At 42.8% G+C, this 132,406-nt stretch overlaps 7 protein-coding genes and 1 non-coding gene across 10 annotated transcripts in view; 3 read left to right on the forward strand and 5 right to left on the reverse strand.

The window, feature by feature from the left end:
• LOC105947913 overlaps positions 1-23 on the forward strand; it is a 2,928-nt gene extending 2,905 nt beyond the window's left edge. Inside the window, exon 3 of the transcript XR_004223626.1 lies at positions 1-23. This exon is cut by the window's left edge and continues 109 nt beyond it. This is a non-coding gene — a transcript (uncharacterized LOC105947913).
• Positions 24-44,142: 44,119 nt separating this feature from the next.
• ostf1 (osteoclast stimulating factor 1) lies at positions 44,143-66,186 on the reverse strand. Its single transcript, NM_001016435.2, is given in 10 exon segments — positions 44,143-44,783; positions 47,273-47,371; positions 49,098-49,176; positions 49,398-49,447; positions 51,391-51,498; positions 52,417-52,470; positions 55,139-55,202; positions 56,505-56,555; positions 57,711-57,757; positions 66,111-66,186. Coding segments are annotated over 10 exon segments (645 nt in total). The 5' UTR covers positions 66,145-66,186; the 3' UTR covers positions 44,143-44,724.
• Positions 66,187-72,398: 6,212 nt separating this feature from the next.
• On the forward strand, positions 72,399-76,844 carry LOC101734536 (cysteine-rich venom protein 1-like). Of its 2 annotated transcripts, XM_004916408.4 has the most exons (4): positions 72,399-72,716; positions 74,334-74,380; positions 75,114-75,146; positions 76,576-76,844. In XM_004916408.4, the coding sequence occupies exons 2-4, from the start codon at positions 74,347-74,349 to the stop codon at positions 76,764-76,766; spliced, it is 258 nt and encodes an 85-aa protein (XP_004916465.1). In that variant the 5' UTR covers positions 72,399-72,716; positions 74,334-74,346; the 3' UTR covers positions 76,767-76,844. The 2 variants fall into 2 exon arrangements, with proteins under 2 accessions (XP_004916465.1, XP_031761953.1); XM_031906093.1 differs by lacking the exon at positions 72,399-72,716 and having other exon boundaries at positions 74,282-74,380.
• Positions 76,845-79,787: 2,943 nt separating this feature from the next.
• Positions 79,788-87,256, reverse strand: LOC116412443 (mucin-6-like). The gene is made up of 4 exons (XM_031906676.1): positions 87,158-87,256; positions 83,938-83,999; positions 82,019-82,063; positions 79,788-80,370 (listed from the first exon to the last, which is right to left on the reverse strand). The coding sequence occupies exons 2-4, from the start codon at positions 83,975-83,977 to the stop codon at positions 79,985-79,987; spliced, it is 471 nt and encodes a 156-aa protein (XP_031762536.1). The 5' UTR covers positions 83,978-83,999; positions 87,158-87,256; the 3' UTR covers positions 79,788-79,984.
• Positions 87,257-91,712: 4,456 nt separating this feature from the next.
• Positions 91,713-95,076, forward strand: LOC100488805 (cysteine-rich venom protein 6-like). The gene is made up of 4 exons (XM_031906679.1): positions 91,713-91,749; positions 92,650-92,703; positions 92,993-93,055; positions 94,791-95,076. Exons 1-4 carry the CDS (start codon positions 91,728-91,730, stop codon positions 94,967-94,969), a joined length of 318 nt encoding a protein of 105 aa, XP_031762539.1. The 5' UTR covers positions 91,713-91,727; the 3' UTR covers positions 94,970-95,076.
• Positions 95,077-95,703: 627 nt separating this feature from the next.
• LOC116412444 (cysteine-rich venom protein 6-like) lies at positions 95,704-99,576 on the reverse strand. The gene is made up of 5 exons (XM_031906677.1): positions 99,460-99,576; positions 99,253-99,314; positions 97,273-97,317; positions 96,291-96,476; positions 95,704-95,955 (listed from the first exon to the last, which is right to left on the reverse strand). The coding sequence occupies exons 2-5, from the start codon at positions 99,290-99,292 to the stop codon at positions 95,762-95,764; spliced, it is 465 nt and encodes a 154-aa protein (XP_031762537.1). The 5' UTR covers positions 99,293-99,314; positions 99,460-99,576; the 3' UTR covers positions 95,704-95,761.
• An 11,024-nt stretch (positions 99,577-110,600) lies between these two features.
• LOC116412212 (phospholipase A2 inhibitor and Ly6/PLAUR domain-containing protein-like) lies at positions 110,601-119,788 on the reverse strand. Of its 2 annotated transcripts, none has more exons than XM_031905925.1 (5): positions 119,685-119,788; positions 117,516-117,635; positions 116,748-116,894; positions 112,326-112,466; positions 110,601-111,128 (listed from the first exon to the last, which is right to left on the reverse strand). In XM_031905925.1, the coding sequence occupies exons 1-5, from the start codon at positions 119,728-119,730 to the stop codon at positions 110,710-110,712; spliced, it is 873 nt and encodes a 290-aa protein (XP_031761785.1). In that variant the 5' UTR covers positions 119,731-119,788; the 3' UTR covers positions 110,601-110,709. The 2 variants fall into 2 exon arrangements, with proteins under 2 accessions (XP_031761785.1, XP_031761784.1); XM_031905924.1 differs by having other exon boundaries at positions 110,601-111,131.
• Positions 119,789-130,170: 10,382 nt separating this feature from the next.
• LOC116412397 (autotransporter adhesin BpaC-like) lies at positions 130,171-132,041 on the reverse strand. Its single transcript, XM_031906579.1, has one exon. It carries the CDS (start codon positions 131,986-131,988, stop codon positions 130,171-130,173), a length of 1,818 nt encoding a protein of 605 aa, XP_031762439.1. The 5' UTR covers positions 131,989-132,041.
• Positions 132,042-132,406: the final 365 nt, after the last annotated feature.

The following is a 132,406-nucleotide window of genomic DNA, read 5'->3' on the forward strand; positions in this document are numbered from 1 at the left end:
CTACTGTTACTTGCAATCGAAATATGGAGGTAAACTATAAGTTAATTTGATTCTTTAACTAGAGTTATAGTAAGTATTATAGACCTTTGGGGGCATATTTATTATGCTGTGTAAAAAACGGCGAAAAAATTCGCCATACATCGCCAGGCTTCGCCGTGTAAAAATGACGTTAAAACGGGGTAAAATCGGCGTAATTGCTTTACGAGTTTTTTCTTCCTCCGGAACTTATGGAAAATAATGTATAATATCCGGCGTTCAGATGACGATCTTTTCCATTAATTTTACACAGCTTTTTACTCCGTTTTTTTGGCGAATTAGTTTTACACAGTATAAAAAATACCCCCCTTAGTGTAAGAACCCCTTTTACATTGCTCTAATTTACTGGCACATCATATTAACATATTTAAGTAAAATCTAAGTTGTTGGGGGGTTATATCACCTCGTCCAAAATAAAAAGTGGGAAAAAATCATTGCAGTCTGCCTTGGTTTTATTTCTCTGCAATGTTGCACCCAATGCCAGTGCATTTACCATCTCAACTGCCACTCTCTAGAGGTTCCTTCTGGGACTTACATGTTCCATGTTTTGTCTTTACCGAATCAATAAAGGGTTGCGCCACGGAAAGCTACTGCCAGGCCACTAATTACTTCAGAATTCATACTTTGACATTTATGTATGAAAACATCTCCTGTGTCAATGCAAATCCAATCAGTAGTGGAACCACCATTGGAACTACTATATACACAAGCGTGGATGCAGGAACCACCAGTGGAACTACTGGACACACAAACGTGGATGCGGGGAACGCCCATGAAAATAATGAATGTGGAAATGCTGGATCTTCACTGAAATGCCCTGGTTACCATAGCATATTTCTAGGCGTGGCAGGGGTTGTTCTTGGAATTTTAAAAATCTCTTTTTGAATACAATGTACGTCAATACAAAACCTTGATAAACTAAGAATAAAATTGTAGTAGTGTAGTTTCCAAATGTGCATGTTTTTAAATAACAGATATTGATCATTGCTATATAGCTGTATTTCTCCCTGCCCCCTTTCTAATTAAGTCAATGGTAGATCCCAGTATACTGGATGCTATTCACAGAATTCCTGATTCTTGGGGCACAAAAGCCCCCAGTGCTGCCAGTTCTAATCATTCTTTTGGAATTGTTATTTTTAAAGGAGAAGGAATTCTACTGCCAATAGATTTGCCACATTAGTGCCACCTAAGCTTTACCATACCTGAGTAGACAGCCCTAGAAGCTCCCTCTGATAGCAGCTGCCATTTTAGCTCGGTAGCTCCCTGCTGCAGTTATAGCAGTTGGAGCTCAGATCACACATTCCTAAGGGAGGGGGAAGCAAGCTCTTATGTATGTATGTATGTATAACTTTATTTATAAAGCGCCACAAGGGTACGCAGCGCTGTACAGTCTTACAGAATACACAATTACACTCAGGGAGGACGAGTGATATAATAAATAAATACAATAAATACATATATGTATATATATATATATATATATAAGTGCCATGTGGTATGAGACACAGTAGGAAGGAGGTCCCTGCCCTGTAGAGCTTACAATCTTATGCATTCTTATGGGAGGGGGGAGCAGGACAAGGCAGGGTGAGAGGAGAGAACTGAGCAGACTCATGCCCCAAACTTGAAGGAGCCCTAAAAGAGAGGAAGTTTGATACCAAAGAACATGTTCCCAAAAAATAAGATAAGAAATCCTGTGTTTCTTTTGTAGAGTTTCTGTGAGTGCTTGTATTTACATAGACCTTTCTGATAAAGCTTACTTAGTTTTTACCTTTCCTTCTCCTTTAAAATAAGGTTAAGGCTAGCCACAGTTAAACAGCTTTAGATACGTTGATTAGGTAACAATGAGGTCCCCTGTGCTCTTGCTCATTGGTTAATGTCTAATCATGTGACACCACCCATGAAGCAAAGCAGCATTCTGCTGGGCAGTAGAAAACTGACTTTGGGTTGTGACAAAGAAATCTCTTGTCTGGCCCGATAAAGCCGTGCAGTTGGGAGAAAGGTAGAAAGTCCACTTAATACTTTCTACTAGCTGCCTCCTAGTGCTTTCCCCAGTCCCGTTTCCTACCCACTAATTAGCCTGCTCTGTTACCCGCCCAGCCAGTTATCATTGGGACTGGTATTTAGGAGTAGGAACAGCACAAGTACTTATTGTATTGTAAAGAGCATTGTCACCCACTGTAACCTGCAGGTCTCTTATTTGTCTGTAAGTTACCTTCCCATTTAGACTGTAAGCTCTATGGGGCAGGGACCTCCTTCCCATTGTTTGTTCTATTAATGTATTGTTCTGCTGTACATAACTAGCGCTATATAAATAAAAATATACATACCTATATACAGTAAGAAGCAGGACTGCCTGGTTTTCATGTTGTTTTCATGTTTGTTCCCCATTTTAAAAATTGGATGATTAATAAATGGCCTGTATCCTATATATATATATATATACACAGTATATATATAAATAGTGGGCTGGTTATCAAGGTAATGAAATATGTTAATGTTATATATGCATTATCGTTATTATGGTGTCCAATAAATTTAGTGTAATTCAATGGAGGTGTGTGTTTGTCTCAGAAGCCCCAGTCCCCACTTTGTTATTGTTTAGCCAATGCTTTCCCCTTGGGATCAGTCGGAATTGTGATGGTTGGACCAGGCTTTTCCCCAGGATAAAATATATTTTTGTTATTGATATCAAAATAATATCTGCCCCAAAGTAAACTTGTTTCCTGAAGAGAAATAAGGTCAAATGAAAATTGCCAATTATTACAAGGATAAACCTAAAAATAATTAGGAAATATTTGCTCTGACTAATGACTGACAAATTTATGCAAAGATTCAGAAATGATCCTATAAATGTGTGAGGCGCCCAGTCTGCATTGTTGGGAAATGAATTCGGCTGTGGGAATCCTGTATTTTCTGGGTAGTTACCCACAGGTTAGTACCGAGAGCTATGAACTTTAGGGTTCGTTGTTAAACAATAGGGGGTACTTTATTCACTATATATAATACACAAGAGCCCTGAATATCCTGTAAGTTATATCTTTATAAACTGTGCTTAGCGATGTCATCAGTCAGTGCTTAGCGATGTCATCAGTCAGTGCTTAGCGATGTCATCAGTCAGTGCTTAGCGATGTCATCAGTCAGTGCTTAGCGATGTCATCAGTCACTGCTTAGCGATGTCATCAGTCACTGCTTAGCGATGTCATCAGTCAGTGCTTAGCGATGTCATCAGTCACTGCTTAGCGATGTCATCAGTCAGTGCTTAGCGATGTCATCAGTCAGTGCTTAGCGATGTCATCAGTCACTGCTTAGCGATGTCATCAGTCACTGCTTAGCGATGTCATCAGTCACTGCTTAGCGATGTCATCAGTCAGTGCTTAGCGATGTCATTTCTGTTAATGACTTACTTAAAACTGTGCATTATAACCAATATTGTACCTCCTGTTATAAAATATAAGAATATAAATCACCTCAGCCTTCCATGATTATAAGAGCACTCGGTCCGATATGGAGTCATTGAACTCCTTGGTGGCATCTAATAACCTTTTACAGGTATGGGATCAATAAAATTAGAATCATTTGCTTACAATTGACTCCGAGAGATTGGCTTCCATTAATTAGGAACTTTTGGAAAACAGGTTTCCAGATGAGGGATCCCATATGTGTATTACAATAGGGGGGTAAAGTATTTCCTAAATAAGTCACTGTGAGTTGGGATGAAGGAGCAAGCTGGGGAGAAATGTGAGCTAGAAAAGATCTTCTTATAAAACTCACAGGTAAAGTCTGGCGATAGTATTATATAGATAGGGGTCTTGCCACATAGACTCCTTATATTGAACTTTTTGCCAAGCCATACACTGTACAGGTATGGGATCCGTTTTCAAAAATCCCGTTATCTAGAAAGCTCTGAAGTACGGAAAGCCTTTCTCCCATAGACACCATTTTAATCAAATAATTCAGATTTTTAAAACTGATTTTCTTTTTCTCTGTAATAATAAAACAGTACCTGTACTTGATCCCAACTAAGATATAATTACCCCTTATTGGGGGCAGAACAGCCCTATTGGGTTTATTTAATGGTTAAATGATTCCATTTTCTCTGTAATAATAAAACAGTACCTGTACTTGATCCCAACTAAGATATAATTACCCCTTATTGGGGGCAGAACAGCCCTATTGGGTTTATTTAATGGTTAAATGATTCCCTTTTCTCTGTAATAATAAAACAGTACCTGTACTTGATCCCAACTAAGATATAATTACCCCTTATTGGGGGCAGAACAGCCCTATTGGGTTTATTTAATGGTTAAATGATTCCCTTTTCTCTGTAATAATAAAACAGTACCTGTACTTGATCCCAATTAAGATATAATTACCGTATATACTCGAGTATAAGCTGTAAGCTATAAAAATATGCTGAAAAAGTAAGCCTCAGCTTATACTCGAGTATATGTAAGATGTACCTTGCTGGCATTCATATTCATTGCGCGCAACGAATCCCCCCCCCGTGGACGTGCGTGCATGTGTGTATCGGATGGACGTAAGCACACACTCATGTCCCGGGGGGAGCAGTGTTGCTAAGTAATTATTGCTTGCCTGATATGAGGCTAATTCACTGAGCTGTAGAGATGCTGGGTAAGAGCTAATGTTCCCATGTAATGAGCCACCTAAGCATTGTGCTTGTTTCGCTCTCATTCCTCCTTGGTGCGAAAGCTTTTAGCAGGGAAGGGACCTGCAGGTGTGCTGCCATAAACCCACTGAGCATACGTACACTTATAGACTCTATTGTTCTCAATGAATGTGCTCAGCTGAACTGCACCCAGGTGCTAATACCTGCCCCCAGCACCTAATCCTATCAAATAGCTGGCCCATGCTATTTACCCTTTAATTCTCGAGGGGGGAGTTGGTCCTTGGTGGCAACAATCTCTTTTACAACAAATTTGTGGTGACATAAATGTGTTATTACAAACCTCAGTAATACTGTAAGAGCTGTGGCACAAGGGAGATCATGTGGAAAAGTAGTGGTGACAAATGGTACAAAATAATGGCACAACTTGTCACCAAGACCCCTACCCCATCCACCACAGGGGGGGGGGGGGGTTGGTGCGCACAATGTTCAGTTGGATGAGCAGAAAAGTGGGAAAGTACTACAGGGAAGGTTTATTCTCCCTGTAGCAATAGTACTAAAGCAAAATGTTTGGCATTGCTTTTTAAACTGGGGTGCTTCAGATGAAACATTAAACTAACAAGAAAGAGACATTTAAACTCGGTGTTTTAACTGATTACAGCACAGTGTCAATTTTAAGCTTAACATTTTAGTAATTATGGGGAGAATTTGCTTTAGTATGATTGCTACAGGGAGCATAAACCTTCCCTGTAAGTCCAAAAAGGTTGTTTAGAATAACGACGCACACAGTTGTACCCAACTGAACATTCTGTAAGAACTTTCCCAGAACTCTTGGTGAAAGTGTGACACTGCTACACAAGGCAGTTTAACCCTCAGTAAAGGCAGTAGACATCTCTATATACAAACGTAACCCTTTATGCGATTGGATGCGCACACAGCACAAACATGACACTGCATAGGATTGAAGCACCGAATGATCTGATGGGAGCGCACACAGCAGCATGGCAAGTACTTGATACTTAGGGGCTGATTTACTAATCCAAGAATCCGAATGAGAAAAATTTGGATTGGAAAACGAACATTTTGCGACTTTTTCGTATTTGTTGTGATTTTTTTGTCGCCGTTACGACTTTTCTGTAAATTGTCGCGACTTTTTCCTAACCGTTACGACTTCCGTGAATTGTCGCGACTTTTTCATAGCCATTACGACTTTCGCGGATTGTCGCGACTTTTTCATAGCCATTGCGAATTGTCGCAACTTTCGTATTGAGAGCTCGAAAAAGTCGCGACAATTCGCGAAAAAGTCGCAAAGTACCGATCATTACGAAAAATACGCATTCGGACGCTTTTCGGACGTTCGTGGATTAGTAAATGTGCCCCTTAGTATGGCAGCTTCCTTAGCTTTCCCAAACTTGCTTTTGTCTGCTGCTGTTGCATTTTTCTTTCTTTTTTCTTTTCTTTTTTTAATCAGCAGTGTTGTAAGTCTTCAAGGCAGGAGGGTGAAAGGGTCCTCCATCCACCTTTCCCTAATCTGCAGCTGCCAACATGATATATTTATGAAGAGTTCACAGGGGGACACGCTGAGTTTCCATTTATTATTTATTTGATTATTGAAACTTAGCAGTAGCGGCTGCATTTCCCACCCTAGGCTTATACTCGAGTCAATAAGTTTTTCCAGTTTTCTTGGGTAAAATTAGGTACCTCGGCTTATATTCGGATCGGCTTATACTCGAGTATATACGGTACCCCTTATTAGGGGCAGAACAAGATCTTTCTTTTGTCTCAAAACTTTCGAGATTTCGGCTTTTTCGTCGCTGGCTTTTGACCGAAAACTCAACTTTTCCTAATTGTTGCAGTGAAAATTCAATAAAGTTTGGGGTTTTCACAGCGAAAATTGGAAAAAATGTCGAGGTTTTTTTGTGACTTCTAGAAATGACTTTTCCTTGTGACTTTTCTTTATAAATATTCGACATTCGGGAAAGCGAGTTTAGTCGAATTTGAGAATAAAAAAAAGGAAAATTTATGGAGTTTTAGTAAATCTGCCCCTAAAACACGTGCCGACCTGCTGACTTCAGATTCCTGTAATATCTCGTGATTTAAAGAACATTTTGAAACGTTTATGTGAAATTAAGTGAATAAAAAAGTATTGGGGGGAAAAGGATGAACTTTTTGATGAACCCATTATTTATAACAATAGAATTGTTCCCTAAAGAGTAATGAGCTCTTGCCACTTAATTAAGGGATCAACCCAAACATAACTAAGATACTATTTGTTCTGACTAATGACGGACACATTTCTGCAAAAATTTCTGCCCCGCCTTCATCAGAAATGATATTATTAATCTGTGAGACGCCCAGTCTGTGCTGTTGTTCTCTGTAACTGGAACAGTAACTACTGGGAAATGCATTCGGCTGCGGGAATCCTGTATTTGCTGTTGGCTCTGGTACCCACAGGTAAGTACCCCCAGCAGGTAACTTTGGGGTTCCATTGTTACACTGATCCAGCGCAGTAAGGGCATGATAGGGTCAGGGTGATATGGGGGTAACAAGCTGGGACATCAAAGCTTAAATCATTACAAACCTTGTTTCCCCCCAGGACTGTGGAGTCGGTAGAAAAATTCTCCGACTCTTCCGTTTCTGATACTTCCGACTCCAACTCCTCTGTTTTTAATAGGCTAATGTATTTTAAACATTCATTGAAGGAAAGGAAGGAGACATACATGTCATTTCACCACAGAACTACTGGCTAGGAAGCCAACACTCTACTGTATTGCCCAATTAAAGCAAAAGACAAACACAATGAAAACAACAAGGTTTTGTTTATTTTTATTTATTTTTTTTAAACAAGTGGCTGGATAGTAATAGCTGGCATAAAAATCAGGAACAGCAACTTTACCAGTTCAAAACAAACCACATTCTTTGGTAGTTTTAAGTTAAAAGTTGCTGTTCCTGATTTGTATGCCAGCTATTACTATCCAGCCACTTGTTTAAAAAAAATTAGTTATCAGTGAGAGTTATACTGGGTTCCCAGTGGGCATTGGGTTCCCTGTAACAGAGGAACCTGACGCAGTGGAGCTGCTGCACCGTAACTGTGCGTTACGTCCCATTTAGTGAAGCATACAGCCAATGAAAAGCTTCATGGTCACTCAACGTGTTGGTTTATACACTGCGTGCATTGGGCTTTATTCTTGTAGCAGAGAAGTCATTAATTATGACTGTTGGTGAATTGGGACATTTAAACTTGCTTTATTTTTTATTTTTTTATTCCCATTTAAATTTAGTAGGAGTCGGAGTTGGTTCATTTTTTGCCGATTCCGACTCCAGGTACCCAAAATTAGTTACATAGTTAGTTACATAGTTACATAGGGTTGAAAAAAGGCCAGTGTCCATCAAGTTCAACCCATCCAAGTAAACCCAACACACACAACCCACACCTACCAATCTATACACTCACATACATAAACTATAAATACAACCACTAGTACTAACTGTAGATATTAGTATCACAATAGCCTTGGATATTCTGATTGTTCAAGAACTCATCCAGGCCCCTCTTATAGGCATTAACAGAATCTGCCATTACCCCATCACTAGGAAGGGCATTCCCCAACCCCCTCACTGCCCTCACCGTGAGGAACCCCCTACCCAACATCCCCCGGCAGGGCATTCCCCAACCTCACTGCCCTCACCGTGAGAACCCCCTACCCAACATCCCCCGGCAGGGCATTCCCCAACCCCCTCACTGCCCTCACCGTGAGGAACCCCCTACCCAACATCCCCCGGCAGGGCATTCCCCAACCCCCTCACTGCCCTCACCGTGAGGAACCCCCTACCCAACATCCCCCGGCAGGGCATTCCCCAACCCCCTCACTGCCCTCACCGTGAGGAACCCCCTACACAACATCCCCCGGCAGGGCATTCCCCAACCCCCTCACTGCCCTCACCGTGAGGAACCCCCTACACAACATCCCCCGGCAGGGCATTCCCCAACCCCCTCACTGCCCTCACCGTGAGGAACCCCCTACCCAACATCCCCCGGCAGGGCATTCCCCAACCCCCTCACTGCCCTCACCGTGAGGAACCCCCTACCCAACATCCCCCGGCAGGGCATTCCCCAACCCCCTCACTGCCCTCACCGTGAGGAACCCCCTACACAACATCCCCCGGCAGGGCATTCCCCAACCCCCTCACTGCCCTCACCGTGAGGAACCCCCTACACAACATCCCCCGGCAGGGCATTCCCCAACCCCCTCACTGCCCTCACCGTGAGGAACCCCCTACACAACATCCCCCGGCAGGGCATTCCCCAACCCCCTCACTGCCCTCACCGTGAGGAACCCCCTACCCAACATCCCCCGGCAGGGCATTCCCCAACTTTACTGCCCTCACCGTGAAAAACCCCCTACGCTACTTTAAATGGAAGCTCCGTTCCTCTAATCTAAAGGGGTGACCTCTGGTGCGCTGATTGTTTTTATGGGAAAAAAGAACATCCCCCAACTGCCTATAATCCCCTCTAATGTACATGCCTCTGACTCCGACTCCACAGCCCTGTTCCCCTCCCCCCCCCCACAACTGCAATATTATCAGGCAGGTAATAAATGCCTCAGTGTCTGTGTATAAACTATTTAAAAAGCTTTAATTTTTAGACTAAACCAAATAATTTTCTTAATTAATTTTTCCAATTTTCTTAAAAAATGACAAAATTCGCTATCGAAAAGCTTTCGAGTTTCCATAGAAGTCAATACGAGTAGTGATGAGCGAATCTGTCCCTTTTTGCTTCGTCGAAAATTTTGTGGTTAAAATAAGTCTTGAGCGTCAAAAGTGGTTAAATGATTCCCTTTTCCCTTTAATAATAAAACAGTACCTGTACTTGATCCCAACTAAGATATAATTACCCCTTATTGGGGCAGAACAGCCCTATTGGGTTTATTTCATGGTTAAATGATTCCCTTTTCCCTGTAATAATAAAACAGTACCTGTACTTGATCCCAACTAAGATATAATTACCCCTTATTGGGGCAGAACAGCCCTATTGGGTTTATTTCATGGTTAAATGATTCCCTTTTCCCTGTAATAATAAAACAGTACCAGTACTTGATCCCAACTAAGATATAATTACCCCTTATTGGGGGCAGAACAGCCCTATTGGGTTTATTTCATGGTTAAATGATTCCCTTTTCTCTGTAATAATAAAACAGTACCTGTACTTGATCCCAACTAAGATATAATTACCCCTTATTGGGGCAGAACAGCCCTATTGGGTTTATTTAATGGTTAAATGATTCCCTTTTCTCTGTAATAATAAAACAGTACCTGTACTTGATCCCAACTAAGATATAATTACCCCTTATTGGGGCAGAACAGCCCTATTGGGTTTATTTAATGGTTAAATGATTCCCTTTTCTCTGTAATAATAAAACAGTACCTGTACTTGATCCCAACTAAGATATAATTACCCCTTATTGGGGGCAGAACAGCCCTATTGGGTTTATTTCATGGTTAAACGATTCCCTTTTCTCTGTAATAATAAAACAGTACCTGTACTTGATCCCAACTAAGATATAATTGCCCCTTATTGGGGGCAGAACAAGATCTTTCTTTTGTCTCAAAACTTAAAAGATTTTGGCTGGCTTTTGACCAAAAACTCAACTTTTCCTGATTGTTGCAGTGGAAATTCAATAAAGGTTTTCACAGCAAAAATTTGAAAAAATGACTTTTCATTGTGACTTTTCTTTATACATATTCAACATTCGGGAAAGCGAGTTTAGTCGAATTTGAAAATAAAAAAAAGAAAAATTAATAGATATCTTGTGACTTAAAGAACGTTTTGAAACGTTCATGTGAAATTAAGTAGATGAAAAAGTATTGGAGGAAAAGGATGAACATTTTGATGAACCCATTATTTATAACAGTATTTTATTCTACAGCTTCAGCTCTTACCTGTACATTGTGCTCTCAGGAAGGACCCCCCCCCTGCACTGCCTCGAGCTATAGTGAAGAGTGTCCGGCCGGAACCGTTTGTTCCTCACTGGTAACTTCTAAATCTTCAGGTAATTTGTAAATTCCAAGGGGAAGTGTGTTTTATTGAAAGAATCCTACAGATGCCTACAGATGTCTGTAAACAGCTAATAATTCACAAACTAATAATACACATATATATTAAAGGGGAAGGAAAGGCATTTTGGTATTTTATTGCAAATAGATCAGCCACATCGAGATAATCTCGACCCGCACATCACTTTTTACATAACTACACACCGGTTTCACCCTTCTTGGGGCTCGTCAGTGTAGTGCGGGGTTTTCTGATCAGCTCAGGGAGAGCCAGGAGTGCGTATCCACCGATAGATCATTAGGGTTGAGGAGACTGCCTCATACGGATACAAATTTAAAAAAAGGAATTCTGCACTGATGAGCCCCAAGAAGGGCGAAACCGGTCTGTAGGTGTCAGGAAGGGGAGATTGGAAAGTGAGTCCTTAAGTCCTTACAGGATGGAGTGGGCGTAGACAGGACATAGACCAGATGGGACTAGACAGGATAGGACAGAGCGGGCATAGTCCAGACGGGACAGGACAGGATGGAGCAGATGTAGTCCAGACGGGACCAGACAGGACAGGATGGAGTGGGTGTAGACAGGACGTAGACCAGATGGGACTAGACAGGATAGGACAGAGCGGGCGTAGTCCAGACGGGACAGGACAGGATGGAGCGGGCATAGTCCAGACAGGACAGGATGGAGTGGGCGTAGACAGGACGTAGACCAGATGGGACTAGACAGGATAGGACAGAGCGGGCGTAGTCCAGACGGGACAGGACAGGATGGAGCGGGCATAGTCCAGACAGGACAGGATGGAGTGGGCGTAGACAGGGCGTAGTCCAGACGGGACAGGACAGGATGGAGCGGGCGTAGACAGGACGTAGACCAGATGGGAGTAGACAGGACAGGACAGAGCGGGCATAGTCCAGACAGGACAGGGTGGAGTGGGCGTAGACAAGACGTAGGCCAGATGGGAGTAGACAGGACAGGACAGAGCGGGCATAGTCCAGACGGGACCAGACAGGACAGGATGGAGTGGGCGAAGACAGGACGTAGACCAGATGGGAGTAGACAGGACAGGACAGAGCGGGCATAGTCCAGATGGGACCAGACAGGGCAGGATGGAGTGGGCGAAGACAGGACGTAGACCAGATGGGAGTAGACAGGACAGGACAGAGTGGGCATAGTCCAGATGGGACCAGACAGGGCAGGATGGAGTGGGCGAAGACAGGACGTAGACCAGATGGGAGTAGACAGGACAGAGCGGGCATAGTCCAGACAGGACCAGACAGGACAGGATGGAGTGGGCGTAGACAGGACGTAGACCAGATGGAACTTGACAGGAGAGTGCCACAGTGCTTAATGTAAACCAAATGTTCAGGCGACGTGTGTGAGGGGGGCTGGGTTTAAATAGGGCAGAGTCAGCCCTGATTGGCTGACCCCATCTAACCAATAAGGCTGCAGGGGCGATGTTACCAAGCCCAGGACACAGGTGAAGGCAACATAAGGAAATCACCTCTTGACGGCTGCTCTCCTGGCTCAATAGTTAGGGAGAGCAACCAACATCCCGAAGGTCCCGGGTTCAAACCCCAGCAGACCCTTACAGTAGGTGGGAATCTGATCAGCTATTATCCCGGCTTCTGCTTTAAAACCCAGTGGGGGAGCTTTAGCCTGTAGGATAAACCCATGTAAATGGGATTTTCTTGGAGCTTGTTTGGAATTCATTCCCAGAATTCCTTTTTTTTATTTGTATCTGTGTGAGGCGGTCTCCTCAACCCTAATGAACTATCTGGGGAATGACTGGTTATTATACAGTCACATCAGCTGTTTGTATTGGGATCTATTTACTGAATGATATGAGCGGCTCCTACATGAACTTTCCAGCAGGGGAATGACTGGTTATTATACAGTCACATCAGCTGTTTGTATTGGGATCTATTTACTGAATGATATCAGCGGCTCCTACATGAACTTTCCAGCAGGGGAATGACTGGTTATTATACAGTCACATCAGCTGTTTGTATTGGGATCTATTTACTGAATGATATCAGCGGCTCCTACATGAACTTTCCAGCAGGGGAATGACTGGTTATTATAGAGTCACATCAGCTGTTTGTATTGGGATCTATTTACTGAATGATATGAGCGGCTCCTACATGAACTTTCCAGCAGGGGAATGACTGGTTATTATACAGTCACATCAGCTGTTTGTATTGGGATCTATTTACTGAATGATATGAGCGGCTCCTACATGAACTTTCCAGCAGGGGAATGACTGGTTATTATAGAGTCACATCAGCTGTTTGTATTGGGATCTATTTACTGAATGATATGCCGGCTCCTACATGAACTTTCCAGCAGGGGAATGACTGGTTATTATACAGTCACATCAGCTGTTTGTATTGGATCTATTTACTGAATGATATCAGCGGCTCCTACATGAACTTTCCAGCAGGGGATGACTGGTTATTATAGAGTCACATCAGCTGTTTGTATTGGGATCTATTTACTGAATGATATGAGCGGCTCCTACATGAACTTTCCAGCAGGGGAATGATGGTTATTATACAGTCACATCAGCTGTTTGTATTGGGATCTATTTACTGAATGATATGAGCGGCTCCTACATGAACTTTCCAGCAGGGGAATGACTGGTTATTATAGAGTCACATCGGCTGTTTGTATTGGGATCTATTTACTGAATGATATGAGCGGCTCCTACATGAACTTTCCAGCAGGGGAATGACTGGTTATTATAGAGTCACATCGGCTGTTTGTATTGGGATCTATTTACTGAATGATATGAGCGGCTCCTACATGAACTTTCCAGCAGGGGAATGACTGGTTATTATAGAGTCACATCAGCTGTTTGTATTGGGATCTATTTACTGAATGATATGAGCGGCTCCTACATGAACTTTCCAGCAGGGGAATGACTGGTTATTATAGAGTCACATCAGCTGTTTGTATTGGGATCTATTTACTGAATGATATGAGCGGCTCCTACATGAACTTTCCAGCAGGGGAATGACTGGTTATTATAGAGTCACATCAGCTGTTTGTATTGGGATCTATTTACTGAATGATATGAGCGGCTCCTACATGAACTTTCCAGCAGGGAATGACTGGTTATTATAGAGTCACATCAGCTGTTTGTATTGGGATCTATTTACTGAATGATATGAGCGGCTCCTACATGAACTTTCCAGCAGGGGAATGACTGGTTATTATAGAGTCACATCAGCTGTTTGTATTGGGATCTATTTACTGAATGATATGAGCGGCTCCTACATGAACTTTCCAGCAGGGGAATGACTGGTTATTATAGAGTCACATCAGCTGTTTGTATTGGGATCTATTTACTGAATGATATGAGCGGCTCCTACATGAACTTTCCAGCAGGGGAATGACTGGTTATTATAGAGTCACATCAGCTGTTTGTATTGGGATCTATTTACTGAATGATATGAGCGGCTCCTACATGAACTTTCCAGCAGGGGAATGACTGGTTATTATAGAGTCACATCAGCTGTTTGTATTGGGATCTATTTACTGAATGATATGAGCGGCTCCTACATGAACTTTCCAGCAGGGGAATGACTGGTTATTATAGAGTCACATCAGCTGTTTGTATTGGGATCTATTTACTGAATGATATGAGCGGCTCCTACATGAACTTTCCAGCAGGGGAATGACTGGTTATTATAGAGTCACATCAGCTGTTTGTATTGGGATCTATTTACTGAATGATATGAGCGGCTCCTACATGAACTTTCCAGCAGGGGAATGACTGGTTATTATAGAGTCACATCGGCTGTTTGTATTGGGATCTATTTACTGAATGATATGAGCGGCTCCTACATGAACTTTCCAGCAGGGGAATGACTGGTTATTATAGAGTCACATCGGCTGTTTGTATTGGGATCTATTTACTGAATGATATGAGCGGCTCCTACATGAACTTTCCAGCAGGGGAATGACTGGTTATTATAGAGTCACATCAGCTGTTTGTATTGGGATCTATTTACTGAATGATATGAGCGGCTCCTACATGAACTTTCCAGCAGGGGAATGACTGGTTATTATAGAGTCACATCAGCTGTTTGTATTGGGATCTATTTACTGAATGATATGAGCGGCTCCTACATGAACTTTCCAGCAGGGGAATGACTGGTTATTATAGAGTCACATCAGCTGTTTGTATTGGGATCTATTTACTGAATAATATGAGCGGCTCCTACATGAACTTTCCAGCAGGGGAATGACTGGTTATTATAGAGTCACATCAGCTGTTTGTATTGGGATCTATTTACTGAATGATATGAGCGGCTCCTACATGAACTTTCCAGCAGGGGAATGACTGGTTATTATAGAGTCACATCGGCTGTTTGTATTGGGATCTATTTACTGAATGATATGAGCGGCTCCTACATGAACTTTCCAGCAGGGGAATGACTGGTTATTATAGAGTCACATCAGCTGTTTGTATTGGGATCTATTTACTGAATAATATGAGCGGCTCCTACATGAACTTTCCAGCAGGGGAATGACTGGTTATTATAGAGTCACATCAGCTGTTTGTATTGGGATCTATTTACTGACTGATATGAGCGGCTCCTACATGAACTTTCCAGCAGGGGAATGACTGGTTATTATAGAGTCACATCGGCTGTTTGTATTGGGATCTATTTACTGAATGATATGAGCGGGTCCTACATGAACTTTCCAGCAGGGGAATGACTGGTTATTATAGAGTCACATCAGCTGTTTGTATTGGGATCTATTTACTGAATAATATGAGCGGCTCCTACATGAACTTTCCAGCAGGGGAATGACTGGTTATTATAGAGTCACATCAGCTGTTTGTATTGGGATCTATTTACTGAATGATATGAGCGGCTCCTACATGAACTTTCCAGCAGGGGAATGACTGGTTATTATAGAGTCACATCGGCTGTTTGTATTGGGATCTATTTACTGAATGATATGAGCGGCTCCTACATGAACTTTCCAGCAGGGGAATGACTGGTTATTATAGAGTCACATCAGCTGTTTGTATTGGGATCTATTTACTGAATAATATGAGCGGCTCCTACATGAACTTTCCAGCAGGGGAATGACTGGTTATTATAGAGTCACATCAGCTGTTTGTATTGGGATCTATTTACTGAATGATATGAGCGGCTCCTACATGAACTTTGCCCCCCTGCTTTTTAGTAAAATAATTTGGAGATTTGTATCATAGTAGCTGTGGAAAAATAATTCTTAGTTATGCTTTTTTATAGGTAAAGTAAACAGAACATATTTGTTGGGAGGATGTGTTCCGGAACCGATGTGCAACAAGATAGTTGTGTATCAGTATACTACCAACAAAATGATACAAGTGTTCTCCTGTTGTTCCACTAATGGCTGCTCTCCGACAGTACTCCCATGTAAGTGCCTCTGTGCTCCAAGCAAAGGGTTAAGGTTGTTTTCTCCTCCTTCATTTAAATCAATGTAGTAGATTCAGTAACTTACAGAGGCTTACTTTATTCTATGGCACACCGGGAGATTAGTCACCTTTGGCGAAACGAACGACAAAATTCGCCTATGTCAAAAAAATTACATACGTTTTTTAAAAAAATTTGCACGTTTCATTTTTTTTTTTACATGGGTGCAAATCTTTCGAAGTTCAACACTTTTCCCGTTTCACAGATTTCTCCCCGTTTCCTGAATCTTTGGAAAGATTCGCAAATTATTCAGCAAACCTAAACAGGACAGATTCGCTCATCACTACTTTTCAAACTCAACGAAACCCGTTCTCCCAAATGTCTAATATTTACTTAAAAGAAAAAAAAGGCACAAGGAAAAGTCGCTGTGAGAAACCCCAATTTTATCGAATTGTCACTGCGACAATTGAAAAAGTAACTTATCTCAGTCTATTGGGAAAAAACGGAACTGAATTAGGAATGAATCGAATCTCGTCCATGAGTTTTACAATCAGAAATCCAGTATAAAGGGGGTGACTTTATTGTTTGCCCCATTACCCCTGTCCTGTGCGTGTGGGCAGCTTAGGTAGGAGCTGTAGAAAGATATGGGAGGAGGTCTCTCAGGCTTTCTAATAAACAAGATGTTATGCCCTTATCCCCTATTAGTACATTACTCTCTATGGAAAGTTTGAGCAAACCTGTTAACCATTTATTTGCCCTTCCTTTCAGTGCCAGACACTAATACTCAGCCAAATGGATTATCGTGTCCAACCTGCCGCTCAGTGTCACCCGAGTGTTCTACTACGGAGACCCTGCTGTGTACAGGGAATGAGACCTACTGTTTCTTGCAATCGTACGACGGAGGTAAACTATAAGTAAATTTGATTCTTTAACTTGTAAGTATTATAGACCTTTAGGGTAAGAACCCCTTTTACATTGCTGCAATTTACTGGCACAAGATACTAAAATATTTAAGTAACATCTAATCATTCAGTTATTATCAAAAATAAAAAGTGGGAATAAGTCATTGCAGTCTGCCTTGGTTTTATTTCTCTGCAATGTTGCATCCAATGCCAGTGCAACCCAAGCTATAACCCAATACAACCCTGATTATGTGCAAGTGCAGGTTGTATTTTGCACCCAATTATGTGTCTTAAATGGATTAGTCCTACTAAACCTGCAGTCTTTTGCAGCCATATTGGGTGTTAGGGTGAGATTTACCATCTTGACTGCCACTAGAGCAGTGATTCCCAACCAGTGGCTCAGGGGCAACATGTTGCTCCCCAACCCCAACAGATTCTGTTAATGCCTATAAGAGGGGCCTGGATGAGTTCTTGAACAAGCAGAATATCCGAGGCTATTGTGATACTAATATCTAAAGTTAGTAGTAGTGGTTGTATTTATAGTTTATGTATGTGAGTGTATAGATTGGTAGGTGTGGGTTAGGTGTGCTGGGTTTACTTGGATGGGTTGAACTTGATGGACACTGGTCTTTTTTCAACCCTATGTAACTATGTAACCCCTTGAATGTTGCTCTCAGTGCCCCCAAACCAGGTAGTTATTTTTGAATTCCTGACTTGATGGATAAAAACAAGATTTCCTACCAAATAAAGCCTCCTTTAAGCTGATAGGGTGCATAGAGGCCCCTAATAGCCAATCACAGCTCTTATTTGGCACCGCTATGAAATTTTATGGTGCTTGTGTTGCTCCCCAAGTCTTTTTACATTTGGCTGCGGCTCACGAGTAGGGAAGGTTGGGGATCCCTGGTCTAGAGGTTCCTTCTGGGACTTACATGTGCCATGTTTTGTCTTTACAGAATCAATAAAGGGTTGCGCCACGGAAAGCTACTGCCAGGCCACTAATTACTTCCGTTATGATAGTTTGACAGATATATATATAAACATTTCCTGTGTCAAAGCAAATCCAATCAATAATGGAACCACCAGTGGAACTACTATATACACAAGCGTGGATGCAGGAACCACCAGTGGAACTACTGGACACACAAACGTGGATGCGGGGAACGCCCATGAAAATAATGAATGTGGAAATGCTGGATCTTCACTGAAATGCCCTGGTTACCATAGCATATTTCTAGGCGTGGCAGGGGTTGTTCTTGGAATGTTAAAAATCTCTTTTTGAATACAATGTGCGTCAATACAAAACCCTGATAAACTAAGAAGAAAATTTAATATAGTGTAGTTTCCAAATGTGCATGTTTTTAAACAACAGATATTAATCATTGCTATATAGCTGTATTTCTCCCTGCCCCCTTTCTAATTACACCCCTAGGAGGAAAGTCAATGGTAGATCCCAGTATACTGGATGCTATTCACGGAACTCCTGATTCTTGGGGCACAAAAGCCCCCAGTGCTGCCAGTCCTAATCATTCTTTTGGAATTGTTAATCTTAAAATAAGGTTCAAGGATTGAGATAAGTAATAATGAGGCCCCCTGTGCTGTTACAGACTTTTGGTTGTGACAAAGAAATCTCTTGTCTGGCCCGATAAAGCCGTGCAGTTGGGAGAAAGGTAGAACGTTCACCTAACTGGCACTTTCTACTAGCTGCCTCCTAGTGCTTTCCCCAGTCCCGTTTCCTACCCACTAATTAGCCTGCTCTGTTACCCGCCCAGCCAGTTATCATTGGGCTGGTATTTAGGAGTAGGCACTTGGGTTTGTTGTGCAGACTATCTGAAACACTGTAGGAACATAAGCCATGTAAACAGCACAAGTACTTATTGTATTGTAAAGAGCATTGTCACCCACTGTAACCTGCAGGTCTCTTATTTGTCTGTAAGTTACCTTCCCATTTAGACTGTAAGCTCTATGGGGCAGGGACCTCCTTCCCATTGTCTCTGACACTTAGCTCTGCGGAATCTTTATTATAACTGTACTTTGTATTTATTTGTATCTATTATTGTAATGTCCCCTTGTTTGTTCTATTAATGTATTGTTCTGCTGTACATAACTAGCGCTATATAAATAAAAATATACATACCTATATACAGTAAGAAGCAGGACTGCCTGGTTTTCGTGTTCTTTTCAGTTTTATTCCCCATTTTAAAAATCAGAGTGTTGATAAATGGTGTTTATCCTATATATATATATATATATATAAATGGTGGCAAGGTAATGAAATGTTTTAAGGTTATTTATCCATTATCTTTATTATGGCCAATAAATTTAGTGTAATTCAATGGAGGTGTGTGTTTGTCTCAGAAGCCCCAGTCACCACTTTGTTATTGTTTAGCCAATGCTTTCCCCTTGGGATCAGTCGGAATTGTGATGGTTGGACCAGGCTTTTCCCCAGGATAAAATATATTTTTGTTATTGATATCGAAATAATATCTGCCCCAAAGTAAACTTGTTTCCTGAAGAGAAATAAGGTCAAATGAAAATTGCCACATAATTACAAGGATAAACCTAATAATAATTAAGAAATATTTGCTCTGACTAATGACAAATGACAAATTTATGTGAAGATTTCAGTTCCGCCTACATCAGAAATGATTCTATACATGTGTGAGGCGCCCAGTCTGCGTTGATGGGAAATCCTGTATTTGCTAGGTAGTTACCCACAGGTTAGTACCCAGAATAATGAACTTTAGGGTTCGTTGTTAAACAATAGGTACTTTATTCACTATATAATACACAAGAGCCCTGAATATCAGCATATCATCAGTCAGTGCTTAGTGATGTCATCAGTCAGTGCTTAGCGATGTCATAAGTCAGTGCTTAGCGATGTCATCAGTCAGTGCTTAGCGATGTCATAAGTCAGTGCTTAGCGATGTCATCAGTCAGTGCTTAGCGATGTCATCAGTCAGTGCTTAGCGATGTCATCAGTCAGTGCTTAGCGATGTCATCAGTCAGTGCTTAGCGATGTCATAAGTCAGTGCTTAGCGATGTCATAAGTCAGTGCTTAGCGATGTCATCAGTCAGTGCTTAGCGATGTCATAAGTCAGTGCTTAGCGATGTCATCAGTCAGTGCTTAGCGATGTCATCAGTCAGTGCTTAGCGATGTCATCAGTCAGTGCTTAGTGATGTCATCAGTCAGTGCTTAGTGATGTCATCAGTCAGTGCTTAGTGATGTCATTTCTGTCAATGACTTACTTAAAACTGTGGATTATAAAAAAAAATATTGTACCTCCTGTTATAAAATATAAGAATATAAGTCACCTTCCATGATTATAAGAGCACTCAGCTCTATAAGGAGTCAGGGAACTCCTTGGTGGCATCGAATAACCTTTTACAGGTATGGGATCTATATATAGATAGGGGTCTTGCACTCTTATATTGAACTTTTTTTCCATGCAATACACTGTACAGGTATGGGATCTGTTATCCGGAATCCCTAGAATCAGTTGAAATGTGCTTACACAGTGAAAATGGCTTCTTGTAGCCCCAGGGGCACACTGCACCCACTGCCCGGGCGAATAAATGCCAAAAATGATGAAAACAGCAGCACTCCGGTTAGTTTGGAAAAAAGTAAAACTTAACTCAACATTTCGGGCTTCAGACCAGCCCTTTATGAAGTCTATTAGTAGAAATACAAACAAGTGTTTAAATACCCACAGGAAGAGGAGGGACCATCCATATTAACCTCCATTTAACCCATAACATTCTGTGAATATGCTTAGCGCACACACACAATGAAATACAAACTATGTGCCTGTGTATACATTATAATAAGTGCCCTGTGGCATGTATCACATATAACACATTGAACAAGCCTTGAGGTGGACACTATCTCGCTTCAGTATATTTAATCCATCAAATATCTCTCTGGCCAATGCCGAACTCAGGGAACAATTAACCCTAGAACTAATATGGACCAGGAGCTCCCACATCTTTATATCTTACTGTCTTATATAAACATCATAGCCATATTCACTGTGTAAGAACATTTCAACTGATTCAATTTGGTCTTTTTTGGCAGTGGTGCTCCGGTGATTTTTCAGTGTCTCAATCAACACAGCTGGATCAACAATCACTTACTCTTGCATACAGCGAGGTGGAAACTGCCAGGATAATTGAATCAAGCAAAGGTAGTAGTACAGGTATAGGACCCATTATCCAGAATGCTCGGGACCGAGGGTATTCCGGATAAGGGGTCTTTCTGTAATCTCCATACCTTAAGTCTACTAAAAAATTAATAAAACATGAAATAAACCCAATAGGGCTGTTCTGCCCCCAATAAGGGGTAATTATATCTTAGTTGGGATCAAGTACAGGTACTGTTTTATTATTACAGAGAAAAGGGAATCATTTAACCATGAAATAAACCCAATAGGGCTGTTCTGCCCCCAATAAGGGGTAATTATATCTTAGTTGGGATCAAGTACAGGTACTGTTTTATTATTACAGAGAAAAGGGAATCATTTAACCATGAAATAAACCCAATAGGGCTGTTCTGCCCCAATAAGGGGTAATTATATCTTAGTTGGGATCAAGTACAGGTACTGTTTTATTATTACATAGAAAAGGGAATCATTTAACCATGAAATAAACCCAATAGGGCTGTTCTGCCCCAATAAGGGGTAATTATATCTTAGTTGGGATCAAGTACAGGTACTGTTTTATTATTACATAGAAAAGGGAATCATTTAACCATGAAATAAACCCAATAGGGCTGTTCTGCCCCAATAAGGGGTAATTATATCTTAGTTGGGATCAAGTACAGGTACTGTTTTATTATTACAGAGAAAAGGGAATCATTTAACCATGAAATAAACCCAATAGGGCTGTTCTGCCCCAATAAGGGGTAATTATATCTTAGTTGGGATCAAGTACAGGTACTGTTTTATTATTACAGAGAAAAGGGAATCATTTAACCATTATGCCATCAAAGATTATGAAAGAGAGAAACGCAAGTCAATTGGACTTGAGTTGCCTGTGAATATTACCAGGCTAAGCGAATCCCTAGAGGTCTGCGAGTGAGTCTGCGCCCCACTATATATTTTGCCGGAAAATTTGCGAATCTTTCAAAAGATCCACGAAGCGGCAAAAAATTCGCGAAACGGCGAAAATGTTGTGCGGCAAAAAAAATTGTCACCCACAACTATTCTTTTGTCGCCCGCGGCTATTCTTTTTTGATGCCTGAGACAGTTTTTGGACGTGCGGCAAATTTTTCTGTGGCTGAAGTTGTTACAAATGAGACATAATTTAACTTTACAGGATAAACAACATTTATCTGATATATTGTCATACAAACAAGTGATATATAAACCTGCTGACAAGGGTGGAGCATTAGTCATTCTTGACAAAAACTATGATGTTAATGAAAGAACAGCCCTATTGGGTTTATTTAATGGTTAAATGATTCCCTTTTCTCTGTAATAATAAAACAGTACCTGTACTTGATCCCAACTAAGATATAATTACCCCTTATTGGGGCAGAACAGCCCTATTGGGTTTATTTCATGGTTAAATGATTCCCTTTTCTCTGTAATAATAAAACAGTACCTGTACTTGATCCCAACTAAGATATAATTACCCCTTATTGGGGCAGAACAGCCCTATTGGGTTTATTTCATGGTTAAATGATTCTCTTTTCTCTGTAATAATAAAACAGTACCTGTACTTGATCCCAACTAAGATATAATTACCCCTTATTGGGGGCAGAACAGCCCTATTGGGTTTATTTCATGGTTAAATGATTCCCTTTTCTCTGTAATAATAAAACAGTACCTGTACTTGATCCCAACTAAGATATAATTACCCCTTATTGGGGGCAGAACAGCCCTATTGGGTTTATTTCATGGTTAAATGATTCCCTTTTCTCTGTAATAATAAAACAGTACCTGTACTTGATCCCAACTAAGATATAATTACCCCTTATTGGGGGCAGAACAGCCCTATTGGGTTTATTTCATGGTTAAATGATTCCCTTTTCTCTGTAATAATAAAACAGTACCTGTACTTGATCCCAACTAAGATATAATTACCCCTTATTGGGTCAGAACAGCCCTATTGGGTTTATTTAATGGTTAAATGATTCCCTTTTCTCTGTAATAATAAAACAGTACCTGTACTTGATCCCAACTAAGATATAATTACCCCTTATTGGGGGCAGAACAGCCCTATTGGGTTTATTTAATTTTTTATTGATTTTTTAATAGACTTAATTCATATCTATTCATTAATACACTCCGTACCTTGCGTATACAAGTTAATTATGGGCTATAAACCATATACAGTATATATATGTACAGGAACAGAATGTAAACCTGAATGTGAACGCCCTGATTAACTATGGAAAACGTTTCTGTGGAAAGATTTTTATTATTTGTTTTTGAAACAGTGCCTTTAATTATAGTGAGCCCTAAGGGCAGTTCATGAACTCTGTAGTACGAACTTGTTTGTCTCGGAAGCTCCGTGTTCATAGTGATTCCCACAGTCATAGCGCCTGTATATAACCCCTCTAGGTGCTGCTTTTGCCACTTTGTAGTCAAGAAGGTTTTTTTTTTATTTGTAATTTTTTGAGCAAAAAATAATTTTTTTTTGCCATTTATTATGCAACAAAACTTTTACAAATCCAGAAGAACAAATAAATATAGGGATATTATAAGCCCCCGAGGAGTTCCTTATAATATATAGTGAATAAAGTGCCCCCTATTGTAACATATAGGGATATTATAAGCCCCCGAGGAGTCCCTTATAATATATAGTGAATAAAGTACCCCCTATTGTAACATATAGGGATATTATAAGCCACAGAGGAGTTCCTTATAATATATAGTGAATAAAGTGCCCCCTATTGTAACATATAGGGATATTATAAATCCCAGAGGAGTTCCTTATAATATATAGTGAATAAAGTACCCCCTATTGTAACATATAGGGATATTATAAGCCCCCGAGGAGTTCCTTATAATATATAGTGAATAAAGTACCCCCTATTGTAACATATAGGGATATTATAAGCCCCAGAGGAGTTCCTTATAATATATAGTGAATAAAGTACCCCCTATTGTAACATATAGGGATATTATAAGCCCCAGAGGAGTTCCTTATAATATATAGTGAATAAAGTACCCCCTATTGTAACATATAGGGATATTATAAATCCCAGAGGAGTTCCTTATAATATATAGTGAATAAAGTGCCCCCTATTGTAACATATAGGGATATTATAAATCCCAGAGGAGTTCCTTATAATATATAGTGAATAAAGTACCCCCTATTGTAACATATAGGGATATTATCAGTCACAGAGGAGTTCCTTATAATATATAGTGAATAAAGTGCCCCCTATTGTAACATATAGGGATATTATAAGTCCCCGAGGAGTTCCTTATAATATATAGTGAATAAAGTGCCCCCTATTGTAACATATAGGGATATTATAAGTTACAGGGGAGTTCCTTATAATATATAGTGAATAAAGTACCCCCTATTGTAACATATAGGGATATTATAAATCCCAGAGGAGTTCCTTATAATATATAGTGAATAAAGTGCCCCCTATTGTAACATATAGGGATATTATAAGCCACAGAGGAGTTCCTTATAATATATAGTGAATAAAGTGCCCCCTATTGTAACATATAGGGATATTATAAGTTACAGGGGAGTTCCTTATAATATATAGTGAATAAAGTACCCCCTATTGTAACATATAGGGATATTATAAATCCCAGAGGAGTTCCTTATAATATATAGTGAATAAAGTGCCCCCTATTGTAACATATAGGGATATTATCAGTCACAGAGGAGTTCCTTATAATATATAGTGAATAAAGTGCCCCCTATTGTAACATATAGGGATATTATAAGTCCCCGAGGAATTCCTTATAATATATAGTGAATAAAGTGCCCCCTATTGTAACATATAGGGATATTATAAGTCCCCGAGGAATTCCTTATAATATATAGTGAATAAAGTACCCCCTATTGTAACGTATAGGGATATTATAAGCCCCAGAGGAGTTCCTTATAATATATAGTGAATAAAGTACCCCCACATTGCAACATATAGGGATATTATAAGTCCCCGAGGAATTCCTTATAATATATAGTGAATAAAGTGCCCCCTATTGTAACATATAGGGATATTATAAGTCCCCGAGGAATTCCTTATAATATATAGTGAATAAAGTGCCCCCTATTGTAACATATAGGGATTTTATAAGTCCCCGAGGAATTCCTTATAATATATAGTGAATAAAGTACCCCCTATTGTAACGTATAGGGATATTATAAGCCACAGAGGAGTTCCTTATAATATATAGTGAATAAAGTACCCCCTATTGTAACGTATAGGGATATTATAAGCCCCAGAGGAGTTCCTTATAATATATAGTGAATAAAGTACCCCCACATTGCAACATATAGGGATATTATAAGTCCCCGAGGAATTCCTTATAATATATAGTGAATAAAGTGCCCCCTATTGTAACATATAGGGATATTATAAGTCCCCGAGGAATTCCTTATAATATATAGTGAATAAAGTGCCCCCTATTGTAACATATAGGGATTTTATAAGTCCCCGAGGAATTCCTTATAATATATAGTGAATAAAGTACCCCCTATTGTAACGTATAGGGATATTATAAGCCACAGAGGAGTTCCTTATAATATATAGTGAATAAAGTACCCCCTATTGTAACATATAGGGATATTATAAGCCCCCGAGGAGTTCCTTATAATATATAGTGAATAAAGTGCCCCCTATTGTAACATATAGGGATATTATAAGTCACAGAGGAGTTCCTTATAATATATAGTGAATAAAGTGCCCCCTATTTTAACATATAGGGATATTATAAGTCACAGAGGAGTTCCTTATAATATATAGTGAATAAAGTACCCCCTATTGTAACATATAGGGATATTATAAGCCCCCGAGGAGTTCCTTATAATATATAGTGAATAAAGTGCCCCCTATTGTAACATATAGGGATATTATAAGTCACAGAGGAGTTCCTTATAATATATAGTGAATAAAGTACCCCCTATTGTAACATATAGGGATATTATAAGTCACAGAGGAGTTCCTTATAATATATAGTGAATAAAGTACCCCCTATTGTAACATATAGGGATATTATAAGTCACAGAGGAGTTCCTTATAATATATAGTGAATAAAGTGCCCCCTATTTTAACATATAGGGATATTATAAGTCACAGAGGAGTTCCTTATAATATATAGTGAATAAAGTACCCCCTATTGTAACATATAGGGATATTATAAGTCACAGAGGAGTTCCTTATAATATATAGTGAATAAAGTACCCCCTATTGTAACATATAGGGATATTATAAGTCACAGAGGAGTTCCTTATAATATATAGTGAATAAACCACACCAGTATAAGTCTTGTAATGGCCGACAGCAATTCCCTCGGATCCTTTCATATCACTAATAAGATATTTCATTGGGTAAGCACCTAAATCATTACCCCCTGCGTGAATAAATAATATATGTGGAAATTGACTATTTTACTTTCCTTGAAAAGCCAAGTTGACTGCCATCATTTTGGACATTTGCTCTCCTCGCCACCCAGAATACAAAGAAATGTCCTATTATCCATGAAATACACTGCGTGGAACCTAAAACAGCAAATTAACAGACACATGACCCATGGACTGATTATTCCTGTACCAAATGGGGTCTAACATAGGATTTGAAATGATTAGAATCCCATCTCCCCACCTTGCGTATCTCCATTGGGCTTAAACCCCATCATTTAGCCTATGTTGCAGCCCCAGTCCTAAAAAAACGTGATGCATATTCATTATCACTGAAGCCCAAACTCATAATGTATCTTCTGAAAACTGCCCTAAACTGATATATTGACAAAGCTTTCCCATCTTCATGTATCAGCAATATAGGCCCCCATTTTGGCCTTTGTCTCTAAAATTCATCAAAGCAGGCCACTGGACAAGCAGTATTTCCATTTATCCTGCTCAATACAATCAGTTTGCTGTTCCCGAAAAGATCATCTTTTGAGAATCTCAAATAAATAGACAATTGATTTTCTGAGTAATGAACATCCTCAAATGAACCCCCATTACTTCCCTTGTTTTTGAAACTAACTCACCAATATGAAAAGCCCTATAAAATGCCAATGAAAAGGCCAACTTAAACTCTCCTCGTAATCAGAAAAACATCATTTTTTTCAGTTGACCAAACATCCAATTCAATAGGGTCACGGAAAGGGGTCTCCTCCTATCTTGCTTAGCATGGCCTTTTTTTAAAACTCTTAAGTATCTGTTTCACAATAAAGGCTTTTGTGATGTCTTTTATACCCAACTATTTGAACAAGAACAGCCTCTTAAGTTTAGCTGTGCCAAATACAAAAGGAGGTTATCTAAATTACTCTGAATCTCCAGCTTGTCAAACTTCATTCCTCCCTTATGGATCCATTCCAACCAGACAGCCCTGTAAGCCTTTCAAGTTGAAGGTGCCCAACGAGCTTCTAATTGCTTCCGCTAATCCTTGAACCCATTCGTTTATCAAAGATCCAAAATGGAAAAAGCCGCAACTTTTCTGACTTGTCTCACAAGCTTTAAAACCATAAAGCAAGGAAAGTTCTTTCAAAAGTAAAAGGGACATCCATATATCAGTGACACAAGTATGCGCCACTGGCTTTTCAGGCCATGCAACACCTACCCTACAGTTATTACATATCACAGCTGCCCCACCTGTTATATTTAGTATTCTATAAACTTGTTTTATTAGATGTTCCTTCCTGAGAAAATTAGATAGTGAATATGTGAGGTACACTATTTACAACAAAGAAAATCAAAGAAGGAAAGACATGTTGGCATTTTACTTCCAATAGATTTGCCACTTTAGTGCCAGCTAGGACACTATAATTATTTTGAAGAAAGTTTTACCATACCTGAGTAACCAGCCCTAGAAACTCCCTCCATTTGTTTAAGATAGCAGCTGCCATTTTAGCTCGGTCTCAGTAGCTTCCTGCTGTAACACTGACTGCTGGTAGCTCAGATTACACAGAGTTGGGAGGGGGAGAGAGCAGAAGAGAGTGGGCGGTAACTATGCTACCATATGCTATCAGGAATACAGATAACACAATCGTAGTTTGTACAATATATCATGGTGCAACATGAGGGAACCAAATGTACTGTATGAAACAAAGGGGTTGTCATTGCACCATACTGAACTGATTGTGCCCATAAGTCTGCTCCATCTGAATTTTAGCTTGCTAACAACATAATAATAAAGGCATGGAATCTGATATCTGGGAAACCATTAGTCTCATTTACGTCTAAAGACACAGTGGGCAAGGGGCCTGAAATGATAACACATTATTCCAGGCCAATAGCTGCCACCCAAGACATACGGTAAGCAGCATCCCTCATTGTCCATTCATTTGCTGTAGATATAACTGTTTGACCCTAAGGCAGCTCCATGTTACCATAATGATGGCATTCAAGAAGCGTAAATAAGAAAGAAGCAGCAAGCTGGACATTATATCAGAAAAACTGATCCAAGATAATGAATACAGAATTTGAAGAAAAATGTAGCATTTTCCAAAAAAACAAATTCCCATCCTTCATGATGATTTGACAAGAAACTCCAAAAATATAAATCTGTATCATGTAAGGCCCCAGTGTTGAGTGACACTGGATTATGCACCATAGTGATGTGCGGGTGGAGAAAAACTCTGCTCCCACCGACCCTAACCCGCCCACTCCCAACCTGAACCCTACCAGACCAGGCTGGACAATATATATCAGTAAATATTGCCCTTTTACATCCTTTCCCTTGAGCCGCCATTTAGTGATGGGCTGTGTGCTCCCTCAGAGATCAGCTGACAGGAAGTGATACAGCTCTAACTGTAACAGGAAGTAGTGTGGGAGTAACAGGCAGAACTCTGCCCATTCATTGGCTGATGGGGCCTAGCATGTATGTGTGCCTTGGCTTGTTTGTGTGCACTGTGACTCCTATGATCCCAGGGGGCGGCCCTTAGTACATAAAATGGCAGTTTCCTATTTAGGATTACCCAATGGCACATACTGCTAAATAAGTATATTTATATGAAAATGGGTTATTTAGATGAAGCAGGGTTTTACATGAGCTGTTTATGCAATATATTGTTATAGAGACCTACATTGTTTGGGGGGATAGTTTCCCTTTAATAAGGCAATTCCATCTGCAATGGAAAGATATTTTTGGGTGTTTTGTCCTCCATGGGGTGACAAAATGGCCCATGTTTCATTTCTCTTAAACAGTTTATATGGAAATATCATTATCAGAGACATTAGACCAAAGCATCAGATGCAGAAAGGGAGGGAGTCATCTCTTCTTAAGCTACAGGGGGGGCTATACACTGACTGACTGGCTCGTCTCGTACAAGGTTTTATATGTTTTTTAGAAATTACAAGTCACAAGCATTTATGTATGTGAGTGTATAGATTGGTAGGTGTGGGTGCTGGGTTTACTTGGATGGGTTGAACTTGATGGACTCTGGTCTTTTTTCAACCCTATGTAACTATGTAACTATCTAATCATGGGAAGTGTCATAAGTGAGAGGAATCATGGGAAGAGTCATAAGTGAGAGGAATCATGGGAAGAGCCATAAGTGAGAGGAATCATGGGAAGAGTCATAAGTGAGAGGAATCATGGGAAGAGTCATAAGTGAGAGGAATCATGGAAAGAGCCATAAGTGAGAGGAATCATGGGAAAAGCCATAAGTGAGAGGAATCATGGGAAGAGTCATAAGTGAGAGGAATCATGGGAAGAGCCATAAGTGAGAGGAATCATGGGAAGAGTTATAAGTGAGAGGAATCATGGGAAGAGTCATAAGTGAGAGGAATCATGGAAAGAGCCATAAGTGAGAGGAATCATGGGAAGAGTCATAAGTGAGAGGAATCATGGGAAGAGTCATAAGTGAGAGGAATCATGGGAAGAGTTATAAGTGAGAGGAATCATGGGAAGAGTCATAAGTGAGAGGAATCATGGAAAGAGCCATAAGTGAGAGGAATCATGGGAAGAGTCATAAGTGAGAGGAATCATGGGAAGAGTCATAAGTGAGAGGAATCATGGGAAGAGCCATAAGTGAGAGGAATCATGGGAAGAGTCATAAGTGAGAGGAATCATGGGAAGAGTCATAAGTGAGAGGAATCATGGGAAGAGTCATAAGTGAGAGGAATCATGGGAAGAGCCATAAGTGAGAGGAATCACGGGAAGAGTCATAAGTGAGAGGAATCATGGGAAGAGTCATAAGTGAGAGGAATCATGGGAAGAGTCATAAGTGAGAGGAATCATGGGAAGAGTCATAAGTGAGAGGAATCATGGGAAGAGTCATAAGTGAGAGGAATCATGGGAAGAGTCATAAGTGAGAGGAATCATGGGAAGAGCCATAAGTGAGAGGAATCATGGGAAGAGTCATAAGTGAGACGAATCACGGGAAGAGTCATAAGTGAGAGGAATCATGGGAAGAGCCTTTAGTGATAGGAATCATGGGAAGAGCCTTTAGTGATGGGAATCATGGGAAGAGCCTTTAGTGATAGGAATCATGGGAAGAGCCTTTAGGGATAGGAATCATGGGAAGAGCCATTAGTGATAGGAATCATGGGAAGAGTCATAAGTGAGAGGAATCATGGGAAGAGTTATAAGTGAGAGGAATCATGGGAAGAGTCATAAGTGAGAGGAATCATGGGAAGATTCATAACTGAGAGGAATCATGGGAAGAGTCATAAGTGAGAGGAATCATGGGAAGAGTCATAAGTGAGAGGAATCATGGGAAGAGTCATAAGTGAGAGGAATCATGGGAAGAGTCATAAGTGAGAGGAATCATGGGAAGAGTCATAAGTGAGAGGAATCATGGGAAGAGTCATAACTGAGAGGAATCATGGGAAGAGTCATAAGTGAGAGGAATCATGGGAAGAGCCATAACTGAGAGGAATCATGGGAAGAGTCATAAGTGAGAGGAATCATGGGAAGAGTCATAACTGAGAGGAATCATGGGAAGAGTCATAAGTGAGAGGAATCATGGGAAGAGTCATAACTGAGAGGAATCATGGGAAGAGTCATAAGTGAGAGGAATCATGGGAAGAGTTATAACTGAGAGGAATCATGGGAAGAGTCATAAGTGAGAGGAATCATGGGAAGAGTCATAACTGAGAGGAATCATGGGAAGAGTCATAAGTGAGAGGAATCATGGGAAGAGTCATAACTGAGAGGAATCATGGGAAGAGTCATAAGTGAGAGGAATCATGGGAAGAGTCATAACTGAGAGGAATCATGGGAAGAGTCATAAGTGAGAGGAATCATGGGAAGAGTTATAACTGAGAGGAATCATGGGAAGAGTCATAAGTGAGAGGAATCATGGGAAGAGTCATAAGTGAGAGGAATCATGGGAAGAGTCATAAGTGAGAGGAATCATGGGAAGAGTCATAAGTGAGAGGAATCATGGGAAGAGTCATAAGTGAGAGGAATCATGGGAAGAGCCATAAGTGAGAGGAATCATGGGACGAGCCATAACTGAGAGGAATCATGGGAAGAGTCATAAGTGAGAGGAATCATGGGAAGAGTCATAAGTGAGAGGAATCATGGGAAGAGTCATAAGTGAGAGGAATCATGGGAAGAGTCATAAGTGAGAGGAATCATGGGAAGAGTCATAACTGAGAGGAATCATGGGAAGAGTCATAAGTGAGAGGAATCATGGGAAGAGCCATAACTGAGAGGAATCATGGGAAGAGTCATAAGTGAGAGGAATCATGGGAAGAGTCATAACTGAGAGGAATCATGGGAAGAGTCATAAGTGAGAGGAATCATGGGAAGAGTCATAACTGAGAGGAATCATGGGAAGAGTCATAAGTGAGAGGAATCATGGGAAGAGTTATAACTGAGAGGAATCATGGGAAGAGTCATAAGTGAGAGGAATCATGGGAAGAGTCATAACTGAGAGGAATCATGGGAAGAGTCATAAGTGAGAGGAATCATGGGAAGAGTCATAACTGAGAGGAATCATGGGAAGAGTCATAACTGAGAGGAATCATGGGAAGAGTCATAAGTGAGAGGAATCATGGGAAGAGTCATAACTGAGAGGAATCATGGGAAGAGTCATAAGTGAGAGGAATCATGGGAAGAGTCATAACTGAGAGGAATCATGGGAAGAGTCATAAGTGAGAGGAATCATGGGAAGAGTTATAACTGAGAGGAATCATGGGAAGAGTCATAAGTGAGAGGAATCATGGGAAGAGTCATAAGTGAGAGGAATCATGGGAAGAGCCATAAGTGAGAGGAATCATGGGACGAGCCATAACTGAGAGGAATCATGGGAAGAGTCATAAGTGAGAGGAATCATGGGAAGAGTCATAAGTGAGAGGAATCATGGGAAGAGTCATAACTGAGAGGAATCATGGGAAGAGTCATAAGTGAGAGGAATCATGGGAAGAGCCATAACTGAGAGGAATCATGGGAAGAGTCATAAGTGAGAGGAATCATGGGAAGAGTCATAAGTGAGAGGAATCATGGGAAGAGTCATAAGTGAGAGGAATCATGGGAAGAGCCATAAGTGAGAGGAATCATGGGACGAGCCATAACTGAGAGGAATCATGGGAAGAGTCATAAGTGAGAGGAATCATGGGAAGAGCCATAAGTGAGAGGAATCATGGGACGAGCCATAACTGAGAGGAATCATGGGAAGAGTCATAAGTGAGAGGAATCATGGGAAGAGTCATAAGTGAGAGGAATCATGGGAAGAGTCATAACTGAGAGGAATCATGGGAAGAGTCATAAGTGAGAGGAATCATGGGAAGAGCCATAACTGAGAGGAATCATGGGAAGAGTCATAAGTGAGAGGAATCATGGGAAGAGTCATAACTGAGGAATGGAAGAGTCATAGTGAGGAATCATGGGAAGAGTCATAAGTGAGAGGAATCATGGGAAGAGTCATAACTGAGAGGAATCATGGGAAGAGTCATAAGTGAGAGGAATCATGGGAAGATTCATAACTGAGAGGAATCATGGGAAGAGTCATAACTGAGAGGAATCATGGGAAGAGTCATAAGTGAGAGGAATCATGGGAAGAGTCATAACTGAGAGGAATCATGGGAAGAGTCATAACTGAGAGGAATCATGGGAAGAGTCATAACTGAGAGGAATCATGGGAAGAGTCATAAGTGAGAGGAATCATGGGAAGAGTCATAACTGAGAGGAATCATGGGAAGAGTCATAACTGAGAGGAATCATGGGAAGAGTCATAAGTGAGAGGAATCATGGGAAGAGTCATAACTGAGAGGAATCATGGGAAGAGTCATAAGTGAGAGGAATCATGGGAAGAGTCATAACTGAGAGGAATCATGGGAAGAGTCATAAGTGAGAGGAATCATGGGAAGATTCATAACTGAGAGGAATCATGGGAAGAGTCATAAGTGAGAGGAATCATGGGAAGAGTCATAAGTGAGAGGAATCATGGGAAGAGTCATAAGTGAGAGGAATCATGGGAAGAGTTATAAGTGAGAGGAATCATGGGAAGAGTCATAAGTGAGAGGAATCATGGGAAGAGTCATAAGTGAGAGGAATCATGGGAAGAGTCATAAGTGAGAGGAATCATGGGAAGATTCATAACTGAGAGGAATCATGGGAAGATTCATAAGTGAGAGGAATCATGGGAAGAGTTATAAGTGAGAGGAATCATGGGAAGAGTCATAAGTGAGAGGAATCATGGGAAGAGTCATAAGTGAGAGGAATCATGGGAAGAGTCATAAGTGAGAGGAATCATGGGAAGAGTCATAAGTGAGAGGAATCATGGGAAGAGTCATAAGTGAGAGGAATCATGGGAAGAGTCATAAGTGAGAGGAATCATGGGAAGAGTCATAAGTGAGAGGAATCATGGGAAGAGTCATAAGTGAGAGGAATCATGGGAAGAGTCATAAGTGAGAGGAATCATGGAAGAGTCATAAGTGAGAGGAATCATGGGAAGAGTCATAAGTGAGAGGAATCATGGGAAGAGTCATAAGTGAGAGGAATCATGGGAAGAGTCATAAGTGAGAGGAATCATGGGAAGAGTCATAAGTGAGAGGAATCATGGGAAGAGTCATAAGTGAGAGGAATCATGGGAAGAGTCATAAGTGAGAGGAATCATGGGAAGAGTCATAAGTGAGAGGAATCATGGGAAGAGCCATAAGTGAGAGGAATCATGGGAAGAGCCATAACTGAGAGGAATCATGGGAAGAGTCATAACTGAGAGGAATCATGGGAAGAGTCATAAGTGAGAGGAATCATGGGAAGAGTCATAAGTGAGAGGAATCATGGGAAGAGTCATAAGTGAGAGGAATCATGGGAAGAGTCATAAGTGAGAGGAATCATGGGAAGAGCCATAAGTGAGAGGAATCATGGGAAGAGCCATAACTGAGAGGAATCATGGGAAGAGTCATAAGTGAGAGGAATCATGGGAAGAGTCATAAGTGAGAGGAATCATGGGAAGATTCATAACTGAGAGGAATCATGGGAAGAGTCATAAGTGAGAGGAATCATGGGAAGATTCATAACTGAGAGGAATAATGGGAAGAGTCATAACTGAGAGGAATCATGGGAAGAGTCATAAGTGAGAGGAATCATGGGAAGAGTCATAAGTGAGAGGAATCATGGGAAGAGTCATAACTGAGAGGAATCATGGGAAGAGTCATAAGTGAGAGGAATCATGGGAAGATTCATAACTGAGAGGAATCATGGGAAGAGTCATAAGTGAGAGGAATCATGGGAAGATTCATAACTGAGAGGAATAATGGGAAGAGTCATAACTGAGAGGAATCATGGGAAGAGTCATAAGTGAGAGGAATCATGGGAAGAGTCATAAGTGAGAGGAATCATGGGAAGAGTCATAACTGAGAGGAATCATGGGAAGAGTCATAAGTGAGAGGAATCATGGGAAGAGTCATAAGTGAGAGGAATCATGGGAAGAGTCATAACTGAGAGGAATCATGGGAAGAGTCATAAGTGAGAGGAATCATGGGAAGAGCCATAAGTGAGAGGAATCATGGGAAGAGTCATAAGTGAGAGGAATCATGGGAAGAGCCATAAGTGAGAGGAATCATGGGAAGAGTCATAAGTGAGAGGAATCATGGGAAGAGCCATAAGTGAGAGGAATCATGGGAAGAGTCATAAGTGAGAGGAATCATGGGAAGAGTCATAAGTGAGAGGAATCATGGGAAGAGTCATAAGTGAGAGGAATCATGGGAAGAGTCATAACTGAGAGGAATCATGGGAAGAGTCATAAGTGAGAGGAATCATGGGAAGAGTCATAAGTGAGAGGAATCATGGGAAGAGTCATAAGTGAGAGGAATCATGGGAAGAGTCATAAGTGAGAGGAATCATGGGAAGAGTCATAACTGAGAGGAATCATGGGAAGAGTCATAACTGAGAGGAATCATGGGAAGAGTCATAAGTGAGAGGAATCATGGGAAGAGTCATAAGTGAGAGGAATCATGGGAAGAGTCATAAGTGAGAGGAATCATGGGAAGAGTCATAAGTGAGAGGAATCATGGGAAGAGCCATAAGTGAGAGGAATCAAGGGAAGAGCCATAACTGAGAGGAATCATGGGAAGAGTCATAAGTGAGAGGAATCATGGGAAGAGTCATAACTGAGAGGAATCATGGGAAGAGTCATAAGTGAGAGGAATCATGGGAAGATTCATAACTGAGAGGAATCATGGGAAGAGTCATAAGTGAGAGGAATCATGGGAAGATTCATAACTGAGAGGAATAATGGGAAGAGTCATAACTGAGAGGAATCATGGGAAGAGTCATAAGTGAGAGGAATCATGGGAAGAGTCATAAGTGAGAGGAATCATGGGAAGAGTCATAACTGAGAGGAATCATGGGAAGAGTCATAAGTGAGAGGAATCATGGGAAGAGTCATAAGTGAGAGGAATCATGGGAAGAGTCATAACTGAGAGGAATCATGGGAAGAGTCATAAGTGAGAGGAATCATGGGAAGAGCCATAAGTGAGAGGAATCATGGGAAGAGTCATAAGTGAGAGGAATCATGGGAAGAGCCATAAGTGAGAGGAATCATGGGAAGAGTCATAAGTGAGAGGAATCATGGGAAGATTCATAACTGAGAGGAATCATGGGAAGAGTCATAAGTGAGAGGAATCATGGGAAGAGTCATAAGTGAGAGGAATCATGGGAAGAGTCATAAGTGAGAGGAATCATGGGAAGAGTCATAACTGAGAGGAATCATGGGAAGAGTCATAAGTGAGAGGAATCATGGGAAGAGTCATAAGTGAGAGGAATCATGGGAAGAATCATAAGTGAGAGGAATCATGGGAAGAGTCATAAGTGAGAGGAATCATGGGAAGAGCCATAACTGAGAGGAATCATGGGAAGAGTCATAAGTGAGAGGAATCATGGGAAGATTCATAACTGAGAGGAATAATGGGAAGAGTCATAACTGAGAGGAATCATGGGAAGAGCCATAAGTGAGAGGAATCATGGGAAGATTCATAACTGAGAGGAATAATGGGAAGAGTCATAACTGAGAGGAATCATGGGAAGAGCCATAAGTGAGAGGAATCATGGGAAGAGTCATAAGTGAGAGGAATCATGGGAAGAGCCATAAGTGAGAGGAATCATGGGAAGAGTCATAAGTGAGAGGAATCATGGGAAGAGCCATAAGTGAGAGGAATCATGGGAAGAGTCATAAGTGAGAGGAATCATGGGAAGAGTCATAAGTGAGAGGAATCATGGGAAGAGTCATAAGTGAGAGGAATCATGGGAAGAGTCATAACTGAGAGGAATCATGGGAAGAGTCATAAGTGAGAGGAATCATGGGAAGAGTCATAAGTGAGAGGAATCATGGGAAGAGTCATAAGTGAGAGGAATCATGGGAAGAGTCATAAGTGAGAGGAATCATGGGAAGAGTCATAACTGAGAGGAATCATGGGAAGAGTCATAACTGAGAGGAATCATGGGAAGAGTCATAAGTGAGAGGAATCATGGGAAGAGTCATAACTGAGAGGAATCATGGGAAGAGTCATAACTGAGAGGAATCATGGGAAGAGTCATAAGTGAGAGGAATCATGGGAAAGAGTCATAAGTGAGAGGAATCATGGGAAGAGTCATAAGTGAGAGGAATCATGGGAAGAGTCATAAGTGAGAGGAATCATGGGAAGAGTCATAAGTGAGAGGAATCATGGGAAGAGCCATAACTGAGAGGAATCATGGGAAGAGTCATAAGTGAGAGGAATCATGGGAAGAGTCATAACTGAGAGGAATCATGGGAAGAGTCATAAGTGAGAGGAATCATGGGAAGATTCATAACTGAGAGGAATCATGGGAAGAGTCATAAGTGAGAGGAATCATGGGAAGATTCATAACTGAGAGGAATAATGGGAAGAGTCATAACTGAGAGGAATCATGGGAAGAGTCATAAGTGAGAGGAATCATGGGAAGAGTCATAAGTGAGAGGAATCATGGGAAGAGTCATAACTGAGAGGAATCATGGGAAGAGTCATAAGTGAGAGGAATCATGGGAAGAGTCATAAGTGAGAGGAATCATGGGAAGAGTCATAACTGAGAGGAATCATGGGAAGAGTCATAAGTGAGAGGAATCATGGGAAGAGCCATAAGTGAGAGGAATCATGGGAAGAGTCATAAGTGAGAGGAATCATGGGAAGAGCCATAAGTGAGAGGAATCATGGGAAGAGTCATAAGTGAGAGGAATCATGGGAAGAGCCATAAGTGAGAGGAATCATGGGAAGAGTCATAAGTGAGAGGAATCATGGGAAGAGTCATAAGTGAGAGGAATCATGGGAAGAGTCATAAGTGAGAGGAATCATGGGAAGAGTCATAACTGAGAGGAATCATGGGAAGAGTCATAAGTGAGAGGAATCATGGGAAGAGTCATAAGTGAGAGGAATCATGGGAAGAGTCATAAGTGAGAGGAATCATGGGAAGAGTCATAACTGAGAGGAATCATGGGAAGAGTCATAAGTGAGAGGAATCATGGGAAGAGTCATAAGTGAGAGGAATCATGGGAAGAGTCATAAGTGAGAGGAATCATGGGAAGAGTCATAAGTGAGAGGAATCATGGGAAGAGCCATAAGTGAGAGGAATCATGGGAAGAGTCATAACTGAGAGGAATCATGGGAAGAGTCATAAGTGAGAGGAATCATGGGAAGATTCATAACTGAGAGGAATCATGGGAAGAGTCATAAGTGAGAGGAATCATGGGAAGATTCATAACTGAGAGGAATCATGGGAAGAGTCATAACTGAGAGGAATCATGGGAAGAGTCATAACTGAGAGGAATCATGGGAAGAGTCATAAGTGAGAGGAATCATGGGAAGAGTCATAAGTGAGAGGAATCATGGGAAGAGCCATAAGTGAGAGGAATCATGGGAAGAGTCATAAGTGAGAGGAATCATGGGAAGAGCCATAAGTGAGAGGAATCATGGGAAGAGCCATAAGTGAGAGGAATCATGGGAAGAGTCATAAGTGAGAGGAATCATGGGAAGAGCCATAAGTGAGAGGAATCATGGGAAGAGTCATAAGTGAGAGGAATCATGGGAAGAGTCATAACTGAGAGGAATCATGGGAAGAGTCATAAGTGAGAGGAATCATGGGAAGAGTCATAAGTGAGAGGAATCATGGGAAGAGTCATAAGTGAGAGGAATCATGGGAAGAGTCATAACTGAGAGGAATCATGGGAAGAGTCATAAGTGAGAGGAATCATGGGAAGAGCCATAAGTGAGAGGAATCATGGGAAGAGTCATAAGTGAGAGGAATCATGGGAAGAGCCATAAGTGAGAGGAATCATGGGAAGAGTCATAAGTGAGAGGAATCATGGGAAGAGCCATAAGTGAGAGGAATCATGGGAAGAGTCATAAGTGAGAGGAATCATGGGAAGAGTCATAAGTGAGAGGAATCATGGGAAGAGTCATAAGTGAGAGGAATCATGGGAAGAGTCATAAGTGAGAGGAATCATGGGAAGAGTCATAAGTGAGAGGAATCATGGGAAGAGTCATAAGTGAGAGGAATCATGGGAAGAGTCATAAGTGAGAGGAATCATGGGAAGAGTCATAAGTGAGAGGAATCATGGGAAGAGTCATAAGTGAGAGGAATCATGGGAAGATTCATAACTGAGAGGAATCATGGGAAGAGTCATAAGTGAGAGGAATCATGGGAAGAGTCATAAGTGAGAGGAATCATGGGAAGATTCATAACTGAGAGGAATCATGGGAAGAGTCATAAGTGAGAGGAATCATGGGAATAATATTATTATTAAAGGGCAGCTGACACTGCTATATACACAGCCAGAAGAAACTCTTCAAATGTTGCCAAAGCTTTTCTAATATTTGTTTATTGCAATTTCAGGTTCAGACACAGTATAAAGAGAGAGATCTCCCCAGTGACCCTGCCTTTATACAAATCTTATTGCTTTCAGAGAGAAGATGTTCCGTACAATCATCCTAATGTTGTTTGTGGGTAAGTCCACCGAAACCCAAGATGCTTTGCTCTCCGACGCTGAAGGTAAGTGAGGTTTTCTGCAGATTTACAGTAGAGACAGAATAGAATAGAAATTTGTTTGTATAAAGGAGTCCTGCAGTGGGTCTGGTACCGGCAGGAAAAGCGGGTGTGGGTTGAGAGTTGAATTTGCAGATGTGGATTGTGGGTCTTATCCATATTTTTTATACAGGTATAGGACCCATTATCCAGAATGCTCGGGACCAAGGGTATTCCGGATAAGGGATCTTTCCGTAATTTGGATCTTCATACCTTAAGTCTACTAAGAAATCAATAAAACATTAATTAAACCCAATAGGATTGTTTTACATCCAATAAGGATTAATTATATCTTAGTTGGGATCAAGTACTGGTACTGTTTTATTATTACAGAGAAAAGGGAATCATTTAACCATTAAATAAACCCAATAGGGCTGTTCTGCCCCAATAAGGGGTAATTATATCTTAGTTGGGATCAAGTACAGGTACTGTTTTATTATTACAGAGAAAAGGGAATCATTTAACCATTAAATAAACCCAATAGGGCTGTTCTGCCCCCAATAAGGGGTAATTATATCTTAGTTGGGATCAAGTACAGGTACTGTTTTATTATTACAGAGAAAAGGGAATCATTTAACCATTAAATAAACCCAATAGGGCTGTTCTGCCCCAATAAGGGGTAATTATATCTTAGTTGGGATCAAGTACAGGTACTGTTTTATTATTACAGAGAAAAGGGAATCATTTAACCATTAATTAAACCCAATAGGACTGTTCTGCCCCAATAAGGGGTAATTATATCTTAGTTGGGATCAAGTACAGGTACTGTTTTATTATTACAGAGAAAGGGGAATCATTTAACCATTAAATAACCGCAATAGGGCTGTTCTGCCCCAATAAGGGGTAATTATATCTTAGTTGGGATCAAGTACAGGTACTGTTTTATTATTACAGAGAAAAGGGAATCATTTAACCATGAAATAAACCCAATAGGGCTGTTCTGCCCCAATAAGGGGTAATTATATCTTAGTTGGGATCAAGTACAGGTACTGTTTTATTATTACAGAGAAAAGGGAATCATTTAACCATGAAATAAACCCAATAGGGCTGTTCTGCCCCCAATAAGGGGTAATTATATCTTAGTTGGGATCAAGTACAGGTACTGTTTTATTATTACAGAGAAAAGGGAATCATTTAACCATGAAATAAACCCAATAGGGCTGTTCTGCCCCCAATAAGGGGTAATTATATCTTAGTTGGGATCAAGTACAGGTACTGTTTTATTATTACAGAGAAAAGGGAATCATTTAACCATGAAATAAACCCAATAGGGCTGTTCTGCCCCCAATAAGGGGTAATTATATCTTAGTTGGGATCAAGTACAGGTACTGTTTTATTATTACAGAGAAAAGGGAATCATTTAACCATTAAATAAACCCAATAGGGCTGTTCTGCCCCCAATAAGGGGTAATTATATCTTAGTTGGGATCAAGTACAGGTACTGTTTTATTATTACAGAGAAAAGGGAATCATTTAACCATGAAATAAACCCAATAGGGCTGTTCTGCCCCCAATAAGGGGTAATTATATCTTAGTTGGGATCAAGTACAGGTACTGTTTTATTATTACAGAGAAAAGGGAATCATTTAACCATGAAATAAACCCAATAGGGCTGTTCTTGCCCCAATAAGGGGTAATTATATCTTAGTTGGGATCAAGTACAGGTACTTTTATTTTTTTACAAGAAAAAGGAAATCAATTTTAAAAATCTGAATTATTTGATTAAAATGGAGTCTATGGGAAACAGGCTTTCTGGATATCGGGTTTCCGGATAAGGGATCCCATACTATATTATATTACCCATATTATCTACATTTTAATCCTTTAGACGTTTTTTTAAATGTTTTCTTCTACCTCCCACCCACTTCTGATGATGTCACTTCCAGTTAGCAGCAACAGCACTTCCTGTTTAATGGTGGCTCGGGATCTAAATATGTTTTTATTCCAATCTCATATCCTTTTTTTTTTTTCTATAAAAAATGTATTGCACCCATTTTTATTCATTTAATAGGTTGATAAACATGATTTACTGGTGAATAAAAGCCTCAGGGGTTTAATGAATCAGTTTTTTATATTTTTCCCCCCAAATCACAGAATATTTATTTACTGTATACACTGTGTGATCTGGTGCCTGTTTCTATAAAGGCAACAAAAACTATAGCGACATCACAAACCATTGAAGCTTTAGGAAGCGACGGGACCAGAAACTGAGGGGCACATTTACTAAAAGTCTAAATTTCTCTTTTTTTTTGTAATTTTAAAATTTGACTAAATTTATTTCCTTGAATGTTTAACATTTACTTGAAAAATCCAATATGAAAAGTCTGTGGGAGAAAAAATCACAGGTGAATTCAAATTTTTAGCCATTTTGATGTCCATAAAATCCACTTTGGGGCCCATTTACTAACCATCCTTTTGTTTTGTTTTTTTAACTCGAATCAAAATTTTAGCACAAAAAGTCGTAGAAGAAAAACACACTGCAACTTTTCCGAGATTTACTATGCGTCTAAACGGCTAAAAATCTGAATTGGACAATTCGCCAGGTTAAACTTGCCGAGTTCATGTAGAAGCCAATGGCAAAGGTCCCTCCCCTTTTTGAAGATCTTTTTTCTATATAGTATGTAAAAATAATTTCTGACACTTTTTGTGGAGAAGTCCATCAATATGTATTATCTGATGTTCCCTCGGAATACTAGACTGGGCGAGGATTATTTTAGAGAACAAAGATGGCTGCTAAATAGGGTTTCCAGCTCTCCTGCCTAGGAACCCTAGGCAGGCAGGTGGGACATGATGTCACTGGGTGGGGCAGTGACATCAGGGGGGTGTAGTTATTATGCAGGGATTGGCCAATCGCCATGTCAATCTTGGAGAATCCTGCCCAATTTTCCACAGTGGGAAAACCGGCAGGTAGTTTTGACCCAGACAGCCCTACCGAATATCAGGCTTTTCGGGTCAAAACTGGACAGGTGGTAACCCTACTGCCTAAGGCTGTAATAAAAAACAGGACTCATTATAAATATTAAATATTAGAAAATATTTTTTACTCGTACAAGATAAAAAATGAGATTTTGACCCTATCAGCTACAATGGTATGTTTGCCCTCCTGTGGGCAAAGGGGGAATTACTGATCTCCCATATCATCCCATCTTCAGCTGAAGAATTGAAAAATATTAAGGCAACCGTCAAAACCTTCTGTTTTCTGCATTTTGTTAAACTTTCAGTGAGTTATGTCAACGGGTATCGAGTAATCACAACACAAGGGGCAATTAACAAAAGTGCTGATATTGAGACAAAATAAAAGTGGAGATAGATTTGTCGGATTTTCCACCTTATTCACAAACCTCTCTCTCCACTTTTGGGAAAAAGACAGTTTTCAGATTTTGTAATTTTACCAACAATTTTTTATAAATGTGCCTTTTGCTGAAAAGGGAATCATTTAACCATTAATTAAACCCAATAGGGCTGTTCTGCCCCCAATAAGGGGTAATTATATCTTAGTTGGGATCAAGTACAGGTACTGTTTTATTATTACAGAGAAAAGGGAATCATTTAACCATGAAATAAACCCAATAGGGCTGTTCTGCCCCAATAAGGGGTAATTATATCTTAGTTGGGATCAAGTACAGGTACTGTTTTATTATTACAGAGAAAAGGGAATCATTTAACCATGAAATAAACCCAATAGGGCTGTTCTGCCCCAATAAGGGGTAATTATATCTTAGTTGGGATCAAGTACAGGTACTGTTTTATTATTACAGAGAAAAGGGAATCATTTAACCATTAAATAAACCCAATAGGGCTGTTCTGCCCCCAATAAGGGGTAATTATATCTTAGTTGGGATCAAGTACAGGTACTGTTTTATTATTACAGAGAAAAGGGAATCATTTAACCATGAAATAAACCCAATAGGGCTGTTCTGCCCCAATAAGGGGTAATTATATCTTAGTTGGGATCAAGTACAGGTACTGTTTTATTATTACAGAGAAAAGGGAATCATTTAACCATGAAATAAACCCAATAGGGCTGTTCTGCCCCAATAAGGGGTAATTATATCTTAGTTGGGATCAAGTACAGGTACTGTTTTATTATTACAGAGAAAAGGGAATCATTTAACCATGAAATAAACCCAATAGGGCTGTTCTGCCCCAATAAGGGGTAATTATATCTTAGTTGGGATCAAGTACAGGTACTGTTTTATTATTACAGAGAAAAGGGAATCATTTAACCATGAAATAAACCCAATACGGCTGTTCTGCCCCAATAAGGGGTAATTATATCTTAGTTGGGATCAAGTACAGGTACTGTTTTATTATTACAGAGAAAAGGGAATCATTTAACCATTAAATAAACCCAATAGGGCTGTTCTGCCCCAATAAGGGGTAATTATATCTTCCTGTAATTCGGAGCTTTCTGGATAACAGGTTTCTTGATAACAGATCCCATACCTGTATTTTTTTCCCAAAAGTGTAGATAGAAACAATGTCTGATAGTATTATGATCAAAACATTTTATTTCAAGATGTATTCCTACAGTAATTCTACTTTTTCATTTGTAAAAAAAAAAAATAATAATAATAAAAAAGAAGGAGGAAGGGTATAAGAAAAGCTTGAAGACAGACAAAAATTTGGGGCAGATTTATGAAAAATGTGAGATTAGAGCTCACCACAAAAAAAAAAAATCACTTTCTATTTGTTCTTATGGGATTTATAGAAGTGTATTAATGAAATGGTGAATTTACTGGTAAATACACTCCTAAAAAATCCCATAGGAATGAATAGAAAGTGGGTGATTTTCTTTGTGGGGAGTTTTTATCTCACATTTTAAAAAAAATTGCCCCTTACACTCAGATCAGAAATTCAGACATATAGAAAGACATTAATTTTGCTACGTGAGCAATAAAGAGAGTAGAACTTTTGTTTTCCATTGTAAAAATGTGCAATACAGTACGGGGAATGTACAATGAATTGTCAAGAATATCAGGGGGGGTATTTATGTACTGGTGAGGTTGCCCGGGGCAAATAACATTTCTCAATGGGACGTCAAACGTTTGCAGCTAAAAGCATAGGGGCGATAACTAATCCGAGTCTTCGTCGTCAAGGTATTCGTCTGCGTTGCTGGATGATCGTACAATACCTGAAACAAGATGGCGGTGTTAGTGCAGGTTTGCCACTAAAAAACATCAAAGGGTCAAGAAAAGATTTTTTTAAAGGGGATCTGTCACCCTAAGAAATAATTCCAAATCCATTTCTAGCGTGTTAGTGGAGCAAATGGAACTTTGTTTCCGCTATATAAATTATTTTCTTTTTGTTTCGTTCAGTATTAAAATTTACGATTACACTAAACAGGCAGCCGCCATTTTGTGGAAACTGTTACTGAGCAAAGTTCTGTATAATCCCCAAATCTTGTATATGCGCCACCTAGGTGACATGTAGGAAGTGCTGAATGGACAATGAAAGTAATTGTAATTAAAAATCTGAGCTGTCAATCATATATTGCCTGCCCCGCCTCTATGCCTGCGGCATAGAGGCGGAGCAGGCAATATATGATTGACAGCTCAGATTTTTAATTACAATTACTTAAACTTTCCATTCAGCACTTCCTAGTTACCACCCAGATGGCAAATGCATATGATTTTGGATTGATACAAAGCTTTGCCTTAATAACAGTGTTCCCAAAATGGCGTCGGCCTGTTTGCTGTGATTGTAAATTCCCAGACTGAAGGGGAATAAAATTAAATAATTTATATAGTGCAAGTAATGTTTATTTTGCTCAACTAACATGATATAAAGGGATTTGGAATCATTCCTTATAGTGACAGCTTCCCCTTTAAGGGGTACAGAAAACAGACAAAGTGTTACGTCAACCACCATGGGGTCCAGGTACGATCAGATTTGGTCTGGGTACCCCTGGTTTCTGATATAAGCTTGATAGGGGGTATTGCTTTATTAACCAGTTGTTGCCATGATAGAACACTAGGTAGGGGGTTGCACCTATCCAGTGCATTGCAATGTCTAATGCAAAATAACAGGGGGCGATATCGGTTACGGGCGTAATTGGTAGGGATACTATCATTCAAAATGCCCAAGAGACAGATTTGGGGTGTTATGTGTAGGGATGCACCAAACCTACTTTTTTGGGTTCGGCCGAAACCAAATTCTTCAAAAAAAGCCTGGATGCGGCCCGAATCCCAAACTGAATCCGGGATTCAGTGCATCCCAAGTTATGTTTGGGGGAACTTCTGGTCATTTACCAGGATGTTAAGGATATTTCTCCAAAAATTGGCAATTGGTGGGCAGGACCAGATCATACAAAAGAAGTTTGCACGCATCGGGGGGCAGGAGCCGTTGATCTTTCTCCCCATTTTGAAGAGTTTGGTGGGGGTGATATAGATCTGGTTTAGGATCTTAGATTAAATGAGTCTATCCTTAGTAGAGATTAGGAAGTTGGAATTCTTCTCCTGGGTCATGTCTGGTACTACCCGGAGTTATTTGTCCATCATGGGGGCAAAATGTTGGGGGGGGGGGGCGGTATCCTGATTTTTTATTGCAATAAGCTTTCCTGTCCCTTGGTTTGTGTCAGCTTGTGCTATGGAAACAGGGAAATCCTCAGGAAAGTATTTTGCCCCCAAGTTATAGACACCTAGGGGGAGATTTAGAAAGACACGAACGCTCCAAGCACGTTTACACCGATTTTTTTGCACCTGCGCGACTTGTTCGAATGCCTGCGTGACTTTTCCAGACCCTTGCACAAAAAATTCGGAAAGGCTCTGCCACTGTTTACAGTCATTCGGTACGAAAATTTTGGGACTTTCGGACCACCAATACGATATTATCGTGACTAATACGATTCTTTCGTAAGAATTTTCGTGATATTTGCCATCTTCAGAAATTTTTGTTTCCAATCCGAATTTTTCCCATTCGGGATTCGAACTCGTATTTTGAACTCGTGTTTTGATAAATCTGCCCCCTAGGGTGGGGAAGGGAGGCAAAAGAAAGGATCTATGTGTCCTAAAACCCTATTCCCATGGCACGGCTTGGCTGAAAGCAAGGAGAAGTGCAACACTGAGCAAGACCATCAATAATCATTAGAGAAGTCAGCCCCAAAGTGGTACCACAACATGTAGGCACCTCCCAAGAAGCTCTGTGATGGAGCAAAATGGCCGCAGCAGCCGTTGTAAGCTTCCTGCGTAAGGGAACAGCCCTGAGCCCATGTTACTGGAAGAGATGGGCAGTGCGCTGTAGGGGAAGGGGAATGCAAGCTTTCTTCCAGCATGCAGATTAATTTTGTTTTTCTATTACTTGCAGCTGAACTGCAGCTCTTTTACTAACTTCCTTGTCTAGCATTAAAGCTCCAACCCACTTTTGCTTTCTGGGCATTTCTACTGGGCATCCTCACTACTTCTGCTCAAATTAAAATCAACCAGGCACCTCTTTGAGGTTATTATAGTTGGAGAGAGAAGAAGGGCTCAGAAAGCTAAAGAGCTTCATGCTAGAGGTGGAAGTCAGTAGGAGAGCTGCAGTTCAGTTGCTTGTAATAGAAAAACAAAAGAAATCTGGATTCAGGGAGAAAGGTATGTAATTCTGGGGACTGTACAGAGTAATGTAAAGAAAGATCCACCTTACCTTGCCCTTGTCTCTTTTTGAGCAGTGAGGCGCACTGAGCGTTTGTAGCCATGTCAAGTGCCAGCTTTTTCTCATTATTCCTTAAATCTGTTCTTGCACCTATAAAACAAGCCCACCGAAGGGTTACCAAAGTCACAGGTTCAACATTTGCATGACATTTTATTTTGACTGCGTAAATGATGACAGTTATGGCTCTATTTATACTTATAATTAATTTATATATAATTACCCAATGGCAGTGATGGGAAAAACACAATTCATGTTTCATTATATAAATCTATCTACCCACCTACCTATTACATATACCTATACTAAATTAACTGTAACTCTAGGGATCACTGTAGCCTTGGATATTCTGCTTGTTCAAGAAACCCAATAGGGCTGTTCTGCCCCCAATAAGGGGTAATTATATCTTAGTTGGGATCAAGTACAGGTACTGTTTTATTATTACAGAGAAAAGGGAATCATTTAACCATTAAATAAACCCAATAGGGCTGTTCTGCCCCCAATAAGGGGTAATTATATCTTAGTTGGGATCAAGTACAGGTACTGTTTTATTATTACAGAGAAAAGGGAATCATTTAACCATTAAATAAACCCAATAGGGCTGTTCTGCCCCAATAAGGGGTGATTATATCTTAGTTGGGATCAAGTACAGGTACTGTTTTATTATTACAGAGAAAAGGGAATCATTTAACCATTAAATAAACCCAATAGGGCTGTTCTGCCCCCAATAAGGGGTAATTATATCTTAGTTGGGATCAAGTACAGGTACTGTTTTATTATTACAGAGAAAAGGCAATCATTTAACCATTAAATAAACCCAATAGGGCTGTTCTGCCCCCAATAAGGGGTAATTATATCTTAGTTGGGATCAAGTACAGGTACTGTTTTATTATTACAGAGAAAAGGCAATCATTTAACCATTAAATAAACCCAATAGGGCTGTTCTGCCCCCAATAAGGGGTAATTATATCTTAGTTGGGATCAAGTACAGGTACTGTTTTATTATTACAGAGAAAAGGGAATCATTTAACCATTAAATAAACCCAATAGGGCTGTTCTGCCCCAATAAGGGGTGATTATATCTTAGTTGGGATCAAGTACAGGTACTGTTTTATTATTACAGAGAAAAGGCAATCATTTAACCATTAAATAAACCCAATAGGGCTGTTCTGCCCCAATAAGGGGTGATTATATCTTAGTTGGGATCAAGTACAGGTACTGTTTTATTATTACAGAGAAAAGGGAATCATTTAACCATTAAATAAACCCAATAGGACTGTTCTGCCCCCAATAAGGGGTAATTATATCTTAGTTGGGATCAAGTACAGGTACTGTTTTATTATTACAGAGAAAAGGGAATCATTTAACCATTAAATAAACCCAATAGGGCTGTTCTGCCCCCAATAGGGGGTAATTATATCTTAGTTGGGATCAAGTACAGGTACTGTTTTATTATTACAGAGAAAAGGGAATCATTTAACCATTAAATAAACCCAATAGGGCTGTTCTGCCCCCAATAAGGGGTAATTATATCTTAGTTGGGATCAAGTACAGGTACTGTTTTATTATTACAGAGAAAAGGGAATCATTTAACCATTAAATAAACCCAATAGGGCTGTTCTGCCCCAATAAGGGGTCATTATATCTTAGTTGGGATCAAGTACAGGTACTGTTTTATTATTACAGAGAAAAGGGAATCATTTAACCATGAAATAAACCCAATAGGGCTGTTCTGCCCCCAATGACAGCCTTCCTGTCATTCAAAGCTTTCTGGATAACAGATCCCATACCTGTATTTCTATTTAGAAGACAAACCTACCTTTTAAAATCAGTAACTGTACAATGTCAGCATATCCTTTCCATGCTGCAGCGTGCAACGAGGTGTCACCGAGCTTGTTCTGGGCAAACCATGAAATATAAAAATATATATAAAATATATTTTTGTAAATATAAAATCAGAGCGTCATGCCAGCAAATAATATGGGGCAATGTCAGATATGGGAACTATAGTAACACGTTACACATATACATGGTCAATAAATACTTTAACTGAAGGGAACCTGTCACCCAGACATGAAAAGCCGATTTAAGATGCTTAGTATATAAATGAATCATTTACCTGTTGGTTTAGTTCAATGTTGGGCTGTGCAAGCAACAGGTCGACGACATCTGGAACATAAATCAATGAAAACGTGAGAAATGAGTAGTAAATACATATAAGGGGGGATGTTCCTTTTCAGACAATTGCCCATATTGGAACAGTGTCAATTAAACATTAATCCAAAGCGTGCATCTTCTGTCATGGGCAGGAAGCTGAACAAGGACCGGAGCGTTACTTTCGGGCACAAAATGCGTAGGGCCATTGGAAATATCTATTATTTGAATTTAACTTTGATAATGGGAATTTTTACTTTTAATTCTGTGTCCCTGTGGATTCCTAGAGATAATGGAAAAACCCCTTATTCAGAAAACCCCAGGTCCCCAGCAACAGCGTAACAATGGTGCACACCTATCCGGGTCATCCCTCTGCCCACCCATGTCCCCTGCTCCCCAGCAAAAAAAGGGGACTTCTTAGACCTACATAGGAAGCAGACCCCATGGTCCGGGCCCCTCTGCCCCCCCCCAGCAACCTCTGGGTCTGCTTTCTCTATAGTTATGTCACTGGTCCCCCCACCCCCCCAGAAACCACTTGGTCTGCTTTCTCTATAGTTATGTCACTGCCCCCCCCCAGCAACCACTGGGTCTGCTTTCTCTATAGTTATGTCACTGCTCCCCCCCAGCAACCACTGGGTCTGCTTTCTCTATAGTTACATCACTGTTCCCCCCACCCCCACCCAGCAACCACTGGGTCTGCTTTCTCTATAGTTACATCACTGTTCCCCCCACCCCCACCCAGCAACCACTGGGTCTGCTTTCTCTATAGTTATGTCACTGGTCCCCCCACCCAGCAACCACTGGGCCTGCTTTCTCTATAGTTGTCACTGGTCCCCCCACCCCCCCAGCAACCACTGTGCCTGCTTTCTCTATAGTTATGTCACTGGTCCCCCCACCCAGCAACCACTGGGCCTGCTTTCTCTATAGTTGTCACTGGTCCCCCCACCCCCCCAGCAACCACTGTGCCTGCTTTCTCTATAGTTATGTCACTGGTCCTTCCACCCCCACCCAGCAACCACTGGGCCTGCTTTCTCTATAGGTATGTCACTGGTCCCCCCACCCCCCCAGCAACCACTGGGTCTGCTTTCTCTATAGTTATGTCACTGGTCCTTCCACCCCCACCCAGCAACCACTGGGTCTGCTTTCTCTATAGTTATGTCACTGGTCCTTCCACCCCCCCCCAGCAACCACTGGGCCTGCTTTCTCTATAGGTATGTCACTGGTCCCCCCACCCCCCCAGCAACCACTGGGTCTGCTTTCTCTATAGTTATGTCACTGGTCCTTCCACCCCCACCCAGCAACCACTGGGTCTGCTTTCTCTATAGTTATGTCACTGGTCCTTCCACCCCCACCCAGCAACCACTGGGTCTGCTTTCTCTATAGTTATGTCACTGGTCCTTCCACCCCCACCCAGCAACCACTGGGTCTGCTTTCTCTATGGTTATGTCACTGGTCCTTCCACCCCCAACCAGCAACCACTGGGTCTGCTTTCTCTATGGTTATGTCACTGGTCCTTCCACCCCCACCCAGCAACCACTGGGTCTGCTTTCTCTATGGTTATGTCACTGGTCCTTCCACCCCCACCCAGCAACCACTGGGTCTGCTTTCTCTATGGTTATGTCACTGGTCCTTCCACCCCCAACCAGCAACCACTGGGTCTGCTTTCTCTATGGTTATGTCACTGGTCCTTCCACCCCCACCCAGCAACCACTGGGTCTGCTTTCTCTATGGTTATGTCACTGGTCCTTCCACCCCCACCCAGCAACCACTGGGTCTGCTTTCTCTATGGTTATGTCACTGGTCCTTAAACCCCCACCCAGCAACCACTGGGTCTGCTTTCTCTATAGTTATGCCACTGGTCCCCAGCATTCTGGATTACAGGTCCCATAGGCAATCCCAATGAAGCTACATGGCACATAATGTTAATAAATGGACAGATACAAGGCAAGAGAGAGTACCTTTATGGCCACCATGGCATCCCCAGTATAAGGCTGTGCTTCCGGCTTTGTCTAATCCATTCACCCCGACCCGGTTCTCCAAACATTCTCTTAACCAGCTAACATTGCCTAAAAGGTTATCAAAGGAAAATCTGATTATAAACAGTGACAGAAGATGGATCCTATAAGGAAACATAGATATAATAACAAGAATATATATGCAAACAAGATTCTATTATATTTTTGTATCCAACAACATATCAATACCAACTATTCTGGAATAGAACAGTAACACGTGATGTATCATGTAACCTATTTTGCCAGTTGCAGGATAACATGAACTATTTGCCAGTTCAGGGGCGGGGACACATTATTTACTGAATGATAAGGGACTTAGGGGGTTATGTTATAAAAAAAACTTAGTTTACCCAGCCACATTAACCCATAGTTACCTATCAGCAGGTAGAATTTACTGGTCACCTGTTTAAAAGCAAACTTCTTATTGGTTGCTATGGGTTACTGGTCCTGAGCAAACATAAAGGAAAACTATCCCCCCAAACAATGTAGGTCTCTATAACAATATATTGCATAAACAGCTCATATGTAAAACCCTGCTTCATCTAAATAAACCATTTTCATATAAATATACTTATTTAGCAGTATGTGCCATTGGGTAATCCTAAATAGGAAACTGCCATTTTATGTACTAAGGGCCGCCCCCTGGGATCATAGGATTCACAGTGCACACAAACAAGCCAAGGCACACATACATGCTAGGCCCCATCAGCCAATGAATGGGCAGAGTTCTGCCTTTTGCTCCCACACTACTTCCTGTTACAGTCAGAGCTGCATCACTTCCTGTCAGCTGATCTCTGAGGGAGCACACATCCCATCACTAAATGGCGGCTCAAGGGAAAGGCTGTAAAAGGGCAATATTTACTGATATATATATTCCAGTTTGGGGAGATTCTTTAATAGGCCACTTAACATAATATAAACTGTCTGTTGGTTACGGATTCATTCTGGATCTTTATGATAATCACACACCTCTTTTGGCAGCTTCATGCAATGGATTGTCGATAGACTCGGCTTGCTCAGCAACTAGGGGAGACATGGAACAGAGAGAATGCATTTAGGGTGCATGAATACAGAGCACTTGTATAAAGAAGTGTTTCGACCTCTTTCTCTGGAGAGTCATAATATCTTGCAAATACAATCATTCCTATACAATATCTAGGAGCATATTCATTATAGTGTGTTAGCCAGCTTTACCGGTGATGGTGCCCATAGCAACCAATCAGATCTTTGCTTTTGTATGTATATATATATATATATATATATATATATATATATATATATAATGAATATGCCCCCATTGTTCGACAAGCTAAGTGATGTAATGTTATTTTAACATTGTCTGTGCACATTTAGATATTGTCTTCCAAATAAAATGATACAGGTGGTTGGTTTTGCAGCATGCTCGGAACCTGGGGTTTTCTGGATATGGGATCTTTCTTAATTTGCCTAAAGTCTACTAAAAAATAATTTAAACAGGAAATAAATAAGCTCCTTTACAGAAAGGCCATCTCCCATAGACTCCATTTTTAATCAAATAATTCAGATTTTTAAAGAAATTATTCCCTTTTCTCTGTAATAATAAAACAGTACCTGTACTTGATCCCAACTAAGATATAATTACCCCTTATTGGGGCAGAACAGCCCTATTGGGTTTATTTAATGGTTAAATGATTCCCTTTTCTCTGTAATAATAAAACAGTACCTGTACTTGATCCCAACTAAGATATAATTACCCCTTATTGGGGCAGAACAGCCCTATTGGGTTTATTTAATGGTTAAATGATTCCCTTTTCTCTGTAATAATAAAACAGTACCTGTACTTGATCCCAACTAAGATATAATTACTCCTTATTGGGGCAGAACAGCCCTATTGGGTTTATTTAATGGTTAAATGATTCCCTTTTCTCTGTAATAATAAAACAGTACCTGTACTTGATCCCAACTAAGATATAATTACCCCTTATTGGGGGCAGAACAGCCCTATTGGGTTTATTTCATGGTTAAATGATTCCCTTTTCTCTGTAATAATAAAACAGTACCTGTACTTGATCCCAACTAAGATATAAATAATCCTTATTGGGGGCAGAACAGCCCTATTGGGTTTATTTAATGGTTAAATGATTCCCTTTTCTCTGTAATAATAAAACAGTACCTGTACTTGATCCCAACTAAGATATAATTACCCCTTATTGGGGCAGAACAGCCCTATTGGGTTTATTTAATGGTTAAATTTTTCCCTTTTCTCTGTAATAATAAAACAGTACCTGTACTTGATCCCAACTAAGATATAATTACCCCTTATTGGGGCAGAACAGCCCTATTGGGTTTATTTAATGGTTAAATGATTCCCTTTTCTCTGTAATAATAAAACAGTACCTGTACTTGATCCCAACTAAGATTTAATTACCCCTTATTGGGGGCAGAACAGTCCTATTGGGTTTATTTAATGGTTAAATGTGACCCCCATTTGAAAGCTGGAAAGAGGCTGATGGTGAAGACAAATAATGCAACCGCCATAAAAAACAGACAATAAAGACCAGTTGCAAAGTTGCTAGGAATAGGACATTCAATAACATACTAAAATGTAACTGAAGTGAACCACCCCTTTAATGATTCATCATTCTGTATATACACACACACATATATGTATGGAGGAAGCTGTGTCACTCACACAGTAGATAGTATCAGAATACAAGAGCTAGCCGTTGACCACATCCTGTCTATCAGACAGTTCTTAAACCCCCTGCTATTTCACAAAAGGTAGTTGTAAATTCAACTTTCTGTACCTAAACTGCATTTCACACCTTCTATTGTTCTCAGTTTCAAGAGGGTGCTTTTTGGATCCATGCCCGACTCTCTTTCAGTTAACTTTTAGTATGATGTAGATCCCCAGGGATCCCCAACCTTTCTTACTCGTGAGCCACAGCCAAATGTAAAAAGACTTGGGGAGCAACACGAGCACCATAAAAGTTCATGGAGGAGCCAAATTAGGGCTGTGATTGGCTATTAGGGGCCTCTATGCACCCTATCAGCTTACAGGGGGCTTTATTTGGTAGGAAATCTTGTTTTTATTCAACCAAAACTTGCCCCCAAGTCAGGAATTCAAATATAACTCCCTGGTTTGGGGGCACTGAGAGCAACATCCAAGGGGTTGGGGAGAAACATGTTCCCCCCGAGCCACTGGTTGGGAATCACTGATGTAGAGAGTAATATTCTGAGACAATTTGTAATTGGTCTTCATATTTTATTATTTGTGTTTTTTTTTTTTATTATTTCACTGTCTCCAGTTTTGGAATTACAGCAGTTGCTATCTGGTTGCTGGGGTTCAAATTACCTTAGCAACCATCGAGTGGTTTAAATGAGAGACCGGTATATGAATAAGAGAGGGGCTCAATAGTAAAATAAGTTATAAAAAGTAGCAATAAAACTCAAGCGTCGTGGAGCAATCGTTTTTTGGCTGACCCCTAATAGAAGTTTTAAAGAGTCAGAAGAAGAAGGGAAATAATTAAAAAACTATAAATAAAAAATAACGAAGACCAATTGAAAAGTTGCTTAGAATTGGCCATTCTATAACACACTTGCGAACACTTTTTTCAGGTGTTTTCAGATAAAAGGCAATTGAAGAAAGGCTCTGTATTGACTATATATAGATGCATAGGAACTAACATGCATTTATTAAGTCCACACTTACCATAGTTACTGGGTACAAGGCCTGTTTTTCCTTTGCAGGTTCCTTTCCACCAGTTTGTGTCACTCTGAGAAAAAGAAAATCAAGGTTTATTTTCATGTATAATAATAATAATAATATTGCACATACCGTTTCATCTTCATTATTTTCCAGCCCAACAAATATCACTGACCAGAATGTTCCACCCACCCCCATTTAGTATATTAGGGTAATTATATCTTAGTTGGGATCAAGTACAGGTACTGTTTTATTATTGCAGAGAAAAGGGAATCATTTAACCATTAAATAAACCCAATAGGGCTGTTCTGCCCCAATAAGGGGTGATTATATCTTAGTTGGGATCAAGTACAGGTACTGTTTTATTTTTACAGAGAAAAGGGAATCATTTAACCATTAAATAAACCCAATAGGGCTGTTCTGCCCCAATAAGGGGTACTTATATCTTAGTTGGGATCAAGTACAGGTACTGTTTTATTATTACAGAGAAAAGGGAATCATTTAACCATGAAATAAACCCAATAGGGCTGTTCTGCCCCAATAAGGGGTAATTATATCTTAGTTGGGATCAAGTACAGGCACTGTTTTATTATTACAGAGAAAAGGGAATCATTTAACCATTAATTAAACCCAATAGGACTGTTCTGCCCCCAATAAGGGGTAATTATATCTTAGTTGGGATCAAGTACAGGTACTGTTTTACTATTACAGAGAAAAGGGAATCATTTAACCATGAAATAAACCCAATAGGGCTGTTCTGCCCCCAATAAGGGGTAATTATATCTTAGTTGGGATCAAGTACAGGTACTGTTTTATTATTACAGAGAAAAGGGAATCATTTAACCATGAAATAAACCCAATAGGGCTGTTCTGCCCCCAATAAGGGGTAATTATATCTTAGTTGGGATCAAGTACAGGTACTGTTTTATTATTACAGAGAAAAGGGAATCATTTAACCATGAAATAAACCCAATAGGGCTGTTCTGCCCCAATAAGGGGTAATTATATCTTAGTTGGGATCAAGTACATGTACTGTTTTATTATTACAGAGAAAAGGAAATCATTTTTAAAAATTATAATTATTTGCTTATAATGGAGTCTATGGGAGATGGCCTTTCTGTAATTCAGAACTTTCTGCATAACAGGTGTTCAGATAAGGGATCCTATACCTGTATTACATTTCCCCCAAAGGTGCAGTGTATAATTAGCCCCAGTGGTGTAACTAGGAAAACAAGCCCCCCCCCCAAGTCTACCCCCAGGTGTAACATGCCCAGTGTCTCTGATGGGCCCTACTGGGGGGCTACACGACTGTAGCACTGGAGAAGACTCTCAACATTGCCTTGTGTTCAGACTGCAGCTCAATATAACTCACCATATCCGCTATATAAAGTATATCCCCTTCTTCAAAATATAACTCATCTGGCTGAAAAAGAAAATTTGTAAAAATGAGCATAAAAATAAAGTAACATGGAAGATGTATTTTTTTTCATTTGAAGTTTGTATCTGTTGACCAGGTACCTAGAAATAAACTGTTTTATGCCCAAAAAACATTCCTGTAGCTATGAACGGCATTTGAACCATGTTTATTTTCCTGTGTAAGAACTAAACCCATTGTATTCTACAGAGCTTATCCGTTATCTGCTGTGCAAATATGGCCATTTGTCCTAATTAGCTTGAATAGCTGCCCCTATGCCTACACAGACTTTTACATAATCATTTATATACACTATAGTAAATAAATTATAAATACATTATATTTAAAGGGGAACTCCACCTAAACACAATGTAAGGAAAACAACTTTGCTATATAAATAAAACAATATGCCGCCTTTTCATGACTTTAATGTAATAATCTGATTTGGAGCAGTTCCTTAAGCCCCGCCCCTGTTCCCTAAGCCCTGCCCCCTGTTCCCCTGCTGATCTGGCTGACTACTTTGAGACTCAAATAGAATGTAACAGTAAGTCTCCTGTCCTGGCCTGGATTTGGAATGTTCTGTGTATTAAAGGGGTTGCTTTAATTGTAGTATGTTATAGAATGACTAATTCAAAGCGACTTTTCAATTGGTCTTCATTTTTTCTTTTTTTTCTTTAGTTTTTGAATTATTTGCCGCCGCCTTCTTTCTGCCTCTTTCCAGCTTTCAAATAGGGGTCACCGACCCCGGCAGCCAAAAAACTATTGCTCTGTGAGGCTCCAGGTTTATTGTTATTGTTACTTTTAATTACTTAGCTTTCTTTTCTTGGCCCTCCCTGTTCATATTCCAGTCTCTCATTCAAATCAATGCCTTGTTGCTAAGGAAATTCAGGCCCTAACAACCATATAGCTGCAGAAATCCCAAATGAGAGAGCTGCTACATCAAAAGCTAAAGAATCCCAAAGTCAGAAATAATAAAAAATGAAGACCAATTGCAAATTGTCTCAGAATAGCTCACCTATCAGTATCTTAGTACCCCAGATACTAAGGAGGAGTTTCACCCTCGGCATTAGGAGTTAAGTATTTAGTAATAACAACTCGTTATTGTTACATCATTATCTGGTGTATCCAGCAGGGGAGAAAGGAAACGTTATAAAAGCCACTTACTGTTCTGGGTTCAAATGTGTATAGGGCTCGGAACACTTTCACCTGACCTGCAAATAAAGAAATATATATATAAATCACAAGCATAAAATAGCAATATCCCGGCCAAGATAAGGGTTATGGTTTAATCAAAGGTGCAAATAAATATACATACACAGAATCTATAAATATATTTAACTGCTTTTTCCTCTGTAATAATAAAACAGAACCTTATACTTAATTCTAACTAAGATATAATTAATCCTTATTGGAGGCAAAGCAATCCCGTGGGGTTTAATAATGTTTAAATGATGGGGTTTCCAGATAATGAATCCCATACCTGTACTACTAATTGGTACATTCTAGTTTCATCCAACCAGTCTGCAGTGCTTAACTGTATGTGTGCCGGTCACTTTACCAGGAAAACCTGCAGAACAGCCCTATTGGGTTTATTTAATGGTTAAATGATTCCCTTTTCTCTGTAATAATAAAACAGTACCTGTACTTGATCCCAACTAAGATATAATTACCCCTTATTGGGGCAGAACAGCCCTATTGGGTTTATTTAATGGTTAAATGATTCACTTTTCTCTGTAATAATAAAACAGTACCTGTACTTGATCCCAACTAAGATATAATTACCCCTTATTGGGGCAGAACAGCCCTATTGGGTTTATTTCATGGTTAAAGGATTCCCTTTTCTCTGTAATAATAAAACAGTACCTGTACTTGATCCCAACTAAAATATAATTACCCCTTATTGGGGCAGAACAGCCCTATTGGGTTTATTTCATGGTTAAATGATTCCCTTTTCTCTGTAATAATAAAACAGTACCTGTACTTGATCCCAACTAAGATATAATTACCCCTTATTGGGGGCAGAACAGCCCTATTGGGTTTATTTCATGGTTAAATGATTCCCTTTTCTCTGTAATAATAAAACAGTACCTGTACTTGATCCCAACTAAGATATAATTACCCCTTATTGGGGCAGAACAGCCCTATTGGGTTTATTTAATGGTTAAATGATTCCCTTTTCTCTGTAATAATAAAACAGTACCTGTACTTGATCCCAACTAAGATATAATTACCCCTTATTGGGGCAGAACAGCCCTATTGGGTTTATTTAATGGTTAAATGATTCCCTTTTCTCTGTAATAATAAAACAGTACCTGTACTTGATCCCAACTAAGATATAATTACCCCTTATTGGGGCAGAACAGCCCTATTGGGTTTATTTAATGGTTAAATGATTACCTTTCTCTGTAATAATAAAACAGTACCTGTACTTGATCCCAACTAAGATATAATTACCCCTTATTGGGGGCAGAACAGCCCTATTGGGTTTATTTCATGGTTAAATGATTCCCTTTTCTCTGTAATAATAAAACAGTACCTGTACTTGATCCCAACTAAGATATAATTACCCCTTATTGGGGCAGAACAGCCCTATTGGGTTTAGTTAATGCTTAAAGTATGGATATCCAAATTACAAAAAGATCCCTTAACAGCCCATGTATCTATTTTTCCTACTTACATATTGTACTTGTATTGGCCGTAAGGCTTATGACCACTTCCTGCACACTGTAATATAGTGTTTAGCAGGGGGTGGATCTTCCTCTTTGGCCTGAATCTGTTGTACCAGGTGGGTGTTTGACTGAGCCAGGAATCAACAAGGCCCAGGAATGTTCTGCCCTAGATGGACCTGTACCTGTAGTGAAGTTGGGGAGTAGGGACCCTGTGAACTTTGGTTAGCAAGAGCAGCTTCTTTGCTCCAACCAGGAGAGATAGCTGGAAGTATTCTCCTTTACAGGCTCTGTTGCCTTAGTGTAGGGGCTGCAGTAGTGATGGGGGTCTGGGTCATTAATGTGGAAACCCTAAGGATAAAGCATGCTTACCTACTACTCCAACAGTGGTGCACTATTTTGAATCTGCTGCATCTATTGCCTGCATTCCATCTGCATTGTGAGTGCTGATTATCCTGCATTGCTATTGTCTTGGACAATAAAAGCTATTAGTTACAGTTTGCTGCAAAAGAACTTCTACTTTTCCATCACTACTTTATAACTTGCAGTGGGAGATGTAGTTTAACAACACCATCCATACATACTTTTCCACATAGCGAAGGCCCATCCTTTGAAAGAGAGTCCAATGTACCCCACGCTCTAACCTAACTAGCCCGATAAGTGCTATTCTAGCCAAAAACATAAGCTGAAGTCCAGTTCAAGGGAAACTAAACCCACAAACAATGTAGGTCTCTATAACAATATATTGCATAAACAGCTCATATGTAAACCCTGCTTCATCTAAATAACCCATTTTCATATAAATATACTTATTTAGCAGTATGTGCCATTGGGTAATCCTAAATAGGAAACTGCCATTTTATGTACTAAGGGCCGCCCCCTGGGATCATAGGATTCACAGTGCACACAAACAAGCCAAGGCACACATACATGCTAGGCCCCATCAGCCAATGAATGGGCAGAGTTCTGCCTTTTGCTCCCACACTACTTCCTGTTACAGTTAGAGCTGCATCACTTCCTGTCAGCTGATCTCTGAGGGAGCACACAGCCCATCACTAAATGGCGGCTCAAGGGAAAGGATGTAAAAGGGCAATATTTACTGATATATATATTCCAGTTTGGGGAGATTCTTTAATAGGCCACTTAACATCTTATAAACTTGGTTAAATATTTATTCTGGGAGTATAGTTTCCCTTTAACAAATAGAACCACAAATAGAACAATGCTCTGTAAGCACGTGTGTGTGTGTGTGCGAGTGTGTGTGTATGTGAGTGAGTGATGTGCGGAACCACTGTGACAGGAAAAGCACATTGAGACATCTTTCCTGCAGTTCCTGCCACCATTGGGCCGGAATTCACTTACTTATTCATTTTCTTTGCAAGAAACAATACGGAATCCGGGGGAGTAAAACCAAAGATTACATACTGGATTTTGTTTTACAATAGAAAGTAATGGAATGTGCAGTTGCCAATTGCAACTAATCAGCAAACAGTCTGCTGCAAGATGGAACCAAGCAAAGACTTGCCTAGTTGCTATTGGCAACTGCACTTTAGCACCTATGGGCGTAAATCAGCCCTACCTTGTATCAGATCCAGGATACAGTTAAAGGCTCGTCTTTCCCAAAGGGCTGGTCAGTTGATTTTTAGTATGCTCTAGAGCAGTGCTGTCCAACTTCTACGGTGCCGAGGGCCGGAATTTCTCTAGCATACATGGTGGAGGGCCGCTAATGGAAGCCAGTTTTGACCACTCCCCTTTTTGAAACCACACCCACTTCAAACCACACCTATTTTATCACAATGGTGGTAGCACAGCAAAATCCCATATGCTTGGTCCTTACTGTGGGGATATCTACCATCATTCATATGTGAAAGAATTATGTCATATTAAGATATACCCTTAAATTTCATATGCCTCCTCCTCCCCTGTGGATAGCAGAGCAACCCCCAGTACATAATTACACACCTTAGGGACCATTTAATGGCTATTTCCAACTGCTAACAAACTCCCACAACAAACCCCCTGCCAGGTTCACCTCCCACAAGCAGCATAGGGCAAGCAGAGTATGGCACACACAGGCAGCACTCTGCCTGTCCTAAGCTGTCTGTGCATGCCATACTCTGCGTGTCCTACCCTGCCTGTGTGTGCCATACTCTGCCTTCCCTATGCTGCCTCTGTGTGCCATACTCTGCCTGCCCTACCCTGCCTGTGAGTGCCATACTCTGCCTGCCCTACCCTTCCTGTGTGTGCCATACCCTACCTGACCTATGCTGCCTGTGTGTGCCATACTCTACCTGCCCTATGCTGGCTGTATGTGCCATACTCTGCCTACAGTACCTATGTCTGAGGTGTGAAGAAGTGAACAATGGGAGTGATTACAGTCTGAGCCTGAGGTGTGAACACTGCAGGGGGTGAACAATGCAGGTATTAAAAGGTGTGAAAAACACAGGGGATTACATATTTAAACAATACAGAGGGATTACAGCCTGAATCTGAGGTGAAAACCATGCAGGGGGCCAGTTAATCTCAGTACTGATACCATTTAATGCTTACTCAAAGGTAAGCCATCAAAGCAGCCAGACAGGTGGGGGCCACACAGAGGGGGGTCGCGGGCCGCATGCGGCCCGCGGGCCGCCAGTTGGACAGCACTGCTCTAGAGTATCCTATTCCTAGCAAGTTTGCCATTGGTCTTCATTATTTATCTTTTATAGATTTTTAGTTATTTGCCTTCCTTTACTGCCTCTTTCCAGCTTTCAGCTGGGGGTCACTGACCCGAGCACACAATTTATGTTATGTGAGGCTACAATTGTTACTTTTTATTACGCATCTTTCTTGCTCATTCATTTTTCAGTCTCTCATTCAAATCAGAGCCTGGTTGCTAGGGTAAATATGACCCTAGCAACCAGATAGCTGATCAAATACCAAACTGGAGAACAAAAAGCAAAATAGCTGAAAAACCATAAAAAATTAAGACCAAATACAAATTGTCTCAGAATAACAATACCTACATCAAACTAAAAGTTAAAGTAAACCTAGGGCTAGAGTACAGGTATATAATAACTAAAATCACAATAAGAAGGTAAATGGAATTAAATAAAAAGTCCTTCAGCTTCCAACTAAAGGTGGCCATACACGTTAAGATCCGCTCGCTCGGCTTGGTCACCAAGTGAGCGGATCTTCTCCCGTATCCCCACCTACGGGTGAGCAATATGGGCTGAATTCAGGCTAATTCGGTCGTTTGGTCCTGGGGACAAACGATCCAATTAGAACGCCGGTAATAGGTGCATTCAGTTCGGGGGCCGCATTGACCTGCCCGATTGATATCTGCCCAATTTCAGGCCTGATATCAGTCGGGCAGGCCCATTGTTAGTGCCCATACACGGGCCAATAAGCTGCTGAATCTGTCTAAGGGACCCATATCGGCAGCTACAATCGGCCCGTGTATGGCCTCCTTAATACACATATAGCCTTCACTGGATCAGTGCTAAAAACCTCAGCATAGAAAGAAAAAGGAGACAAATAAGGAAATATATAGTGAAATATATACCCCCCGCTTGTAAAACATAAGGATATTATAAGTCACTGGGGACCGTATAAAAGCTCTAAGCATCAATTATAACCGATGACATGACTAAGCACCATTTATAAGGACATAACAGAATATCCAGGGCTCTTGTGTATTATATTATAATATATTATCACTAATATATATCACCTGGGTACCTCACTCGTGTAGGTAAACAGGTTTCTGGGTAACAGATCCCATACCTGTATCATTGCATACTGTTGCTGCTGCTATTAGGAGGAAGCCATTGGGGCTAACTGAATAACACAGGGGCTAAACAGAATCAATGCAGTTATCAATGGCACCAATGAGATCTCTGCTTTCATTTTCAACTTGTAGTAGACCAATAGATGACTGGCTGCCATTGGTAACTGCACTATAAATCAGTCTCAATATGTGGTATTTTATAGGGATGCCCCCTATATCCAGAATTCTGAATGTGGTTTATGGTAAAAACCAAAAAATTATGAGTTTGGTGCAGCTCTAGTATTTTCATCATTGTCAAAATATTCTGTTCCAGGTATGGGACCTGTTATCCAGAATGCTCATGGGTTCAATAAACAATGTGGGGGTGATTTAGGGCACCTATCACCCCCACATTGTCTCACCGATTAGCACAACATGGCTGCCCATAAGGGGAGCTCCCTCCCGGTGTGGGTGGCCCAGCTTTATTAGCCCACCCTCTGGTGGGGGAAACAATTTTTTGACAGTGCCCATTTCTGTGACCACACCCCCTAAATACCACACCCATTTTACAAAAATTGGCCGGTTATGTAAAGTTTGAACCCATTTCTGGGGGTTTTGGGGGTCTTGTTTTATGTGTTATTACAGTTTTGCTAATGAAGGTGAAGTTGCCCTGCAACCTGTGAGTCTCAGTTCCCCCAAGAGACCCGTTTAGCTTATTAGTTACAATTGTATCTCAGTGCAGGGGCTGAGTATTCTGGGCTCTGCCAAAAGCTACTTATTTAATTACATTTGGGAAAATTTGTATCTTTTTTGGCATTCAGTGAAGGAGATCAAAGGGAAATGAGGGACTTTTCAATAAGAATCCGGGACTGCGGCCTGAGCTGTTAAAATCGGGAGGTATGCTGTTATCCAGAATGCTCGAAACCTGGGGTTTTCCAGATAAGGGATCTTTCCGTAATTTGGATCTCCATGCCTTAGATCTACTAAAAAATCATTAAAATATTAATTAAACCCAATAGGATTGTTTTGCCCCCAATAAGGGGTAACTATATCTTAGTTGGGATCAAGTACAGGTACTGTTTTATTATTACAGAGTAAAGGGAATCATTTAACCATTAAATAAACCCAATAGGGCTGTTCTGCCCCAATAAGGGGTAATTATATCTTAGTTGGGATCAAGTACAGGTACTGTTTTATTATTACAGAGAAAAGGGAATCATTTAACCATTAAATAAACCCAATAGGGCTGTTCTGCCCCCAATAAGGGGTAATTATATCTTAGTTGGGATCAAGTACAGGTACTGTTTTATTATTACAGAGAAAAGGGAATCATTTAACCATTAAATAAACCCAATAGGGCTGTTCTGCCCCAATAAGGGGTAATTATATCTTAGTTGGGATCAAGTACAGGTACTGTTTTATTATTACAGAGAAAAGGGAATCATTTAACCATGAAATAAACCCAATAGGGCTGTTCTGCCCCAATAAGGGGTAATTATATCTTAGTTGGGATCAAGTACAGGTACTGTTTTATTATTACAGAGAAAAGGGAATCATTTAACCATTAAATAAACCCAATAGGGCTGTTCTGCCCCCAATAAGGGGTAATTATATCTTAGTTGGGATCAAGTACAGGTACTGTTTTATTATTACAGAGAAAAGGGAATCATTTAACCATGAAATAAACCCAATAGGGCTGTTCTGCCCCCAATAAGGGGTAATTATATCTTAGTTGGGATCAAGTACAGGTACTGTTTTATTATTACAGAGAAAAGGGAATCATTTAACCATTAAATAAACCCAATAGGGCTGTTCTGCCCCAATAAGGGGTAATTATATCTTAGTTGGGATCAAGTACAGGTACTGTTTTATTATTACAGAGAAAAGGGAATCATTTAACCATTAAATAAACCCAATAGGGCTGTTCTGCCCCCAATAAGGGGTAATTATATCTTAGTTGGGATCAAGTACAGGTACTGTTTTATTATTACAGAGAAAAGGGAATCATTTAACCATGAAATAAACCCAATAGGGCTGTTCTGCCCCCAATAAGGGGTAATTATATCTTAGTTGGGATCAAGTACAGGTACTGTTTTATTATTACAGAGAAAAGGGAATCATTTAACCATTAAATAAACCCAATAGGGCTGTTCTGCCCCAATAAGGGGTAATTATATCTTAGTTGGGATCAAGTACAGGTACTGTTTTATTATTACAGAGAAAAGGGAATCATTTAACCATTAAATAAACCCAATAGGGCTGTTCTGCCCCCAATAAGGGGTAATTATATCTTAGTTGGGATCAAGTACAGGTACTGTTTTATTATTACAGAGAAAAGGGAATCATTTAACCATTAAATAAACCCAATAGGGCTGTTCTGCCCCAATAAGGGGTAATTATATCTTAGTTGGGATCAAGTACAGGTACTGTTTTATTATTACAGAGAAAAGGGAATCATTTAACCATTAAATAAACCCAATAGGGCTGTTCTGCCCCCAATAAGGGGTAATTATATCTTAGTTGGGATCAAGTACAGGTACTGTTTTATTATTACAGAGAAAACTGTTAATTATCTGATTAAATAGGAGTGTATGGGAGACAGCCCATAGCTCTCTGGATAACAGGTTCCCGTATAACGGCTCCCATACCTGTCTGTAACAAGATCTCTTTGCTGCGGGGGAAGCCTACTAAAGCAACTCAGCAGGGCTGAATGGGACTTGTCAGCAGAATGTGTATCAGCATCTGAATGAAAGAGGAAGTCTGTTTGCTGCACAGAAGGCAGGCAGGTCACAAGGCAACTTTATATTATGTTATATGGATACTCTGTTGCTGTTGGCCTACAACTCCCAGCATTCCCTGACAGCCTGTGTGCATGTTACTGCAATGGGATGACTCGGTCACCTTTCACATATAATAGTATCACATTACCGTGCACAAACTGAATAGAAATTGTATCACTCACAGACAATGATGTAGAATAGTAATGAGACTAAATTACATGAATAAAGCTGAAGTGAACCCCCCCGCAAGCAGTTGCAGAGTTGCCTGTCCCTAACCCCCCCTCAGTACATGAGCAATGGGCCAGCCCTCCCCATTCCCTCCTAGAGAGGAAGGCGCAGTACTGTAGGTGTGAGGCAGCTTTCACTTTACCTGGTTTCACGGGTTTAGGCGGAGGTTTAGACATGGTTCTCTCCGCTTCCTTTACTGTAATGTCCTCACAAGCCGGCGAGAAGGGAATAGGGGAAAAATGGCCAGTCAGGCGGCCGAATGCAGTTAGGGTTAAGCTGATACAAGCCCAGGGTGGCTCCTGTCCTGTGAATGAGGAAGTACAGGGAGGGGCGGGCACTAGGGCTGGGGGCGGGGCTCCACGCAAGCAGGGACAGGGCACTGACAAGCGCTCTCATGTCATTCCATGCTGCAGATGGTTGCGCCCACTAACAACTGGGCCTTTCAAGGCAGAATGCTGAGCTGTACGGTGTCCATTTTAGGACAAAATGCCCAAAAGAGCTTACGATCTACAAGGAGAAAGGGTTGGAACACAAGGTGTGGGAGATGTAGTGCAGGGGATGGCATTTAGCAGCCTGCTGGGGTTATGTTACACTAACTGAGGGGAAGCTTCTCTAAATAAGCGCTTTTAGAGATCATTTGTAGGCAGAGAGATTGGGAGAAAGTGTGGGAGCGAATTGCAGAGAAGGGGGGCAGCCCTTGCAAAGACTTGATCATACCTCCCAACTGGCCTTATTGTCGCGGGACAGTCCCTCTTCTGACAGCTCAGCCCGCAGTCTCGGATTCTTACTGAAAAGTCCCTCATTTCCCTTTGATCTCCTGCACTGAAGCTAAAAAAGATACAAATTTAATTAATAGTAGCTTTTGGCAGAGCCCAGAGGTCTTAACGAGCTTCACCTGCACTTAGATACATTGTTTCTCATATTTAATTAAATAAGGGGGCTTTTGGCAGAGCCCAGAAATCTTACCAAGCGTCACCTGCCCTTAGATACATTGTTTCTCATATTTAATTAAATGAGGGGGCTTTTGGTAGAGAGCCCAGAAATCTTACCAAGCGTCACCTGCACTTAGATACATTGTTTCTCACATTTAATTAAATGAGGGGGCTTTTGGTAGAGAGCCCAGAAATCTTACGAGCTTCACCTGCACTTAGATACATTGTTTCTCACATTTAATTAAATAAGGGGGCTTTTGGTAGAGAGCCCAGAAAGTTAAAAAGCCCCCCCCTTTGCACTGAGATACAATTGTAACTAATAAGCTAAACAGGTCTCTTGGGGGAACTGAGACTCGCAACTTAAAGGGCAAGTTCACCTTTTTCAGCAAAAATGTTATAACATATAAAACAGGACCCCAAAAATGTGTTAAAACTTTAAATAACCTGCCAAATTTTGTCAAATAGGAGTGGTCTTTAGGGGGTGTGGTCGCAGAAATGGGCCTGGTCAAAAAAATTCACTGTGCTGTGCTCAACATTTGTTTTTGTCCCTCTATCCATTTGGTTTGGTCCTGCCTGCCCCATTCTTCATGCTGCCTGCTATGTTAGTTATAAACCATCTCCTCATACTTTTTCCTGACTAGTCCCAGATCCCCCAGGGTTAATGTAAAACTACAAAACTACAATACCCAGCATGCAATGGGAAGGACGAGTGTAGCAAGAGGCTCCTTTTTATACTACTAGATTACTATACTGTTTTCAGCTTTTCTAGCTTCTCAGTTGCAACCAGGGACAGGCCAAGGTGGCTGGGCACCCTAGGCAACCTCACCTCGCCCCCCCCCTCCATTTGCCTGAACAACTGGGGGGCTGCACAGTGACACAGTTGGGGGGGGGGACAACTGGGGGCTGCACAGTGACACAGTGGGGGGGACAACTGGGGGCTGCACAGTGACACAGTGGGGGGGATAATTGGGGGCTGCACAGTGACAGTGTGGGGGGGACAACTGGGGGCTGCACAGTGACACAGTGGGGGGGGATAATTGGGGGCTGCACAGTGACACAGTGGGGGGGATAATTGGGGGCTGCACAGTGACACAGTGTGGGGGGGACAACTGGGGGCTGCACAGTGACACAGTAGTGGGGATAATTGGGGGCTGCACAGTGACACAGTGGGGGGGCAACTGGGGGCTGCACAGTGACACAGTGGGGGGGACAACTGGGGGCTGCACAGTGACACAGTGGGGGGGGCAACTGGGGGCTGCACAGTGACACAGTGGGGGGGACAACTGGGGGCTGCACAGTGACACAGTGGGGGAGGGGCAACTGGGGGCTGCACAGTGACACAGTGGGGGGGACAACTGGGGGCTGCACAGTGGTACAGTGGGGGGGGGACAACTGGGGGCTGCACAGTGACATAATGGGGGGGACAACTGGGGGCTGCACAGTGACACCGCGGGGGGGGGGAGGTGGGAGTGCAGTGACAGGTATTGGCGTCAGGGGCAAGAGAACCAGGACTAGGGGTAGGCAGGAGAGGTACCTGCCTAGCACCCCCTGCCACCATTGCACCCTAGGCAGGTACCTACCCCTAGTTCCGGCCCTGGTCCCAACCCATCTGCACTAAAATCTCCTTTCTGCTTTCTCACAGGATCTTGCAGAGAGTTGTAGTGCAACACACCCTTATGTATATAATGTCGGGCGGAGGAGGGCAGCAGGGTTGCCAGATCTAATATTCCTAACCAGCCAAAGTCAGTCCCAAAACCAGCCAAATGCCACTTTAAAAATAGCCCAATATGTGCAGCAAGAACAAAAAAATATAACAAATAAAAGAATACATGTGGAAAAATATGCCTTCTTTCAAGCATACCCATGCCCAGTTACCCTGCCCGCTGTGTGACAAAATCAGGGCTGTCTCACGTAAAGGGGGACAGTTGGGAGGTAGGTCAAAGCAAAAATGGGTTCAGAATATTGCCTTAACCCCAGGAATTATATCTATATCTATATATATATATACTGTATATATGGGTGTGTTGAACTACAGCTCCCAGAACTCCAAGCAATTCTAAGAGCTATAGCTTATGTAACAAATGGCTGCCCCTCCCTGTACAAAGTAGTGGTACAATCTCATACCAGACAATATAGATTGTAAGCTCTACGGGGCAGGGACCGCCATCCTCTTGTATTTGACTCTTAACTCTTGCAACTGTATCTTGTATTTATCTGTATTTATTGTTAGGGCTCTGGCACAGGGGGAGATTAGTCGCCCGCGACAAAACTCCCTGTTCGCGGGCGACTATTCTCCTCGAGTTGCCTTCCCCTGCCATCCCACCGGCGACTTAAATTTTCACCGGTGGGATGGCAGGGGAAGGCAACTCGGCACACGCGGCGGCACGATTTCGCGCAAATCGCGAAAAAGCCTCGTGAGGCAACTTCGCCGATTTGAGCGAAATCGCGCCGCCGCGTGTGCCATCCCACCGGCGACTTACATTTTCGCCGGTGGGATGGCAGGGGAAGGTAACTCGGGGAGATTAGTCGCCCGCGAACAGGGAGTTTTGTCGCGGGCGACTAATCTCCCCGTGTGCCAGAGCCCTTATACTTTGTATTTATCTATTATTATCTTAATAACCCCCTGTTTGTATTAATGGATTCTACTGTACAGCGCTGCGTACATAAGTAGCACTTTATAAATAAAGATATACATACAATGCAGGGAGTAGGCTGTAGGCAGCACAAAGTAGAAAAGGGAGCTTCTAACTACAGTCCCATTGCATGCTGGGTAATGTAGTTTTCCATTAACCTTGGATGTAGACTAATTGTTAAATGCAAACTACATTACCCAGCATGCACTGGGAAAGGCTCGCCAGGTACACTAGGGAAAAAATACTTTGTTGAGTTTCCCAAGTACAGAGTTGCCAAGGTTCCAAAAAGGCTTTGTACTCGCCCGAGCTTTAAATTAGTAGCCCAATTTGGTGAAAAAATGCCAACCTAGCAACCCTGGCATAGGGTGGCTCCTGTCCTGTGAATGAGGAAGAAAGGGGAGGGGCGGGCACTAGGGCTGGGGGCGGGGCTCCATGCAGGACACTGACAGCATAAACTTTCATGTCATCCCGTGCTGCAGATGGTTGCACCCACAGACAATTGGGCCTTTCAATACAGAATTCTGTGCGGTGTCCATTTTAGAACATCTGTGCATCGTTTTCCCCTTTTGAAATCTCTGTATTGCTGAGAATAGGACTTCCTGGATGAGCATAGATGGGGCAGGGAAGCTTTAAACAGGTTGGGCAGGCATGAGGGAGGAAAGGGTTAAGTAGTTTTGTGAAAGGAGCAAGGGGGAGGGGTTACTGGGGCGGAAAGGAAGCTGCTCACACAGAACTAGTCAGTCAGTCAGCGGCAGCAGCAGTAGTGTGTCCCACCAGTATGGCAGGCACGGAGATATTATTATTATTATTAACATTTATTTATAAAGCGCCAACATACCCCGCAGCGCTGTACAATAAGTGGGTTCCATACATTGGACATACAGAGTAACATATAAAGCAATCAGTAACCGATACAGGAGGGGAAGGGAGCCCTGCCCAAAAGAGCTTACACTCTACAAGGAGTAACATATAAAGCAATCAGTAACCGATACAGGAGGGGAAGGGAGCCCTGCCCAAAAGAGCTTACAATCTGCATTATTATTATTATTATTATTAACATTTATTTATAAAGCGCCAACATACCCCGCAGCGCTGTACAATAAGTGGGTTTCATACATTGGACATACAGAGTAACATATAAAGCAATCAGTAACCGATACAGGAGGGGAAGGGAGCCCTGCCCAAAAGAGCTTACACTCTACATTATTATTATTATTAACATTTATTTATAAAGCGCCAACATATCCCGCAGCGCTGTACAATAAGTGGGTTACATACATTGGACATACAGAGTAACATATAAAGCAATCAGTAACCGATACAGGAGGGGAAGGGAGCCCTGCCCAAAAGAGCTTACACTCTACAAGGAGTAACATATAAAGCAATCAATAACCGATACAGGAGGGGAAGGGAGCCCTGCCCAAAAGAGCTTACACTCTACAAGGAGTAACATATAAAGCAATCAGTAACCGATACAGGAGGGGAAGGGAGCCCTGCCCAAAAGAGCTTACAATCTGCACTATTATTATTATTATTATTAACATTTATTTATAAAGCGCCAACATACCCCGCAGCGCTGTACAATAAGTGGGTTTCATACATTGGACATACAGAGTAACATATAAAGCAATCAGTAACCGATACAGGAGGGGAAGGGAGCCCTGCCCAAAAGAGCTTACACTCTACATTATTATTATTATTATTAACATTTATTTATAAAGCGCCAACATATCCCGCAGCGCTGTACAATAAGTGGGTTTCATACATTGGACATACAGAGTAACATATAAAGCAATCAGTAACCGATACAGGAGGGGAAGGGAGCCCTGCCCAAAAGAGCTCTCTACACTCTACAAGCAGACATGCTGACCCCCCCCCCAGGCCTCAGGCACACTTCTTCCCTGCTAAAGGGCTGTGTTTGCCTTGGGCTGGAACAGAAGCACCATAATGTGCAGCATTTATAGCCTTCTTCTTTGTTAAGCTTTAGTTCCCCTTTAACCCACATTACACAAGTGACTGCTAAATGAGCACTAGTAAGGGAAACTGGTAACAGCACATCTATATTGCAGCTCTTGTGTATGATTATGTATCTTTAAAATTACTTTTTTCCCTCCTGTATTGTACAGGTATGGAACCTGTTATCCAGAATGCTCGGGACCTGGGGTTTTCCGGATAAGGGATCACCTGTATATGCACTAAACCTGATTGTGGGGATAGGGCATTTACCCCTGCTATATAATCGCTCAGTACATTTAACTTTTTGTATGCTGCAGAAAGGCCCATTCTTTGCAATTGGTCTTCATTATTTATTTTTTTTATATAGTTTTTGAATTATTTGCCTTCCTCTTCTACATCTTTACAGCTTTTACAAAGGGGCTCACTGACACTAGTAGCTAATAAACTATTGCTCTGTGAGCTTACAGTTTTATTATTGTTAATTTTTATTATTTATCTTACTTTTTACCCCCCCCCCCCCCCATTCATATTCCAGTCTCTCATTCAAACTGCTGCCTGGTTGCTAAGATAAACACGACCCTAGCAACCAGAGAGCTGCTGAAATTCCAAACTTGAGAGCTGCTGAAGAAAGAACTAAGTAACCGAAAAACCACCGGGCAGTTGTTTTTTTTTTAGCTATCGGGGTCAGCGGCCCCCATTTAAAAGCTGTAAAGATGTAGGAGAGGAAGGCGAATAATTCATAAACTATAAAAAAAAAATAATAATAATGACCAATTGCAAAGTTGCTAGGAATAGGACATTCTAAAACATACAAAGAGTTAACCTAAAGGTGACCCCCTCCCCTTTAACGACCTGCCTCTCCTCTAAAGAAACTTGGGCAACTGATCCCAATCACCAGTGACACACTTGGGTGAAAATGTCCCTGTAGACGGGAAGTGTAGAACTACTGTTGGTATGGCCTGTGATCGTTCTGTGAGGGGTTCCACATCCTGCGCTATATGGGAATATAAAGCCAGCATAGCATCCTTGTTTAGCCGGAATTTTTCTTAATGCCCAGGCTGACAAATTGGGCAGACCTGGACCCAACCCAAACCCACTGATCCGCAACCAGCCACCCTGCTATGCCCCTTTCCCAGACCCCCTATCTGACCCTATCCGTAGTGGGTTGCGCAAAAGTGACGTCACAGTGGGCTGGAAGTGATGTCACTCCGGAGGCAGATCAACTAGGTAAGAATAAATAATTGCATTACCATTGGGGGTGGGAAGGCAGGAATATTTCCACACTTATACTTCTGCACTTGAGCTGGGTAACCAAGCAGGATGCCTGTGGGAAAACCTGCATGGTCAGGGAATCAGGGACTTTCCGCCCCAGACCTGGACCCAGGGCCGCCATCAGGGGGGCACAGGGGGGACATTTGTCCCGGGTCCGGGCAATCATCACTTTCTCTTTTTCCTTTAATCTATTATGGGCCCTGTCAGTAATCCGATTGGTTGTGCCCTGTGCGTATGTGTGATGTCAGTACGCACAGGGCGCAACCTTATAAAAGGGTCTCGCGGAGGAGTCCAAAGTCGCCAGAGTTGCTGCCACCGAAGAAGAGGCACTGTCCATGGGGGCAATTGGGGGAACTGACTTCAGGAGGGAACTATGTATGGGGGCACCGTCTTCAGGGCACTGGCACTGTCCATGGGAATCATGGGAAGAGCCATTAGTGATAGGAATCATGGGAAGAGCCATTAGTGATAGGAATCATGGGAAGAGTCATTAGTGATAGGAATCATGGGAAGAGCCATTAGTGATAGAAATCATGGGAAGAGCCATTAGTGATAGGAATCATGGGAAGAGCCATTAGTGATAGGAATCATGGGAAGAGCCATTAGTGATAGGAATCATGGGAAGAGCCTTTAGTGATAGGAATCATGGGAAGAGCCATTAGTGATAGGAATCATGGGAAGAGCCATTAGTGATAGGAATCATGGGAAGAGCCATTAGTGATAGGAATCATGGGAAGAGCCATTAGTGATAGGAATCATGGGAAGAGCCATTAGTGATAGGAATCATGGGAAGAGCCATTAGTGATAGGAATCATGGGAAGAGCCATTAGTGATAGGAATCATGGGAAGAGCCATTAGTGATAGGAATCATGGGAAGAGCCATTAGTGATAGGAATCATGGGAAGAGCCATTAGTGATAGGAATCATGGGAAGACCCATTAGTGATAGGAATCATGGGAAGAGCCTTTAGGGATAGGAATCATGGGAAGAGCCATTAGTGATAGGAATCATGGGAAGAGCCTTTAGTGATAGGAATCATGGGAAGAGCCTTTAGTGATAGGAATCATGGGAAGAGCCATTAGTGATAGGAATCATGGGAAGAGCCTTTAGTGATAGGAATCATGGGAAGAGCCTTTAGTGATAGGAATCATGGGAAGAGCCATTAGTGATAGGAATCATGGGAAGAGCCATTAGTGATAGGAATCATGGGAAGAGCCATTAGTGATAGGAATCATGGGAAGAGCCATTAGTGATAGGAATCATGGGAAGAGCCTTTAGTGATAGGAATCATGGGAAGAGCCATTAGTGATAGGAATCATGGGAAGAGCCATTAGTGATAGGAATCATGGGAAGAGCCATTAGTGATAGGAATCATGGGAAGAGCCATTAGTGATAGGAATCATGGGAAGAGCCATTAGTGATAGGAATCATGGGAAGAGCCATTAGTGATAGGAATCATGGGAAGGCCGTTTATCACATTAGTACTTAGAGGCATGTGACGCTGCTATACACACAGCCAGAAGAAATGTAAGTCACATTGTGCCAAAGCTTCGCTGATATTTATTATTTCAGCTTCAGAGAGAAGATGTTCCGTATAGTGATCCTCACGTTGGCTCTGGGTAAGTCCCCTGATCCCCTCATGTCTTAGCCCTGTCCTTTGTTTAAACATAGGAACTAATGGTGAGTAAAGCATCAGGGTTTATATATTTATACATTGTCTCCTTATGCACCCCTTCCCCAGTGTAACCAATCCCAACTGGGCCAGCCTTTCCCCATAACTGAGCCCATTCCCTTTATCAGCTTAGTCGCTCTTCCCTGTACTTTCTCTATTGCATTACTGCCCCCCCTTATATATTTATATATAGTGACCCCCCCTTAACTGCCCCTTCCCCAGTGTAACCAATCCCAACTGGGCCAGCCTTTCCCCATAACTGAGCCCATTCCCTTTATTCGCTTAGTCGCTCTTCTCTGTACTTTCTCTATTTCATTACTGCCCCCCCTTATATATTTATATATAGTGACCCCCCCTTAACTGCCCCTTCCCCAGTGTAACCAATCCCAACTGGGCCAGCCTTTCCCCATAACTGAGCCCATTCCCTTTATCAGCTTAGTCGCTCTTCCCTGTACTTTCTCTATTTCATTACTGCCCCCCCTTATATATTTATATATAGTGACCCCCCCCCCCCCTTAAATGCCCCTTCCCCAGTGTAACCAATCCCAACTGGGCCAGCCTTTCCCCATAACTAAGCCCATTCCCTTTATTATTTTAGTTGCTCTTCTCTGTACTTTCTCTATTCCATTAATATCTTTGTGTTACTGTTGATTACAAAGGGATTTTTTTTTCTTCTACAGCTCTGCCAATCATGGGGAAGGGTAACGATGAGGGTAAGTACCTTTAATTCTGATTACCAGAATACAAATATGTATTATGATTATTATAATCATTATTAGCAGAAAGGCGACACATTGTTGTAATCTGCATACTTTTGCCCTAGAATGACAGCACATTTGTGCCTATTGCTACATGCAAACAGTAGGCAGTTGCGGTCAGGCTTTTATTTTTAATATATTTTACAATAAATGATTACTATGATTAAACAGGACCAACTCCTTTGCACTATAAAAATATAAAACCACAATTACTCTGTCCAGGTTTGCAGTTTGTGTATTGTGTATAGCGGCATAAAGGCAACACTAATTATTCTTAATCTTTATAACCACTTCTATTATCCGGATTGCTTATTATCTGGGGTTTTCCAGATAAGGGTTTCTCTGTAATTTGAATCTCCATATTTTAAAGGGAAACTACACCCCCAGAATGAATACGTAACCAACAGACAGTTTATATTATATTAAGTGGCCTATTAAAGAATCTCCCCAAACTGGAATATATACTGTATATCAGTAAATATTGCCCTTTTACATCCTTTCCCTTGAGCCGCCATTTTGTGATGGGCTGTGTGCTCCCTCAGAGATCAGCTGACAGGAAGTGATGCAGCTCTAACTGTAACAGGAAGTAGTGTGGGAGCAAAAGGCAGAACTTTGCCCATTCATTGGCTGATGGGGCCTAGCATGTATGTGTGCCTTGGATAGGAGATCCCATACCTTTTGTGTTATCAATTGAAACAGGCTTATGCCACCTGTGGTGTTTTTCGGCAGGCCGAAAAGCACTTTCCAAGATTTCGCCTTCTACTTGTAGCTATGTATTTCTGCCTGCACTGCAAGGCAAGCATTATCAGCCAGAAATACACTATGGGGCCTATTTATTATGCCGTGTAGAATTAAATTCACCAAAAAAAACAGTGTAAAATGCCGTGTAAAATAAATGGAGACGTTCCCCGTCTGAACGCCAGATTTCAATTTAAAGTTTTATAGTTTCAGGAGTTTTATCAGTTATCTGGTTGCTAGGGCACAAATTAACTTAGCAACCAGGGAGTGGCTTGAATGAGAGACTGCTATATGAATAGGGGAGGGGCTGAATAGGAAAATAAGTTACAAAAAGTAACAATAACAATAAAACTGGAGCCTCACAGGGCAATAGTTTTTTGCTCCCGGGGTCAGTGACCCCCATTTGAAAGCTGCAAAGAGTTAGAAGAATAATGAAGACCAATTGAAAAGTGTTTAGAACTGGCCATTTTATAACATACTAAAAGTTAACCACCCCTTTAACGTTAGGTCTGGTACAACTAATTGCTCATACTGTTCCAGGGAAGCCGAGCAGGAGAGAGTATATTGCCGCAAAAAAATAAATATACCCCAGTTTTATATTATTTTTTGTATCCCGGTGAGTTTTGTCTCTCTCGTTCCTTTGCAGAATGCCCCCCCGGCAAGTACTTTGATGCCTGCGGCAGGTCGTGCCCGCCCACTTGCGCCACGCTGGACAGACTGGAAACCTACGGCAGCAACTGTTACCCCTCGTGTGTCTGTATGCCGGGCACCGTGCTGCCCCATGAGGGCGCCGAGCAGTGTGTGAGGATCGCAGAGTGCCCCCCGGTGGGTCAATAGGGAATCACAAATGATTGTGTATCTAATGCCAAGCCGTGAATTCAAGCAATTTCCCAATAAACAGAACACGAGGAGTCCGTATGGGCTTTGGTTTTGGTGATTTGGTTCCCCCGGCAGCGTCTGCCATTAAATAAAGAGGGAGAGGAGAAGGTGCTGCCTGGGGCAACGTTGTTTTTAAATATGAGCATTTAAAAAATGCTTGTAAAAACATTAATATAAACACTGACTCATTTCAGGTGAAAGAACCGTAGCCATAGGCTATCATCGATCATGTGATATAAATGGGCACACAGCGCCATCGAGCAAGCTGACACATTACTGGCGCCTATACAAAGCCAATTCCTTAGCAAATCAAAGGGGAACTGCACCCAAACACAACTTTAGCTTTTGAAATTCCCAGCAACTTTGCAATATACATTGATTAAAAAATATGCAGCCTTTCCATTATTTCTAAAGTAATAATATGGTTTGGAACAGTTCCCTAAGCCCAGCCCCCTGTTCCCCTGCTGATATGGTTGCCTTCAGCCTGCCCCCTCCCAATCCCACAATTCCCTGCTGCACACGTGATGCCAATAAGGAAAGGAACATCCCAGTGCAATGCATTGTGGGTTATGTAGTTCCTGTGTGCTGTCTGTGAGCTGTGGAGAAGTTGTTACAATGTGTAACATCAGTGTTTTAGTCCCTCCTCCCCTGCCAGGATTTCAAATGATGCAGAAAGAGAAGAACTGATTTACAGCTGGATTTCAGCATATAAAATGGTATTTATTCCTACTTTGTGAAGGAACAGATTACAGGGATAGGGATATTAGGGGTTTCTGTGTTGTGTGGGGCTCTTTAACAAATTTTGATTGGAAGTTCCCCGTTAAGAAGGAAGTTATACACTTGGAAAAGCTGTCTCTTTCTATGGGAGGACAACAGGAGATGATTTGCTTAAGTTTTTATTATGCAGCCCCCAGTTATTCACCATGTAAACCCCGATATTCCCTATTATCACTGATTGGCATATTAATCAAAGGCTAAATGAACAGTTGGCTGGAGTAGAATAATCAAAATGATATGAGCTTAGTCCCCCCCACCACCACCATTCGTGGCTACAGAGCTCTAATGAAGAGAAAATCTAAGAAAATATACTCCAGCCAACTAGCATTCTAATGCTTTCTAGGAAAGGGGCATAAACTCCTTCTCTCACCCAGTAGGCTGGCACTGATACAAAATGGTCCATTATCAGAGCTGGTTTCCAACCAGCCAACATTGCACCCATGAAAACTTCATACGCAAATGCTTGCTCCCACCCATTTACCTGTGTTAGCCCCCTGCACCAATTTGCCATTGCACCTTCTCTAATGTATAAGATGCCGGGCAAAAAAATAGTTCCTGAGGGTGCTTTTCTAAGCACTTTTGCCATTTACGTTATTATTTTTCCCAGAATCAGCTCTATTTAAGTTTTTATCTGAGGCTTTTCGAGCAGAGCAACATCAAAAGCATCCTTTGTTTTCATCTCTGCATCTCTCTGTCTGTACAGTTACAGGAAACGACCAGCAGGTGGCGCTGTGGTTGCAAAATTTATTATACTGGCAGTTGATAAAAAACTTAAATAGCTTTGAAACTGTAAAAAAAAAAAAATGTGTCTCAAAGTTTACTTATTCTTTAGCCAACGTTGACCGAGAAAAGTATGCACCTTATTTACGTCTGCACGTGAGCTGGTAAGTAAAACTGTGCTGCACCTGTAGAAAAGAATTGATTCTGGCAAATTGCACAGATATTTGTACTAGGGATGCACTGAACCCACTTCTTTGGGTTCAGCCGAACCTCCTAACCCACCCAGCAGGATCCGACAGGGCCGCCATCAGAAATCACGGGGCCCCTCACAACAAAATTTTCAGGGCCCTCCTCCTCCCATGTCCTGCCCCCTAATGGCCCCTCCCCAAGTGACCCCTCCCATCAGTACAAAGGACACACAAACATTGGTAGCCAGGGCCCCCCTAATACATTGGTGCCCAGCAGCAGTGCCCCCATAATACATTGGTGCCCAGCAGCAGTGCCCCCCTAATACATTGGTGCCCAGCAGCAGTGCCCCCATAATACATTGGTGCCCAGCAGCAGTGCCCCCCTAATACATTGGTGCCCAGCAGCAGTGCCCCCCTAATACATTGGTGCCCAGCAGCAGTGCCCCCATAATACATTGGTGCCCAGCAGCAGTGCCCCCCTAATACATTGGTGCCCAGCAGCAGTGCCCCCCTAATACATTGGTGCCCAGCAGCAGTGCCCCCATAATACATTGGTGCCCAGCAGCAGTGCCCCCTAATACATTGGTGCCCAGCAGCAGTGCCCCCTAATACATTGGTGCCCAGCAACAGTGCCCCCTAACACATTGGTGCCCAGCAGCAGTGCCCCCCTCATACATTGGTGCCCAGCAGCAGTGCCCCCCTCATACATTGGTGTCCAGCAGCAGTGCCCCCTCATACATTGGTGCCCAGCAGCAGTGCCCCCTAATACATTGGTGCCCAGCAGCAGTGCCCCCTAATACATTGGTGCCCAGCAGCAGTGCCCCCCTCATACATTGGTGCTCAGCAGCAGTGCCCCCATAATACATTGATGGTCAGTGTGCCCTGCAGCACCCCCAATACATTGGTGCCAAGAGCAGTGTCCCCTAATACATTAGTGCCCAGCAGCAGTGCCCCCATAAGTCAGTGTGCCCCGCAGCCCCCTCTAATACATTGGCGACCTGCAGCAGTTTTACTTCTGCTCTTCAGCTTCTTCGGTGGCTCCTCCGGCATCTTCAGATTCTTCACGGGCAACGCCTCTACACTTATGTCTCCACGCGAATGGACACAGGCCCTTTTATAAGGTTGCGCCCCGTGCGTACTGACATCACCCGTACACACAGGGCGCAACCATCCAGATGACCAATGACAGGGCCCGGATTTTATTAAAGGGGGCCTGAGCGACTAAGAAGACTGTAGCACTGCCGGCTCGACCCTATCTTTATTCCCTTTTCAAAAGCCACAAACAATGAAGCCGTGACGTCAGACGCATCTATGTTTTTTATTTGTTATCAAGAACCTTAACCACCAATGAGGAACCAGTAATCCCATTTGTAGCAGAAGTGGGAGGGCACAGGGTGGGACAGGGCGGAATCAGATTTCGAGCATTTTCTCATTAATCCGGCAATGTCCATAAAACAAGTATAAAAAATAGTAAATAAAAATGGTCAAAATTCAGGGAATAACTTCATAGGAAGGGCAGTCACCGGGGAGCACACAGGCGAGTTGGTCTGCAGACAGTTGCACATACCCAGACTGACATATACAGCCGATATAACATTGTACTTTGTCAGAGTCCGACTTCGACTCCTTTTCTTCGCCGCATATCTGAGGGTGCTCATACGAGCAGGAAGTGAAGGTGGTGTTTCCTGTACAGGACTTGCACAGGTCCAGAGTGACGCAGTTCCGCGATACATCTTCCACGTACTCGTCGGTGCAGAAGCAGCCCTTCACGCATTCCCTGGTGCAGGCGCGGGGGCAGTTATAGTTGGAGCAGCTCGGGGGGCAGGCACTTCCACACTCCTTGTATACCTTGTGCTCTCCGCAGGGGGCAGAGGGGGCTGGAGAGGAAAAGATAACAGAAACAGATCAAATTAGATTTTCACCCTTCAATAAATGCGATAGGATCAGTAACTTTCTACGCAAGTTAATAGAGAGCTGTGAAATGTCCCTGTGGATAAGAAAAATGTCATTTTAAAGGATAAGTAAACCTTAAAAAACTAATTATGAGATTGCTCAGGGTGCTTTTCTAAGCACTTTTGCAATTGGCATGAATTATTTTTTTTTTCAGTTTCAGTATTATTTCATTTTTTTATTAACCAATATAATGAAATTGTGTAACGACACTGCCCCCTGCTGGTCAGTTCCTGTAACTGTACGGTCAAAGAGCAATATCTTCAGAAGGAAAACAGAGAAGTGTTCTGCTGTTGCTCTGAAACCGAAAAAAAATGAATTGCAAAAGTGCTTAGAAAAGCACCGAGTAGTGATGGGCGAAGTGTTTCGGCAGACATGGATTCGCAGCGAATTTCTGTGTTTCGCCATTGGCGGATTGTTTCGTGAAACGGATGAAAAAATTAGCCGCGGAAAAATTCGCCGCTGGCGTCAAAATAATAGATGCGGGCGATGAAATAATAGCCACGGGCGACAAAAGAATAGTCACGGGCGATTAAATAATAGCCGCGGGCGACAAAAGAATAGCTGCGGGCAATGAAATAATAGCCGCGGACGACAAAAGAATAGATGCGGGCGATGAAATAATAGCTGCGGGCGACAAAAGAATAGCTGCGGGCGATGAAATAATAGCCGCGGGTGACAAAAGAATAGATGCGGGCGATGAAATAATAGCCGCGGGTGACAAAAGAATAGCTGCGGGCGATGAAATAATAGCCGCGGGCGACAAAAGAATAGATGCGGGCGATGAAATAATAGCCGCGGGTGACAAAAGAATAGCTGCGGGCGATGAAATAATAGCCGCGGGCGACAAAAGAATAGATGCGGGCGATGAAATAATAGCCGCGGGTGACAAAAGAATAGCTGCGGGCGATGAAATAATAGCCGCGGGTGACAAAAGAATAGATGCGGGCGATGAAATAATAGTCGCCGGTGACAAAAGAATAGCTGCGGGCGATGAAATAATAGCCGCGGGTGACAAAAGAATAGCTGCGGGCGATGAAATAATAGTCGCCGGTGACAATTTTTTTGCTGCATGACATTTTTGCTGTTTCGCAAATTTTTTGCGGATCTTTTGAAAGATTTGCAAATTTTTCGGCGAAGCGAAACGGAACAGATTCGCTCATCACTAACCCTGAGCAATTTGATATTATTTTTAAAGGTTTACTTACCCTTTAAAGGGGACCTGTCACCTTAAGAAATAATTCCACATCCTTTTCTATCATGTTAGTTGAGCAAATTGAACTTTGCTGACGCTGTATAAATTATTTTATTTTTATTTCCTTCAGTCTTTTACAATCACAGCCAGCAGGCAGCCGCCATTTTGTGGACACTGTTACCAGGGAAAGTTTTGTTTAACCCCTAAATCTTGCGTCCGTGCCATCTGGGTGACACGTAGGAAGTTCTGAATGGACAATGAAAGTAATTGTAATTAAAAAATCTGATCTGTCAATCATATAGAGGCGGGGCAGGCAATATATGATTGACAGATCCGATTTTTTAAATACATTTATTGCAGGTTATTACAGTTCTACTCACATGTTGTTGTTGCATTTTGTCCACTCACAAGATGTAAAGTCAAACCTGTCAAGTATAAACGGTTTCAAAGTTATCAAGGTGGGCACGTGTCAGTAACATGCACATACACAGCCATTCTAGGCAGTTGTGTGTATTAAAGGGAAACTATACCCCCAGAATGAATCCGTAACCAACAGACAGTTTATATTATATTAAGTGGCCTATTAAAGAATCTCCCCAAACTGGAATATATATATCAGTAAATATTGCCCTTTTACATCCTTTCCCTTGAGCCGCCATTTAGTGATGGGCTGGGTGCTCCCTCAGAGATCAGCTGACAGGAAGTGATGCAGCTCTAACTGTAACAGGAAGTGTGGGAGCAAAAGGCAGAACTCTGCCCATTCATTGGCTGATGGGGCCTAGCATGTATGTGTGCCTTGACATAAATAAAACACAAGGAAAGGCTGCTGAGTGGGTAGGGTGGTCCTGTTTCCCCCATTTCAGGGCAGGCAGGAATAGTAGTGTTCAGACCAGGGATTCTAAACTTGTATCTATACTTGTGGCCCCCTACTGACCCCATCTGTCCCCCATTCATTTATACTGTGTAAGCCAAACTCACTTTACTGTAACTGTCTGCCCCCACATTACAGCATTACAGCATTACACACTCACTGTGAAAGTTGGGAGGTGTCTCCTCCTTCACTAGGGGGAACTACTGGTCTGAATATCCTGCAGACTAACTGTGTTTACAAGCATACCATGCTCAACCCCCTTATCCATGTCTGAATTTCTTAGCTCTCCCATCCACTTGCACCATGCTAAAACCTCAATGGATTCCTCAATGTTCCCATCAATTTGCACCATGCTCATCCCTCTAACTCAAGGAACTGTCTGAATTTCTCATCAGCCGGCACCCTGCTCAGCCTTCCAGCCCAAGACCCTGTCTTATTTCTCATCAGCCTGCACCCTGCTCAGCCTTCCAGCCCAAGACCCTGTCTTATTTCTCATCAGCCTGCACCATGCTCAGCCTTCCAGCCCAAGACCCTGTCTTATTTCTCATCAGCCTGCACCCTGCTCAGCCTTCCAGCCCAAGACCCTGTCTTATTTCTCATCAGCCTGCACCATGCTCAGCCTTCCAGCCCAAGACCCTGTCTTATTTCTCATCAGCCTGCACCATGCTCAGCCTTCCAGCCCAAGACCCTGTCTTATTTCTCATCAGCCTGCACCATGCTCAGCCTTCCAGCCCAAGACCCTGTCTTATTTCTCATCAGCCTGCACCATGCTCAGCCTTCCAGCCCAAGACCCTGTCTTATTTCCCATCAGCCTGCACCATGCTCAGCCTTCCAGCCCAAGACCCTGTCTTATTTCTCATCAGCCTGCACCATGCTCAGCCTTCCAGCCCAAGACCCTGTCTTATTTCTCATCAGCCTGCACCATGCTCAGCCTTCCAGCCCAAGACCCTGTCTTATTTCCCATCAGCCTGCACCATGCTCAGCCTTCCAGCCCAAGATCCCGTCTTATTTCTCATCAGCCTGCACCATTCTCAACCTTCCAGCCCAAGACCCTGCACCACGCTTATCCATCCAACCCAAGAACTTATCTAAATTCCTCATCTATCTACATCATGCTTAATCCTCCAACCCAAGGACATGTCTGAATTCCTTAACTAACATGTTGTGCTTCTGAGCCTAGGAACAGAGAGCCTTGCAGACCCTTTCAATTAAATAGTAGTAAAGCACCTACTCATTCTCTAGGATCTCCCCAGTGATTGGTTTACTGCAAGTTATTGACCCTTTCCTGTCACCAGCTCAATTTTAACAATCACAAACTGACCCTGGGCCTCAATATTCGGATATAAAAGTTTATTCATTGAGTATTTTTTTACTACAAGTTTTGGGCAAACTGATGGGTACTGATGATTCATTTATTCATATACTTACCCAGCACAAAAGGAAGCAGTGATCTCATATTGATATTCATTTAAGCCTCAGAGCCTCGCCACCTAGGATTGCATTTGGAGATGTTAGCAATGAATATAGCTTCATGCCATCAAATCTTTGCCCTAAAGATTTGAAGATTGTAAGCTCACTGGGGCAGGGACTGATGGGAATGTGATAGGGACCTTAGATTGTAAGCTCACTGGGGCAGGGACTGAGGGGAATGTGATAGGGACCTTAGATTGTAAGCTCACTGGGGCAGGGACTGATGGGAATGTGATAGGGACCTTAGATTGTAAGCTCACTGGGGCAGGGACTGATGGGAATGGGATAGGGCCCTTAGATTGTAAGCTCACTGGGGCAGGGGCTGATGGGAATGGGATAGGGACCTTAGATTGTAAGCTCACTGGGGCAGGGACTGATGGGAATGGGATAGGGCCCTTAGATTGTAAGCTCACTGGGGCAGGGACTGATGGGAATGGGATAGGGACCTTAGATTGTAAGCTCACTGGGGCAGGGACTGATGGGAATGTGATAGGGACCTTAGATTGTAAGCTTAACTGGGGCAGGGACTGATGGGAATGTGATAGGGGCCTTAGATTGTAAGCTCACTGGGGCAGGGACTGATGGGAATGGGATAGGGGCCTTAGATTGTAAGCTCACTGGGGCAGGGACTGATGGGAATGTGATAGGGACCTTAGATTGTAAGCTCACTGGGGCCGGGACTGATGGGAATGTGATAGGGACCTTAGATTGTAAGCTCACTGGGGCAGGGACTGATGGGAATGTGATAGGGGCCTTAGATCGTAAGCTCACTGGGGCAGGGGTTGATGGGAATGTGATAGGGACCTTAGATTGTAAGCTCCACTGGGGCAGGGGCTGATGGGAATGGGATAGGGACCTTAGATTATAAGCTCACTGGGGCAGGGGCTGATGGGAATGGGATAGGGACCTTAGATTGTAAGCTCCACTGGGGCAGGGACTGATGGGAATGTGATAGGGACCTTAGATTGTAAGCTCACTGGGGCAGGGACCGATGGGAATGTGATAGGGACCTTAGATTGTAAGCTCCACTGGGGCAGGGACTGATGGGAATGTGATAGGGACCTTAGATTGTAAGCTCACTGGGGCAGGGACCGATGGGAATGTGATAGGGACCTTAGATTGTAAGCTCACTGGGGCAGGGACCGATGGGAATGTGATAGGGACCTTAGATTGTAAGCTCACTGGGGCAGGGACTGATGGGAATGTGATAGGGACCTCAGATTGTAATCTCACTGGGGCAGGGACTGATGGGAATGTGATAGGGACCTTAGATTGTAAGCTCACTGGGGCAGGGACTGATGGGAATGTGATAGGGACCTCAGATTGTAATCTCACTGGGGCAGGGACTGATGGGAATGGGATAGGGACCTTAGATTGTAAGCTCAATGGGGCAGGGACTGATGGGAATGGGATAGGGACCTTAGATTGTAAGCTCACTGGGGCAGGGACTGATGGGAATGTAACAGTGACCTTAGAGTCTAAGATCGGAAGCTTACATGCCCTTTCCCATCTCCTTCCTGAGCACAGCAACTTCAGAACCCTCCTCTGTTTTTCTTCTGAAGGGATATCTCTCTGCCTGTAGTTATAGCAACTGACCAGCAGGTGGCACTGTTACTAAAGATAATTTAAAGGTGAACCACCTCTTTAAGTAATGTAAAAGTGTGGGCCAGTAAATCTTTAAGATTTACTGTATAAGTAAAACAGAAGAATATAATATGAAGGTTTTCCAAAAAAAACATGCAAAAAACAGTCAGTAATAAAAATAGGGTTCTACTGAAGAGAGAGAAGTAGCCAGAACTCAGAAACATCCAGTTGTTTTAGACTTATTGGGGCAGAACAGCCCTATTGGGTTTATTTAATGGTTAAATGATTCCCTTTTCTCTGTAATAATAAAACAGTACCTGTACTTGATCCCAACTAAGATATAATTACCCCTTATTGGGGCAGAACAGCCCTATTGGGTTTATTTAATGGTTAAATGATTCCCTTTTCTCTGTAATAATAAAACAGTACCTGTACTTGATCCCAACTAAGATATAATTACCCCTTATTGGGGCAGAACAGCCCTATTGGGTTTATTTCATGGTTAAATGATCCCCTTTTCTCTGTAATAATAAAACAGTACCTGTACTTGATCCCAACTAAGATATAATTACCCCTTATTGGGGCAGAACAGCCCTATTGGGTTTATTTCATGGTTAAATGATTCCCTTTTCTCTGTAATAATAAAACAGTACCTGTACTTGATCCCAACTAAGATATAATTACCCCTTATTGGGGGCAGAACAGCCCTATTGGGTTTATTTCATGGTTAAATGATTCCCTTTTCTCTGTAATAATAAAACAGTACCTGTACTTGATCCCAACTAAGATATAATTACCCCTTATTGGGGCAGAACAGCCCTATTGGGTTTATTTCATGGTTAAATGATTCCCTTTTCTCTGTAATAATAAAACAGTACCTGTACTTGATCCCAACTAAGATATAATTACCCCTTATTGGGGCAGAACAGCCCTATTGGGTTTATTTCATGGTTAAATGATTCCCTTTTCTCTGTAATAATAAAACAGTACCTGTACTTGATCCCAACTAAGATATAATTACCCCTTATTGGGGCAGAACAGCCCTTAACATTTAGTATGATTCAATTTAATTTTTTTTATTATTTGTAGTTTTTTAGTTATTTCCTTTTCAGTTCAGGAGCTCTGCAGTTTGGAGTTTCAGCAGTTATTTGGTTGCTAGGGCCAAGTTCCCTTAGCAACCAGGGAGTGGTTTGGATGAGAGACTGGTAAATGAATAGGAAAGAGGCTGAATAGAAAAGTTACAAAAACTAACAATAACAATAAAACTGGAGCCTCACAGAGCAATAGTTTCTGGCTGCCGGGGTCAGTGACCCCCATTAAAAATACTGCAAAGAGTTGGAAGAAGAAAGCAAATAGTTCAAACACTATATAATGAAGACCAATTGAAAAGTTGCTTAGAATAAGCCATTGTATGACTATAGGTTAAAGACTAATGATATGAAGATCCAAATTATGAAAAGATCCCTTATCCAGAAAACCCCAGGTCCCAAGCATTCTGGATAACAGATCCCATACATGCATTTCTAGATTTAGCTGAGTTTTTTGGGGGGAATTGATCCGGAAATGATTTTTATAGATGTAGGAAAGTACTTACCTGTGTGCCAGAACCAGGACTGAGCTCTGCGGGTTTGGATGGTTTCGGTGCCTGGGTGTGTTATATGTGCGACAGGAGTGACCCGGCATCAGTCCCCTCCTAATAATCTGATTGGGTGTTTCCCATCACACAGACATAAATATAGTTTTATTTAGTGAGTGAAAAGCAAATCCTCTATAAAGAGTTCCAGGAATTTCCCTGCGTGTAACCCCAATGGGGTGTGTGCATTAATGGCTACCGTCCTGCCTTGGGAACTTGCCCTGGCTTGTAGGAACCCTCCCACAGGAACAGGTTGTGCACCTTTAGTACCATGTACAGAGTGATATTCTGAGACAGTTTGCAATTGGTCTTCATTTTTTATTATTTGTCATTTTTGAATTATTGCCATTTTTGCTCAGCAGCTCTCCAGTTTGGGGTTTCAGTGGCTATTTGGTTGCTAGGGTCCAACTTCCCTTAGCAACCAGGGAGTGGTTTGGATGAGAGACTGGTATATGAATAGGAGAGGGACTGAATAGAAAATAGAAAAGCAGTTCTAATGTGTAGCGCTGGCTCCTTCTGAAAGCTCAGACTCAGGCACACTTTACTGCTGCGCTGCAAGTTGAAGTGATATCCCCCCCTCTCACCCCCAGCAGCCGATCAGCAGAACAATGGGAAGGGAGCAAGATAGCAGCTCCCAGTAGGTATCAGAATAGCACTCAATAGTAAGAAATCCAAGTCCGGCTTGGGACTCCTCCAGTTACATGGGAGTAGGAGAAACAATAGGTTAGCTGAAAGCAGTTCTAATGGGTAGCGCTGGCTGAAAGCTCAGACTCAGGCACACTTTACTGCTGCGCTGCAAGTTGGAGTGATATCCCCCCCTCACCCCCAGCAGCCGATCAGCAGAACAATGGGAAGGGAGCAAGATAGCAGCTCCCAGTAGGTCATGGGGGCACTAAGAATAAGAAGAAGAAGCTGAAGTGGAAGAACAGTCTGTGGGTTTGCCAACCCAACATAATTATTATTAATTATTAATGTAAATTGCAGAAAAGCACCTTGAGCAATTTTACTTTCAGTATTTAAGTGTTTGGAACACTTGCCCATACAATTAGGAGAGCGGATTAGTCGTGTCACAGAGCTATAATTACTGTATAATTAAAGGGACACACCCTCTCACTACAGAAACCCCAGAAAGTCCCAGACTCCCCCTCTTGTTGTGCCTAATGGTACAGCCCAGCTTCCAGTTCCAGACTGGCCCATCTGGTTCTGCTGCTTTATATGAATATATAATAAATATCCTGAACATTACCCTATGGGGCGGGATTTGGCAAAGCTACGATGGGGGGAGCAGCCAGACTTGAGCCGAGATGGGGAAATGCAGTAATTGGGGGTGAATTGGAGTGAAGATTAATTGTTTTATGCAGAAATGATGGTGGGGGTCCAAGTGGGGCTGCTCCACAAAGCAGAGTGTATATAGCAAGTACAGTCCTCATGAACAGTCCATTCCAGTGATGCGTCTATAGGCAGTATTCCCCTCCCCCAATTACCCCACCCACACAAACACAAGGGTGCAGGGAGTTACAACACACACACTGTAAACCCAACTCTATATCCAGTTAGTCCCAAGTAATCACACAAACTGCCCCTCCCTCTGTTCCCTTCCACCTTCAGCCCCCAGTACCCTTCCTCAGGGGGACCCCACACCCCCTATTACAGGGCCCAATGGTACCAGGCTCACCGGGTGCTCTTGGGTCCCTCTCAACAACCTCTTGGGCATCAGCTTGGAGCACAGTCTCCCTATCCCCTGAACTACACACTTGGGCCCTAACTTGCGGGGTACCCGCCGGGCTGCTAATCCCTTCTCACTCCTCGGTGGGGCGAGTGCTGCACATAGGCTCCTAGGATGATCTCTTACAAAAATTAACCCTACCCTGGCTACTCTAACAATACTCACACCTGGTGTCTCCCTTCCTGCCATTGGCCAAGGACAGCCACGCCCTGTCCTACTCCCCTTTTTATACCCTCTAGCTCAGTGCTGTCCAACTTCTGTGGTACCGAGGGCCGGAATTTTTCCGACCTACGTGGTGGAGGGCCGATAATGGAAGCCAGTTTTGACTACTCCCCTTTTTGAAACCGCAACCACTTGAACACACCCATGTTATCACATGACCATACCCATATTAATGGTTGTAGTACAGCAAAAACTTGCCATACTCTGCCTGCCCTACCCTGCCTGTGTGTGCCATACTCTGCCTGTGTGTGCCATACTCTGCCTTCCCTACCCTGCCTGTGTGTGCCATACTCTGCCTTCCCTACCCTGCCTGTGTGTGCCATACTCTGCCTTCCCTACCCTGCCTGTGTGTGCCATACTCTGCTTGCCCTATGCTCACACACATGCAGCCTACAGTGACACAATGCTGGCATTGCTCCTACAGTCTGCACAATAACTACTGTATATATTAAAAAACTTTTTAATTGCAGTACCACCTCAGTATATGTTCTTTTTGTAGTATGCAGGGATTATTTGTGGGTTTCTACTGCTCCTGAGGTGTGAACAGGGGAACAATATGGGTGATTACAGCCTGAGCCTGAGGTGTGAACACTGCAGGGGGGGAACAATGCAGAGATTAAAAGGTGTGAACAACACAGGGGATTACATATTTAAACAATACAGCCTGATTACAGCCTGAATCTGAGGTGAGAACCATGCAGGGGGGGCAGTTAATCTCAGTACTGATACCATTTAAAGCTTACACAAGAGTAAGCCATCAAAGCAGCCAGACAGGTGGGGGGCCACACAGAGGGGGGTTGTGGGCCGCATGCGGCCCGCGGGCCGCCAGTTGGACAGCACTGCTCTAGCTACACCCTTCTAGAACTTCTAAATGTTTCCCTGCTCCCTAGTGGCCAGGTACTAAAACTACAACTAAAACTACTTTTTTACCCACCACCACCACCTAGTGGCTAAACACTGCAATTACCCCAAAATAACTCAAGTGATCCCCTTACTCGTTAATTTGAAAAATCCTGGCTGACTCCTTCTGGTTATTTATTGGGAACCTATAGTGAGTAATGTTCTACTGATACATCCCATGTCAGGGCTACTATGGTGCTCAGGCACCGCCCCCTTTATGCCAGTATTGATACTAATGCAACCTGGGTGCCTTTTACATATGGATTTGGACCTAATGGCATACCCTTTATTGTTCGCTGACCTGATAGGTGCCACTGGGTTGCAATTTTGCACAAGCCACATGACTGAGGGCAGCTGGGAAACTATGGCTAGCTCCATGTCAAATTTCAAACTTAATTATAAAAAAAATTTGCTCTTTTGAAAAAAAGATTTCCATTCAGGGTTCTGCTGGGGCGGTGGGGGGCGCTAATAACTGATAATTATAATTATTTGCCTTTTTCTTCTGACTTTTTACACATTTTAAATGGGGGTCACTGAAAAAACTATTGCTCCATGAGGCTACAATTTTATTCTTATTGTTACTTTTTATTACTCATTTTTCTAAGTGGGTTCTCCTCTAGTCTTATATCAGTCTCTCATTCACACCAATCCCTAGGTGTGACATCACTAGGAGGGGCAATGATATCTTGTGGTCATGGGACGGGGCTATGACATGGCACTCACCAACTGGCTGATCGCCAGTCAATCTGAAAGACTCCTGCCCAGTTTTCCAAATTGGGGTAAACCGGTGGCAACCCTACATGTGTGTAACTTTCCTGGGGGCAGGGAGGAAGATGCCGGAGGGTTAGGGGAAAGTGTGGTTTTCACACAGTGTCGGACTGGGGGTTCCAGGGCCCACCAGGGCTCCCGCCTCAGGGGCCCTGCAGGTGTCCCCGCCGGCCTCGTCCCCTAACCCCCCGCAGGGGCCCCGCCTGGCGTCCTCTCCGAGCGCGAATACATTTTACGTGTCAGGGGAGAAACAGTTGGGCATGGGGAGCACCGGCAAGGGTTGGGTTATTGTTTTGCTGGGCCCTTGGGTACCCGTGTCCCGGGTAGGGTCCCACTATGGTTCCATTTCCATCATATCACTATTGGTTCGGTAGTAAGATGGATATTAGGGGGGACATGGGGCTTATGTCATAAAAGGCACTACTTTTACTTTTGCTATAGCAACCAATCAACAGGTAGCATTTGGTCACCTGTTTCAAAGCAAACATCTTATTGGTTGCTATGGGTTACTGCACCTGGGCAAACTTAGTGCCTTGTATTACATATGGGGGATAATTCCTCAGTCCCCGGTAACCATATTTGTTACTGTGTATGGGGAATAGGGCAAAATAGCAGGATATGTATGTCCCTTGCGTCCCTAGTTACCATTTATTCCAATAGGATATTGTGACAGAGCCCCTTGGGAAACGGCCGCGTTACACAAACCGGAAACAATCACGTTATTGCGCAAAATGCCGGCAGGTCCCGTTCCTTGTGTAATTTATAATGAACCTATTTGCGCAAGAAACTTCATAAACCAGTGTGGGAAAAACATATCTCACCTTGTGTAATTGAATGTATTATGCTACATTGGTGCAGTCATAACCAACGCCCTATACAGTATATAATGCATAAGGGGATGGGAGAGGGGAATATATGCCCTGTTGGATACAGAGGGGTAAGTTCAAAGCCTTGTTATAATTACATTCATATTACTGATTGTGTGTATTTTGGGATCTAAAATATGTTGTATTGTTTGTCCAACAGCTTTTATTATAGGGGTACTCAGATACTTTGCTTAGGTGGTATTAGTGCATTAGAACCCGGTTGTCTGTATGGTTTAAAGGGTAACTAAACCCTGCAGCACAGCGCGGCTCAACCAAACGTTACTCAGCTGTTGCCGGACTACAAATCCCAGAATAATGTAACATATAATGAAGGGTGAGGCATGCTGGGAGCTGTAGTCCAGCAACATCAGGGTTGTATTCTTAAAGCAATATTGCCCAATAAAACTGCATTAAAATGCAAGAAATCCCCCAATGAGAATCCCAGCTGATGTGAGTAAATCCGGCTCCCTGTTCTCTGTTCCTGCAATTGGAGTTGGGAGCAATAAGCACAGTTTCCCAGCACTGAACAAGTCTGTCCCTTTATCCCCATGTCTGATTCCTGTGCCATATAATGAGGGGAAAATGCCATCATTATCTCTATATGTAAGGTACCAGCAAGGGGCCTGACACAGGGAATCAGCATTCTCATTGGTCACTTCTCTTGCACAGTCACATTGTTGCTCAGTAGAATTCTCATTGGGGAATTTCCTTGCATCTAGAATTACGTTTTTCAAACACTTCTATAGCAAAACCAGGGGGCGCTGTGGGACAGTGTTATGGTTGGGTTTATATCCCCTTTAAGCAGAAGTTCTTTAGTTCTGAGTCAGGTAAGAACCTATAATTAAATATTTTATGCCAGATTCAATTTGATAAGAAAAACGTCTAATTCAATTCCAAATTGCCCCATAGACTTCTACTGAGTTTTCATTAAATTGTATGTATGTACAATAACTTTCTTCTTTTCTATTCAGGTTCTAGACTGCAAAAAATGAAGACACTTACAAATATCCTACTTATGGGCTTAGGTGAGTATATATATATATATATAAAGTTAAGTTGTTCGGCCTGTTTTGTGTTGTGTAAATCTGTTCCCCTAACAATGGGCGAAACGCGTTGGATTATGCTTTTGATCTAATAATTTTTCTAAATGAGTGCCCTGCCCTGTATATACTTTTCTATAGTGGAATGGATATTCCCGGGTACTATCCTGATTATTACTGTTCTCCTATAGAGGGGCAGGGTGGGGGGGGTGCTTCTGACCTGTATAAGATACGGGCTTCCCCATTGGATGACTGGGTATCTTTGTGTCTGTAGCTATAGGCCTGCTAGTGATGCTGACGGCGGAGGCCCAGTGTACCAATGGTGTTAAAGAACCAGGTTAGTAGACTTTTCTGTGTTCTATGGAGAATGTAATAGTATAATAATATACTTATATATAATAATATTAATAACATTTCACAGGTCTTTGGTAGTGATAAGGATTTGCCATAATCTTATTTGTGTATTTTATTATATACTGCCTATATGGTTTATTCGGTTTCCAACGTTACTGTGTCTTTAAAGACCATTTTTATTTAGTTTTGCCAAACTGACCTTAGTGAATATGTGTTTATTATAAATCAGCAATGAATCCTGCCCTGGGAATAACAGCCCTACTTTGTTATGGTTTTTACTCTGACATTGAGGCCACTGGGCAAGGATCATGAATTTTTATTATATGTTACATCAGAAACCTATGAAAATCCTTTTCCCCCACACTGAAAGGATCAACAAAACTGTTCCCACAATCTAGAACAGGTATGGGATCCCTTACCCGGAAACCCGTTATCCAGAAAGTTCCGATTTACGGAAAGGCCATCTCCCATAGACTCAATTATAAGCAAATAATTCTCATTTTTAAACATTTTCTTTTTCTCCTGTAATAATAAAACAGTACCTGTACTTGATCCCAACTAAGATATAATTACCCCTTATTGGGGCAGAACAGCCCTATTGGGTTTATTTCATGGTTAAATGATTCCCTTTTCTCTGTAATAATAAAACAGTACCTGTACTTGATCCCAACTAAGATATAATTACCCCTTATTGGGGCAGAACAGCCCTATTGGGTTTATTTAATGGTTAAATGATTCCCTTTTCTCTGTAATAATAAAACAGTACCTGTACTTGATCCCAACTAAGATATAATTACCCCTTATTGGGGCAGAACAGCCCTATTGGGTTTATTTCATGGTTAAATGATTCCCTTTTCTCTGTAATAATAAAACAGTACCTGTACTTGATTCCAACTAAGATATAATTACCCCTTATTGGGGGCAGAACAGCCCTATTGGGTTTATTTAATGGTTAAATGATTCCCTTTTCTCTGTAATAATAAAACAGTACCTGTACTTGATCCCAACTAAGATATAATTACCCCTTATTGGGGGCAGAACAGCCCTATTGGGTTTATTTCATGGTTAAATGATTCCCTTTTCTCTGTAATAATAAAACAGTACCTGTACTTGATCCCAACTAAGATATAATTACCCCTTATTGGGGGCAGAACAGCCCTATTGGGTTTATTTCATGGTTAAATGATTCCCTTTTCTCTGTAATAATAAAACAGTACCTGTACTTGATCCCAACTAAGATATAATTACCCCTTATTGGGGCAGAACAGCCCTATTGGGTTTATTTAATGGTTAAATGATTCCCTTTTCTCTGTAATAATAAAACAGTACCTGTACTTGATCCCAACTAAGATATAATTACCCCTTATTGGGGCAGAACAGCCCTATTGGGTTTATTCAATATTTGAATGATTTTTAGTAGACTTAAGTTATGGAGATCCAAATTTTCCCTCTTTTGAATAATATATAAATCTGTGATGAGGAAGGCTGCTGTAACATGCCATATAGAAAGTCACTAATCATGGGGCTGGGGGGGGGGGCTGTTTGTGCCTCTGGGTACTGGGAATGTCAGGGCCTATTTTGACTCCCAGTCCAGGCCTGTTTTATATGGTTTTTATATCTTACATGTGTGTGGGGATTGGGTGAGGGACACATACAAATGACCGGAGACATTTTTATTATTATGTGCAGCTCACATTGCTTTGACTTTACCTTTATAGCAGACTGTGGGGACAATGAGGAGTACAGTATGTGCATGAACAATTGCCCCCTGACCTGTGCCAATAGGGATGACCCTCCTAATTGCATCCAAGTGTGCCTGGAAGAGGGGTGTCAGTGTAAGAACGGGTACCTGAGGGACAGTAATGGGGCCTGTGTCGTTGAGAGCGATTGCAGTTGAGCTTGCAGTCTGGGCCGGAGCCAACGCCATGTTTTCTCATCGGAACCTGGAGTCATAGTTTGGCATGAAACTAATAAAACTGACCAATAAAGGTGTTACTCCTCCAAGCCTTTGTGTATAGCGCGTGTCTTATTTACCGATATTCCGGCCGAACCGTAATTGCTCCTGGGCTCAGAAATCAAATTTGATAGAGAAAAGCTTTGCAGTGTGCTTTAGCCCCCACCTGGTCGTGCCTAAGGAGATCATGGGAAATCATATTCATAGATGTATTAGGTCTCAACCTATCCTTTGGCCACCTGTTGAGCCCATGGTTCCACAATCACTAAAAAACCATAGGCCTTACTTACGCGTATGGTTGAGTGTACTGTATGGATAGAAAAAGGTAATATAAAAACGGTGGGATTCATTGTTTCTTAACCACTTCCATTGGTGTTCGAAATGCGCACTCATCTGAGAAATTGTTCTTGTGACTGCTGGGTCTCCCCTTGCTACGGGTCTGAGACGCTGCACCCAGACCACTGGATCAGCACGGTGAGTAAATACAGACAGAATGGCTGAGATGCAAAACGCGTCAGATTTGGTGTGAGCATTGTTTCTTAACCACTTCCATTGGTGTTCAGAGTGTGAACTTCTTGTTCCTCAACAGCTTTATACAAATAATGGAGCCGGGATTTGGCCACATCTATAAAGGTCCCAGATTAGGATTAGGAATAAAAAAAGAAAAACAGACAATATTGCCTTTATGACTGTGGTTTTATTTGCTGTGTTTTCACATGAAATTGAAGCAGAAAATCATTCGACATCACAGTCGTCTTCCGGGATGCAGTCCCCTCGGCGGTTAGAGAAATAGCCCTCCTTACAGAAACAGCCATCAACGCATTCATTGGCGCAAGGAGCGAAGTTGTTGCGGTTCTGGCAGTTTATGGGACAGCGACTGCCGCACCCGTTGAAATCTCTGTTTTCGTGCTCACACGTGCACTTCCCTCCTGTCACGTGAACACAAGAACCCACAAAATGTCTCACAAATCTTAACAATCATAAAATATCATTATTAGAAACTGCCATTTTAAGTACTAAGGGCCGCCCCCTGGGATCATAGGAGTCACAGTGCACACAAACAAGCCAAGGCACACATACATGCTAGGCCCCATCAGCCAATGAATGGGCAGAGTTCTGCCTGTTGCTCCCACACTACTTCCTGTTACAGTTAGAGCTGCTTCACTTCCTGTCAGCTGATCTCTGAGGGCACACAAACCATCACAAAATGGCGGCTCAAGTAATAGAAGTAATGTTTATACACAAGATAAAGGGATATGTGTACCTGCGCATATGGGGCACTGCTGCTCTTCCACACACAGCATGGGGATATCGGGGTGCAGAATGTAGCCTTTATTGCAGAAACATCCCTCAGTGCAATCATTCCCACACGACGTGCCGCTATTGAAGTTCTCACACGTCAAAGGGCAACTGGAGCCACATTTGGAATAATGCATGTGTGGGGGGCACTCTGTCAAAGGAAACACAATGGAGCACAAATAAATATAGAGGCTCTATGGAAAAGGGGTATTTTTTGGGCACCAATAATCCATAAACAAGAGCCAATATTCATTGAAGAACCCAAATAAAGGGAAAGTATCCCACTCACTTGGTTTCAAAGAATCACATGATTTATTTGCTGGAGTTACAGCCACAGTAACGTCCAATGGGAATGGGAATCATATCTATAGCGGTTTTCTCCCATAGGATTTTCGGCAGCCATTACAGGCAGACTCGGGGGCATATTTATTAATAGTGTGTAAGCCAACATCACCGGTGGTGTTGACCCTAGCAACCAATCAGCAATTAGATTTGAACGGTCACCTACAAGTTAGAAAACAAAATCAAAGATCATATTGGTTGCTTTGGGCAACATGACCGGGGATGTTGGCTTACGCACTGTAATAATGCCCCTAAGTATGTTGACTTGTCCGGGTTTACAAGGAGTAGCCAGAGGGAATCAAACCAGATTAGAGGCTGATAACCCTAAGAATCTAACCCAGGATTGCCCAGAAGCAGTAACCCATAGCAACCAATCAGTAGAAAGCATTTACCGGTCACCTGTTTAAAAGCAAACATCTTATTGGTTGCTATGGGTTACTGCTCCTGGGCAAACTTAGTACAACGTATCCTGGGCTGGTGAGATTTTCTGCTAATAGGAGCAGCCCGGGGTATTAGTAAGCCATGTTATTCACTGGGGGTGTAACATTTTAGCCCCCCCCAGTGATTCCACCTTTTTTATATGAAAATATGATGAAAATGATTACCCGTCTCGTCAAATTCGTCTGCATTCAGAAGAAGCAGGGGGGCAGCTGAAACCATGGGGTAAAAGACAGATACATTAGTAGTCAGACTAGGTATTTGAGGGGAAAATGATATAAGAAACACAAGGAGAACTTAGTCTGGGTATCTCTGTTCCTTCGTAGACATCTCAGTATAGGGAGAAAGCAGTTTCTCAGTTAGGCATTGGTTATATGTGTCAGTATTTAAACAGGAATCCATTAGTAACTGGTAATTATACTCAAGAAAGAGTTATAAGGGGTCGTAAAGGACTTATTTTATCTTCCCTGTATATTACCTGCATACATCGGACAGGCAGCCCTACTTGCCTTCTCCATGGATCTTAGAATAATAGCACTCTATGGCCACAAGGGGTGCTGTGTGAAGGGTTGGACATGGAGACCTTCTCTGGAGACCAAAAGCAAAGTTCTGTTGCAGTCTGTGGTGGATGAATCCCAATGCCTATCCTTCATGACTATCTACTGTTCCATACCTGTCTGGAGTGGGCTTCAACCAAGTCATTTGGCTTCTCCTTAGGCTTCCATAGTTCCAGTCTGTTTTATAGGAATCTATAAGCATGAGCTTTTAATTGGCACAATCTACTGGTAAATATAACATCTAAATACAGGTATGGGATCTGTTATCTGGAAACCCTTTATCTAGAAATATACAGGAAGGCTGTCTGCCATAGACTCCATTTTAATAAAAAAAACTTAGATTTTTGATGCCAACTAGGGTATAATTAATCCTTATTGGGGGCAGAACAGCCCTATTGGGTTTATTTAATGGTTAAATGATTCCCTTTTCTCTGTAATAATAAAACAGTACCGTGTACTTGATCCCAACTAAGATATAATTACCCCTTATTGGGGCAGAACAGCCCTATTGGGTTTATTTAATGGTTAAATGATTCCCTTTTCTCTGTAATAATAAAACAGTACCTGTACTTGATCCCAACTAAGATATAATTACCCCTTATTGGGGCAGAACAGCCCTATTGGGTTTATTTAATGGTTAAATGATTCCCTTTTCTCTGTAATAATAAAACAGTACCTGTACTTGATCCCAGCTAAGATATAATTACCCCTTATTGGGGCAGAACAGCCCTATTGGGTTTATTTCATGGTTAAATGATTCCCTTTTCTCTGTAATAATAAAACAGTACCTGTACTGGATCCCAACTAAGATATAATTACCCCTTATTGGGGCAGAACAGCCCTATTGGGTTTATTTCATGGTTAAATGATTCCCTTTTCTCTGTAATAATAAAACAGTACCTGTACTGGATCCCAACTAAGATATAATTACCCCTTATTGGGGCAGAACAGCCCTATTGGGTTTATTTAATGGTTAAATGATTCCCTTTTCTCTGTAATAATAAAACAGTACCTGTACTGGATCCCAACTAAGATATAATTACCCCTTATTGGGGCAGAACAGCCCTATTGGGTTTATTTCATGGTTAAATGATTCCCTTTTCTCTGTAATAATAAAACAGTACCTGTACTTGATCCCAACTAAGATATAATTACCCCTTATTGGAGGCAGAACAGCCCTATTGGGTTTATTTAATGGTTAAATGATTCCCTTTTCTCTGTAATAATAAAACAGTATCTGAATTTGATCCCAACTAAGATATAATTACCCCTTATTGGGGGCAGAACAGCCCTATTGGGTTTATTTAATGGTTAAATGATTCCCTTTTCTCTGTAATAATAAAACAGTATCTGAATTTGATCCCAACTAAGATATAATTAATCCTTATTGGAGGCAAAACAATCCTATTGGGTTAATGTTATGGAGATATGGTATGGTATCTAGAAAACCCCAGGTCCCAAGCATTCTGGATAATGGGTCCTACACCTGTACAACTTCAGCAACATGCTCAATATCTAAAGTTATTAGATGTAACAGTCTAATAAAATAACCAAGCAATTCATAATTGCAAAATGATCTTGAAATCTTACCGAATATTATCACAAGTCCCACTGCACCAAAGTTCTTCATCCTCTTGGTTTTGCCGGCAGATCTGAAAAAGACGGTAATTGCTGAATAAGCAAAAATGAAGGATACAATTTCCTACGGAAGAAATACTCCGGGTCGCAAATGATTTACAATATGCTATAACAAAGAACTGTTTTAATGTCATTGTAAAAGGTCTGGGTTTCTCTTACCGCTTGTAAGAACCGATCCAAAGCTTCTCTGGAACCTTACGAACCTGAGGCTTTATAAGGTGGCTGATGTGTGGCCCAGACTGAGGGATGGTGGAACGTGGCGTTGGCGTCTCTCTTTGTCGGCTTGTTCTGTCGCTTCCCTTATTTACATTACTGAGCTTTCTGATCTTATAGTCTCCATTAGAAGTTATTAGAGAAAATTAAGCAAACAGCCAATTAAAAAGTTCATAAATCAGTTCTACCCATTTTGCCATTGGCATTTATCCCAGCAGTGGCAGTTCAATAAGCCAACGTGGTGATATATTGGCAATAAGAGGTTTCCTTAAGGCAAAAGAGGTCTAATTCAGACTTGCTTGGGATTGGGGAAAATAATTTAGAAAAACACTACAATGTTCCAGATATTGAAAGCAAGAAGCTTCAGTGCCAGACTGGACATTATTGAGTTAGAGAGGGTCCAGAGAAGGGCAACTAAGCTGGTAAAGGGTATGGGAAGTCTCAGTTATGGGGAAAGTCTGGCCCAGTTGGGTCTGTTTACACTGGGGAAGGGGCGCTTAAGGGGTGATATGATAACTATGTATAAATATATAAGGGGATCATATAATAACCTCTCTAATGTTTTATTTACCAGTAGGGCCTTCCAACGGGCACGAGGGCACCCACTCCGTTTAGAAGAAGGGAGGTTCCGGTTAAATATTCAGAAAGGGTTTGTTACAGTGAGAGCTGTGAGGTTGTGGGATTCCCTCCCCGAATCAGTCGTACTGGCTGATACATTATATAGGTACAAGAAGGGGTTGGGTGGGTATTTAGCAAGTGAGGGAATACAGGGGTAGGGGAGATAGATCTCAGTACAAGTGAGGGAATACAGGGGTAGGGGAGATAGATCTCAGTACAAGTGAGGGAATACAGGGGTAGGGGAGATAGCTCTCAGTACAAGTGAGGGAATACAGGGGTAGGGGAGATAGATCTCAGTACAAGTGAGGGAATACAGGGGTAGGGGAGATAGCTCTCAGTACAAGTGAGGGAATACAGGGGTAGGGGGAGATAGCTCTCAGTACAAGTGAGGGAATACAGGGGTATGGGAGATAGATCTCAGTACAAGTGAGGGAATACAGGGGTATGGGAGATAGATCTCAGTACAAGTGAGGGAATACAGGGGTATGGGAGATAGCTCTCAGTCAGTGAGGGAATACAGGGGTAGGGAGCATAGCTCCAGTACAAGTGAGGGAATACAGGGGTAGGGGGGATAGCTCTCAGTACAAGTGCAGGGAATACAGGGGTAGGGAGGATAGCTCTTCAGTACAAGTGAGGTGAATACAGGGGTTAGGGGAGATAGCTCTCAGTACAAGTGAGGGAATACCAGGGGTAGGGGAGATAGCTCTCAGTACAAGTGAGGGAATACAGGGGTAGGGGAGATAGCGTCTCAGTACACTAGTGAGGGAATACAGGGGTAGGGGAGATAGCCTCTCAGTACAAGTGAGGGAATACAGGGGTAGGGGAGATAGCTTCTTCAGTATCAAGTGCGAGGGATACAGGGGTAGGGGGGCCTAGCTCTCACGTACAAGTGAGGGGAATACACGGGGTAGGGGGGATAGCCCTCAGTACAAGTGAGGGAATACAGGGGTAGGGGAGATAGCTCTCAGTACAAGTGAGGGAATACAGGGGTAGGGGAGATAGCTCTCAGTACAAGTGAGGGAATACAGGGGTAGGGGGGATAGCTCTCAGTACAAGTGAGGGAATACAGGGGTAGGGGAGATAGCTCTCAGTACAAGTGAGGGAATACAGGGGTAGGGGAGATAGCTCTCAGTACAAGTGAGGGAATACAGGGGTAGGGGAGATAGCTCTCAGTACAAGTGAGGGAATACAGGGGTAGGGGAGATAGCTCTCAGTACAAGTGAGGGAATACAGGGGTAGGGGAGATAGCTCTCAGTACAAGTGAGGGAATACAGGGGTAGGGGGGATAGCTCTCAGTACAGTGAGGGAATACAGGGGTAGGGGGATAGCTCTCAGTACAAGTGAGGGAATACAGGGGTAGGGGAGATAGCTCTCAGTACAAGTGAGGGAATACAGGGGTAGGGGAGATAGCTCTCAGTACAAGTGAGGGAATACAGGGGTAGGGGGGATAGCTCTCAGTACAAGTGAGGGAATACAGGGGTAGGGGAGATAGCTCTCAGTACAAGTGAGGGAATACAGGGGTAGGGGAGATAGCTCTCAGTACAAGTGAGGGAATACAGGGGTAGGGGAATAGCTCTCAGTACAGTGAGGGATCAGGGGTAGGGGAGATAGCTCTCAGTACAAGTGAGGGAATACAGGGGTAGGGGAGATAGCTCTCAGTACAAGTGAGGGAATACAGGGGTAGGGGGGATAGCTCTCAGTACAAGTGAGGGAATACAGGGGTAGGGGGGATAGCTCTCAGTACAAGTGAGGGAATACAGGGGTAGGGGGGATAGCTCTCAGTACAAGTGAAGGGAATACAGGGGTAGGGGAGATAGCTCTCAGTACAAGTGAGGGAATACAGGGGTAGGGGGGATAGCTCTCAGTACAAGTGAGGAATACAGGGGTAGGGGGGATAGCTCTCAGTACAAGTGAGGGAATACAGGGGTAGGGGGGATAGCTCTCAGTACAAGTGAGGGAATACAGGGGTAGGGGAGATAGCTCTCAGTACAAGTGAGGGAATACAGGGGTAGGGGGGATAGCTCTCAGTACAAGTGAGGGAATACAGGGGTAGGGGAGATAGCTCTCAGTACAAGTGAGGGAATACAGGGGTAGGGGAGATAGCTCTCAGTACAAGTGAGGGAATACAGGGGTAGGGGAGATAGCTCTCAGTACAAGTGAGGGAATACAGGGGTAGGGGGGATAGCTCTCAGTACAAGTGAGGGAATACAGGGGTAGGGGGGATAGCTCTCAGTACAAGTGAGGGAATACAGGGGTAGGGGGGATAGCTCTCAGTACAAGTGAGGGAATACAGGGGTAGGGGGAGATAGCTCTCAGTACAAGTGAGGGAATACAGGGGTAGGGGGGATAGCTCTCAGTACAAGTGAGGGAATACAGGGGTAGGGGGGATAGCTCTCAGTACAAGTGAGGGAATACAGGGGTAGGGGGGATAGCTTCAGTACAAGGAGGGATACAGGGAGGGGATAGCTCCAGTACAAGTGAGGGAATACAGGGGTAGGGGGGATAGCTCTCAGTACAAGTGAGGGAATACAGGGGTAGGGGGGATAGCTCTCAGTACAAGTGAGGGAATACAGGGGTAGGGGGATAGCTCTCAGTACAAGTGAGGGAATACAGGGTAGGGGGATAGCTCTCAGTACAAGTGAGGGAATACAGGGGTAGGTGGGATAGCTCTCAGTACAAGTGAGGGGAATACAGGGGGTAGGTGGGATAGCTTCTCAGTACAAGTGAGGGAATACAGGTAGGGGGGATAGCTCTCAGTACAAGTGAGGGAATACAGGGGTAGGGGGATAGCTCTCAGTACAAGTGAGGGAATACAGGGGTAGGGGAGATAGCTCTCAGTACAAGTGAGGGAATACAGGGGTAGGGGGATAGCTCTCAGTACAAGTGAGGGAATACAGGGGTATGGGGGATAGCTCTCAGTACAAGTGAGGGAATACAGGGTAGGGGGATACTCTCAGTACAAGTGGAATACAGGGGTAGGGGATAGCTCTTAGTACAAGTGAGGGAATACAGGGGTAGGGGAGATAGCTCTCAGTACAAGTGAGGGAATACAGGGGTAGGGGAGATAGCTCTCAGTACAAGTGAGGGAATACAGGGGTAGGGGAGATAGCTCTCAGTACAAGTGAGGGAATACAGGGGTATGGGGGATAGCTCTCAGTACAAGTGAGGGAATACAGGGGTAGGGGAGATAGCTCTCAGTACAAGTGAGGGAATACAGGGGTAGTGGGAGATAGCTCTCAGTACAAGTGAAGAATACAGGGGTAGGGGGGATAGCTCTCAGTACAAGTGAGGAATACAGGGTTATGGGGAGATAGCCTCAGTACAAGTGAGGAATACAGGGGTAGGGGGATAGCTCTCAGTACAAGTGAGGAAATACAGGGGTAAGGGGGGATAGTCTCAGTACAAGTGAGGGAATACAGGGGTGTGGGAGATAGCTCTCAGTACAATGAGGGAATACAGGGGTAGGGGGATAGCTCTCAGTACAAGTGAGGGAATACAGGGTTATGGGAGATAGCTCTCAGTACAAGTGAAGGAATACAGGGGTAGGGGAGATAGCTCTCAGTACAAAGTGGGGAATACAGGGGTAGGGGGGATAGCTCTCAGTACAAGTGAGGGAATACAGGGGTAGGGGATAGCTCTTCAGTACAAGTGAGGGAATACAGGGGTAGGGGAGATAGCTCTCAGTACAAGTGAGGGAATACAGGGGGTATGGGAGATAGCTCTCAGTACAAGTGAGGGAATACAGGGGTAGGGAGATAGCTCTCAGTACAAGTGAGGGAATACAGGGGGTAGGGGGATAGCTCTCAGTACAAGTGAGGGAATACAGGGGTAGGGGGGATAGCTCTCAGTACAAGTGAGGGAATACAGGGGTTAGGGGAGATAGCTCTCAGTACAAGTGAGGGAATACAGGGGTAGGGGAGATAGCTCTCAGTACAAGTGAGGGAATACAGGGTAGGGGGATAGCTTCAGTACAAGTGAGGGAATACAGGGGTAGGGGGGATAGCTCTCAGTACAAGTGAGGGAATACAGGGGTAGGGGAGATAGCTCTCAGTACAAGTGAGGGAATACAGGGGTAGGGGAGATAGCTCTCAGTACAAGTGAGGGAATACAGGGGTAGGGGAGATAGCTCTCAGTACAAGTGAGGGAATACAGGGGTAGGGGGATAGCTCTCAGTACAAGTGAGGGAAATACAGGGGTAGGGGGATAGCTCTTAGTACAAGTGAGGAATACAGGGGTATGGGAGATAGCTCTCAGTACAAGTGAGGGAATACAGGGGTGGGGGGATAGCCTCTCAGTACAAGTGAGGGAATACAGGGGTAGGGGAGATAGCTCTCAGTACAAGTGAGGGAATACAGGGGAGGGGATAGCTCTCAGTACAAGTGAGGGAATACAGGGGGTAGGGAGATAGCTCTCAGTACAAGTGAGGGAATACAGGGGTAGGGGAGATAGCTCTCAGTACAAGTGAGGGAATACAGGGGTAGGGGAGATAGCTCTCAGTACAAGTGAGGGAATACAGGGGTAGGGGAGATAGCCTCAGTACAAGTGAGGGGAATACAGGGGTATGGGAGATAGCTCTCAGTACAGTGAGGGAATACAGGGGTAGGGGAGATAGCTCTCAGTACAAGTGAGGGAATACAGGGGTAGGGGGATAGCTCTCAGTACAAGTGAGGGAATACAGGGGTAGGGGAGATAGCTCTCAGTACAAGTGAGGGAATACAGGGGTAGGGGAGATAGCTCTCAGTACAAGTGAGGGAATACAGGGGTATGGGGGATAGCTCTCAGTACAAGTGAGGGAATACAGGGGTAGGGGGGATAGCTCTCAGTACAAGTGAGGGAATACAGGGGTAGGGGAGATAGCTCTCAGTACAAGTGAGGGAATACAGGGGTAGGGGGATAGCTCTCAGTACAAGTGAGGGAATACAGGGGTATGGGAGATAGCTCTCAGTACAAGTGAGGGAATACAGGGGTAGGGGAGATAGCTCTCAGTACAAGTGAGGGAATACAGGGGTAGGGGAGATAGCTCTCAGTACAAGTGAGGGAATACAGGGGTAGGGGAGATAGCTCTCAGTACAAGTGAGGGAATACAGGGGTATGGGAGATAGCTCTCAGTACAAGTGAGGGAATACAGGGGTATGGGAGATAGCTCTCAGTACAAGTGAGGGAATACAGGGGTAGGGGAGATAGCTCTCAGTACAAGTGAGGGAATACAGGGGTAGGGGAGATAGCTCTCAGTACAAGTGAGGGAATACAGGGGTATGGGAGATAGCTCTCAGTACAAGTGAGGGAATACAGGGGTAGGGGAGATAGCTCTCAGTACAAGTGAGGGAATACAGGGGTAGGGGAGATAGCTCTCAGTACAAGTGAGGGAATACAGGGGTATGGGGAGATAGCTCTCAGTACAAGTGAGGGGAATACAGGGGTAGGGGAGATAGCTCTCAGTACAAGTGAGGGAATACAGGGGTAGGGGAGATAGCTCTCAGTACAAGTGAGGGAATACAGGGGTAGGGGGGATAGCTCTCAGTACAAGTGAGGGAATACAGGGGTAGGGAGATAGCTCTCAGTACAAGTGAGGGAATACAGGGGTAGGAGAGGATAGCTCTCAGTACAAGTGAGGGAATACAGGGGTAGGGGAGATAGCTCTCAGTACAAGTGAGGGAATACAGGGGTAGGGGGGGATAGCTCTCAGTACAAGTGAGGGAATACAGGGGTAGGGGGGATAGCTCTCAGTACAAGTGAGGGAATACAGGGGTAGGGGAGATAGCTTCTCAGTACAAGTGAGGGAATACAGGGGTAGGGGAGATAGCTCTCAGTACAAGTGAGGGAATACAGGGGTAGGGGGATAGCTCTCAGTACAAGTGAGGGAATACAGGGGTAGGGGAGATAGCTCTCAGTACAAGTGAGGGAATACAGGGGTAGGGGAGATAGCTCTCAGTACAAGTGAGGGAATACAGGGGTAGGGGAGATAGCTCTCAGTACAAGTGAGGGAATACAGGGGTAGGGGAGATAGCTCTCAGTACAAGTGAGGGAAGGTAGGGACTCAGTACAAGTGGGGAATACAGGGGTAGGGGATAGCTCTCAGTACAAGTGAGGGAATACAGGGGTAGGGGAGATAGCTCTCAGTACAAGTGAGGGAATACAGGGGTAGGGGAGATAGCTCTCAGTACAAGTGAGGGAATACAGGGGTATGGGGAGATAGCTCTCAGTACAAGTGAGGGAATACAGGGGTAGGGGGGATAGCTCTCAGTACAAGTGAGGGAATACAGGGGTAGGGGGATAGCTCTCAGTACAAGTGAGGGAATACAGGGGTAGGGGAGATAGCTCTCAGTACAAGTGAGGGAATACAGGGGTAGGGGGGATAGCTCTCAGTACAAGTGAGGGAATACAGGGGTAGGGGAGATAGCTCTCAGTACAAGTGAGGGAATACAGGGGAGGGGGGATAGCTCTCAGTACAAGTGAGGGAATACAGGGTAGGGGGGATAGCTCTCAGTACAAGTGAGGGAATACAGGGGTAAGGGGGGATAGCTCTCAGTACAAGTGAGGGAATACAGGGGTAGGGGAGATAGCTCTCAGTACAAGTGAGGAATACAGGGGTAGGGGAGATAGCTCTCAGTACAAGTGAGGGAATACAGGGGGTAGGGGGGATAGCTCTCAGTACAAGTGAGGGAATACAGGGGGTAGGGGGGATAGCTCTCAGTACAAGTGAGGGAATACAGGGGTAGGGGAGATAGCTCTCAGTACAAGTGAGGGAATACAGGGGTAGGGGGGATAGCTCTCAGTGCAAGTGAGGGAATACAGGGGTAGGGGAGATAGCTCTCAGTACAAGTGAGGGAAGTACAGGGGTAGGAGAGATAGCTCTCAGTACAAGTGAGGGAATACAGGGGTAGGGGGATAGCTCTCAGTACAAGTGGAGGGAATACAGGGGTAGGGGGAGATAGCTTTCAGTACAAGTGAGGGAATATAGGGGTAGGGGGATAGCTCTCAGTACAAGTGAGGGAATACAGGGGTAGGGGGGATAGCTCTCAGTACAAGTGAGGGAATACAGGGGTAGGGGGAGATAGCTCTCAGTACAAGTGAGGGAATACAGGGGTAGGGGGGATAGCTCTCAGTACAAGTGAGGGAATACAGGGGTAGGGGAGATAGCTCTCAGTACAAGTGAGGGAATACAGGGGTAGGGGAGATAGCTCTCAGTACAAGTGAGGGAATACAGGGGTAGGGGAGATAGCTCTCAGTACAAGTTGCCCCAGGGACTGGTCCGATTGCCATCTTGGAGTCAGGAAGGACAGACAGGGCTGCAGCAATTTCTACTTTTGATGATTAACAAACATTTGTTAAAAATAAGGGCTTATGGGAGTGGTGACATGGTATAGAATGGAACACAACCAAGAAGAACAGCAGGACACATAAAAGGTGTGCGGAACATGGTGGATGGTGGATATGTACTGTAGTTTTCCAACACCAGCAGGGTCAGACTGACGAGACACCGGGAAAAAATCTGGAGGCCCCGCTAATCCCGATTCCCCCTGCCCTCCTTTGTTGCTACCCCACTGCCCTTCCTGGCGGAGTGGGGTAACCCTGTGGGGTTCAATAAACACTTGCTATTTTGTTATTTGCAAGAACCTCTGGCGCCCTCTGTCTTTATTTTTCAGTATAGCAGCAAGAGAGGTGTAGTTGTACAACACCCTCACCTTCCTCTTCCACTTAGCGAAGGCCCATTCTGGGTAAGAGAGCCCAGTATAGCCCATGTTCTACTGGTACCAGTCTGGGAAGGCAGCTATTGAGCTGAAATAGAGGTTACACCTTTGCTACTTGCACAGGATACTTACTCGGATGAGTAAAGGGACAGAACCCCCCCAAGCTGAGAGAAGAGTATAGTCTCATAGCAATTACTCTACTGTTATCTTGTATAAAGCACAGGCCTGTAATGAATTCAGCTGATGGTTGTAATTATATATTCTCTTTATTTATAGGTAAATATTAATTTGGCACGAGGTACAGAGCTTCTGGAGTCAGAATCCCAGCCTAGGACTCATTATGGAAGGCGTCTGCGCAGATTGTAGAGATAAGTGCAATATTAATTCTGCCTTTGAAGCTGGAGGGGAATGTCCATCTACATAATGGCTTTTTCATAGATGATAAATTAAACCTAAGGACACAATGTAATTGTTGCAGAAAGCTTTATTGATCTCCATAATGTATCCTGTCCATAGGGTGCAATATAATGAAAGGTGCGTCATTGGCTTGAACTGCAGCCAATCAGCAGGGAGTATTCACTGATCCTTGTAGATTGTAAGCTCTTTTGGGCAGGGCCCTCTTCACCTCTTGTATCGGTTACTGATTGCTTTATATGTTACTCTGTATGCCCAATGTATGGAACCCACGTTTGTACAGCGCTGCGGGATATGTTGGCGCTTTATAAATAAATGTTAATAATAATAATAATGTAGAGTGTAAGCTCTTTTGGGCAGGGCTCCCTTCACCTCCTGTATCGGTTATTGATTGCTTTATATGTTACTCTGTATGTCCAATGTATGTAACCCACTTATTGTACAGCGCTGCGGGATATGTTGGCGCTTTATAAATAAATGTTAATAATAATAATGTAGAGTGTAAGCTCTTTTGGGCAGGGCTCCCTTCACCTCCTGTATCGGTTATTGATTGCTTTATATGTTACTCTGTATGTCCAATGTATGGAACCCACTTATTGTACAGCGCTGCGGAATATGTTGGTGCTTTATAAATAAATGTTAATGTAATGTAATCTGCAGGACACTGGATAGCCAGTAAAGTGGGCTTCAGTCTCAGCGGACCCCTCTCTGTAACCCTGTAGCCTCCTGTATAACTCAAACTAATGTGGTCTTCATTTTTTTTTATTATTTTTTACTTTATTCATTATTTTGCTTTTTGTTCAACAACTCTGCAGTTATCTGGTTGCTAGGGTTCAAATTACCATAGCAACCAGGGAGTTGTTTGAATGAGAGACTGGAATATGAATAGGAGAGGGATTTAATAAAAAGATAAGGAATCAAGAACAACAATAACAATAAAATTGTAGCCTCACAGAGCAAAAATGTTCACCTTTGTCAGTCACAGTCATGACTGGGGGCTGTGATTGGCTATTTGGTAGCCCCTATATGAACTGGCAGCATAAAGGAGGCTCTGTTTGGCAGTACCCCTGGTTTTTATGCCGCCCAAACTTGCCTCCAAGCCAGGGATCCCCAACCTGTTTTACTTGTGAGCCACACACAGATGTAAAAAGTGTTGGGGAGCCACACAAGCATGAAAACAGTTATTTGGGGGTGCCAAATAAGGGCTATGATTGGCTGTTGGTAGTCCCATGGGGTCTGCTGGCCTGCAGGAGGTTCTGCTTGGGGTAAAACTGTGTCTCTGGGCTTCCAAAACTTGCCTCCAAGCCAGAAATGTAAAAATGGCACCTACTTTGAGGCCACTGGGAGCAACATCAAAGGGGGACATGTTACCCCCGAGCCCCTTGTTGGGGATCACTGACCCAAGGGTTTGGGGAGCACCCTTTTTAGCCACGTGCCATTAACCAATATCCCCTTAAATAGCACCCAAATATAAACCAATTCAGGTCAAGTCATTAGCTCTGCCCCTGAAGCAACAATCCAATTGGTTATCAATAAATGTATAGGCTCGAGGCGGCTACGCTAATTGTATTGAATTAAATGAAGCCGGGACCCTTCCATTGTTTCCTGCTGAGCCCCAAGTGCCCAGGTTCGATGGTGTCGGTCACCTGTTTGGAAAGCAACCATCTAATTGGCTGTGTAGGGGTCACTCAGCGAATCCTTTCACAGTATAGGGAGCCTTATATACTCCCGCCGGAGCCACACCTAGAATTTGCCCCAAATATAAAATATTATAGTAACTGTGTGACTGAAAGCGGAATAACCATATCAAACTTCTGAGTTTGCCCTAAAGAACAATTCTCCCTCTTATGAACAGTGTTTTTAACTTTTTTTATTTATGTTTTTTTTTTTTTTGTAAATTAGGCAAAAGCTGCTCCAGTGTAGTAACCCATAGCAACCAGGTTAAGGAGAAGGAAAGTCATTTTGGCATTTTACTGCCAATAGATATGCCACATTAGTGCCACCTAGAACCCTATATTTAAGTGCCACCTAGAACACTATATTCTGCAGAAAGCTTTACTATACCTGAGTAACAACCCTAGACGCTTCCTTTGAGCAGCTGCCATTTTAGCTTGGTCTTGGTAGCTTCCTGCTGCAGTTATCGCCATTGGAAGCTCAGATCACACATTCCTAAGGGAGGGGGTAGAGAGTTCTTATGCATTCTTATGGAAGGGGGGAGCAGGAGAGAACTGAGCAGACTCAAGTCCCAAACCTGAATGAGCCCTAAAAGAGAGGAAGTCTGACACAGAAGAACATGTTTACACAAAAGGAGACAAGAAATCCTGTGTTTCTTTTGATAGAGGACTCAGTGCAGCGTTTCTGTGAGTGCTTTGACTGGTCTAAGACCTTAATTATAGCAGAGTTCTGATTGGATGCTATTGATTCCGACAGATTGTACCCACCCTGGGGCATTATTCACGGGCCCTGACTGTGTTTACGATAACAGGTTCATCAGTAGAAGCAGAGCAGCGGCAGGCAATAGAACGTGGCCCTGAAGTCCACTGCAGCCATCAGCAGGATTCTCATCCTTAATATCACTACTGACAGTAACGGGAGTGTTAGATGTATATCCCATGGTGTTATTGGCATCAAAGGGCCCGGCTGCATTTATATCATTTCCATTGGTGGTTGCAGAATAACTCATCGTGTTTCCAGTGTTCCCATTGGGGGTTGTAAAATAGCTCGTTGAGTTTCCAGCGTTCCCATTGGCGGTTGAGTTGCTAGTAATATTGGAGCAGAAAATGCTGTTGGTTACGTTATATGATGCGCTGCTCAGGGTGTAATTGCCGTACGTGCAGAGATTTCCATTGGCGCAACCTTGTAAAGAGACTGCAGTCACTCCTGTTGGGGGTCCTGCTGGGAGAGTAAAGGCGTCATTAATACTTGGTCTTTAATGCAAATCTTACAAAGGGCAAGTTGATCTAAAAAGCTCATGAATATAATTTCTAGTTGTGTTTTACTACTTCAAATATCTAAAAGAAAATAAAAAAATAGAATAGAGTAATTATGAAAATGAAAAGTTAAGTAGCAGATTAATTGTACTTAATCCCAACTAAGATATAATTACCCCTTATTGGGGGCAGAACAGCCCTATTGGGTTTATTTCATGGTTAAATGATTCCCTTTTCTCTGTAATAATAAAACAGTACCTGTACTTGATCCCAACTAAGATATAATTACCCCTTATTGGGGGCAGAACAGCCCTATTGGGTTTATTTAATGGTTAAATGATTCCCTTTTCTCTGTAATAATAAAACAGTACCTGTACTTGATCCCAACTAAGATATAATTACCCCTTATTGGGGCAGAACAGCCCTATTGGGTTTATTTCATGGTTAAATGATTCCCTTTTCTCTGTAATAATAAAACAGTACCTGTACTTGATCCCAACTAAGATATAATTACCCCTTATTGGGGGCAGAACAGCCCTATTGGGTTTATTTAATGGTTAAATGATTCCCTTTTCTCTGTAATAATAAAACAGTACCTGTACTTGATCCCAACTAAGATATAATTACCCCTTATTGGGGGCAGAACAGCCCTATTGGGTTTATTTAATGGTTAAATGATTCCCTTTTCTCTGTAATAATAAAACAGTACCTGTACTTGATCCCAACTAAGATATAATTACCCCTTATTGGGGCAGAACAGCCCTATTGGGTTTATTTAATGGTTAAATGATTCCCTTTTCTCTGTAATAATAAAACAGTACCTGTACTTGATCCCAACTAAGATATAATTACCCCTTATTGGGGCAGAACAGCCCTATTGGGTTTATAAAGTTTTATTGATTTGTTAGTAGACTTTAGGTATGGAGATCCAAATTACAGAAAGACCCCTTATCTGGAATACCCTTGGTCCCGAGCATTCTGGATAACAGGTCCTATACCTGTACAATGGATTCTGTAACACCAGCACCACCTACTGGAAACACTTATGAAGTCTTCATGGTTTGCATGTTCTTTAAAGGGTAAGTAAACCTTGAAAAAAATATATACATAATAGTAGAATATAAAAGCTCCCAGGGTTCTGATGTTGCTCTGTATTTACCTGACACAGTAAAGGTTTGTGAGAAGCACTGGGTCTCATCTCCGGCACAATTTATCGTATCCCCGGTAGAACAGTCGTTAGGTTGTACGGAAAAACAGGTTGGGCAGGTTATGCCGTTGGGCTGGTTGTTATCGACTGGTACTGTAAGCGAGAAGGATCAACATCAGATTTTTTTCATTTTTAATTGTAATAAATGATTTATATAAATAATGGGATGCTAATAGGCAGTGGTCTGCAGGGGGGCGGCTCAGATCAGGACCCCTGGTGGGGGGTATAAATGCCAGAGCTGCACCCCTATATCTATTTGGGAATATACTGGGGGTTATCCTGCCATTTCTGCCTTTGGGCACAGTCAGGTTTGGACTGGGGGGTACAGGGCCCACCGAGGCTTCTGCCTCAGGGGCCCCTGCACCCCCCATTTGCCCCTGCTGCCTTCACACCCCCCCCCCCGCAGGAGCCCCCAATACCCTCCGACCCCCTCCTCTGTACATGCCTAAATGAAACTCACCTACGGTGTATCGGGGGAGGGAGACTTGCGGATCATGGGAGCACCCTGGGGGGTTCGGGTCTGGCCCGCTGGGGCTCACTAGGGCTGGGTTTTTTCCTGATGCCCCAGTGGCCCAGTCCAACTTTGGCAGTGGGAAAGGGCAGCAGCTCTATGCATAGCAGGGAAGGGTGGAGCAGTTTTGGTTGTAAAACATCCAGCAAGGCAGGGGGCGCTGTTATGGTACAAGACCAAAGCGCATAGAGAAGGGGATTCAGGGGGAAGCAATGGCCTGTTTGATAGGGGGACAGTAGAGTCCATTTCAGGACCATCCTATGAATCAAGCGTCATTATTCCAGAAGGAATTGGTGAAAAATTTGGGCAATGAGAAATGGCCCCATAAGAATAGCAGTAAAGAAACTCATAGCAAATGCTCCTTCAGTGGATTTATGAAGTTTCAAAATAACAACTTTATGTGATTTATTCAACAAGAATGGAACCAAAATGGGTCATATTTGCTCATCTTCACTTCAACAGACATCTGTCGTTTCGGAATTTAAACTTACGGTGCCATAGACTAGAAGATTCTCTCTGAACAATCCCAATGGACCCCATTTGGTTACTTTGGGATAAAAAGGGGGAGAGGCTAGTGATACTAATACATTCCCTGGAATTGTTTCTGGTCCTCTACTGTAAGAGATATATGGTCATTAAATCTGAGTAAGTTCAATAACATATGGATGCTATTGGCTAGCAGGTAGGGTGGCCACTTTAATATATATATAAAGGAATTTGCTTCCATCTCAGGAACAGGGTGGGTGTTGTTGGGAGCCTGGGGCACAGGCTGAGTTAAAGTCGGGTAACAGGGCCCCATGGATGAGGCATTAGATAGGGGCAGGTGTAGCCCCCGTACCATTACCACTCTAGGGGTGTAAGGCAGTTAGGGTTGGGCCCCTGTATAGTACCACTCTAGGGGTGTAAGGCAGTTAGGGTTGGGCCCCTGTATAGTACCACTCTAGGGGTGTAAGGCAGTTAGGGTTGGGCCCCTGTATAGTACCACTCTAGGGGTGTAAGGCAGTTAGGGTTGGGCCCCTGTATAGTACCACTCTAGGGGTGTAAGGCAGTTAGAGTTGGGCCCCTGTATAGTACCACTCTAGGGGTGTAAGGCAGTTAGGGTTGGGCCCCTGTATAGTACCACTCTAGGGGTGTAAGGCAGTTAGGGTTGGGCCCCTGTATAGTACCACTCTAGGGGTGTAAGGCAGTTAGGGTTGGGCCCCTGTATAGTACCACTCTAGGGGTGTAAGGCAGTTAGAGTTGGGCCCCTGTATAGTACCACTCTAGGGGTGTAAGGCAGTTAGGGTTGGGCCCCCGTACCAGTACCACTCTAGGGGTGTAAGGCAGTTAGGGTTGGGCCCCCGTACCAGTACCACTCTAGGGGTGTAAGGCAGTTAGGGCTGAGCCCCCATACCAGTACCACTCTAGGGGTGTAAGGCAGTTAGTGTTGGGCCCCTATACCAGTACCACTCTAGGGGTGTAAGGCAGTTAGGGTTGGGCCCCCGTACCAGTACCACTCTAGGGGTGTAAGGCAGTTAGGGTTGGGCCCCCGTACCAGTACCACTCTAGGGGTGTAAGGCAGTTAGGGTTGGGCCCCCGTACCAGTACCACTCTAGGGGTGTAAGGCAGTTAGGGTTGGGCCCCCGTACCAGTACCACTCTAGGGGTGTAAGGCAGTTAGGGTTGGGCCCCCGTACCAGTACCACTCTAGGGGTGTAAGGCAGTTAGGGTTGGGCCCCCGTACCAGTACCACTCTAGGGGTGTAAGGCAGTTAGGGCTGAGCTAGAAAGAGCAGTTCTGAGCTCCTACATAGGAGAGTCAGATTGGAGGTATCTCTCCCAGGCCATATTGCCTGCAGTGTAGGGATCCCAGTGAATAGGGAATCAGGATAGAGAATTCCCTGAGGGATCCATTATGGGGTGGGGCAGAGGGGCAGTGAGATTCCTGCCAAGTCTGTACTCAGGGGAGTGTCAGTCTGTGTTACACTCTGTATGGGATGTTGCCTGTACAACTGGCCTCTGAGAAGCTGTATTGTGAGTAACCCTATGGGTTTTTAATAAACACTTGTTATTTGCAAGAACCTCTGGCGCCCTCTGTTTTCATTTTTCTGTATAGCAGCAAGAGAGGTGCAGTTGCACAACACCCTCAGTATAGTGTAACTCTGACATTTAATAAATCTTCCCCCTGTTGTTAGAGCTATGGGCAATTGTATAGGAGATAGCACAAGGTAAGAGTGTTTCTCAGCGCCGCACCCACGTGTCCAACACCTGAAGTTCTCAGAAACCTTTAATAAATATTAATGAAGGTTAGTGAGTGCACTTTCCCACAGGAGCAGCCGTACATTAAGTTTCCGAGTCATGAAACAAACTGGCTGAGGGCCAGCGTGCCGCACTCGGTTTCATTGGGCTGCAGTCCAACAGCACCTTGTCATTCCCATAAAGCGCTCAGCAATTCAGCTAATTAGCTTTAAAGTACCGTGCCAGAATTGTCAGATTTGGATTTTTAGCTGGCTGGATGCATAGTTAAACGGATACTGCCATGATTTTATGGGGTACTTTTTATTTCTAAATGACACTGTTACACAGCAAATAATTCCCTCTGCCATTTAACCTTTTATTCTTGTACCAACAAATGTATTTGTAGCTGTAATATTGGTGTGTAGGCGCCATCTCAGTGCCTTGTGCCTGAGTCTGAGCTTTCAGCCAGCGCTACACATTAGAACTGCTTTCAGCTAACCTATTGTTTCTCCTACTCCCATGTAACTGGAGGAGTCCCAAGCCGGACTTGGATTTCTTACTATTGAGTGATATTCTGATACCTACTGGGAGCTGCTATCTTGCTCCCTTCCCATTGTTCTGCTGATCGGCTGCTGGGGGTGAGGGGGGGGGGGGTATCACTCCAACTTGCAGCGCAGCAGTAAAGTGTGCCTGAGTCTGAGCTTTCAGCCAGCGCTACACATTAGAACTGCTTTCAGCTCACCTATTGTTTCTCCTACTCCCATGTAACTGGAGGAGTCCCAAGCCGGACTTGGATTTCTTACTATTGAGTGCTATTCTGATACCTACTGGGAGCTGCTATCTTGCCCCCTTCCCATTGTTCTGCTGATCGGCTGCTGGGGGTGAGGGGGGGGATATCACTCCAACTTGCAGCGCAGCAGTAAAGTGTGCCTGAGTCTGAGCTTTCAGAAGGAGCCAGCGCTACACATTAGAACTGCTTTCAGCTAACCTATTGTTTCTCCTACTCCCATGTAACTGGAGGAGTCCCAAGCCGGACTTGGATTTCTTACTATTGAGTGCTATTCTGATACCTACTGGGAGCTGCTATCTTGCTCCCTTCCCATTGTTCTGCTGATCGGCTGCTGGGGGTGACTGGGGGGGATATCACTCCAACTTGCAGCGCAGCAGTACAATACACTACTAACTTTGATACCTCTATAGATGTAGCCTTCTTCTGCTGCTGTAGGAAGTCCTGCACTAATTCCCTCTATTGGAAGATCTATTTTACAAAAAGTTATATTTTTCCTACTGCTGTTGATATATCTAATGATTCTTTCAGCCTATCTTTACTTCTGGCTGCAAACACTTGCTCATCACTGGCCGATTCCATCATGGACAGTATTGTCCATGATGCCTATGATTGTCCAAAGCCTATGATTAAGTGTCAGCTAGACACGAAACGCGCAAGGCTTTGCGAGATGATTTTATCAACTTTTAATGGCATTTTTGTTGGCCAGTTTGAGGGTTCCCAGAGAGCCCAACGCCTCATTTTTGGTTACTTATCATTGCCCATGGCACCAGTATAGTAAGAGGGCTCTCAACTCTTTAGCTTCTGCCTATGGCTTGGCCTTCAGCAAGCAACTTTTATAAGGAGCACGTAGGTACTTACATGTTTGATCAGGGGGAGTGCAATTGTCTTCAGAACAACAGGACACAACCTGCTTGCCTGTGGAGTTATAGATTCGTAAAACCATAGGTTGGTTGCACTGCTCCTGCTGGAAACATCCTCGGCCAACTTGCCACAGAGTTTGTCCATCTAAGAACAAGAAATAAGGAGTAAAATTAGTCAGGGCTGTAGGATAGGCCAAAGGGAGGAGCTTTTGTCCTACACCCCAGGATTGGAGAAGACCCATTACATAAAAGATTGTAACAATTGTAACAATACCCATATAGGGGCCCATTTACTAACCATCGGATTTTTTTTTCTCAAAAACGATACTACTTTTTCGAGATTTACTATGCGTCTAAATGGCTAACAATCAGAAGCCAAAAATCCGTCAGGTTAAACTTGCCGAGTTTATGTAGAAGTCAACGGCAGAAGTCCCGTTCCTTGGGGATCGTTCTTTTGCCGCAAAACTTTGGAGGTTTCGGATTTTTGACGCTACAAAAGTCGAGGTTTCACCGCGACTATTCGAAAAAAATCGAGTTTTTGCAGTGAAAAGTCGAGTTTGAAAAATGACAAAAAATTAGATAATATCGAGTTTTAATACATGTGCAGGTTTTATCCGTCTTTCGACAAACGTTCTGATATTGATCGTACGTTCCGGATTGAAATTGTAGGAGAAAAGTCCTAAACATAACAAATTGGACAGATGTTCTGACCATTATTAATTGCCAGACAGCAATCATATAAAGTTATAAATAAACATCAAATTACCTGTCGTCATGGATACCAATAACGAGCCGCATTGTGCCCCGGTATTGTTACATGGCATGCTCGGTCCTTGGCAAGTCGTGGCATTCTTCTCAGAGCAGGTTATGCAGGAAAGAGAAGAAGCTGCAAGAGAAAACACCGGGCAGTTTCAACCAATATGTTGGGGGTCACTGAATGGTGGAACCACAAAGGCTGGGGGCCATTTACTGTAGAAGCAATAGTGTGTGCCAAGTACAGAGGGCGCTACAGGGTGGTGGGTGCTTCTACCTCAGGGCCCCCCAACCTTTCTTACTCATGAGCCACAGACAAATGTAAAAAGAGTTGGGGAGCAACACAAGCACCATAAAAGTTCATGGAGGAGCCAAATAAGGGCTGTGATTGGCTATTAGGCAGCCTCTATGCACCCTATCAGCTTTTTTTATTCAACCAAAATGTGCCCCCAAGTCAGAAATTCAAAAATAACTCCCTGGTTTGGGGGCACTGAGAGCAACATCCAAGGGGTTGGGGAGCAACATGTTCCCCCCGAGCCACTGGTTGGGGATCACTGATGTACCTGGTGACTTCTATGTCTAGCAATAACTGTGTGAATTGTTCCAGGCTGGCAAAATAGATTGTAAGGTTTTGACATGATATTTTGAAACAATATGGGCATTTTAAAATTGAATATTTCATTCTAGTTGGTTCTGCTTTAGCATTCTCTCTGTCTATATGGCATAAGATGGAAAAAAAATCCATCCTAAAGCTTGTTTTTACCCAGATTTTTTTAATCTCAGACTGTTTTAGCAGAACATTGAACAGAAGCAAGCTGCCATTTTGTTTTCAGATGACTAGAAAGGCACTACATGTTCCACAGCTCTAAGGAGAACCTGCCACAGGGTGCTCTAGAACATCACTGAACCATTTCAGTTCCTGAATTCTAAAAGGTTCTGGTTCTTTGTCTTCTCTACTGGAAAAATATCTCCCACTGTCTATAATCCTAATGTCCCCTGGCAAGCGCCTCTGTTCCAGAGAAAACAACCCCAACCCTGACAGTCTAACCTCATAGTTTAACCCTCCCATCCCCTTTACCAGTTTAGTTTTTAAAGTTTCTGCTGTTGGAGTGACCATCCATGAAGAAATAACCTAAGGAAGAAACCTGATCATAAATTCTGGAAGAATCAGGAGATAGATATGGACGAACTGTCCAAACAATACCAAATAATCCAGAGTATGCGAGGTATGTGAGTCTTGTAATAGTAGCTCAGGAATAGGGAAAGTATTTAGAGATCAGGTAACCGAGTAACCTAATAATTGGAGAAAGTGATTCTTGGGAGTTGCACATAAATAATGAGAGGAGATTGGTATTTGTGATATCAAATTAGAGCAATTATACGAATGTCAACTCCAACGTGTTAAGACTCTTGGCATTTACCAATGGGGAAATGAGTAAGCTCTTTGCTCCTTGAACTTCAGAGGTCGTTAAATACACTATATAGGTTGTCCCTAAGGCAGGGGTCCCCAACCTTTCTTACTTGTTAGCCACAGTGAAATGTAAAAAGACTTGGGGAGCAACACAAGCACCATAAAAGTTCATGGAGGAGCCAAATAAGGGCTGTGATTGGCTATTAGGCAGCCTCTATGCACCCTATCAGCTTACAGGGGCTTTATTTGGTAGGGAATCTTGTTTTTATTCAACCAAAACTTGCCCCCAAGTCAGGAATTCAAAAATAACTCCCTGGTTTGGGGGCAGTGAGAGCAACATCCAAGGGGTTGGGGAGCAACATGTTCCCCCCGAGTCCCTGGTTGGGGATCACCGCCCTAAGGGAAGGTCTACCTTCTCACTGAGAAGAACATTTTGAGATGGAAACCTCACCAAATGGACCAAAAAGATAATTTGTAGAGGAATAAGCAAAGAAGTGTCCAATAGAACCCTTTGCCTGACAACCTTCAGTAGTATTATATTGAACCCAAGTTATAACCAAAGTCCATTAAAAAGAAATGTAAAAGAGACTTTGGGTATCAGGCTTCAAAGCTGCAGCCCCAAACAGAATTGTTATCTTCTCTAGAGCAGGGAGGTAATTTCAACCATAAATATCATGGACAAAAAAGTATCCGTTGTACCAAAATATCATTGTTCTATGGCCTCTTCATGAATAACCCCCATGGAAATCATTTATAAATGTTAGTTCTTACCTGTTGGTACAAGAACCAAGAGCAGGAGCCCCACTGTGAATATCATTGTTAGCAGGTTCCACAGCAACAGCGATGCAGACAAGTGAGAGGATGCGGGTGGAAGGAGAAGTTTAAATGTAGGTGTAGCTGGGGCGGGAAGATTAGTCACAGACAAGCCCGAGCACCTCTTGTTTTCATTTAATTCTGGGTTTCGGCATAATCACCAACCTTCAGTTGCATGCAGAGAAACTGGTGTTGCACAGCAATGTGACTAAGGCTATGATTGATCCGGTCATACGCAAATGCAAAGGGCAATTAGAACTTAAACAATAAGAAACAATTAGGAGAAGACTCATTGACCAAGTCCAGGTTTGTAAGAAGCCATCATAGACCTGAACCTAGGACAGATAGTCCTAGTCCTTCTTTTTCTAGAAAGGTTTCACTGGACTTTATGGTGGGGATGCTTAGAGCCAGTAGACCCATAAGACTTCTTCTGTCTGTCAGGACACTTTGTTGGGCCAGCAAACTTCAACTGTAACAAGCCACCTCTGGCTTTGTGTTGAGCTCTGGCTTGAGACCTGTCTAGTTTCTCCTAGAATGACTGTTCTGCTAGGCCACGTCAGGAAAGAAATGGTGAGTTCTTGTTGGATCATTTAGCAGCCATTAATGTGGAGCACAAGCATATGGGTTTCTAAAAGTATCTACTACTTTTAGAAGTACAGGTATAGGACCCATTATCCAGAATGCTCGGGACCAAGGGTATTACAGATAAGGAGCCTTTCTGTAATTTGGATCTCCATACCTTAAGTCTACTAAAAAATCAATAAGACATTAATTAAACCAAATAGGATTGTTTTGCATTGCATTATTATTACAGAGAAAATGGAATCATTTAACCATGAAATAAACCCAATAGGGCTGTTCTGCCCCCAATAAGGGGTAATTATATCTTAGTTGGGATCAAGTACAGGTACTGTTTTATTATTACAGAGAAAAGGGAATCATTTAACCATTAAATAAACCCAATAGGACTGTTCTGCCCCAATAAGGGGTAATTATATCTTAGTTGGGATCAAGTACAGGTACTGTTTTATTATTACAGAGAAAATGGAATCATTTAACCATGAAATAAACCCAATAGGGCTGTTCTACCCCCAATAAGGGGTAATTATATCTTAGTTGGGATCAAGTACAGGTACTGTTTTATTATTACAGAGAAAAGGGAATCATTTAACCATTAAATAAACCCAATAGGGCTGTTCTGCCCCAATAAGGGGTAATTATATCTTAGTTGGGATCAAGTACAGGTACTGTTTTATTATTACAGAGAAAAGGGAATCATTTAACCATGAAATAAACCCAATAGGGCTGTTCTGCCCCCAATAAGGGGTAATTATATCTTAGTTGGGATCAAGTACAGGTACTGTTTTATTATTACAGAGAAAAGGGAATCATTTAACCATGAAATAAACCCAATAGGGCTGTTCTGCCCCCAATAAGGGGTAATTATATCTTAGTTGGGATCAAGTACAGGTACTGTTTTATTATTACAGAGAAAAGGGAATCATTTAACCATGAAATAAACCCAATAGGGCTGTTCTGCCCCCAATAAGGGGTAATTATATCTTAGTTGGGATCAAGTACAGGTACTGTTTTATTATTACAGAGAAAAGGGAATCATTTAACCATGAAAACCATGACATTTTCGTACGAACGATTCATGCAATATCGGGACATTATAAATACAGCAATGATCGAGTTTAAGTCGAATGTATACCATGAGTTCATCGATTTTCAAGGCCAAAAAACCCCCGAATTTTTAGTAAATGTGCCCCTTAGAGTTCACCAATTGGTAAATATGCTTGGAAAGCTGGCCATACATGAGGTCGCCAAGCGAGCGGATCTTCTCCTGATATCTCCACCTATGGGTGGGCTATATCGGGAGAATTTAGGCAAATTTGAATTAGAACGCTGGGAATGGGGCAGTTGATTTGGGGACCCCATCAACGAGCCGATGCGGTCCCTGATCCGACTACATTTTTTAACCTGCCCGATGGACATTTCAGGCCAGATATCGGTCGGGCAGGCCCGTCAGTAGTGCCCCTACATGGGCCGATTAGCTGCCGAGTCGATCTACAGTAAGGGACCCATATTGGCAGCTACAATCGGCCCGTGTTTGGCCACTTTTAGTCCCTATAGAACGTGGGTGAGTTTTTACGTATCAAGCTCTTACATTTTGATAAATCTGCCCCTAAATGTTCTATATTTGGAGCATTTATGGGGGTTACTACCTTAGACTTGTTTACAACATGCGTGTCGCTCACTTACAAGCGAGTGCAGCAATATATTATGACATACGCTCAGTACATACGTTATATAAATAAAGAATAATGACAGCAGCGGCAGTAAATGACGAGAGAGAGTATATATAGCGATACCGCGGGGCTATGAGACACCAGCGGGACTGGATATTCAAGCTCCCTGTTCATTGTGCAATAGAAAGTAGCGCTGAATTATTTTCAGACATAAACAGTGAATCACCCCGTGTGTAGGAACCTGCCCACAACCGTTTTACTAGGGGATTTATTTAACCTCCTGTGATACATCATGTTTCTATCCTGTGTTTGTATCTAATGGCTGCCAGGCAGGAAGTGCAGCTAAGGTTAGTATGGGACTCCGAGTGCAACTGTCTGGGCTGGGCTTAAATGGCACAAATATTCTATTCTATTAGGGATGCACCGAACCCACTTTTTTGGGTTTGGCCGAACCCCCCGAATCCACCTAGCAGGATTCGTCCAAATTCCGAACTGAATCCTAACTAGCATATGCTGATTAGGTTCGGAAGGGGTTAAAAATCGGCGCAGATCCGGCCGCAACCGAATCCTTAAAAAAAACGCCGGGATTTGGCCGAATCCCGGACCGAATTCGGTGCATCCCTTTATTCTACACAAAAAGACTTAGGGGTCGTGATGAGCGAATCTGCTTTGTTTCGCCGTAAAATTTGCGAAACAACAAGAATATTGTCGAAACAGCGAAAAATCTGCAAAACGCATTTGTCATACAACTTTTTTGTTGCCCGGGTCTATTTGTTGCCCAGGTCTTTTTGTTGCCCAGGTCTTTTTGTTGCCCGGGTCTATTTGTTGCCCAGGTCTTTTTGTTGCCCAGGTCTTTTTGTTGCCCGGGTCTTTTTGTTGCCCGGGTCTTTTTGTTGCCCGGGTCTTTTTGTTGCCCGGGTCTTTTTGTTGCCCAGGTCTTTTTGTTGCCCGGGTCTTTTTGTTGCCCGGGTCTATTTGTTGCCCAGGTCTTTTTGTTGCCCGGGTCTTTTTTTTTTGTCGCCCGCAGTTTTTTTTTTTAGCGCGTTTTGGCACAACTGCTCCCAATTTGAAGCGACTGCAACTTTTTTTTTTTTTACGAGCAAAGAATTTTCCCGTGGTGAATCAATTCGCCAATGGCGAAATGTGGAAATTCCCTGCGAATCCATGCCTGGCGAAAAAATCCACTTACTGTTACTTAAGGGCCCATTTACTAACGCTCGGATTTTTTTTCTGATTAAAATTTTTAGCACTAATATTACAGGGAAAAAAAAGTTTTTTAGTATGAAAAGTCGAGGGAAAAAAGTTGCCTTTTCCGAGATTTACTATGCGTCCAAGCAGCTAAAAATCCGAATCCAACAATTGGCCAGCTAAAACTTGTTGAGATCATGTAAAAGCCAATGGCCGATGTCTCTTTCCCTTCCCTGGAGGAACCTGCTTTCCTTCGAAACTTTAGGGGGCAGATTTATCAAAATGTGAATTTATAGTTTAATACATAAAAACTCACCCACTATTCATTCCTATGGGGTTTTTAGAAGTGTATTTATCAGTGGGTGAAAGTGAGAACTCCCCATTGGATTAATACGCTTCTAAAAACCCCATAGGAATGAATAGTGGGTGTATTAAACTCACATTTTGATAAATCTGCCCCCTAGGTGTTTCAAACTTTTTATTATATGTTTTAGTAAATGTGCCCCCCAAGGATCAGAACTCTAAGGGGCAAATTTACCAAATATCAAAATCGATTATGGAATAATCAAAATTTTCAAATTCAAATTTCCCGTTTCCATGAATGACAGACAAGTTACAAAGATCCCAATTATTTTTTATGGACTTGGACGTATGGAAACCGCCAATACAGCGTCAAAAATCCAAAACCTCTAAAGTATTGAAGGAAAGAAGGATCCTCCGGGGAAGGGAAAGGGGCCCCTGCCATTGGCTTCTACGTGATGCCGGCAAGTTTTAGCTGGCGAATGGTTGGATTCTGATTTTTAGCTTTTTGGACGCATCATAAATCTCAGAAAAGTCACAACTTTTTTCCTGCAAATTTTTTCTCTACAACTTTTTGTGCTAAAAATTCGACAAAACAAAATCCAAGGTTTGTAAATGGGCCCCTAAATCTCGGAAAAATCGCAACTTTTTTTTCTCCCGACTTTCAGCAGTAAAAATCCGAATCAGGTAAAAATATATGATGGTTAGTGAATGGCCCCCTAGGTGTCCGGCTTAGGCACCAATCCTCTCATTCAGTAACTTGGCTCGCTAAGCCGCTTCCATTAAAGCTTTACAAGGAGCACTAAAGTCTTGTAGTAAAAATCAAGAAAAGGGAAACTTAAGCACAATAAAGAGTATTTTTAATACTTATAAAGGCAGCGGATTATAGGGCGAGCAGCAGATGTGGGTTTTCATTAACGCCACACGTGGGCAGTGCCAGTTACTCAGTTACGGGACTATATCCCATGTGTTTCACTGAGGCCCCATCCCTGTTAGCGGTGTCGCTCGTGGCGCCGAGTCAGCACAAGTCCGGCCGGAAGGAGCAGCCAAACTCACTCATAAACATGATTCTGCTTTCCCTTCTCTCACTCCTGTACGAGTTACCAGCACCCAATTTATTTCTTACTATTGAGTGCTATTCTGATACCTACTGGGAGCTGCTATCTTGCTCCCTTCCCATTGTTCTGCTGATCGGCTGCTGGGGGTGAGGGGGGGGGGGGATATCACTCCAACTTGCAGCACAGCAGTAAAGTGTGCCTGAGTCTGAGCTTTCAGCCAGCACTACACATTAGAACTGCTTTCAGCTAACCTATTGTTTCTCCTACTCCTATGTAACTGGAGGAGTCCCAAGCCGGACTTGGATTTCTTACTATTGAGTGCTATTCTGATACCTACTGAAAGCTGCTATCTTGCTCCCTTCCCATTGTTCTGCTGATCGGCTGCTGGGGGTGAGGGGGGGATATCACTCCAACTTGCAGCGCAGCAGTAAAGTGTGCCTGAGTCTGAGCTTTCAGAAGGAGCCAGCGCTACACATTAGAACTGCTTTCAGCTAACCTATTGTTTCTCCTACTCCCATGTAACTGGAGGAGTCCCAAGCCGGACTTGGATTTCTTACTATTGAGTGCTATTCTGATACCTACTGGGAGCTGCTATCTTGCTCCCTTCCCATTGTTCTGCTGATCGGCTGCTGGGGGTGAGGGGGGGGGGATATCACTCCAACTTGCAGCGCAGCAGTAAAGTGTGCCTGAGTCTGAGCTTTCAGCCAGCGCTACACATTAGAACTGCTTTCAGCTAACCTATTGTTTCTCCTACTCCCATGTAACTGGAGGAGTCCCAAGCCGGACTTGGATTTCTTGCTATTGAGTGCTATTCTGATACCTACTGGGAGCTGCTATCTTGCTCCCTTCCCATTGTTCCCACAGTGCGGCTGAGCTGCACTCCCTGAACTTCCCAGGAACGTGTTCCTCAGGGAGCAATGCACACCCCTTGTGGGAGCATCCAGTTCATCCAGTCAGTTATTTAAAGCAATACTGTCATGGGAAAATGTGTTTGTTACAAACCCATCAGTTAATAGAGCTTCTTTAGCAGAATCCTGCAATGTAATCTGTTTTTCCTATTGGGCTAGCCATATTCTTCATTTGCCAGGGTGCCACAGCCATGTGACCTGTGCTCTGATAAACTTCAGTCTCATTTTACTGCTGCGCTGCAAGTTGGAGTGATATCCCCCCCCCTCACCCCCAGCAGCCAATCAGCAGAACAATGGGAAGGGAGCAAGATAGCAGCTCCCAGTAGGTATCAGAATAGCACTCAATAGTGAGAAATCCAAGTCCGGCTTGGGACTCCTCCAGTTACATGGGAGTAGGAGAAACAATAGGTTAGCTGAAAGCAGTTCTAATGTATAGCGCTGGCTGAAAGCTCAGACTCAGGCACACTTTACTGCTGCGCCCAGAGTCCTGCATCAGGTCGGGTACCAGTGGAACGCCCACAAAGTGGGTTGAGTTTCAGACGAAAAGTCACTGATTCCCTTGACCATGTGGATTGACATCCGGAGTGATGTTTCTTCCAGCCCACTGTGATGTCACTTTCAGTTTTGCGGGTCACAGGGTCGGAAGGTAATTAACCCAATTGCAGTTAAGGTCAGATTGTGGCATAGCAGGGTGGTGGGTGTGGGTCGGGTTGTGGGCCAGCGAATCTAACTCAGGTACCATTCTGCCCCACCGGACCCGTTCAGGTCTCTAACAGATGGATCATGAATTATTTCCCTTTCCTAATGTGTCTCATCCACACTATAACAGCACAAAACTATAATACATAGTGCTTCTGGATGTCTCCCTCACTGGGGTCAGTCTATGGCCAATGGTCATGCCAAGGGGGCTTATTCCCAGCAGCCTCTAGCCCAGCGGTCCTCAACCTGTTCACAGGGGTCGCCTAAGACCATCGGAAAACACATATTTCCGTTGGTCTTAGGAGTAATTTTATGGTTGGGGCTCACCACAACATGAGGAACTGTATTAAAGGGCATTGGGGCATTAGGAAGGTTGAGAACCACCGCTCTAGCCTAAAGAAAGGAAGAGGGGAAACCACCCCCAGGGGCGGATTTCATTTCCACAAAAAGTGAGGCATTGAAGTCAAGATCCATTCCCCAACTGCAAGTCCAAAGTAGACGTCCTCCTCCATAGACAGCCATTACCATGTTGTATTGTATGATGCCAAACCCCATGTCATTGATCTATGGTTGGTGCCCAACCAGTTGTACAACATCATTCATACTCAAGGGATGGACAGAACTACTCTATCATACTATTTCTCTTTATGTTTGTGAAGAGAAGGAATTTCAAGCCTTCCAGTCTTCCAACCTTCCAACTACAGAATCCCATTCTTCTGCTGTTCATGGGGTCCTCAGTGTTTTAGCTCAAGTGCTGCAGGTCCTATAGATCATGTCAGCCATATTTATCAGTAATATATGTTTGTTGAGGACATTTTCTGACGAAGGGTCCTGCTTAACAACTGGGCTGTCAGGTGACTCTCCCTCTTGGCCCAAACAAAGTGAGATGCTGCAGATCAGGTCAACAGATACTTTTTTCAACATTTTTATTAGTTTAGCAATGAGTACAGTCTTATAATTGAAGAAGAATACTATTACCAGTTGAACAAAAATCTCAGCAGGGGTTGGATGGCTTCTTAGCAAGTGAGGGAATACAGGGATATGGGAGATAGCTCTCAGTACAAGTGAGGGAATACAGGGGTATGGGAGATAGCTCTCAGTACAAGTGAGGGAATACAGGGGTAGGGGGGATAGCTCTCAGTACAAGTGAGGGAATACAGGGGTAGGGGAGATAGCTCTCAGTACAAGTGAGGGAATACAGGGATATGGGAGATAGCTCTCAGTACAAGTGAGGGAATACAGGGGTATGGGAGATAGCTCTCAGTACAAGTGAGGGAATACAGGGATATGGGAGATAGCTCTCAGTACAAGTGAGGGAATACAGGGATATGGGAGATAGCTCTCAGTACAAGTGAGGGAATACAGGGGTAGGGGGGGTAGCTCTCAGTACAAGTGAGGGAATACAGGGGTAGGGGGGATAGCTCTCAGTACAAGTGAGGGAATACAGGGGTAGGGGAGATAGCTCTCAGTACAAGTGAGGGAATACAGGGGTATGGGAGATAGCTCTCAGTACAAGTGAGGGAATACAGGGGTATGGGAGATAGCTCTCAGTACAAGTGAGGGAATACAGGGGTAGGGGAGATAGCTCTCAGTACAAGTGAGGGAATACAGGGGTATGGGAGATAGCTCTCAGTACAAGTGAGGGAATACAGGGGTATGGGGGATAGCTCTCAGTACAAGTGAGGGAATACAGGGGTAGGGGAGATAGCTCTCAGTACAAGTGAGGGAATACAGGGGTATGGGAGATAGCTCTCAGTACAAGTGAGGGAATACAGGGGTATGGGGGATAGCTCTCAGTACAAGTGAGGGAATACAGGGGTATGGGAGATAGCTCTCAGTACAAGTGAGGGAATACAGGGGTATGGGGGATAGCTCTTAGTACAAGTTGCCCCAGGGACTGGTCTGATTGCCATCTTGGAGTCAGGAAGGAATTGTTTCCCCTCTGGGGCAAATGAGAGAGGCTTCAGATGGGTTTTTTTTGCCTTCCTCTGGGGCAACTAGCAGTTAGGCAGGTTATATAAAGGCATTATGGTTGAACGTGATGGGCATATGTCTTTTTTCAACCTAACTTACTATGTTACTATGTAGCATTCCAGATCTAGAGGGCTACCTGCTTCCCTGGTTCTATGGGTTGCCATTATACGTAATGTATTTGTGGCCTTCAAAGATATGTCAGGTGATATTTCCTGGAGGGATGCCAATGTGTTAGGAACCCCAAGTAATTATATATATGCTAACCTTAGGCCCCAGGCTGGAGTTTCTGGTCAAGGGTGTCCTGGACAAGGAATTTGCCCTTAAAAGTTATCATTTTTCTCTACTTGTACATGGGCCCTACCATGAATAGAGCAGGGGATTGCTGGTTTATTGGGAGATTATGGCCCTGGGTAGCCCGGTAGCTGTTATATTTACTGGGGGGTTCTTAACACATTGAACATCATTCAACTTGTCCTTTAATCCAAGTGTGCGCCCTATCTGCCCAGTGAATGTGTTGCTTAGGGATGCACCGAACCCACTTTTTTGGGTTCGGCCAAACCCACCCTGATGGATACTGACGAATCTTGGAAGGGTTAAAAATTGCCGCGCTAACATTTAACCCTTCTGAGTGCTAATTAGCATACACTAATTTATGCTAATTAGGATTCAAATTTGGTTCGGATTCGGCCCGAATCCCGAACCGAATCTGGGATTTGTTGAATCTCTGTTATTGGTAGATGGACAGGGGCATGGGCTGCATCCATTTCAAGATGATGTTTTCCCTTTCATTAAAAAGTATGGATTAAATGGATTGACCCAACTCAACCCATATATCCAATTAACCCAGCTCAACCCATATATCCAATTGGCCCAACTCAACCCATATATCCAATTGACCCAACTCAACCCATATATCCAATTGACCCAACTCAACCCATATATCCAATTGACCCAACTCAACCCATATATCCAATTGACCCAACTCAACCCATATATCCAATTGACCCAACTTAACCCATATATCCAATTGACCCAACTCAACCCATATATCCAATTGACCCAACTCAACCCATGTATCCAATTGACCCAACTCAACCCATATATCCAATCGACCCAACTCAACCCATGTATCCAATTGACCCAACTCAACCCATGTATCCAATTGACCCAACTCAACCCATATATCCAATTGACCCAACTCAATCCATATATCCAATTGACCCAACTCAACCCATATATCCAATTGACCCAACTCAACCCATATATCCAATTGACCCAACTCAACCCATATATCCAATTGACCCAACTCAACCCATATATCCAATTGACCCAACTCAACCCATATAGCCAATTGACCCAACTCAACCCATATATCCAATTGACCCAACTCAACCCATATATCCAATTGACCCAACTCAACCCATATATCCAATTGACCCAACTCAACCCATATATCCAATTGACCCAACTCAACCCATATATCCAATTGACCCAACTCAACCCATATTCAATTGACCCAACTCAATCCATATATCCAATTGACCCAACTCAACCCATATATCCAATTGACCCAACTCAACCCATATATCCAATTGACCCAACTCAACCCATATATCCAATTGACCCAACTCAACCCATATATCCAATTGACCCAACTCAACCCATATATCCAATTGACCCAACTCAACCTATATATCCCTTCTGTCTTTTATGTACCTCATTATCTTCCTCCAATGCTCAAACATCCAAGACAGTTGGCTTCAGGATTCTCGGAGTGCACAGATATATAAGAGGTATAGAGAGCTGGATAAGGCTAAGGGCATTTTCTCTGCCAATGGAGAAACCCCCAGTGCAGTCGGCACAAGAGGAATCAGGTGTTTCCTTATATCCAGAGGTGGAGAAGAAGCCACCTTGTAAAGCAGCAAAATATATCTGATTATATATGATACAATTAAATGGGTAACTTAAAGTCCATAATTAAGGTCTTGCACTAAAATAACTGGTTAAGCAGTACAAGTAGAATTACTCCAAGCTCTGTGCTCTGACAGAGGGCCGCACAGGTGTCCTACACCCTTTGTCTGGTGGTGGTGCTGACAGGAGTAGTTCTTCTTCTCCTTCTTCTTCTAGTTGTAGCAGCTTTTCCACTGGTGGTTGCTGGATTCAGTTGGGTGGCTGCAGAATTCTTGCTAGTGGTGGTAGAGCTTCCTCCAGTGCTGGAATTATTTACTGTAGTCGATGCAGCATTTCCACTGGTGCTTGCAAGAATCAATGTGGTGGTTGCAGAATTCTTCCTAGTCATGGTAGAGCTTCCTCTGGTGCTGGGGCTTCCTGAAGTAGTGGCACCATTTCTACTGGTGGTTATAGGAGATCTTCTGGTGCTGGAAGAATTCCCCATAAGGTTTCCCCTGGTGCTGGAAGGACTTCTTCTAGTTGTAGCACCATTTCTACTGGTGGTTACAGGAGATCTTCTAGTGCTGGAAGAACTCCCCGTACTGGTGGTAAGGTTTCTCCTGGTGCTGGAAGGACTTCTTCTAGTAGTAGCACCATTTCTACTGGTGGTTACAGGAGATCTTCTGGTGCTGGAAGAACTCCCCGTACTGGTGGTAAGGTTGCCCCTGGTGCTGGAAGGACTTCTTCTAGTAGTAGCACCATTTCTACTGGTGGTTACAGGAGATCTTCTGGTGCTGGAAGAACTCCCCGTACTGGTGGTAAGGTTGCCCCTGGTGCTGGAAGGACTTCTTCTAGTAGTAGCACCATTTCTACTGGTGGTTACAGGAGATCTTCTGGTGCTGGAAGAACTCCCCGTACTGGTAGTAAGGTTTCCCCTGGTGCTGGAAGGACTTCTTTTAGTAGTTGCACCATTTCTACTGGTGGTTACAGGAGATCTTCTGGTGCTGGAAGAACTCCTCGTACTGGTGTTAAGGTTTCCCCTGGTGCTGGAAGGACTTCTTCTAGTAGTAGCACCATTTCTACTGGTGGTTACAGGAGATCTTCTGGTGCTGGAAGAGTTTCCCATACTGGTGGTAAGATTTCCTCTAGTGCTGGAAATATTTTCTCCAGTGGTTGCAACATTTCCACTGGTGGTTACAGGAGGTCCACTGGTACTAGAAGAATTTCCCATACTGGTGGTAAGATTTTCCCAAATGCTGGAAGGATTTCCTATAATGGTAGAACCATTTCCACTGGTGGTTACAGGAGGTCCACTGGTGCTAGAAGAATTTCCCATACTGGTGGTAAGATTTCCTCTAGTAGTTGCACCATTTCCACTGGTGGTTACAGGAGGTCCACTGGTGCTAAAAGTATTTCCCATACGGGTGGTAAGATTTTCCCTAATGCTGGAAGGATTTTCTATAGTAGTAGCACCATTTCCACTGGTGGTTAAAGAAGGTCCACTGGTACTAGAAGAATTTCCCATACTGGTGGTAAGATTTCCTCTAGTGGTTGAACCATTTCCACTGGTGGTTACAGGAGGTCCACTGGCACTAGAAGGATTTCCCATACTGGTGGTAAGATCTCCCCTAGTGGTTGCACCATTTCCACTGGTGGTTACAGGAGGTCCACTGATACTAGAAGGATTTCCCATACTGGTGGTAAGATCTCCCCTAGTGGTTGCACCATTTCCACTGGTGGTTAAAGGAGGTCCACTGGCACTAGAAGGATTTCCCTTACTGGTGGTAAGATTTCCTCTGGTGCTGGAAGCATTTCCTTTAGTAGTTGTAGCATTTCCGCTGCTGGTTGCCTGATGCCCTATGGTGGTGCCAGTGCTTCTGGTGGTGGTCCAGATATTTCCCGTAGTGTTGCCAGTAATTACGCTGTTACCACTGGAACAGGAAACAGTAATGTCCACATTTAGTATATTAGAGTTTATGGTGAGGTTGCCCATGTTGCAGAAGGTTCCTGTAGCGCAGCCACGATACACCACGGTGCCTGTGTGGATTCCTGTAGATAGCAAATAGTATAGTGCATTATAAATACACATTAATTGGTGCATTCAAATTAATCTGAGTTACTGTTATTGTCTGGGGTTAAACATGGTTTTATATCTGAAAAATATATCCTTGGATATAATAAGCGCAATTCAGCAGGAACAGCCCCCTAAGTTTGCTCATAGCCTGTACAGAGAGATACCATAAAACTATGGCACATAGGGATTCCCCTGTACTAAGCACAATTCAGCAGGAACAGCCCCCTAAGTTTTCTCATAGCCTGTACAGAGAGATACCATAAAACTATGGCACATAGGGATTCCCCTGTACTAAGCACAATTCAGCAGGAACAGCCCCCTAAGTTTGCTCATAGCC

This window comes from Xenopus tropicalis, chromosome 7, assembly GCF_000004195.4.
Source record: "Xenopus tropicalis strain Nigerian chromosome 7, UCB_Xtro_10.0, whole genome shotgun sequence".
Lineage (NCBI taxonomy): Eukaryota > Metazoa > Chordata > Amphibia > Anura > Pipidae > Xenopus > Xenopus tropicalis.

What these genes read in the sequence shown, in the direction of transcription:
- LOC101734536 (XM_004916408.4), top strand. Translation starts at nt 74,347, where the DNA reads ATGTTCCGTATAGTGATCCTCACGTTGGCTCTGG. An exon ending in GATCCTCACGTTGGCTCTGG is followed by an intron (nt 74,381 to 75,113) that starts GTAAGTCCCCTG and finishes TTTCTTCTACAG; the next exon opens with CTCTGCCAATCATGGGGAAG. An exon ending in GGGGAAGGGTAACGATGAGG is followed by an intron (nt 75,147 to 76,575) that starts GTAAGTACCTTT and finishes GTTCCTTTGCAG; the next exon opens with AATGCCCCCCCGGCAAGTAC.
- LOC116412212 (XM_031905924.1), bottom strand. Translation starts at nt 119,730, where the DNA reads ATGATATTCACAGTGGGGCTCCTGCTCTTGGTTCTTGTACCAACAG. An exon ending in CTTGGTTCTTGTACCAACAG is followed by an intron (nt 117,636 to 119,684) that starts GTAAGAACTAAC and finishes TTTCTCTTGCAG; the next exon opens with CTTCTTCTCTTTCCTGCATA. An exon ending in CACTCCCCCTGATCAAACAT is followed by an intron (nt 112,467 to 116,747) that starts GTAAGTACCTAC and finishes TCTCGCTTACAG; the next exon opens with TACCAGTCGATAACAACCAG.
- LOC100488805 (XM_031906679.1), top strand. Translation starts at nt 91,728, where the DNA reads ATGCCCTGTTGGATACAGAGGG. An exon ending in TATCCTACTTATGGGCTTAG is followed by an intron (nt 92,704 to 92,992) that starts GTGAGTATATAT and finishes TTGTGTCTGTAG; the next exon opens with CTATAGGCCTGCTAGTGATG. An exon ending in CAATGGTGTTAAAGAACCAG is followed by an intron (nt 93,056 to 94,790) that starts GTTAGTAGACTT and finishes TTACCTTTATAG; the next exon opens with CAGACTGTGGGGACAATGAG.
- LOC116412444 (XM_031906677.1), bottom strand. Translation starts at nt 99,292, where the DNA reads ATGAAGAACTTTGGTGCAGTGGGACTTGTGATAATATTCG. An exon ending in GGGACTTGTGATAATATTCG is followed by an intron (nt 97,318 to 99,252) that starts GTAAGATTTCAA and finishes CCATGGTTTCAG; the next exon opens with CTGCCCCCCTGCTTCTTCTG. An exon ending in AGACGAATTTGACGAGACGG is followed by an intron (nt 96,477 to 97,272) that starts GTAATCATTTTC and finishes TTCCTTTGACAG; the next exon opens with AGTGCCCCCCACACATGCAT.
- LOC116412443 (XM_031906676.1), bottom strand. Translation starts at nt 83,977, where the DNA reads ATGAATATCAATATGAGATCACTGCTTCCTTTTGTGCTGG. An exon ending in ACTGCTTCCTTTTGTGCTGG is followed by an intron (nt 82,064 to 83,937) that starts GTAAGTATATGA and finishes TATACTTGACAG; the next exon opens with GTTTGACTTTACATCTTGTG. An exon ending in ACAAAATGCAACAACAACAT is followed by an intron (nt 80,371 to 82,018) that starts GTGAGTAGAACT and finishes TTTCCTCTCCAG; the next exon opens with CCCCCTCTGCCCCCTGCGGA.
- LOC116412397 (XM_031906579.1), bottom strand. Translation starts at nt 131,988, where the DNA reads ATGGGCAACCTCACCATAAACTCTAATATACTAAATGTGGACATTACT.